Source organism: Dendrobates tinctorius, unplaced genomic scaffold (assembly GCF_039654945.1).
Source record: "Dendrobates tinctorius isolate UK_male_01 unplaced genomic scaffold, ASM3965494v1 ptg000044l, whole genome shotgun sequence".
Classification (NCBI taxonomy): Eukaryota; Metazoa; Chordata; class Amphibia; order Anura; family Dendrobatidae; genus Dendrobates; species Dendrobates tinctorius.
In genome coordinates this window covers 6,893,510-7,027,723 of record NW_027361712.1, presented here as the reverse complement: position 1 = coordinate 7,027,723, position 134,214 = coordinate 6,893,510, and the positions used below count along the sequence as shown (strand labels likewise).

General features: G+C 46.0%; 1 protein-coding gene across 1 annotated transcript; it reads left to right on the top strand.

The window, feature by feature from the left end:
* The first annotated feature begins 22,817 nt into the window (after positions 1-22,817).
* Positions 22,818-98,555, top strand: LOC141089046 (hippocampus abundant transcript 1 protein-like). Its single transcript, XM_073575316.1, has 12 exons — positions 22,818-23,346; positions 47,262-47,357; positions 48,644-48,706; positions 87,448-87,575; positions 87,688-87,802; positions 88,856-89,074; positions 90,274-90,387; positions 90,557-90,628; positions 91,080-91,192; positions 93,241-93,338; positions 94,018-94,178; positions 94,892-98,555. Exons 1-12 carry the CDS (start codon positions 23,266-23,268, stop codon positions 95,099-95,101), a joined length of 1,470 nt encoding a protein of 489 aa, XP_073431417.1. The 5' UTR covers positions 22,818-23,265; the 3' UTR covers positions 95,102-98,555.
* The last annotated feature ends 35,659 nt before the right edge of the window (positions 98,556-134,214 follow it).

Below are 134,214 nucleotides of genomic sequence, written 5' to 3'. Positions count from 1 at the left end.
TATTTCGCTGGCCACTCGTATTGATCTACGCTTTCAGGAGCGCGCTCGAGAGGCGGTCGGAGAGAGAAGGTCCTTTAGGCTGTACCAGGCTCCTGTCCCTCGTTTCCCTGCATCTCCTGTTAGTACCGCTCCTGAGCCCATGCAGATTGATCGTGTCAGACTGTCCGAGCAGCGGCGCAGGGAGAGGATGACCAAGGGACTCTGCCTGTACTGCGGAGGGGCCAACCATTTTGTGCGTTCTTGTCCGGAGAAGCCAGAGAGGTCGGGAAATGCCTCCACCTAGGTCAGGTAAGAGAGGACCCCCTAGGTGATCAAAATTCCTCTCTCCCCCTTACCCTTTCAGCTTTGATAATTGCAGGTCGGGAGCGTGGATCTGTGGAGGCGTATGTGGACTCGGGTGCTGCTGGTAATTTCATCCGCCAGGAGGAGGTTGATAAACTCCGGATCCCGGTGAATGTATTGAGGAACCCTCATGCTATTTCCTCCGTCGATGGTAAACCTTTACCCGGACTCATCACCACGGTTACCGTCGAAGTAGACCTTCAAATCGGAGCACTCCACCTCGAGAGAATAGCCTTTTATGTCCTGCCACAACTAGCCCATGCTGTTCTTCTAGGGCTACCCTGGCTCAGACGGCACGAGCCGGTGATTGACTGGCGCTCTGGGGAAGTTCTCCGTTGGGGGCACTCCTGCCAGGAGCACTGCCTACGGGCTCTCACTCGTCCCCGTCCATGGTCGAAGCCTGCCGACCTTCCGGGCCTTCCCGCACCCTATCACGCGTATGCTGATGTGTTCAGCAAAAAGGAGGCGGACTCCTTACCACCTCATCGCTCCTATGACTGCCCTATCGACCTGGTCCCCGGAGCCACCCCTCCCAGAGGGAGAACTTATCCTCTATCCCCAGCAGAGACCACGGCTATGACGGAATACATACAGGAGAATCTGGCCAAGGGGTTCATCTGGAAATCCTCGTCCCCTGCGGGCGCAGGTTTCTTCTTCGTTCGGAAGAAAGATGGGTCCCTGCGACCCTGTATTGATTACCGGGGCCTGAACAACATCACTGTTAAAAACCGGTACCCGCTCCCGCTGATTCCAGAACTCTTCGACCGGCTGAGGGGGGCCAGGATCTTCACGAAGTTGGATCTGCGGGGAGCTTACAACTTAATCCGAATCCGAGCGGGGGACGAGTGGAAGACGGCCTTCAATACTCGGGACGGCCATTATGAATACTTGGTCATGCCGTTCGGTCTCTGCAATGCTCCGGCGGTGTTTCAGGAATTCGTAAACGAGGTATTCCGGGACCTACTCTATTCCTGCGTGGTGGTGTATTTGGATGATATCCTCGTTTTCTCGGCCGATCTCTCCTCCCATCGGAGAAGTGTACGCATGGTCCTGCAGCGCCTTCGAGAAAATCGTCTTTACGCCAAGATTGAGAAGTGCCTCTTCGAGCAAACAGCGTTACCTTTCTTGGGATATATCATCACGGATTCCGGCCTAAAGATGGATCCGGAGAAGCTGTCCGCGGTACTCCAGTGGCCTCGTCCAGTTGGCATAAAGGCCATCCAGCGTTTCCTCGGCTTCGCTAACTATTACCGACAGTTTGTACCCCACTTTTCTACAGTCACCAAGCCCATCACGGTCCTGACCCGTAAGGGGACGAAGTCTAACGGCTGGTCTTCCGAAGCCGAGGACGCCTTCCTTGCCCTGAAACGCTCTTTTGCCTCTGCTCCGATCCTACACCGCCCAGTGGCCAGTAGGCCCTTCATCCTGGAAGTTGATGCCTCCTCCACTGGAGCTGGGGCGGTCCTTTCCCAACAGGCTCCATCCGGATGTCTAGTCCCCTGCGGGTTCTTCTCCAAATCCTTTTCCCCTGCGGAGTGCAACTACTCCATTGGGGACCGGGAATTGTTGGCCATTAAGATGGCGCTGGAGGAATGGCGATATCTGCTCGAAGGGGCAGTGCATCCCTTTACTATCTTCACGGACCACAAGAACTTGGCCTACCTGCAATCTGCCCAGAGACTCAACTCCAGACAAGCCAGGTGGGCCCTGTATTTTTCCCGTTTTGAGTTTAAGCTCCACTTCCGGCCCGGCAGTAAGAAGATCAAAGCTGATGCACTTTCCAGGTCCTTGCAGCCACCTGAAAAGGAGGAGGATCCATCATATATTATCGAGCCGGCTAAAGTTATCTCCGTGGCTCCTGTGAGATTCTCTACTCTTCCGCCTGGCAAGACCTTCGTTCCTTTGAACAAACGTCCGGAAGTGCTGCGCTGGGGGCATTCCTCCAAGGTTGCTGGGCACGTTGGGATTAAGAAGACCCTTTTGCTTCTCTCCCGGTATTACTGGTGGCCCTCTCTCCACCAGGACGCAAAGGACTTTGTAGCCTCCTGCAGGACCTGTGCTCAGAACAAGGTTCCAAGGACTCTGCCCTCCGGTCTCCTTCATCCGTTGCCTGTGCCAGAGGCCCCTTGGCAGCAAATCGCAATGGATTTCGTGACTGATCTGCCTCGCTCTGCTGGATGTACTACCATCTTAGTCGTCGCAGACCGCTTCTCCAAGATGGCCCACTTCATTCCCTTGTCCGGACTGCCATCTGCTCCGAAGTTGGCCGAGATCTTTATCCACCAGGTTTTCAGGCTGCATGGTCTTCCTCTACAAATCGTGACCGATCGAGGGGTCCAGTTTACCTCCCGATTCTGGAGGGCTCTCTGTCGGCTCCTGGGCACGTCTCTCGACTTCTCCTCAGCGTATCATCCGCAAACCAATGGCCAAGTGGAACGGATTAATCAAATTTTGACTACCTACTTACGCCACTTTTCTAACGCCCATCAGGATAATTGGGTCTCACTCCTACCTTGGGCAGAATTCGCTCATAATAATCATCCCAGCGAATCAACGTCCAAGACGCCGTTCTTTGTGGTAACTGGGCTAAATCCTGGGGTTCCGTTGCCCTTTTCCGCATCGTCTGGAGTTCCTGCAGCAGATACTCTCGCCAAGGAATTTTCGCAAATTTGGAGGGAGACCAGGGAGGCGCTCGAGGTAGCCAGCATCCGAATTAAGAAACACGCAGACAAGAGACGAAGGGATCTACCCCCATACCATCCCGGGGACAAAGTCTGGCTTTCTACCAAACATATCCGCCTAAAAGTCCCTGCTTACAAGTTAAGTCCTCGATACATCGGGCCTTTTGAAGTACTTGGGCGCATTAACGAAGTAGCCTACAAATTGAGGTTGCCGGCATCGCTCCGGGTCCCTAACGCCTTCCATGTCTCGCTCCTTAAACCTGTAGTTCTGAATCGGTTCCAACCAACCTCCATGTCCCCCCCTTCGCCAATTTGTTCGGACGATGTCTTTGAAGTAAAGGACATTTTGGCCATGAAAAGGGTCAAGGGTAAAACTCTTTTTCTTATCGACTGGAAGGGTTTTGGTCCAGAGGAGAGGTCCTGGGAGCCCCGAGAGAATGTCGATGCCCCCCTTATCATGAAAAGATTTCTGACCAACCTCAGAAGGGGAGGACATATGGGGGGGGTACTGTGACATCGGCGGCCGTGCCCGCCGATGCCCCTTCAGCGGCGGTGCCTGCCGCAGCGTCCCCTCACCTGCGCCCTCCTGTCCACGCGCACTTCTGCTCTGGTCTCCGCTCTGCTGCGGGTAACCGCGCCGGCCTTAGGCCGCGCACGCGCGTTCCCCCGCTCTCTTCTGCTAGTAGGGGGCGTCGCTGAGGGGCGGGTCTGTAGGACGTACTTCCGGGTTCTGGATATATCAGGCGTCCGCTCTTTTCTGAGGGCGCCTGGTGATTGTTTGTGACTTCCCTGCACTCATCGGCCCCTTATCTACTCTAGTGAATCCTGCCTGTCCTTCTGCTGTTTTCCCCTGTGTGCTCTGTGCCCTGCTCCACTTCCGTCTGTCTGTCTCTGCCCGGTTTCCCCCTCTCCGATCCTCCTCCTGCGGACTCCTGCCCAGTATTTTCCGCTATCCCGTCCTGCTATCCTTGTTCTGCCTGCCTGTCCATCGAGCCGTCCCTCCTGGTACCGGCTGTCGCGGTTCTGCCCCCTGCGGTCCTGCCCCTAACGATCCCTGTACAGGGGTCGGTCTTCACCAGGTGTGCTCGGCCCAGGGGCTCCTGATCCATGACCCAGAGGGTCCACTCTTGGACGTATTAGACCAGAATTGTCACAAGGTGCTCGAGTGACATGCCCGAGTCTCCACCCCGTATGTTTTTTTACAACTTTTAGACAGCAAAAAAACATGCGGGGATTGCGTGCCATACACGGGCAATCCCCACATTTTTATTTGGGTGTCTAACAGCCATGAAACATGAGGAGCAGGGACTCAAGAATGTCACTCAAGCACCCGCGATACTCAGTGCATACTCAAGAACAGCGTAGCAAACTCAAGTACCAAGCACTTGTGCGCAACACTAATGACAACATATGCAATATGACAACCTAATATTATCAAACTCTGTGTAGTACCTTTGGGTTCAAAATCCTCTCTATACCCCTGGATAAAATCCATAAGGGGTGTAGTTTCCAAAATGGGGTCACTTGTGGGGGGTTTCTGCTGTTTGTGCGCCTTAGGGGCCCTGGAAATGTGACATGTCACCTGTAATTTATTTGTAAAATGACATTGTTTATGGGGGGATTCTGCTGCTCAGCCATCTCAGGGGCTCTGCTAATCTGACATGGCACAGTCAAACCATGCCAGCATAATCTGAACTTCCATTATGGCGCTTCTTCCCTTCTGAGCTTTGCACAGTGCCTCAAAAGTAGTTTTCAACCACACTGTACAAATTGCTCAACAAACTGTATGGTCCATTTTGCTCCACTACCCTTGTGAAAATGAAAACTTTGTGGCAAAACAACATTTTTGCGGGAAAAAATTATTTTTTTCATTTTCACAGTTTAAGGTGCTCACCACACATCTAAATACATTCCTTGATGGGCCTAGTTTCCAAAATGGGGTCACTTGTTGGGGGTTTCTACTCTTTAGAATATCAGGGCTACAGGAGACCCCTGTGGTTGTCATTGCCGAACTGCTATGAGCGCCGCCCCGTGGCTTGTGCAGATATCAGATGAGCATTTTTGCTACACATAGCAGGGTTGTTCTCAGCTTCAGTTCTCCTAAGGAGACTACTTAAGCATGCAAAAAGTGGGGAAAAAAAGTTTAAAAAAAATAAAAAAATATAAAAGTTAGAAACACTCCACTTATGCCCCATTCAAAATTAAACAATTAAAAAATACACATATCTCATAAAATAGCACTTTTTTTCATATTCTTCTATGTCGTGGATCACAAATAATTCAAAGACTGTGTAAAATGACGATGAATGAACTCATGGAGATCAACATCCAACACTGCGGAGACACCATCACGTGTTTCTCAACGCAGTGATTCTAGAGCACTGCCCCCATCCCTTATGGGAAATATGCAAAACATGCAAAACAGAAGCCGCGGAGACACCATCACATGTTTCTCAATGCAAGCAATGACCAGCCAGGTCTTTCCCCGGGAAGGAACAACCACGGGAAGGACAGTCTCCAATGAAGGAAACCACCTATGCCAAAACATGGTATCATCCACAGACAGCTGTTTCGGGGTATTGCCCCTCATCAGTGTGGAGTAGGAAACTGGCTTTTACTAGGCATTGCTCCTACCAGCCAGTTTCCTACTCCACACTGATGAGGGGCAATACCCCGAAACAGCTGTCTGTGGATGGATACCATGTTTTGGCATAGGTGGTTTCCTTCATTGGAGACTGTCCTTCCCGTGGTTGTTCCTTCCCGGGGAAAGACCTGGCTGGTCATTGCTTGCGCTGAGAAACATGTGATGGTGTCTCCGCGGCTTCTGTTTTGCATGTTTTGCATATTTCCCATAAGGGATGGGGGCAGTGCTCTAGAATCACTGCGTTGAGAAACACGTGATGGTGTCTCCACAGTGTTGGATGTTGATCTCCATGAGTTCATTCATCCTCATTTTACACAGTCTTTTACTAGACATTGCTCCTACCAGCCAGTTTCCTACTCCACACTGATGAGGGGCAATACCCCGAAACAGCTGTCTGTGGATGGATACCATGTTTTGGCATAGGTGGTTTCCTTCATTGGAGACTGTCCTTCCCGTGGTTGTTCCTTCCCGGGGAAAGACCTGGCTGGTCATTGCTTGCGTTGAGAAACATGTGATGGTGTCTCCGCGGCTTCTGTTTTGCATGTTAAACAATTCAAAGAATGTCTTTGTTTTATTTGTAACAAAATCGCTGAGGTCTTTTCCTTCAAAAGTAGGTTTTTACCTTCCAACCGTTTCAGTTCCTTTTTCTTTGCAGGTTTCTTTCTTAAATTTCCAAACCTCTTATCCTTCTCAGCCTGACCGATGCGTTCATCCAAAAATGCCAATCCTGTTAGTTTCTGACAGATACCAAATGTGTCTCTTAGCCACTGTGAGGGCACTTTCTCTGACATCTTTATCTGGATAATATTGCAAAACCTGTAGCATCTCCAAATCATTCTTTGGAGCCCATCGACTTACAACTGCCTCGTGCCAAAAGCGGACATATATTAGACAGAAAAAACATGCTACTTTTCTTATTCCTTTCAATTCGGTATTAGAAATATGCAATTGTGTAGTGAATAGCACAATTTTGAGTACATATATGACCTTTGCCATCCACCTTGCTTCAGTCAGAGCCCCTGGAACCCTAAATTTGAAATCCTTTTCATCCCAACCTCCAAGATATAGAAGTAATAGTTGTAATAGCTCTTTGTAATCTTCTCTTGGATGACTGCCATCTTTCAAGACATTGTTGAGGTAGTCCACCATTTTCACACACTGTTCTTCTAGAAAACCTTGAATGGGATTTACCCAACACTCCTTTCAAGATTAATTTGTGGGTGTGGTGGCGGCAAGCCAACCACAACAATGGTCGCCCAAATTCAGTTTCAATTCTGATACATGCTCCTTGGATCATTCCTGTATTAGATGCAGTTGTATCGAAAGATATACCAATGATACGGCCACGTAGCGTGAATTGGTCCACCTCCTGAAAAACAACTTCAGCCATTAGCTCACCAGTACCTTTCTGGGCAACAGGTACGCCAAGCAAATGCTCAAAATCTTTTCCAGTTACAAGAACAGCAACTCTATCTACTAGAGTTTTGACACTCCCACAGGCAACCGAGGGCAACAATTTACTATCCCAATGTAAGACTAAATGAGGAGGATTTTCAAACAGTGACTTTTCCATGTTCTCAGCCATTTGTCTTCTATTAATCACCCAAGCTCAGAAAACGGTAGATGCAGATATGGAAATGCATGAAACATCGTGACCAAGGCTTTTTGCAGTTGCAATAAATAAAGTACTTGCTTGTCGAATGGAGAGTTGTTCTCGATCCCATGTAGCCATGAGTGTGTGATCAAGAGTTTTTAATCTACGACCTGCACAAAATTTTTTCACTGGTGGTGCAAAAAATTTGTCCTCTTCGTGAATTGATGATGATGGAGATGAGACTGAGTGTTCCACTGTAACGGTCTTGTTCATTTTGGCGATTTCTTTATAATGTTTCATCTTGTATGCCTCCTTTTTTCTGTATTTATTTTCTTCTTTTTAATTTGTGAGACAAGAACCTTATCTACACCACTCATTGATGAACTCATAGGATCCTCTCTTTGTGACATGAGGAATGCTTTATTGTCTTCTAGTACGCTATTCATGGACATCACATTTTGCCTGGCAATATCAAATAGCTTAAACAGGATCACCTTTCCAAATCTGCAGCTTCATATTTGCTTTGACAGTGTTTCTTGATTTCTCTTTACCCAGATGTTGATATTCCTTGTATAACTTCTGTATACGAGTTCGGATATTCTCCTCCGTCATGACAGGGATACTTGCTTTCTTCCACACTTCCTACAGTTTAATACTTGTGTACTTAGCAGCACACAAGAGTGTTTCTTTCATTTCCTTGTGATGATGAATAAAAACTAAAAGCACTTGTTCCTTGGAAGGGAGTCGAGCTCCCAAAAATTCACCACCTGGCACCTTTTCAAGTAACCAAATTCCCTTTCTGGTACTCATTTTCAGTTTAACTACCTGCAAAACATAATAGAAACACAACATACACATTAGTGTGATGTCAATGATACATTTTCATGAATTTCAGTACTTTCAGATAAAAGTCATCAAAGTGTGCAACCCCTAAATATTAATCGATTTCGCTAAAATTTTTTACATGGATCTTTTAGATGACTTAGACCAAGGATTCAAGCAAAGTCATATGAAAATCATAACTTCGGAAAAATGAAACAACGTAGCCCCAGGGCACAAACTGAACCAGCGCCCACCATTTCTGACCTCGTATAGACCTCACCCCCCGAAGATTATGAGCAGCTGATTCCTCATTTTGTGGCACAGTCAGGAAATTTGACACCACCGGCCTCACAAAAATTGACTTTTTCAAAGTCTTTTTTCTTTGAGGATTTTGTAAACCTCACGGTGGCCCAAACAAATTTGTACGCCCGGCAATTTTTGGCACAAAACTGCCCTTTACCATTTTCTAACTGGACTTTTGTAGGCACAGTAAAAATTATAATGTTTTGGGGCCTGGCCCTTCACATGGGGATAGTAAAGAAGCAAGAACTTCAGCAATATTGGGAGTGTTGATGTTTTATACAACACTCCAGTGTTCCACATGGCCAGGAGGTAGAGATCAAGACCCTACTTTATCGAGATCAGAAAGGAGCGAGCCCCAGTACTTCTGGAACAGAAGGTGCTTGTATCGTACCAGACCAACATTTCCCTGGGGAAATCCCGCAGAGCACAAAAGAGGGGATACACAAGGACACCTCTTATCAATGCCACACCTGCCCCGACAAACCTTGCCTGTGTATAAAAGAATTATTCAAACTGTACCACACATCCATGAACTACTATATACATTTCTGACTTACATAACTCTTGCCAACCTGACATACACTACACAACTCAAGTATGCCAACCTGATGCGCTCTACTCTACTCACGTATACCAACCTGACGCACTCTAAACAACTTATATATGCCACTACATTATAAAATTCACATACCAGGGAACATCATATCAATTAAAAAATGTGGTCACTAGTGGGGCATTTCCACTGTTTAGGCACATCAGGGGCTCTCCAAATGTGACATTATGCCTGCAGACCATTCCGTCAAAGTCTGCATTCCAAAACTCCTAACCTTCCGAGCCCTGCCGTGCACCCAGTGGTTATCCTTCACATATGAGGTATAAACACACTTGGGAGACATTGCAAAATTAAATTTACGGGATCAAATAATTAAAAATTGGTATGTGCATATGTATTCACCCCTTTTGCTATGAAGCCCCTAAAAATTTCTGGGTCGAGCAATTACTTTTATAAGTCACATGGTTAGTGAAAGGAAGTCCACCTGTGTGCTATCTACATGTCACATAGTCTGTCAGTATATACACAGCTTTTCTGAAAGGCCATAGAGGCTGCAACACCATTAAATGGAATTTCCAAGAAAAAAAGGCATGTAGTTGCTAACAGAGGCAACTACCAGTCTTTTGAATCTGGAATTAGGCATTGACTGCTCCTACCAGAGATTCAGCTTCTCCCTGTCAATAGAGCGGCAGTTTCTCTTCCTGTGGACAGGATGTGACTGCTGACATCATGTTAATTGACATCCGCTTCCCACAATTAAGCAGCTGAGAGCCAGCTGTCAATCAGCATGACACCAGTAGTCCTGTCAATAGAAAGAAAAACTGCCGTTCTGGTGACATAATATCAGTGGAAGTCAGTGACCGCTCTCTGCCGGAGGAGAATGGTGCCACGCACAACGGGCAGATAGGTAGCAACTACCAGCCTGTTGGTGCTTAGGCGCATTTTTTTTTTAAAGTCCCGGATATACCCTTTAAGCAAGAGAGGCACCATTAACCAAACAACACCATGAAGACCAAGGAGACCTCAGAGAGGCAGCACAGAGACCAAAGGTAACCCTTAAGCAGTTGCAGAGTTCTAGAGGAAGAGACTAGAGTATTGGTCAATACGACCACAATAACCCGTACACTTCATATAGGTGGCCTTTATGCTTAGTGGGCAGAGAAATGCCTTTACTTACATACAAAAATTGTAAGCTCATTTTGAATTTGCCAAAAGATATGTGGGAGACTCCCCAAATGTAAGGAGAAAGGTGCTGTGGTCAGATGAGACCAAAATTGAACTTTTAGGCCACCAAAGTAAACCTATATTTGACATAAAACCAATACAGTTCATAACTCCAATAACACAATCCCCACAGTGAAACATGGTGGTGGCAGCATCATGCTGTGGTTTCGTTTTCTGGTAGCAGGGACGGGAAAATGGTCCCTGCTGCCAAATGGAATTGAGGGGAAGATGGATGGTGCGAAATACAGAGGTGTTCTTTAGCAAAACCTGTTTCAGTCTGTCAGTGACTTTAGGCTGTGACGGATGTTCACCTTCCAACAAGAAAATGACCTAAAGCATACTGCTATAGCAACACTCTAGTGGTTTAAGGGGAAGAGTGTAATTTTTTTGTAGTGGCCTAGTCAAAGCCCAGACCTTAATTCAATTGAGAATCTGTGGTCAGACTTGAAGATTGCTATTTATCAGAGGAAACCATCTAACTTGAAGAAGCTAAAGGAGTTTTGCCTTGAGGAATGGGCAAAAATCCCATTAGCCAGATGTGGAAACCTCATAGAGACTTATCTAAAGCGACTTGCAGTTGTAATTGCTGCAAAATGAGGCTCTACAAAGTACTGACTTTAGGGGGTGAATAGGTATGCACACTGAAGTTTTCAGTTATTTTGGCCTAATTGTTGTTTGCGTCACAATATAAAGAAAACCGAATGTTCACAGTTGTAGTCATGTTCTTTACATGAATTAATGCAAACCCTCATACCATGCATACCAGCACTGCAATCTGCTGAATTGATTTAGGGCAGTGCTAGGAGCTGTTGGGCAGCACTGTGTCACTGCTTCTAGCCCCGCCCCCTGACAACGTCTTCTATCCCTTACAAGCAGGGGCAGAGACAGGAGCAGAGTGCTGGTCCTGCACTCACATCTACCACAGCAAAAAAGCTGCAAATTTTGCTGTAAACATTGTGCAAACATTTCCTAGCGTAGATCCCATCATCCCAGGAGTGGGGGACTGGAGGATACTTCTGACAAAATCAGACAAAAACATCTGAAAACTGAAAAAAAAGGTGAACATATAAAAAAGTGACTCCAAAACAGCAAATGAACACACACAACAGCAAAACAGCAAATGAACACAAATGTTCCCACAGGTATGCCTTGCTGAATATCCACCACTTTCCCATGCTCCTGAATGCCCCATGTGAACTGCATTGTATTTTATATGGTATGCCTTGCTGAATATCCACCACTTTCCCATGCTCCTGTATGCCCCATGTGAACTGCATTGTATTTTATATGGTATGCCTTTCTGAATATCCACCACTTTCCCATGCTCCTGAATGCCCCATGTAAACTGCATTGTATTTTATATGGTATGCATAGCTTACCCATCTTCTTGTATCCATAATTGTACTCCATCTTGTTATCTTTGCCACACATCTAAGTGGTCTGTATAACCCCTTCCCCCTTTTATGACCTCTGCTTAAAGGTACTGTCACACCTAGCGATGTACCAGCGATCCCGACCAGCGATATGACGTGGTCAGGATCGCTGGTACATCGCTAAGTGGTCGCTAGTGAGCTGCCACACAGGCAGATCTCACCAGTGACATCGCTGGGGACGGGGGTCACTACTTACCAGTCAGACGCGGCGATCCTGCATCCTCCCGCCCGGCTCCACGCGTCGCTCGTCGTCACAGCAGGAAGCGCCGCAGGAAGCTGACGATGAGAAGCGGTCCTGATCGTTCTCGCGCGATCAGAGATAACCAGCGGGGGAGCGGGTTGTAGGTAAGTATCACACACAGCGATATCGCTAGCAATATCGCTATAACGTCACAAGTTATAGAGATATTGCTAGCGATATCGCTTAGTGTGACAGTACCTTCACTCTGTGCATTTGGCGTGGGCAGTCACACCCCACTTTCACTCACAGCTGATTGTCTTTAGCTGCACATATATTCAGCACCATGGGTCTGCTCCAGACGTAGTCGGCTCCATCAATTTCAAAATCCTTATTTCAAAGTACTGATTTCTAAGTACTCTGACTTAGACTAGAATTGGACTGGAATTGACTGTAAGGTAACGGACTATAACACCACAACAATGTTTCGCCTACTTTTTACCATCACCCCATACTACTCTATTTCTCCCTAACTCCTGCAAGCCCCCTCCTAGTAAGGAACTATTCATCTCCCCCTCCATTCTCCCCAGCCACCTAACCTTCTCCTCACAACTGTTCCTCCACATACAATCCTTTTTCTCCAGACACACACGGCCACATCATGTCCTATCCTGCTCCCACCTTCTAATGCTCTGTCTACTACTCCTCATTGCTGGCGACGTATCCCCAAATCCTGGCCCTCCTCAACACATCCCTACACTCACTTCTACCACCCTGCCACGATCCTCTACACGTCCTCGCAACCATGAAAACCTCATACCCATTCATCCAGCCCCCACTCCCTCAACCCCCTTACCTGGAGCCCTATGGAACGCACGCTCTGTCTGCAACAAGCTATCATTTATCCATGACCTCTTTATCACCAACAAACTCTCCTTCCTCGCCATCACTGAAACCTGGCTCACTCCCTCTGACATAGCCTCTCCAGCTGCGCTTTCCTATGGCGGATTCCATCTCTCTCACACCCCTCGCCCCAGCAACAAACGTGGTGGAGGAGTTGGCTTGCTCCTGTCTGATACCTGCTCCTTTACCCCAATTCCTCTGCCACCCTCCGCTACTCTTCCCTCGTTCGAGGTGCACTCCGTCCGCATCTATTCCCCCTCCAACCTCCAAGTGGCTGTCATCTACCGCCCCCAGAACTAGCCATCTCCACCTTTCTCGACCACTTTGCCACCTGGCTACTCCATTTCCTTTCTGCTGACATCCCCACCATCATCATGGGCGGCTTCAACATCCCCATTGACACTTCCACCCCGGCTGCCTCTAAACTTCTATCGCTCACAGCTTGCCTCGGCCTCACTCAATGGTCCTCTGCAGCCACTCACAAAGATGGTCACACACTGGACCTTATCTTCACTCGTCTCTGTTCCCTCACTAATCTCAATAAGTCACCCCTCCCCCTGTCTGACCACAACCTACTGTCATTCTCTTCCCTCTCCTCTCCTACTAAGCAACCCCCGCTCCATAAACTCGCTCACCCTCGCAGGAATCTCAAACACCTCAATTTACAATCACTCTCTGAGTCCCTTCTCCCTCTTACAGACATAGCTTCCCTTCATGACACAGATGCTGCTGCCACTTTATATACCACAATAACAGCAACACTTGATTCGGTTGCCCCCCTCACGCAGAGCAAAACTCGAACAATCAACAGGCAGCCCTGGCTGACCAGCCTGACCAAAGAACTGAGATGGGTTTCCAGGGCCGCTGAGCGGAGATGGAAGAGAACCCATTCTACTGAGCACTTCAACGCATACAAGCAGTCGCTTGTCAGCTTTAAGTCCACGCTCTCTGGCGCAAAACAAACTTACTTCGCATCTCTCATATCCTCCCTGTCTCACAACCCTAAACTGCTCTTCAACACTTTCAGTTCTCTACTCCGTCCCACAGCACCTCCTCCCCCTCCTCTCATTTCTGCTGAAGACTTTGCCTCCTTCTTTAAGCAGAAGATCGACACGATCAGACAAAACTTTGGCCCGCAGCCCCCAATGCCCCTCTTAGCCGCTCAGCCTGTGAAGGGTTAAAACTAAAATCAGAGCTGAAGTTTCGTTTTGTCCATTCTCTGAAGGTTTCGTTTCTCCGTTTTTGTTGATGTAAGATAAATTTTGTAATTAGGTAAAAGTTCAAACTGTCATGAAACCAGACTGTTCCCATCAAGTGCAAGATAAGGGAGGCGGGGGTGTAAAACTCTGAAGAATATGCCATTATACTACTTTCTATTTGGATACGGACATATATGTAGTTTCCGGTTTTCTTGCAATATTATTGGCTTACAAAGTGAAATGATTTTATTGGTAGTTGAGAACTTTGCATAATTAAGCAAAATGTTATAAAAGAAGTGACTAAAATAAAGGGGCTTAGTGATCTGCCTCGATCCTCCCGTACAGAGACCCCCGTCTTCGTGTGGTCATTTGAGTTGCTAGCAACACTGGAATAATTTGGACATCACTGGCTCAACCGTGAAGGGTTAATTTAGCCCTCCCTAAATAGCTACCCCAACAGCTTGGCGCGCAACGTGGGGCCCCCGAACAGGGACGCCTCTGCCCCCAGAGGACAACAAGACAAAGGACCCTCGGAGCGGACACAGGTGCTGGAAAATTGGGACTGATCATCCCCCACGACAACCACATAAGTTGGCAGTTATACTGTTCAGACTGACCGTTGGTGTGGTTTTCCTGTGCTTGTTGCTGCAAAGAGGATCTGAGGTTTGTCCCCGTGGTGGGGTGATTCATGGGTGGAATCATATAGAGGTGTAGTCCCGTTGGGGGCCCAGTTCTTGAACCGTACCTCATAAGGGACGGACACCCCGGATTGACCAGTGATTGTGGCTCTCTTTATAGTCAAAATATCCTGAAATTCCCGATCATTATTAGTAATTGGGCGTGGTGAAGTGATCGAAGACTGGGTAGGATACGTAACTCAGGTATATATAGATAGATATATATAACCAGAGGTGTCCGGAGGGATAGTCTGAGACGCCCTCCTCCTTTCACTGAGTACCACGAATTTTGGGCTTCCCAGAGGGGGTTGACCCTGTGGAACAGACTGATACGGCCGCTCCAGATCTGTGCACAATTTGTCAGGATATTTAGCTCTAAAGGAGAGAATTATGTTTCTGTGGAAGAAAAAGAAAAGTTTGGAATTGTGTGAAGGATCAGATACTGTTAGTCTCATGATTCAAAGACGAGGAAAGAAATCTGTCAAGAATGCAGGAAAAATATTTTCGATTCTGGGATTTCCTAAGGGCGGGAGGCTACAGCCTACGCTATGGGATGACGGAGTTAAAAAGAATAAAGGAAGGTTGACTGATGATGGATTACTTGAAGGCGCTGAGGAATTCCGTGGCTTGGCACATGAATTGTACGGTATAATGAAGGTTATGTGGACATTGAACAGCAAGTGAATTCTGATTGTTTCTGTTACTGCTATGTTGAAGAAGGAAAATTGTCTATTATTATGGCAAAGACGGGATGTATTGTGGTTCAAGAAAGTGACTGTGGTTTGAGAAAGTGATTGATTAAAGAAGGAACTGAGATTAATGAGACAATGTGTCAGGCAGTCGAATAGTTAAAAGTGATAATTTGAAAGAAGAGGTCTCCCTGCTAGATGACAATTGTACAAGGAGACTGAGAGTCGCAGCCCCCACCTCTGCTGACGGCACCTATTATCATCCGCCACCAGCCTTAGTCCCCGTTATTGCTAGTGGTTGAGTATCCACCCCTTCCATTTACCAGCTCCAGAGGGAAAAAAAAAAAAGTTTTCAGAAGACTTTAACCCGCTCTGTTCAGCAGAGAGAAGAAAAAAAAAGAGCAAACAGCAGCCTCTAGCCCCCACCGCAGCTGCGAGCACACATTGTGCCCTTCAGCCCATACAGCAAACTCTCGCCCCCCCCTCAGACTTCAGCTACTGGGAACCCTGCTCCTCAGCCGCTCCCTGCTAATTCTCGTTACTATTCAGTTTGTAATCTCTCCCACATGTCCAGTAAATTTACTAGGGGCAGATTTATTATCACAGTTCCGCTCCAGAATACAATTCCAAGATGATGGTCAGATGGCTCTTACGTTATATAATCCCTATGTAGATGAAGACAGTGAAGATAAATCTGTATTTTGCATGCCCTTCCCATGGTTATGATGGCCCTGATAGGCCCAGATCCACCCCCAATATTGCCTGAAGATCAACGACTCACCCCATACCTCTCAGAGATACCATCTAAACTTTGGTCAAAAGGGCCAAATGATATAGGGAAAATGCCTGTAGAACCAGTAAAAGTGTTTCTCAAACCTGGTGCCCCTTTTCCTAAAGTCCATCAATATCCTTTGAAACATGATCAGGAGCGGGGCCTTCAGGAACAAATTCAAATGTTACTTGATAACGGTGCCCTGGTACCCTGTGTTTCTCCATGTAATACGCCCTTGTTTCCCGTTAAGAAAAAGACTCCACCTAGCCAGCCCCATGTGTACCGGCTGGTACAAGATCTACGGGCAGTTAATGCAGCTACTATTCTGGAAACTCCAGTGGTGCCTAAAACACATACTCTTTTGTCTCAAATACCCCAGGATGCTGCTTGGTTTACAGTCATCGATCTTACCAATGCCTTCTTTAGCATTCCATTACACCCAGATTGCTGGTTTTTGTTTGCATTCACTTTTCAGGGACGACAGTTAACATGGACGGTTATGCCACAAGGGGCCCAAAACAGTCCCAACCAGTTTGCAAAAAACATGAGCGAGTGTCTCTTGCCCTGGCAGTTAGATCACCCCCAGGTTACGCTGCTTCAGTATGTGGATGATCTTTTGTTGTGTGCATGGACAGAGCAGGAAGCCATTGTTGCCACTGTTAGCCTCCTCAAGCATCTGGAAGCACTGAACTGTCGGGTTTCGGCCTCGAAACTTCAGTTCTGCCTTGGTCAAGTGATATTCTTGGGTCACTGTCTCCTTCAGGGTGTCAGACACCTCACAGAAGAAAGAAAAATAGCTGTCAGCTCCCTTCCATTCCCAAAAGATGAAACTGAACTCCAGCGTTTTCTTGGACTATGCACTTATTTTTGTCAGTGGATACTGGATGCATCCCGCATAATGCAACCCCTTTACAACGCCTTGAAAGACGTATAATGAACTATAAGGAAAGATGGCAGTGATGAGGATTACCTCCAACATGATTGTTCCCAACTTCTGACTGTAGAAACATCTACTCCACCAAACGTCAGTGAGAATCCACTCCCAAATCCTGATCTGGTGTTATACACGGACTCACGGTATGCATTTGGTATTGCTCACGATTTTGGGGCTCTATGGGCCAATCGAGGGTTTATTACTACTGCCGGAACCCCAGTGAAAAATGGTGAAGCTGTTAAAACCCTCATGGACTCTATCAAATTACCTACTCAGGTGGCCATTATCAAAGTTAAGGCGCACGGTCCTAGGACCAGTCCATAGACTGTTGGCAACGCATTTGTGGATATGCAAGCAAAAGCCGCCGCTCTCTTACCCGTTGAACCAACCATACCAACTATGGTGACCACACGCTCTCAGCGTAAACAGTTACAAGAAGCACTGACCCTACAAGAACCTGATGATCTACAACAGACTGAAGTTTTCTGTCGGACCCCGCAAGACCGCTTAATGACGATGCAGAGAATGTCTCCAAAGGAAGAGGTGAAGCAATGGAAGACTGATGGAAGACTGATGGGGCACGTATGGATAATGGTCTCTGGAAAAAGGACCAACTTGTGTGTCTCCCTAAGCGGATGTACCCTGCTATTGCCACATAGGCACATGGGCCTACACATCGAGGAAAGAATCAGGCCCTCGCACTGGTGCAAAAATTCTACTGGGCCCCGGTTCTCCAGTTGGCCGGAAGCATTCCCCGTTACCAACATGACTGCAAAGACCACAGCGAAGAAACTGGTGATGGAAGTTATATGCAGATATGGGGTTCCAGAAGTTGTTGGAAGTGATCAAGGTCCGGCCTTTTCTTCTCATGTGTACCAAGAATTTCTGACAATGCTTGGATCCACTGTAGCCCTCCATACTCCGTACCACCCACAATCCAGTGGTGAAGTTGAGGTTGAACGGCACACTGAAGGGACAATTGACCAAAATGATGCAGGAGACTACGGCTCCATGGCCAGAGCTCCTACCCATTGTACTATACCACATTCGTACTACCCCTACTGCAAAACATGGCCTGTCCCCATATGAGATATTGTTTGGTACTAGGCCCCCAGTTGCAAATTTCCAGCCCCAGCAGTTATCAGAAGAGACTGACCGTGTTGTTCAATATGTTATTCAGCTTAGTAAAAATCTTGCTAACACCTATGTTCTAGTTTCCTTTTCTTTTCAAGATTCAGCAGAAACCGACACCTGTCATAACCTGAAGCCTGGTGATTTGGTAGTTGTGAAGAGGCATGTCAGGAAGCACGGACTAGAACCCTTGTATGGCGGTCCCGATCAAGTTCTCCTCATCACCCAACAAGCCAATAGCAAATAAAGGGGACATAATGTTTTGGTTTTTCGCATTTTCCATATTATTATTGGTAGAAGTTAAAGTTAGAAGATATTCAAAGACTCAAAGATCAATACGATAAAGACAATGATTGTAATAAGGACAGTTGGTGGTCAAACACTTTCTCCTTTCTCAATCCAGCCAATTGGTTTATGGGAATAGGGGGCTGGATAGCTGGGATCTTACAAAACTTGTTGCACATTGCTGCCTGTATCCTTGTTGTGTATGTGATACTAAAACTTGTTCTTTGGTGTATTTCTGTATGTATTAGGAAATTCTGCACTAAGCCAGCTAATGATGATACAAAAGGTGTCGTTGCCCCTGCTCTTCTCTGCACCGATCTCAAAAGGCTACTTGATGAAGATGTTGAAGCCAAGCACATGCCTACCTACAAAAGATCTCCACCACCCTCATCAAAAATTGTTATTCATGAACTGCAGTATACAGGGGGGATGGGTGCGCCGCGACAGCCATGACTGATAACACGGCATCAGTCATGTGAAGACCAGTACCCCTCAAGCTGTTAGCTTGGGATAGCACCACTGATGCTGCATATGTGTTGAAAAATTTATCTAGGGGGATTGTGAAGGGTTAAAACTAAAATCAGAGCTGAAGTTTCGTTTTGTCCATTCTCTGAAGGTTTCGTTTCTCCGTTTTTGTTGATGTAAGATAAATTTTGTAATTAGGTAAAAGTTCAAACTGTCACGAAACCAGACTGTTCCCATCAGGTGCAAGATAAGGGAGGCGGGGGTGTAAAACTCTGAAGAATATGCCATTATACTACTTTCTATTTGGATACAGACATATGTAGTTTCCGGTTTTCTTGCAATATTATTGGCTTACAGAGTGAGATGATTTTATTGGTAGTTGAGAACTTTGCATAATTAAGCAAAATGTTATAAGAGAAGTGACTAAAATAAAGGGGCTTAGTGATCTGCCTCGATCCTCCCGTATAGAGACCCCCATCTCCGTGTGGTCATTTGAGTTGCTAGCAACACTGGAATAATTTGGACATCACTGGCTCAACTGTGAAGGGTTAATTTAGCCCTCCCTAAATGGCTACCCCGACAAGCCCTGTTCTGCAAAAGCCAGCTTCTCCACCATGACAGAAGATCAGCTCTCCACCCTTCCGTCAGCTTCTCCACCATGACAGAAGATCAGCTCTCCACCCTTCCGTCAAGATCACACCTCACCACTTGCGCCCTCGACCCACTCCCGTCTCACCTCATCCCTAACTTGGCCACAGTCCTCATCCCATCTCTAACACACCTCTTCAACCTTTCACTTACAAATGGTGTCTTTCCCTCATCTTCAAACATGCCTCAATCACACCCATCCTCAAAAAGCCCTCCCTTGACCAATCCTCTGTGTCTAACTATCGCCCAATATCTCTTCTCCCTTACGCCTCAAAACTACTGGAACAGCATGTACACTCACTGGCCACTTTATTAGGTACACCATGCTAGTAAGGGGTTGGACCCCCTTTTGCCTTCAGAACTGCCTCAATTCTTCGTGGCAGAGATTCAACAAGGTGCTGGAAGCATTCCTCAGAGATTTTGGACCATATTGACATGATGGCATCACACAGTTGGCGCAGATTTGTCGGCTGCACATCCCTGATGCGAATCTCCCGTTCCACCACATCCCAAAGATGCTCTATTGGATTGAGATCTGGTGACTGAGGAGGCCATTTGAGTACAGTAAACTCATTGTCATGTTCAAGAAACCAATCTGAGATGATTCGAGCTTTATGACATGGCGCATTATCCTGCTGAAAGTAGCCATCAGATGTTGGGTACATTGTGGTCATAAAGGGATGGACATGGTCAGCAACAATACTCAGGTAGGCTGTGGCGTTGCAACGATGCTCAATTGGTACCAAGGGGCCCAAAGAGTGCCCAGAAAAAATTCCCCACACCATGACACCACCACCACCAGCCTGAACCGTTGATACAAGGCAGGATGGATCCATGCTTTCATGTTGTTTACGCCAAATTCTGACCCTACCATCCGAATGTCGCAGCAGAAATCGAGACTCATCAGACCAGGCAACGTTTTTCCAATCTTCTACTGTCCAATTTCGATGAGCTTGTGCAAATTGTAGCCTCAGTTTCCTGTTCTTAGCTGAGAGGAGTGGTACCCAGTGTGGTCTTCTGCTGCTGTAGCCCATCTGCCTCAAAGTTCGACGCACTGTGCGTTCAGAGATGCTCTTCTGCCTACCTTGGTTGTAACGGGTGGCAATTTGAGTCACTGTTGCCTTTCTATCAGCTCGAACCAGTCTGCCCATTCTCCTCTGACCTCTGGCATCAACATGGCATTTCCGGCCACAGAACTGCCGCTCACTGGATTTTTTTTCTTTTTCGGACCATTCTCTGTAAACCCTAGAGATGGTTGTGCGTGAAAATCCCAGTAGATCAGCAGTTTCTGAAATTCTCAGACCAGCCCTTCTGGCACCAACAATCATGCCACGTTCAAAGGCACTCAAATCACCTTTCTTCCCCATACTGATGCTCGGTTTGAACTGCAGGAGATTGTCTTGACCATGTCTACATGCCTAAATGCACTGAGTTGCCGCCATGTGATTGGCTGATTAGAAATTAAGTCTTAACACACAGTTGGACAGGTGTACCTAATAAAGTGGCCAGTGAGTGTATATCTTGAACTGTCCTCCCACCTCTCCTCCTGTTCCCTCTTTGACCGGTTACAATCTGGCTTCCGACCGCATCACTCAACTGAAACTGCCCTAACTAAAGTCACTAACGACTTACTAACTGCCAAGAGCAAGCGACACTACTCTGTCCTCCTTCTCCTGGACCTGTCCTCTGCCTTCGACACCGTAGACCATTCCCTCCTGCTACAGACTCTCTCATCTCTTGGCATCACAGACCTGGCCCTATCCTGGATCTCATCATACCTAACAGACCGAACATTTAGTGTCTCCCTCTCACACCCCACATCCTCACCTCGCCCCCTGTCTGTTGGTGTTCCCCAAGGCTCTGTCCTAGGACCCTACTATTCTCTATCTATACCTTCGGCTTGGGACAGCTCATAGAATCCCACGGATTGCAGTATCACCTCTATGCCGATGACACGCAGATCTACCTATCTGGACCCGACCTCGCCTCCTTACTGACTGAAATCCCACAATGTCTGTCTGATATCTCAGCCTTCTTCTCTGCTCGCTTTCTCAAACTGAACATGGACAAAACAGAATTCATCTTTCCCCCTTCTCACTCTACCCCTCCACCAGACCTATCCATCAATGTCAATGGCTGCTCGCTTTCTCCAGTCCCGCACGCTCGGTGCCTTGGGGTGATCCTCGACTCTGCGCTCTCTTTCAAATCACATATCCAAGCCCTCGCCTCCTCCTGCCACCTCAAACTCAAAAATATTTCCTGGATCAGCTCATTCCTCAACCACGAAACCACAAAAACACTAGTGCATGCTCTTATCATCTCCCACCTCGACTACTGCAACCTCCTACTCTCTGGCCTCCCCTCTAGCACTCTGGCACTACTCCAGTCCATCCTACACTCTGCTACCCGACTAATCCACCTGTCTCACCGTTATTCCCCAGCCTCCCCCCTATGCCAGGCCCTTCACTGGCTTCCTATCGCCCAGAGGCTCCAATTCAAAACCCTAACCATGACATACAAAGCCATCCACTACCTGTCTCCTCCATACTTCTGTGACATGGTCTCTAGGTACCTACCCGCACAAAGCCTTCGATCATCTCAAGATCTCCTTCTCTACTCCCCCTTATCTCTTCTTCCCACAACCGCATACAAGACTTCTCCCGTGCTTCCCCCATACTCTGGAACTCTCTGCCGCAACACATCAGACTCTCACCATCAACGGTGGTGAAGAACCTGAAGACCCACCTGTTCCGACAAGCCTACAGCCTGCAATGATCCTCGGTCTACTGAACCACCGCACGACCTGCTCTACCCTCTCCTACTGTATCCTCACCCATCCCTGTAGACTGTGAGCCCTCGCGGGCAGGGTCCTCTCTCCTTATGTACTTGTGTGTCCCTTGTCTTACACATGTATGTCATACTTGTCTATATTTCCCCTTTTCACATGTAAAGCGCCATGGAATAAATGCATAATAATAATAATAAAATTACAAAAAGGCAAAAAAGTGTCTCTGAGAAATGAGAGCAAGGAATGTGATTGGCTGCTATGGGTTACTCTCTCCCTATACTCCAGCTGTAATACTTGGCGCCCTCCTAGGGAAGGACAGAATAATGCCTCCTTCTTGCATTCAGCCTCCGTCACTGCTCTCCCTCAACGTGATGAACGAGCGGATTACGTTCCTCAGGAATGCGTGTGCGTCGTTTCCATGGTTCCCAGTAAGCTGCAGTGTCTCTGCCGCCCTCTAGCGTCCCCTAGAGAATCGCAGGCTGTCTTCTGAGTGCTGTGACGCAGCTCCCGGCAAGAGTCGGGCACTATGGGCGGCTGGTGACGCGCATCCGGCGTGCAGAGTGGAGTGCGCAGTCGCAGCTGGAAGAGGCCGAGATTGCCGGCCTGTGAGTGTGTAGGCGGGCAGGTCCAATCGGACCGGGGTTGGAGTCTGGATCCCTCAAAGGACGAGAGGAGGCCGGAAGAGGGCACCGGAGCTGACCGGCCCGAGCCTTCCTCCGGACCAGCGCGCCCCCCTGCCAGCGCGGAGGAGAAGGCGGGAGCAGTGCGCTGTGCTGCCTACCCTGTGCTGCTGAGCCCGGCCGCCCTGTGCCCGGTGCCCCTGTACCCAGCGGCCCCGCAGCCCGTAGCCCTGCACTCGGTCCACCCGGTGCTGGTGGCCACCATAGATCTCTCGTCCAGCCCAGCCCTGGACCCCGCGGAGTGTGCTGCCGACGGTCCCCTGATAGTGACCCGGGCATCGGTGGTGACAGGAGCCGGAGGGCAGGATGAGGAGAGCAAGATGAGCCCGGGCAAGAAGAAGAAGGCGGCGGGCAGCAGGGTCATGCTGGTCAAGAGGATCCTGATGAAGGATGGCGGCACGGTGAGTGGTGGCTGCTGAGTGTCGGGGGTCACTGTGAGTGGTGGCTGGCCCACAGGTGGCTGCTGAGTGTCGGGGGTCACTGTGAGTGGTGGCTGGCCCACAGGTGGCTGCTGAGTGTCGGGGGTCACTGTGAGTGGTGGCTGGCCCACAGGTGGCTGCTGAGTGTCGGGGGTCACGGTGAGTGGTGGCTGCTGATTGTCGGGGGGTCACGGTGAGTGGTGGCTGGCCCACAGGTGGCTGCTGCGTGTCGGGGGTCACGGTGAGTGGTGGCTGGCCCACAGGTGGCTGCTGCGTGTCGGGGGTCACTGTGAGTGGTGGCTGGCCCACAGGTGGCTGCTGAGTGTCGGGGGTCACTGTGAGTGGTGGCTGGCCCACAGGTGGCTGCTGAGTGTCGGGGGTCACGGTGAGTGGTGGCTGCTGATTGTCGGGGGGTCACGGTGAGTGGTGGCTGGCCCACAGGTGGCTGCTGCGTGTCGGGGGTCACGGTGAGTGGTGGCTGGCCCACAGGTGGCTGCTGCGTGTCGGGGACCACTGTGAGTGGTGGCTGGCCCACAGGTGGCTGCTGCATGTCGGGGACCACTATGAGTGGTGGCTGGCCCACAGGTGGCTGCTGCATGTCGGGGACCACTGTGAGTGGTGGCTGGCCCACAGGTGGCTGCTGCATGTCGGGGACCACTATGAGTGGTGGCTGGCCCACAGGTGGCTTCTGCATGTCGGGGACCACTGTGAGTAGTGGCTGGTCCACAAGTGGCTGCTGAGTGTCAAAGGTCACGGTGAGTGGTGGCTGGTCCACAAGTGGCTGCTGAGTGTCGGGTCACTGTGAGTGGTGGCTGGCCCACAGGTGGCTGCTGAGCGTCGGGTCACGGTGAGTGGTGGCTGCTGAGCGTCGGGTCACGGTGAGTGGTGGCTGCTGAGCGTCGGGTCACGGTGAGTGGTGGCTGCTGAGCGTCGGGTCACGGTGAGTGGTGGCTGCTGAGTGTCGGGGAGCACTGTGAGTGGTGGCTGGCCCACAGGTGGCTGCTGAGTGTCGGGGAGCACTGTGAGTGGTGGCTGGCCCACAGGTGGCTGCTGAGTGTCGGGGGTCACGGTGAGTGGTGGCTGCTGATTGTCGGGGGGTCACGGTGAGTGGTGGCTGGCCCACAGGTGGCTGCTGCGTGTCGGGGGTCACAGTGAGTGGTGGCTGGCCCACAGGTGGCTGCTGCGTGTCGGGGGTCACAGTGAGTGGTGGCTGGCCCACAGGTGGCTGCTGCGTGTCGGGGGTCACGGTGAGTGGTGGCTGGCCCACAGGTGGCTGCTGCATGTCGGGGACCACGGTGAGTGGTGGCTGGCCCACAGGTGGCTGCTGCATGTCGGGGACCACTGTGAGTGGTGGCTGGCCCACAGGTGGCTGCTGCATGTCGGGGACCACTGTGAGTGGTAGCTGGGCCCACAGGTGGCTGCTGAGTGTCGAGGAGCACTGTGAGTGGTGGCTGGTCCACAAGTGGCTGCTGAGTGTCAGGGGTCACGGTGAGTGGTGGCTGGTCCACAAGTGGCTGCTGAGTGTCAGGGGTCACGGTGAGTGGTGGCTGGCCCACAGGTGGCTGCTGAGCGTCGGGTCACGGTGAGTGGTGGCTGGTCCTCAGGTGGCTGCTGAGTGTCGGGGAGCACTGTGAGTGGTGGCTGGGCCCACAGGTGGCTGCTGATTGTCAGGGGTCACGGTGAGTGGTGGCTGGCCCACAGGTGGCTGCTGCTGCGTGTCAGTGTCAGGGGTCACGGTGAGTGGTGGCTGGCCCACAGGTGGCTGCTGCATGTCAGGGAGCACAGTGAGTGGTAGCTGGGCCCACAGGTGGCTGCTGAGTGTCGAGGAGCACTGTGAGTGGTGGCTGGGCCCACAGGTGGCTGCTGATTGTCAGGGGTCACTGTGAGTGGTGGCTGGCCCACAGGTGGCTGCTGCGTGTCGGGGAGCACGGTGAGTGGTGGCTGCTGAGTGCCGGGGGGGGGGCACGGTGAGTGGTGGCTGGCCCCACGGGTGGGCTGCTGAGTGAGAGTGGTGGCTGGCCCCACGGGTGGGCTGCTGAGTGAGAGTGGTGGCTGGCCCCACGGGTGGGCTGCTGAGTGAGAGTGGTGGCTGGCCCCACGGGTGGGCTGCTGAGTGAGAGTGGTGGCTGGCCCCACGGGTGGGCTGCTGAGTGAGAGTGGTGGCTGGCCCCACGGGTGGGCTGCTGAGTGAGAGTGGTGGCTGGCCCCACGGGTGGGCTGCTGAGTGAGAGTGGTGGCTGGCCCCACGGGTGGGCTGCTGAGTGAGAGTGGTGGCTGGCCCCACGGGTGGGCTGCTGAGTGAGAGTGGTGGCTGGCCCCACGGGTGGGCTGCTGAGTGAGAGTGGTGGCTGGCCCCACGGGTGGGCTGCTGAGTGAGAGTGGTGGCTGGCCCCACGGGTGGGCTGCTGAGTGAGAGTGGTGGCTGGCCCCACGGGTGGGCTGCTGAGTGAGAGTGGTGGCTGGCCCCACGGGTGGGCTGCTGAGTGAGAGTGGTGGCTGGCCCCACGGGTGGGCTGCTGAGTGAGAGTGGTGGCTGGCCCCACGGGTGGGCTGCTGAGTGAGTGGTGGCTGGCCCCACGGGTGGGCTGCTGAGTGAGAGTGGTGGCTGGCCCCACGGGTGGGCTGCTGAGTGAGAGTGGTGGCTGGCCCCACGGGTGGGCTGCTGAGTGAGAGTGGTGGCTGGCCCCACGGGTGGGCTGCTGAGTGAGAGTGGTGGCTGGCCCCACGGGTGGGCTGCTGAGTGAGAGTGGTGGCTGGCCCCACGGGTGGGCTGCTGAGTGAGAGTGGTGGCTGGCCCCACGGGTGGGCTGCTGAGTGAGAGTGGTGGCTGGCCCCACGGGTGGGCTGCTGAGTGAGAGTGGTGGCTGGCCCCACGGGTGGGCTGCTGAGTGAGAGTGGTGGCTGGCCCCACGGGTGGGCTGCTGAGTGAGAGTGGTGGCTGGCCCCACGGGTGGGCTGCTGAGTGAGAGTGGTGGCTGGCCCCACGGGTGGGCTGCTGAGTGAGAGTGGTGGCTGGCCCCACGGGTGGGCTGCTGAGTGAGAGTGGTGGCTGGCCCCACGGGTGGGCTGCTGAGTGAGAGTGGTGGCTGGCCCCACGGGTGGGCTGCTGAGTGAGAGTGGTGGCTGGCCCCACGGGTGGGCTGCTGAGTGTGAGTGGTGGCTGGCCCCACGGGTGGGCTGCTGAGTGAGAGTGGTGGCTGGCCCCACGGGTGGGCTGCTGAGTGTCGGGGGGGGGCACAGTGAGTGGTGGCTGCTGAGTGTCGAGGGGGGGGCACGGTGAGTGGTGGCTGCTGAGTGTCGGGGGGGGGGGGGCACGGTGAGTGGTGGCTGCTGAGTGTCGGGGGGGGGCACGGTGAGTGGTGGCTGCTGAGTGTCGGGGGGGGGCACGGTGAGTGGTGGCTGCTGAGTGTCAGGGGGGGGCACGGTGAGTGGTGGCTGGCCCACAGATGGCTGCTGCGTGTCAGTGTCAGGGGTCACGGTGAGTGGTGGCTGGCCCACAGGTGGCTGCTGCATGTCAGGGAGCACGGTGAGTGGTAGCTGGGCCCACAGGTGGCTGCTGAGTGTCGAGGAGCACTGTGAGTGGTGGCTGGGCCCACAGGTGGCTGCTGATTGTCAGGGGTCACTGTGAGTGGTGGCTGGCCCACAGGTGGCTGCTGCGTGTCGGGGAGCACGGTGAGTGGTGGCTGCTGAGTGCCGGGGGGGGGGCACGGTGAGTGGTGGCTGGCCCCACGGGTGGGCTGCTGAGTGAGAGTGGTGGCTGGCCCCACGGGTGGGCTGCTGAGTGAGAGTGGTGGCTGGCCCCACGGGTGGGCTGCTGAGTGAGAGTGGTGGCTGGCCCCACGGGTGGGCTGCTGAGTGAGAGTGGTGGCTGGCCCCACGGGTGGGCTGCTGAGTGAGAGTGGTGGCTGGCCCCACGGGTGGGCTGCTGAGTGAGAGTGGTGGCTGGCCCCACGGGTGGGCTGCTGAGTGAGAGTGGTGGCTGGCCCCACGGGTGGGCTGCTGAGTGAGAGTGGTGGCTGGCCCCACGGGTGGGCTGCTGAGTGAGAGTGGTGGCTGGCCCCACGGGTGGGCTGCTGAGTGAGAGTGGTGGCTGGCCCCACGGGTGGGCTGCTGAGTGAGAGTGGTGGCTGGCCCCACGGGTGGGCTGCTGAGTGAGAGTGGTGGCTGGCCCCACGGGTGGGCTGCTGAGTGTCGGGGGGGGGGGGGGGGCACGGTGAGTGGTGGCTGCTGAGTGTCGGGGGGGGCACGGTGAGTGGTGGCTGCTGAGTGTCGGGGGGGGGGCACGGTGAGTGGTGGCTGCTGAGTGTCGGGGGGGGGGGGCACGGTGAGTGGTGGCTGCTGAGTGTCGGGGGGGGGGGGGGGGCACTGTGAGCGGTGGCTGGCCCACGGGTGGGCTGCTGAGTGTCGCTGTGTCAGTGTGCGGCTACTGAGAATTGATCTTGGCTCCTGGAGTGGCCGCTGTGTGACCACAGTATTAGCTGGGGATTACGGGCGATCCTTTGTGGTTAAGTCTGAGTGTGCTCTGTGGTGAGCTGCTGCCGGTCCTGCACGTGGAATGTCGTCTGCCAGGAACACCTGGCACCCACTCAACAGAGCTGCCGCCTTGCCATATACATTTGTTCTAGGTGCCTCTGTGCATGTGGCCCCTGTACTTTCCCTGCCAGATTGGCTACATTTGCTGGTCTCTACCCTCCCCCAGCGTGAATCTGAACTCTTAGGCCATGTGCACACGTTGCGGATTCAGCTGCGGATTTTTCCGCGCAGATTTTGCTGAATCCGCAGGTAAAATGTCCTGTGTTTTACCTGCATATTTAGTACAGATTTCCTGCGGATTTTCTGCAGATTTTGTGTGGATTTCGCCTGCGTTTTTACACCTGCGGATTCCTATAATGGAATGGGTGTGAAAAGGCTGCGGATTCCACACAAAGAATTGATGTGCTGCAGATTCACATCTGCGTGGAAAAATCTGCAGCATGTGCACAGCGTTTTTTGTTTTACATAGATTACAATGGTACTGTACAACGCAGCAGAATCCGCAACGTGTGCACAGACCCTTAAGGATGAATTGAGACGTTGGTGGAGCATGGTTCAGGTGCACAGACCGGCCGTGGGTCTCCTGACCAGAATTTGTCAGTCTCACAGGCTTATATGGGGCAGCTGAGCTCAGGTTGGGATACCTGTGACTGGTCTGTACGCAGTTTGTTTACGGATGTCTGAATCTGCCCCAACACTGTCCAGTCAGCGGACCATACCATTTGCAGTAGAGAAAGCCCGGACGAATCAGACCCTGCCCAGGGGATGTATAATCCTACTCTGGATCTCCTAGGCTTCCCCTGCTGGGAGTTGGTTGCCCGGGATCTCCTTGGCGCTGGTTACTTTCATGAATGAGTGTAATCAGTAAGGGCCTGTTCACGTTGCCTTTGGCAGTACGTTCATGTCTCTGTCCCAGGGCTTCCATTAGAATAGCGGTCTGAAGGCTCATGCAGACATCCGTGGATCTCAGTGGGATCACATACCACAATGCACAGACTCCCAACCTGAGCATGATGGCATCATGTATTACTACGGGGCCGTCACGCTCTGGTCCAGAGACCCATGAACGGTCTGTGCTTTGCGGCCTGTGATCGGACCAAGATCCATGGGCGTCTATCTGAGCTTTCAGTCTACTTATAAGTCCTTGTGCCCGCCTGAATAGATTGACACCACCAGGAAGGAGTGCAGACTGGGCCCAAAGTTTCCTACCTAGTACTTAATTTCCATTATTCGGCTCCATCAGGAGCTTGTCTGAACCCTTTCATTTCAGGGTACAGCTGGAGACATGGACAGAATGTGAACAGGACCCAAGATCACATATCTGGAGCCACCCTGACACTGTCGTCGTCAGAGGATTTTAAGCTCACACACCATTGACAAACAGGCACACTAGTCGACTCTTGTTATTCAGAATTTGTCAGTAATAGCGCTGATTGGGGGAACAGGGAATTTCTGGAAAATAGAAAAATGCGCTGAAGATTTTGTAAGATTACGTCGTTTAGAGCCTCTTTAATATTGATTGTTCCAGATGTCTCCGCTCCCATTGATCCCTAGGTACCCATGCAGAGTGTGGCACTTATGATTGACTAGAAAGGGGTTGTCCAGCGCCTCTCATTTCTGAGGGTGTTAGGCGCTACTGATGTGGTGTCCATTGGCTGTAAGGTCTCGTGCATGCCCATTAGGCAGTGCCAACATCTGACAAGTGGCTGACAGAGGTCATTTCAGTAGTGGCTCTTCTCTCCCGATTTGGAAGTGTTATGCTTTCGGTTACCTCTTTATCTTCTGAAATCACTAGCGAATGTACTATTTCATTAGTGTATATGAAGTTTTCTTCTGGGCATTGGCTTAATCTAGCTTTCCCTGGAGCTCCCATTTCCCAATCTCTGAAGGACACACTGCATTAATATAGTAATTGTTTCTCCTGAGTCCCGTATCTGTAGTGTCAGTGGATGACTTGGTTCAATGTGACGTTTTTTGCTTCTGGATGAGGTTAGGGCCATGTTCTGTAGAACGTGTGTGTATATATATATAATGAGTGTGTGTTTGCATGTGTGTATCAAGCCACACTGCTGTGGTGACTAAGATGTCATAATAGGTTGCCATAGCGATGATGATGTCATAAAGGTTGCCATGGTGAAGTCCATGTCATAATGGTTGACATGGCTAAGATGGTGGCATAATAGGTTGCAATGATAACTGTTATGTCATAATGGTTGCCATGGCGACTGATGTCATAAAGGTTGCTATGGCGACTATGATGTCATAAAGGTTGCCATGGCGACTATGGTGTCATAAAGGTTGCCATGGCGACTATGGTGTCATAAAGGTTGCCATGGCGACTATGGTGTCATAAAGGTTGCCATGGCGACTATGGTGTCATAAAGGTTGCCATGGCGACTATGGTGTCATAAAGGTTGCCATGGCGACTATGGTGTCATAAAGGTTGCCATGGCGACTATGGTGTCATAAAGGTTGCCATGGCGACTATGGTGTCATAAAGGTTGCCATGGCGACTATGGTGTCATAAAGGTTGCCATGGCGACTATGGTGTCATAAAGGTTGCCATGGCGACTATGGTGTCATAAAGGTTGCCATGGCGACTATGGTGTCATAAAGGTTGCCATGGCGACTATGGTGTCATAAAGGTTGCCATGGCGACTATGGTGTCATAAAGGTTGCCATGGCGACTATGGTGTCATAAAGGTTGCCATGGCGACTATGGTGTCATAAAGGTTGCCATGGCGACTATGGTGTCATAAAGGTTGCCATGGCGACTATGGTGTCATAAAGGTTGCCATGGCGACTATGGTGTCATAAAGGTTGCCATGGCGACTATGGTGTCATAAAGGTTGCCATGGCGACTATGGTGTCATAAAGGTTGCCATGGCGACTACGGTGTCATAAAGGTTGCCATGGCGACTACGGTGCCATAAAGGTTGCCATGGCGACGACGATGTCCTAAAGGTTGCCATGGCAGCGACGACGATGTCCTAATGGTTGCCATGGCGGCGACGACGATGCCATAATGGTTGCCATGGCGGCGACGACTATGCCATAATGGTTGCCATGGCGGCGACGACGATGCCATAATAGGTTGCCATGGCAAACACTAGCTGAAGAGCCCGGCGCTGCCCGGGCATAGTAACTAACTGTGGTTAGTTATAACAAATTATAATTATCCTCCATCCCATAGTCCCATGCCCATATATCCATCATACATATCCACCATCCCATAGTCGAGTGCCCATATACCTATCATACATATTCTCCATCCCATAGTCCCATGCCCATATACCCATTATACATATTTGCCATCCCATAGTCCCATACCCATCATACATATTCGCCATCCCATAGTCGAGTGCCCATATACACATCCTTCATCTCATAGTCCCATGTCCATATACCCATCATACATATCCTCCATCCCATAGTCCCGTGCCCATATACCCATCATACATATCCGCCATCCCATAGTCCCGTGCCCATATACCCGTCATACATATCCTCCATCCCATAGTCCCGTGCCCATATACCCGTCATACATATCCTCCATCCCATAGTCCAGTGCCCATATACCCATCACACATCCTCCATCCCATAGTCCCGTGCCCATATACACATTATGACATCATCATCACCATGGCAACCGTTATAACATAACCGTCACCATTGCAACCTATTAAAACATCATCGTCACCATGGCAACCATTGTGACAGCATCTTCGCCATTGCAACCTATTATGACATAGCGTCGCCATGGCAACCATTGACATCTTAATGAGGGGTGGGGCTTGCAACCTATGATGACAGCGTCGCCATGGCAACCATTGACATCATGAGGGGCGTGGCTTGATTCACACGCGCACTTTTTCCCCATTATGTAGATAGGGGCAAAATTGTTTGGTGAATTGGAATGCGCGGGGTTAAAACTTTGCCTCACAACATAGCCTATGACGCTCTCGGGGTCCAGACGTGTGACACTGCCAAATTTTGTGGCTGTAGCTGCGACGGTGCGGATGCCAGTCCCGGACATACACACCCACATTGAGCTTTATATATTAGATGTGTGATGGGTATATGGGCACTGGACTATGGGATGGAGGATATGTATGATGGGTATATGGGCACTGGACTATGGGATGGAGGATTTGTATGATGGGTATATGGGCACTGGACTATGGGGTGGAGGATTTGTATGATGGGTATATGGGCACTGGACTATGGGGTGGAGGATATGTGTGGTGGGTATATGGGCACTGGACTATGGGGTGGAGGATATGTGTGGTAGGAATATGGGCACGGAACTATGGGATGGAGGATATGTATGATGGGTATATGGGCACGGGACTATGGGATGGAGGATATAATGGGTATATGGGCATGGGACTATGGGATGGAGGATGTGTGATGGGTATATGGGCATGGGATGGAGGTTGTGTGATGGAACTATGGGATGGAGGATGTGTGATGGGTATATGGGCATGGGACTATGGGATGGAGGATGTGTGATGGGTATATGGGATGGAGGATGTGTGATGGGTATATGGGCATGGGACTATGGGATGGAGGATGTGTGATGGGTATATGGGCACTGGACTATGGGATGGAGGATGTGTGATGGGTATATGGGCACTGGACTATGAGGTGGAGGATAATCATAATTTGTTATAACTAACCACAGTTACTATGCCCGGGCAACGCTGGGCTCTTCAGCTAGCTTATTATAATGCTTCCTCTCAGGGCAGAGCTTCTCCGCGTACAAGTAAGGAAACTAGACTGATGCCGATACTGTTCTTATATGAAACTGGTAAAATACCTAAAGTACCTGTCACGGTGATGAGCAGTAGTGACTGTTCCGTTTGGAAGTGGTAGCCTGTATGGCCTCCCTCATTAACACCAAGGTGTTCGAGACGTTTTGCTGCACGGTTGCAGCCAGGTATATTTTTCTCTGAAACGCTGCATTGTTTCAGAGACATCATAATGTGAAGAGGTGGCCTGGGACTATAGGGAGACACCGGACTATCCATAGCCACCCTGGCCGGTTTTCTCCTACAAGGCTCCAGGTGATTGACAGGTCTCTCCTTGTGTACTTAGGGAGGTAGCTGTAAGTCAGTCGGGGTGGTGAGAAGCCTACTTGGGTCCTCACCGGACTCGGCCACTATGCTTCAGGTAGCTTGAATCAAGTTTCCTTTAAAGTCATATTCCCCCCCCAAAATGCCACCAATCCAGGCCTTTTCCTAGAAGTTGACAGCACCACAGGACTGTTATTCATGGCTGCTAACTGCGTCCATAGTATAGCTACCGTGGAGGTATTCCTGTAGATCTTTTAGGATTTGTCCACATCTGTTCTTTCATTTCAATATTTTTCTCTACCTATAGCTATTTTTCAGAATAGATGGCCACCGCCAGGTCTGATGGAGTTTGGATCCTTTTATTTTGGTCGGTTAATATTAAGTGTTGTGCAGAGTTGGAAATGATTGCGGTGCTCTGTGTGTGTTATGTAGGAGCGACGCGAGGTTGCTACACAAGCGTGCCCGCGACACTGGTCTCTCACCTCCGGGATGTCTTATTATTTTGCACACAGTGACTTGAGATTGCTGAAGTCTACACAGAACCTGGGGACCTTCTGCTGGTGACAAGTAATTACTAAGCCAGCGCTTGTCTATAATAACCTTGTGTCTCTGCCAAGGCAGGTATACTGCAGATTATTCTGGACGTGGCAGACATTGCGGGAAGGAGGCCGCCAGTCGGGAATTTCTCTGCTGTTTCTTTCCTATCCACTGTACGCACGGCTTGTAAATGCAGAACCCTCATGTAGGAGTAGCAGGACTTACACACGGATTTAGACGTGTATCTTCCTATTTATAGGCTTTTCTGATTAATACTTCACCTCTGTGCCAGTGCCAGACTTTCCTGATCAGGCCAGGAAGACCGCTGCTAGACAGACCATAGCAATCTCTAGTTACAGCACATCAATCACACCTAACAGGCCAATTAGAGGACCTTTCACTGGATTGATTGCTACCGAGCACTTCATCCAGTGGTCGCTGTACGGTAGGTGCACGCGGCAAACAATGAACATAACGCGAGGCAATGAGTAAATGACGTTGCTGCGCACCAGTCTCATTTTGTTCTGTTTCTGGGTTTGGAAACATTGAAGAGGTTAAAAGAAGTAATATTTATCTGACTTTTCCAGATTATGGAATGTCAGGGTGGGGGACAGGACGATTTCCACCCCACGAGTCTATATAAATGCCAGTTCTCTTTAAGATTCCTGTGTGTGTTACTGGGACATGTCAGACGATGGCATCTTTGGGCTGTGTCGTCATATGAACCCTTTGGAGGGGACTTTGGCTGGTGTGTTTTAAATATTACCAGTAATGTGTATGCAATAAGACACAGAGGTAGTTTTGCAGGGTGCCCGGACCAGGGGATGATGAAGCATTGCTGCTCTTTTAGAATCCAGGTCACTCCTTTTCGTCTCCATTCCCCATACACCAGCAGGAGGCTTGTTAGTTTGGGGCTGACATTGAAGTGACAAATTTAACACCCGACTGCGGAATAGACTTCTGTATTTAATGTCAGATTTGGCATTGCTTATGAAGGGGTAACCTGTACTCAAGGCCAGAATACAGGATGCTCTAGATGTGGTAGTGTAGCACCATCGTGTATGAAGGGATAAGATGTACTCAAGGTCAGAATACAGAATGCTCTAGATGTGGTAGTGTAGCACCATCGTGTATGAAGGGATAAGATGTACTCAAGGTCAGAATACAGAATGCTCTAGATGTGGTAGTGTAGCGCCATCGTGTATGAATGAGTAAGGTGTACTCAAGGCCAGAATACAGGATGCTCTAGATGTGGTAGTGTAGCGCCATCGTGTATGAAGGAGTAAGGTGTACTCAAGGCCAGAATACAGGATGCTCGTAGATGTAGTGTGTAGCACCATCGTGTATGAAGGGGTAAGATGTACTCAAGGCCAGAATACAGGATGCTCGTAGATGTGGTAGTATAGCACCATCGTGTATGAAGGGGTAAGATGTACTCAAGGCCAGAATACAGGATGCTCGTAGATGTGGTAGTGTAGCGCCATCGTGTATGAAGGGGTAACTTGTACTCAAGGCCAGAATACAGGATGCTCGTAGATGTGGTAGTGTAGCGCCATCGTGTATGAAGGGGTAACTTGTACTCAAGGCCAGAATACAGGATGCTCGTAGATGTAGTGTGTAGCACCATCGTGTATGAAGGGGTAAGATGTACTCAAGGCCAGAATACAGGATGCTCGTAGATGTGGTAGTGTAGCACCATCGTGTATGAAGGGGTAAGATGTACTCAAGGCCAGAATACAGGATGCTCGTAGATGTGGTAGTGTAGCGCCATCGTGTATGAAGGGGTAACTTGTACTCAAGGCCAGAATACAGGATGCTCGTAGATGTAGTGTGTAGCACCATCGTGTATGAAGGGGTAAGATGTACTCAAGGCCAGAATACAGGATGCTCGTAGATGTGGTAGTGTAGCGCCATTGTGTATGAAGTGGTAACTTGTACTCAAGGCCAGAATACAGGATGCTCTAGATGTGCTAGTGTAGCGCCATCGTGTATGAAGGGATAAGATGTATTCTGGCCTTGAGTACATCTTACCCCTTCATACACGATGGCGCTACACACTACATCTACGAGCAACCTGTATTCTGGCCTTGTTTACAGGATGCTCTAGATGTGGTAGTGTAGCGCCATCGAGTATGAAGGGGGTAAGATGTACTCAAGGTCAGAATACAGGATTCTTTAGCTGTAGTGTAGCGCCATAGTGTATGAAGGAGTAAGGTGTACTCAAGGCCAGAATACAGGATGCTGGTAGATGTGGTAGTGTAGAGCCATCGTGTATGAAGGGGTAAGATGTACTCAAGGCCAGAATACACGATGCTCGTAGATGTGGTAGTGTAGCGCCATCGTGTATGAAGGGGTAAGTTGTACTCAAGGCCAGAATACAGGATGCTCTAGATGTGGTAGTGTAGCGCCATCGTGTATGAAGGGGTAAGATGTACTCAATGCCAGAATACAGGATGCTGGTAGATGTGGTAGTGTAGTGCCATCGTGTATGAAGGGATAAGATGTACTCAAGGCCAGAATACAGGATGCTGATAGATGTGGTAGTGTAGCGCCATCGTGTATGAAGGGATAAGATGTACTCAAGGCCAGAATACAGGATTCTCTAGATGTGGTAGTGTAGCGCCATCGTGTATGAAGGGATAGCCTGTACTCAAGGCCAGAATACAGGATGCTGTTAGATGTAGTGTAGCGCCATCGTGTATGAAGGGGTAAGATGTACTCAAGGCCAGAATACAGGATGCTGGTAGATGTGGTAGTGTAGCGCCATCGTGTATGAAGGGGTAAGAAGCGGTGCAGGTTTCAAATCCGCAGCATGTCAATTTCTCTTGTGGGTATGCTGCGTTTTCTATCTGGGTTTTTCTCTATAGACTCTTTATAGATGCTGCAAATCTGCAGGTAAAGAAAGTAAATGCATTTTAAGCTGCATAATTAGCATATTTCCCAGAGGAGCATTGCGGCTTTAAGTCTCCTCACCTCGACATGCTTAGCATGTCATTCTCCGCAAGGAGAAATGATACTTCTTGGATATCGGTCAGACGCCTCTCTCACAGCCAAACCAGATCTTCACCCACTTTGCACTGATGAGGGGCAGTACCCCGAAACACTGTGTCTGCAAATGGAGATTGTGGCTTGGCTTTTATCCTAAGTCATGTAACTAGGCTTGTTAAAGGGTCAACATTGACTTTTAGGATTGCTACCTCCAATAGGTGGCACTAGAGTTCTAGTCCTCTTCCTCTCTGAAGAGACAATTTGCATTTTAAGCTGCGGAAACGCATGTGATCCGAGCACACGTATATCAATAATACCAGGGAGTATCAAAACAAAGCTTTATTTACAGCATGATACACCAACAAGAGACAAGAAACTTGGCGTCAAAAACGCAATTTAAAAAATCAAACGCATTGAAGATCTGCAAGTAACTCAATTTAAATAGGTGCATAAATTCTGCAGCTTTAAAAATTTAGTGTAACATGCAGATCATGTCATAATTATGCAAGATATTGTTTTGTTCTGGAGTGTGCGCTATATTTAGACAGACAATAGCATTTGGAGAAGCACACAGATCTGGACAGTAAGAGGTGTAATTAAGGGCTCATGCAAACATCTTTAAATCCTGGTTCAATCACAGACTGCACTGCATGGACTGGATGCGGGACCGGAGCAAGACAGCTTTATGTATTTCTATGACGCTGTCATGCTTAAAGGGAACCTGTCACCCCCCCAGGCGTTTTTAAGTAAAAGAGCCACCTTGTGCAGCATTAATGCTGCATTCTGTCAAGGTGGCTCTTTTATTTAGCGTCCCTTCCACCGCATAAATAAGCGTTTTTAAAATTTGTCTGACATCCCAGAGGTTTGACCGGGGGGCAGGTCTTTCCCCCTCGGACACAGACGCCTCACATCCATCAGTCATGTCCTCCTTTTGAATTTGGCGCCGCCCCCTCAGCGTTCATTTCAATTCCTTGGGCCTGCACTGTAGTATCTTTTCTTGGGCATGCGCAGTTAGCGCTGCCCGTCCTCTGACATCACATGATGTCTGAGCTATCGCGCCTGCGTGGACGCATGGCCAGAGATCTCTTCTGATTTATTCGCACAGCGGGGCTGGGAATCTTGGGCATGCGCAGTAGTTTTCTGCGGCTCTCCCTCAAATCCCTCCGCCTCTTTCCTACTGTGCAGTGTCATAGGAGGAATCGTCAATTAGGGATGAGCTGACGATGTGCATATTGATGCGTTTTTTTCCGCGAACAAAGCGCATCGCGGTAAAAAACGCAGCATGCTCATGAATTTTGCGGAAAAATCCGCATTTCTAACTATTTTCTATCAGACTGGGGCCGCTCCGGAAAAAAATCGCACAGAAAACGCACGTTTTCTGGGAAGGAGTCCAGTTTTCAGTCAGGAATTTTTTGCATACTTGTGCACATACCCTAATACTGCGCAAAAATAGACATAAAAAAGGAGAGTCTTTGATTTTGCACAAAGATTCCTCATCCTGCCTGCGCCATTTTAAAGAATTAGGTGTGCAAACCGACAACAAATGCCATAAAAGTAGGAAAAAAAATTAGATAAAATAAAATCTTCAAACAATGAATCCTTAGTATTTCTGGGTCTTCATGACTCACAATGAGGACGTCTAACGTAGTTTTGTGCGTTGTAAAGTATTTCATGGTCGTGTGACATTCCTCAAATTCTTCCTACAAATGACTATCCATGTGACTCCATTCTGAGCTTTGACCCACAGGCCTATAAGGAAGCCAGATATTGCACACAGTGTTACCCCTTTGTATCATGACTGCGAGTATAGAACGTCAGACACTTCATAAGTTATTAAAAAGGGTAAAATGACACATTTTAATATTATTTTTAGTTTGATGGGGTTTTTATAGTATGAAATCTGTGTAAAGCATGGCAAGCAATATAGAATGAATTAAATTTAATCAAATTTTACGCCGCAGCAGTTTTCCAGACTAAACCGATATTAAGTTAAGCAGGAACATTGCCATTAATGGGGGAATTAAGGCAACTTCTAATGTTCACACTTTACCAGGTGTTCTACATCTTATTCCCATCCTCGTCATTACTAGTGATGAGCTCGTAGACTCGTTGCTCGGGTTTACCCAAGCATGCTCGGGTGTCCTCTGAGTATTTGGCGTGCTCGGAGATTGTTTCTGCCGCCCGTAGCAGCATGATTTGCGACTGCTAGACAGCCTGAATACATGTGTGGAATGCCTGTTTGTTAGGGAATTCCGACATGTATTCTGGCTGTCCAGCAGTCGCAAATCATGCAGCTGAGGTGACCAAAAAATAGATCTTTGAGCACGCCAAAATACTAGGACACTCGAGCATGCTCGGAAAACCCGAGTGATGAGTTTACTCACTCATCACTAATCATTACCTGAATTTTGACTTTTTTTAGATTGGGCACTCCCAGTATATACAGGGGTACAGATAATGGCTGTATTCTCACCATATTAGGCATCCATCAGTGTGATCTGGAAGATAAATCTAAAGCCCACCAAACTTTCCAATATTTTTGAGCTCGGTTGAGATTAGTCAGGTTATGTATTGGGGGCTTAACAGGGTTGTCTGATAGTTATAATGCAATTTGTAAATGGTTATCTTTAAGGCCTAACCGCTATTGTAATTTGCTTTATTATAAGTTATCCCTATATCTGTTAGTTTCTGCTTCCTGTGATGTTTCATTTGAATGGAGTCACTTCTCTGCATCTTCTATAATCCCCCTCCTGAAATGGCGTGTCATCAGAGGGCAGCGTCGTGGTCACTTAGCACAGCTTCTGTCACTTAATGTTCTCCTGACTCAGTAGCAATGATAGAGAAGTGCCGCCAGCATCTTTGTTGCCGCCATCAGTAGCTGTTTCTGTTCTCACTACCGCACTGAAGCAATTTGTCATCAGGAATGGTGTCACTCACCCTGTTTCTATCACCATCCCCTGATGACGTCTCATTTCAGCAAACCAAGCAGTTTTAACACAAGTGGGGACTGTAGTGGCGGAAACTAGTCTAAAGATTTGAAAGGGTATTCCCATCTTCAATCCCAATCTTATCCCAGCTCTTATCCCAATATGTATTAGGTGTAATAATATTGTGAGCAAATACCTCCAATTAGAAGTGTAGTGTAGTTCTTCTGATTCACTATGTCTATTTCCTCATTTGCAGGACTTTAGGTATCCATGGTTATCACCACTAGCAACTAGCTAAGTAAAGGGCCTGTCACACTAAACGATATCGCTAGCAATATCGCTATAACGTCACTGGTTTTGTGACGTAGCAGTGATATTGCTAGCGATATCGCTATGTGTGATACTTATTATCGCTGATCGCGCGAGAACGTCCTGGACTGTTTCTCATCGTCTGCTTCCTGCTGTGGAAATGAGCGACGCGTGGACGCGGGCGGGAAGACGTCTTCATCGCCTCGTCTGACAGGTAAGTAGCGACCCCCGACCCCAGCGATGTCACTGGTGAGATCTGCCTGTGTGGCAGCTCACTAGCGACCACTTAGCGATGTACCAGCGATCCTGACCCGGTCATATCGCTGGTCGGGATCGCTGGTGCATCGCTAAGTGACAGCACCTTAACTCACTCTATTAGTGGTTGTAACCAAGGATACCTAAGGTCCTGCAATTCTTTTACATGAGCAAAGAGATATAGCGAATCAGAAGAACTATACAACATTTCTAACTGGAAGCATTTGCTATTATTATTACTATTACTACTAGTCATATGCGACTGTGCTAGTTACTTGAGTTTTCCAAGCATGCTCAGGTGATCTCCCAAGTATTTGGATGTGCTAGTAGATTAGGTTTGTGTCTCCGCAGATGCATGATTTGCGGCTGCTAGACAGCCTGAATACATGTGTGGATTCCCTAACAAACAGGCAATCAATGCATGTGTTCAGGTTGTCTAATAGCCGCAAATCATGCAGCTGCGGAGACACAAACATAACCTACGAGCACGCCCAAGATACTCGGAGATCACCCGAGCATGCTCTTAAAACTTGAGTAACGAGCACACTCGCTCATTACTAATTACAACATTTTGAAGATGGGAATAACCCTTTGAAGGATAGGGAGAATAGTAGGAATTTTAGAGTAAAAGTAATTACAAAAGTGGTTAGAGCTTATCAACCCCTTTCCGACATCGGGCGTAAATTTACACCGATATCTGTCTCCCTCCCTTTAATGTGGGCTCCGGCAGTGAGCCCATATCTTTCCCTGCACATAGAACCAGGGCTGTGGAGTCGGAGTCGGTGCTCATTTTGGTGGAGTCGGAGTTGGAGTCGGTATAAAATGGACCGACTCCGACTCCTAAAATATATAATAAATTGGGTACAGTAATTCAATGCAGGATGTGCTGAATATTTTTTCATAGGAGTTTGGGAAAGTTATGAAATGTCCTATAAATGGCTGTTATATTCCTGATCTAAGGCTACATTCACACACAGCGTTTTTCAAGTGTTTTTTGAGGATACGTTTTTCAGCTGCAAAAGTTGATCATCTTTTTAAAAAACTGCATCACCTGAAAGGTTTTTGAGCTCATAGATAATGTTACTCAATAGCAAAAGCAGATTAGAAATCTGCTCTATCTATCCATATCTGTCTATCCATATCGTATCTGTACCAAAAAGAATGAAAACCGGGTAGTACACCAATATATATTCTGTTCTATCTAAATATCTTGATTATTGGATCATAAAAATGATTAAATGTCTGAGGTTCACATTGTACTACAATAAATTTTTCACTTAAATATAAGCAATATGTGTGGGAGTCGGAGTTGGAGTCGGAGTCGGTGTAAGGGAAATTGAGGAGTCGGAGTCGCAGGTTTGGCTTACCGACTCCACAGCCCTGCATAGAACAGCTGACATCTGACTGGAACAGCCGCGGGTGGAATAGCGATCCACCTGCAGCTATTAACCTGTTAAATGCCGCTGTCAAACTCTGACAAGCAAACTTTAACAAGTTTCCGGCAATCGTGCTGGAAATTCGCCCACTGGTGACCCCCCGTCACGTGATCGCAGGTCACCAACAAGTTGACATGACAACCAGAGAGGACTCCTGAGACCTCCATGGTTGTCCGTGCCGGATTGCTATAAGCGCCGCCTTTTAGCAATTTCACTGCACTTGGAATTTTTTTTCCTATTTCCTGTTACACGACATGGTGAAACCAATGGTGTCGTTCAAAAGTACAACTCGTCCCGCAAAAATCAAGCCCTCACATGGCCATTTTGACCAAAAAATAAAGAAAAGTTATGGCTCTGGGAAGAAGAGGAACAAAAAATGAAAATGCAAAACCAAAAATACCTCTGGTCATTAAGGGGTTAATAGGTATAAATATAACACCTTTAAGAGTAAGGGAGATCTGCAGTTTGCCTGTTCATAGTGTGCAGGCTAGTATTTGGAACCAAAATGTCTTGCAGGTCAGTGAAATGAAGGAAAAGGTGTATTATTCATCCTGGAGGACAGAGGAAGGGTGTGTGAGGAAATGCATTGTCTGGGTACTGTAAAACAACCTGAGTATGGTCTCATGGGACTCTACGTTTGTAAAACTATAATTATACATGCAGTTAGACCTCTCTGGTAATATCCGTAACCTCTCCCCGGCCAGGCGATAATTCCATTTTTGTGCTTTCGTTTTTCCTCTCTTCCAAGAGCAATCGCTTTTTTTTTTTTTTCCATCTTTGTGCACACCTAGACGGGCTTGTTTGTTATGGGGTGAGTTGTGGTTTTGAATGACCCCATTCATTTAGCCATATAGTATACAGGAAAAGGGGAGAAATTCCAAGTGTGTTGAAATTGTGCAATTCCACAGTTTTCTTTTTCTTATGTATATGTGTGTGTATATATACAGACAACAGGTAGAAATGATAGAATCACTCCTATAAAGGAGTGATTCTGCAGGTGGTGGCAACAAGCTATTTCTCTGTTCTCATCCTTTTTGATTGTTTTGGTCACTTTTACATTTTGTCATTGCTCTCACCCCTAGAGGCACAGTAGCATGAGGTGGTGGCTACAACCCAGAGAAGTTTCTCAGGTAGCGCAGCTCATTCAGGATGGCATATCAATGCGAGCAGTGGCAAGGTGAGTAGCTGTGTATGTCAGCACAGTGTTGAGAGCTTGGAGCAGATACCAAGAAATAAGCCAGTACACCAGGAGATGTTGAGGGGGCCACAGGAGGGCAACAACCCAGCAGCAGGACCGCTACCTCCTCCTTTATGCAAGGAGAAACAGGAGGAGAAGTGTCAGAGCCCTGCAAAATGACCTCCAGAAGGCCACTAACATCTGTATGCCTGCTCAAGCTGTCAGAAAGAGACTTCATCAGGGTGGAATGAGAGTCCGATGTCCTCAAGTAGGTGTTGAGCTTACAGCCCAACACCATGCAGAGCGATTGGCATTTGTCAGAGAACACCAAAATTGGCGGATTCGACATTGGCGTCCTGTGTTCTTCACGGATGAGAGCAAGTTTACACTGAGCACATGTGACAGAGTCTGGCGATGCCGTGGAGAACGTTCTGCTGCCTGCAACATCCTCCAGCATGACTGGTTTGGCAGTGGATCAGTAATGGTGTTGGGAGGCACTTCTTTGTAGGGCTGCAGATCCCTCCATGTGCTCGTCAGAGGTAGCCTGACTGCCAATTAGGTAACGGGACGAGATCCTCAGACCCATTGTGAGACCGTAATCCTTCTGATACATGACAATGCCAGGACTCATGTGCCTGAAGTGTGTCAGCAGTTAGTGCATGATGAAGGCATTGATGCTATTGACTGGCCTGCCCGTTCCCCAGACCTGAATCCGATTGAGCATATCTGGGACATCATGTCTTGCTCCATCCACCATCGACACTTTGCACCACAGACTGTCCAGGAGTTGGCAGATGCTTTAGTCCAGGTCTGGGAGGATATCCCTCAGGAGACCATCCGCCGCCTCATCAGGAGCATGCCCAGGCGTTGTAGGGAGGTCATACAGGCACGTGGAGGCCACACACACTACTGAGCATCATTTCCTTGTATTGAGGCATTTCTACTGAAGTTGGATCAGCCTGTAATTTGATTTTCTACTTTGATTTTGAGCATCATTCCAAATCCAGACCTCCATGGGATATTACGTTTGATTTGCATGGATCAGTTTTAGGTTTTATTGTTCTCCATGCATTCCACTATATAATGAATAAAGATTTGCAACTAGTGATATCTAGGATGTGGTATTTGTGTTCCCTTTATTTTTTTTTTAGCATTGTATATACTTCAGTACCACAGTATTACAATATGTGGTAAAAATCACAGTCTCTTATGAACGCCAGCCACATGCCAATTTTCAATAGAGCAACATCATGACAAGCATTGGGGTCTTCAGTAGGCCCCCCCCCCCCGGCTGCTATGTCAATCCATCGGAATGTGCGTGTGTAATGCGTTGATTATCAATATCCTCCAGGGGTGTTAGGATTGTAAGATCCAAGCCAGGACTAGTCCTGCTTCATTAGCACACTCTGCTGCAGGATAATAGTTAATTCTTCGAACACTGAAGCATTAGTATGGCAGATTAATGAACTCTTCCTCCATACTGCTATAGTAGTGGTTGGAGACATTTTCCCTGACAAATTCCCTTTAATCTCTGATGAGGCTTATAGGAGTTGTCCCCATTTGAGAACTTTTTTGCCATGTGCTAAGTTCCTTGTTAAACTGCGCTTTACTTGTCCTCCTCGGATGAAGCGCTGAGTCTCTACTGCTGCCCCAGTCTCTAGCTGCATCGGTGACTTCCCATCGACAATGCTGCAGCCAATCGCTGTGCTCAGCGGCTCATGCACTCAACGTTGACAGAGTCGCTGAACTCAGTGATTGGTTGCAGCTCTGCTGATGTGATTTCACCTTTGCAGCCAAACACAGGCTGAGGCAGTGGTAGAGAACATTACGACCCTTAGCAACTGTCACTATATGGGTGGCCGTAACCATGGACACCTAAGGTCCTGCAATGCCTGCGCATGAGGAAAGAGACGTAGCTTGGGTCTTGTTATTTTGGCTGCAGCGGTGACGTCACGTCGACAGCGCACATCACCGCTGCACCCAATCGCTGAGCTCGGAGGCTCGCACAGTTTACCTCAGCCAAAACACTGAGACCCAAGCTGAGGCGTTGAGGCTGACTACCTGCTCTTTAAGTGTGTTAATGCTTTAAAGGAGAAAGTGGACCCTTAACGCAAAATAAAGTATATGGGCATAGAATGTGGGAAAGGTAGAAAAAGACGCAATATCCAAAGTTAGGCTTTGAGTGAAAGAATCGGCCATTTCAGCCCCCTGATGGGATCGGACTCCAGTCCTGTGATGTTTTCGGCCTTGTACTATGATTTGACTGTATTACATTTGTCTCCATTAATTCCCATTTTCCTACATGACTTCCATGACTGAGGACTTTGGGAGAGGAGCCTGATGTCGGGAGAATCTCGCCCGGTATAACCGTGGCGTGCGAGGCCGGGAAACCTGATTTACTGCGGTAATCTCCTTAGCTCTGCGTGTGTAGTGGAAGCAGAAGCCTGTGCACACCGGCTGCACGCCACTGCTGCTGCCACCGCACTTTGACGCACAAGCTGCTATTTATCGGAAATGGGCTTTCTACATCTTGTAATTGAAAGCTGTAGAAAATGTGCCCAGTCTTCACTCCAGAAATACCCGGCTGCATGTAAACAATCCGGCCATAGCTATGTTTAGTGCAGAAAGCTCCGCAGACATGTCCAGGGATAACATATGAGGACACCGTGTCACAGGGTCTAAACTGGTCGCCGTGCAGTGGGTTAAGTTTTTTTTTTTTTAAGTTTTGCCATTCATCTAACGTTAGAAAGATCAAAGCTGTGACACCGTTCACAATGAGGACCTGGGCGAGGTGCACAGATCTTCTCCACCTCGCTCCTGTCGACAGAGCTTTGCATATCTAAGACTGGTAGTTTTGTAGGTCACAATTGCTGCTAGGCAACAAACGACGTCAACGGTGCTAATGCTCGTCAACGGTGCTAATGCTCGTCACCAGCTCACTCCTCAAAGAAAATCATCTGTCTTTTGTGCACTGTGCTGTATTTATGCTTCCTACATCACATACCTGGTGTCCTCAAAAATGACATCTTCTCTAAATCAGGTTTTTGTAATCATTATATTTAAGAAAATTTATATATATATATATATATATATATATATATATATATATTATATATAATTTTTATTTATTTTTTTTTTTCAAACTAGCATTAGATCAGTCACTTGTTTTCTGTTACGCTCTTGTCAGCTTTGCTGTTTAGACTGGGTGTGAATGAGCAGAGTCCTCTCATTATTATTATTATGGCAACTGTATTGTACTGCTGGATGTATAGATATGGCTGGATAACTGTACTCACTGACAAGGGTCTGCATTTAGCTTTCCTGTCACTCCATGGTCTCTTAGAGGGGGGCTTATATTTTTCCGGGACTGGAACGATATGACACTTCTGTCAGTTGGCCCATCTATTTCCGCTGCCCTAAAGAGCAATTGCCCTGCTGCATTGACTATACAGACTATATAGAAGTATTTATCCAGTATGACGGCCCTTTGAAAACAATTTCTATAACAAATAATTTGCTTCGGTCTATAATCAGACAGCCGTAGATTCTGTCATCCTCTCTTGCTGCTTTGGGGAAATTGCAACATTTCCCTTTGTGGAAATCTGCCCTTAGGACGCTTTCACACATTATTTTCAGTTTTTTCTGAAACCGGGAGAGGATCTTAAACGAAGAGGTATCTTTCCATTGCCCTTTTTGCCTCTGTATTTTTGGATCCATTGCTGGTTTGGGCTACAAATACTGATGCAGCAGTGTGAATGTTGTAGCAGACGTAGCAAAGTGCTGTCTAAGCCGGGGATATGTCCATACGAGGTTGGGTTGGTGGAAAAGCTTCTAGTTTTACCCAGGGCTGTGGAGTAGGTAAACCAAACCTGCAACTCCGACTCCGACTCCTCAATTTCCCTTACACCGACTCCACGACTCCGACTCCCACACATATTGCTTATATTTAAGTGAAAAATTTATTGTAGTACAATGTGAACCTCAGACATTTAATCATTTTTATGATCCAATAATCAAGATATTTAGATAGAACAGAATATATATTGGTGTACTACCCGGTTTTCATTCTTTTTGGTACAGATACGATATGGATAGACAGATATGGATAGATAGAGCAGATTTCTAATCTGCTTTTGCTATTGAGTAACATTATCTATGAGCTCAAAAACCTTTCAGGTGATGCAGTTTTTTAAAAAGATGATCAACTTTTGCAGCTGAAAAACGTATCCTCAAAAAACACTTGAAAAACGCTGTGTGTGAATGTAGCCTTAGATCAGGAATATAACAGCCATTTATAGGACATTTCATAACTTTCCCAAACTCCTATGAAAAAATATTCAGCACATCCTGCATTGAATTACTGTACCCAATTTATTATATATTTTAGGAGTCGGAGTCGGTCCATTTTATACCGACTCCAACTCCGACTCCACCAAAATGAGCACCGACCACGACTCCGACTCCACAGCCCTGGTTTTACCATTATTTTGTAAAATATTAGTTACTTGATCCGAATAAAATCTGCCTCCTAATTTGTAGAGATCTCGCCTATTCTGTATGTAACACTATGGATTACTGTGTTTGCACCGCCATCATGCATGTCTGTGTTATTACAGCACTTTATAAATCTGTTTTTTTTTTCTTTTCCTCTTGAATACAGCAACAAGGAATGGGAAGGCCGAGTGTGTATCATGCGGTCGTGGTCATCTTCCTAGAATTTTTTGCCTGGGGTCTGTTAACAACGCCAATGCTTGTAGTGAGTATTACTGCAGTGTTCTGTGCTAATTGTACATTGCTTTGATGCTTTATGTATAGATTATTTGTGTGAAGACTAATATCAATGGAGCAATCCTACAATGATGCATTGCTTATATAGCACTCTCATTCCTCGGTGCTTTACAGACATTATCATCGCCGTCCCCATTGGGACTCACAATCTAGATTCCCTATCAGTATGTCTTTGGAGTGTGCAAGGAAACCGGAGTACCCGGAGGAAACATATACAGGGAGAACATACAAACTCCTTGCAGATGTTGTCCTTGGTGGGATTTGAACCCAGGACCCTAGTGCTAACCACTGAGCCACCGTGCGGCTCAAGACTACAAACAAACATAAAGAGTGCTACGATTCACACTTAAATCCCTTTGTTTTTTTATTATTGTAAATTGCATGACTGTTCTAGCCCATAAATACCACAGGCATGTTTCTGACCATATGCTGTATACATTGGTGGTGTATTCCTGTAGATATTCTCCCCGTGTTTGCGTGGGTTTCCTCCAGATTCACCGGTTTCCTTCTACACTCCAAAGACATACTGATAGGGAATTTAGATTGTGCGTCCCAATGGGGACAGTGATGATAATGTCTGTAAAGCGCCTTGTAGTTATTGGCGCTATATAAATGAGTAAAATAATTAAAAGATTGGAAAAACCTTTCTCTTTTGGGGCAGTTAAGGTTGCCGGGACATTCAAAACAGCTGAGCGAGGCATTGTTGCACTACACAACTTCTGTTTCTCACAGTCACTTTTATGGAAGAGTGGCTGCTCATGCCCAGCTGCTTCTCTCTCTTCGTGAACCCAGCTGATGCAGAGAGTTAAAAACTGCAGTAAATCACAAGTTTTTATACCCTAAGCCATCCCCTCACCATCATACTTCTATAGATTACCAAAGAAGAGTTCTGCTGGACGCAGATCATGTGTGGTGAAGTGCAGCTACAGATACTCTGGCTACTCTACTATGTGTGCATTACTGAAGAAGGGTCGCACATTCCCAGACTACTTTTGATTTGTACCCATGGCACATTGTCATGCGCATGTCGCGTTGCAACAATGAAGTAGTGCAAGTACTAGAACTCAAGAGATGGGATGTCTGCAAATAGGAGGTGTTGCGGGGCTCTGATCTAGTGGCCACGGACGTGTTACCTGGCTGCCGGATTAGGGTTCTGCAGATCGGTTTGTCCATCGGTAATCTATTCCAGTCTGTGACCTCGAAACCTTTTCGCGTGATCTAGCGTCACATCAGTGTTTTTTCTCTCTCGTGCAGGTGCTACATGAAACCTTTCCCCAACATACCTTTCTAATGAACGGCCTCATTCAAGGAGTTAAGGTAAGAGGACCTCTGCCCTTGCTCTTTTTATACTCGGCATGAAAAAAAATCTTTATACTTAATGCCGGGTCTAGACCTTAACTTCATGTAGAAAACGTTTTTTCTCCTCTAATGATTAAAACCTTAAAAGGAGACTGTCATCTCTGAAGTTTTGTATCAGAAGCGCAGACCTTTTTCAGGTGTCCACAGGCTAAGGGAAGCCATTCCCTTTAGTTAAAAAATCCATTGGGTAGTCGTGGAGAAAACCTTTAATTGGTCACTGTCCTTCATAAATCAATAGCACAGGTGAATAATGCGATGGACTTTAACAGAGTGGCATGTTTCTCTAGAGGATCATCGGCCTGCTATTAAGGAGTATTAAGTAGTCAAAGGTGACGGAGCCCTGGGATAAATAGTTGGCATGCCTTCATTCTGACAAGCTGCTAGTCACATGTAATGGCTTGTGCTCTCCGCTTCCTTGCTTAAATGCATCCGATTATTTTACAGAAGTATACAGCTATTCATCATGGGGATCCAGATTGTGCACACCACATTTTATTTTCCATAAGAATAAAAATGGGAAAAAGTAAAGCAAAAATTAAAAAAAAAAAGCATAAAGTGGGAAAACATAACGTATATTGTTAATTATGTATTGTATCACATATGATATTGCAGTGTGGTGTGCTAGATACAATAATATGCTCGTACAGTGCCCACCAGATTTATAATGGTGGTCTATATAATAGTATTCAGTCAATTGAATGAGCAGGTAGCAGCCGTGTGCAGTCCAACCTGTTACGGAATCATACCAGGGTGTCTACATGTATTGACAAGTGCTTCAATAGTTATCAGACACTTCTATTACCATGTCTCCAAATTTGAGACAAAACATCCGTTTTCACATTACCAAAAAAAAAGCTATCTAGATTTTGTAGTTTTTCTATGGGAATTTTTGCCCGTTGATCCAGAAGAGCAATTGGCGAGGTGAGACACTGATCAAGCAGGGGATGCTTGGAGGTTTGAGCTTAGTGTCCTGCCATACCTTTATTACATACTGTAAAGTAGGATGACTAAAATAAATATATGTAATATAGCAATGGGTCACAAATGCCATCGTGGTGATGGTCCTTTTTTCTGGGCTCCGGAGCAGGAAGGATCGTCCTGACGACTTCACTTTCCAGGACTTTTTGATGGGCTGCCTTTGTAGGATTGAGCAGATGTGGTGCACACGTGCTCTTCTACTACGTGTCTGCTGATGCGCTTACATCTGGGCCTCTAGATGCTGAGGCTTCTGTGGCTGCTGTGTCTTTATCAGCTCAGAAGCCTGAGGCTATGTGCACACGCTGCGGATTCACCTGCGGGTTTTTCCGCACGGATCCGCAGGTAAAACCGCAGGTAAAGTGACCTGCGGTTTGGCACCTGGACAATGGAATAGGTGCCAAACCGCTGCGGAATCCGCAGAAAGAATTGACATGCTGCGGTTTGTAAACCGCAGCAAAACCGCAGCATGAGCACAGCGGTTTTTAAAACCCATAGGTTAACATGGTACTGTACTATAATAAAAGAACTTGGCACTCAAAGTAGTGAAAAAATTGATTCTTTATTTGGCATCCTAAAAAATATTTGCTAAACGTTTTAGGTCCTATATTGGACCTTCATCAGAGATTCTCTATAGGTTTGCTGTAAGAACACATAGTAAAAGAGAATAGAAATTAATCTCCGTATTGTTGGTATTTCATAACATATCAAAGAGAATTCAATATCATATGATGCATACAGAAGATAAGGTACATAAATAAACAAACATCATCTGTCGAATCAGCGTGTTACGTGACTTGGACCCTTAGGCTATGTGCCCACGTAGCGTTTTATTCCGGACACTAAAAACCGGACTCCTTCCCAGAAATCGCGCAGTTTTTTCCGCGCGATTTCACCGCGATTTTACCCCGATTATGATCACGATTTTGCCACGATTTTCACGTGCGATATTCAAGCACTTTCCAAGCGATTTGAAGCATCGCTTGGAAAGTGATTGACAGGTTGGTCACACTCGTCAAACATAGTGTTTGACAAGTGTGACCAGGTTTTTACTATTGAGGCTGCCTATGCGGCCTCAATAGTAAAAGATAGAATGTTAAAATGCTAAAAAAAAATAAAAAATCGGGGTATATTTACCTTCAGACGTCCCGCGCTGCCATCCCGGGCCTCTGCGTTCCCAGCGATGCCTTGCGAGACCTGTGATGACGTAGTCTCGCGTTACTATAGCAATCTTGCGAGACCACGTCATCACTGGACCGTGCCGCAAGGCATTACTGGGAACGCTTAGGCCGGGATGGCAGCGCGGGACGCCGGAAGGTAAATATACCCCGATTTTTTTATTTTTTATTCTTTTTTTTTACAGGGGTATGGTACCCAGGGCCTGGAGGACAGTCTCCTCTCCTCCACACCGTGGGTACCAACCGCACATGAGACGCTTAACTTCCCGCATGGTGGGCATAGCCAGATGCGGGAAGTAAGCGGTTCTCATGCATTACTATGGGTGCGGAATCGCGGCAATTCTTTGCGATTCCGCACAAAAGAATGATCATGCTGCGATTTTTTCCGCGATGCGATTCTGCCGCGGAAAAAAGCGCAGCATTAGCACAGCATGTGCGGAATGCCATAGGAATGCATGGGGGGCGTTCTGTACACGATTTTTAAACGTTTTCGCGCCGAAAATCGCGGCAAAAACGCTTAAAAATCGCTACTTGGGCACACAGCCTTAAGATTTTTCCATAGGTGTGCGTGGTCTAAGGATAATCTGTGAGCAACATCTGTGAGAAAAGAAGCATTTACATATATATAAATCGGTGTTAAGGAAACCAGTCATTAATCCTTGGTGATAACTGAAAAAGGAAGGAGAGCTTCTACGAAGCAAAGGATATGAATGTTTCCAAATATTAGGTGCAGATCGTGCCAGTGAAGTATATAGTAGTGCTCGTACTACATATAGTTTTAGATTGCTGGTCTTCCTAGGAGGAATCAAAAAAGAGAGTATAACTTATAATCCACCATATATTAACATAGCTGTATTGATAGCGGTTATCCTTATGTATAAAATGCCCAGAGGAAAGTAATGAGGGGGTCAAAAAGAGAGGAGATCCCGTTGTACCTGGATGCTGTGTTTCAGAGCATAAGGAAATAAAGCGCTTCAGTATGGCGACCTAAGTCACTTATAGAATTGTGCTAAAATGAAAAATGCTGAACGTGACCCATTATTAAGAGATGAAGCGCAGTCTGAGGTATGTGTCATAGGTTTTACCTGTAGCCGGTCGCCCCTTCGGCGTGCGGTACATGGCGCTGTGCAGAGGACTCCAGGCTGCATTGAGCACTTCCTGGTTTTATAATCCGGGACCTCCCCTAGACCGTGTCACAGCGGTCACCTGATACAGAGGCCTCGCGCCACATCATGTTGTAAGCTAAATTTCAATTCAGGCCAAATGTTAATATGGTGGTCAAATTGTAGCAAGGTGTCACATGCAAAAAATGAGCAAGTATACTCGTTGCTTGCGTTTTCCCGAGCATGCTCGGGTGGTCTCCGAGTAGTTTGGCGTGCTCAGAGATTTAGTTTGTCACCGTAACTGCATGATTTGTGGCTGCTGGACAGCCTAAATACATGTGAGGGATGCCTGTTCAGGCTGTCTAGCAGCCGCAAATCATGCAGCTGAGGCGACAAAAACTAAATCTCCGAGCACATCCAAATACTTGGAGGGCACCCAAACATGCTCGGGAAATTTCGAGTAATGAGCATACTCGCTCATCACTAGTAATGATAAAACATTGTGCTTTGCGACACGATGACCTGTACTTGTCTCCCACTGGTATAGACCATGCACTCTTACGTTTCTTGCTGATCTGTTATTAGTTTTCCCATTTTGATTGTCTGCTAGTACATATCCTTTTTATGGCAACTGCAGTATTGCCGCTGAGTAATCTCCACCTACTCTCCATTTTGTTTATTGGATAACATACGTAGGATTTCTCATCATGTTCCTATTTTATCCAAGTAATTCTCAGTTGGCAGAAATGTAATTTTAGATGGTTTCCAATCCAGGGTGATCATGCTGGATGAAGATACCTTGTGTGTCTTTAAGAAGACCTCTCATGTCTTGAAAAAGAAAAAAAAAATGTTTGTCACCTTGCCAAAATCGCCGTGCTCTCCTGAGTCTGCTGCCGATTTCTGTTTTTTCATTTTGTCACTTCATTGTGGAGTTACGCCCCTTTTTTAGTTTTTATTTTTTCTATTTTGGGGCCCTGTTTGCCAATTCCCGGCTTGTGGTCCAAAAGGGTGCGACAGAAGAGTTTTTTTTTCTGGGTACGTGTAGTAATCAGGCTCTCTCTACATCATGCTATCATCCGATTAGACAGCAAAAATCTGCTGAAAGATTTTTTTTTTTTTTTGATCCATTGTCTCTTAAACAGTGGATCAGTGAAAAAAGCATTTCTTTTGGTTTTTAATGGATCCCCAAAACCGATTCAGAAAACGGATGAAACTAGGTCAGTCTGAGTCTCGCAGATCTGTCTTGTAAGGCCGGGATCACACATGTGAGAAACTCGGACGAGTCTCGCATATTAATCGCCGGCACTCGGGAGCGGAGCATGAGGCTCCACTCCATGTATCCGATACGAGTGCCGGTTATTAATATGCGAGAATCGGCCGTGTTTCTCGCATGTGTGATCCCGGCCTAAAACAGATTTTGGTATGGATAAATGAAACTGCATGGGTCAGGCAACAAGTGGATGTGTCATGGCCCCCCATTCCCCAACTCTCTTGCTTTTTTTTTTTTCTATTTTTCTTTATTGCATTGATTTTATTTTTATATGCAATCACTTTAAATTTGCACATACAGAGTGAGACGTGAGCGCCTTTTTCCTTTGCGCTGCTCCGAATGCCTCAGCTGCAGGATTTAATGCTTTAGATCTATAACTAGTGAAATGGGCCAAGGCAGGGACTGGCGTGGCACATTGATTATAGCGCTCTTGCTAAGCTCTTCTCAAGGAATTAATTCTATTCTGCTCGTGTAATAATTTAAAGGATTATCTTTTCTTCCATTCTTGCGCATAAACCCGAGAAGCCGCGACCTGCTTTTGCTGCTGTTGGTGCCTTTGCTGGAGTTGCAGTCCGCAGCAGCTGTGGGGCCACGTGTTTCCCTCCACCCTCCTATTAAGCTAGAATAGACTAACAGATGTTGTCACTGGGATCTGTTCCATGTCATTCCTGATTGTTTCGTTCTGCGCATTACTGATCAGGGAAATCGAGAGATTTTCACGTTCTGTGGAATTTTTCATTCCATGGGAATATTTATGGGAAATGGCTTTCCTCTTCCTTAACGCTTTTCCTCTTGCGTACTGCAAATATAGACTTGGGTTTATTAGTTAGGTATTGTATAAAAGGAAATTATATATTGTTTTGTGTGTTTAATTTTATTTTAGACATTTACAGTAATAGTTTTTGCTGTTTTCCTTTAAATTGCATTACTTTTTATGCATTAAAACAAATTCCTTTGAGACTCCTTGTAGACGAATACTTAAAGGGCTTCTCCACTGCTAGGACAATCCCTTCTTGATATAAATGTTTGGCCACATTAAAATAAAAAAAAACAAAAATAAAACCTTATACTTACTTTTTGACCTGGTGCCGTAGCAGCGGTGTCAGCATTCGTGTGGGTTTTGTGACATGTGACCCCGGCGCCCAATCAGGGCTGGCGTCACTGTCTCCGCCTTCAAATGAATTGAAGTCTTTTGCAGCTGCTCTCACTTTCTCTTCATGTTCAATTCAACAGGAGACAGGGACAGTGACGCCAGCGTTGATTGGGCGCTGGGGTCACATGTCACAATAGATGTACCGGAGCCCCAAAGAGAGCGAGTGCCAACAACACGGGAACGGCGACCGCACGAGAGGTGAGTATAAGCTTTTTTTTTTTTTATTATATCAGGACCAATTGTGAGATAGGAGAAGTTGGCTAAGAGGTGGAGTAGAAATCACATCTCTGAAATTGTCTCATTATTGTTGGAGACAGTATTACAATGACTTATTAGGATTATATTTAGATAACACAGGATCCACCATAGATGATGATCACAGATCACGTCCTTCTCCTCCCTGCGCAATGACCTCTGCACAGATCACAGAACATGCTTATTGAGTTCTTGATGAACATCTCCAGTGATCTGAGGTCCAAGTGAAGGCTGTAATGATCATTTTACTCTTAGACCTGTGACGGGGACAAGGGGGCATCCTCTATGTCTGGAGGAAAGAAGGTTTAAGCATACTCACAGACGCGGATTCTTTACTGTAAGAGCAGTGAGACTATGGAACTCTCTGCCATATGATGTTGTAATGAGTGATTCCCTACTAAAATTTAAGAAGGGACTGGATGCATTGCTTGAAAAGTATAATATTACAGGGTATATACACTAGTTTCCTTAATATTGCGTTGATCCAGGGAGCTAGTCTGATTGCCGTATGTGGAGTCGGGAAGGAATTTTTTCCCCAATATGAAGCTTACTGTTTGCCTCATAGGGTTTTTTTTTTTGCCTTCCTCTGGATCAACATGTTAGGGCAGGTTAGGATAGGATATGGGTTGAACTAGATGGACTTAAAGTCTTCCGTCAACCTTAATAACTATGTTACTATGTATTGCTTACCTCCAAGTGCTGTTAACAGCACCGTTGGCAATATGGCCGCTTCTTTAATCATGTAAAAAAAAAGTAAAATGCTGTCAGAATATAAAATTTTCATTTTTTTTCTGATCTGTTTTTATAAGCATTTGGTTTTAATTATTAAAACAAAATATAGATGACATTCCTTTATGTGCCTCAATCTAAATTTATGTACCGAATACTCCTAAACCATCTCATTCGAGTATATAGCTACCAAGTGTAAGTGTCAGTAACCTTCCCCTTCCTCCATCATATTCTAAAATGTTATTTAAGGCTAGGTTCACATTTGCGGATGGCCGAGCTACGGAGGGCTGCGGACTTCCTTTGTGAAGCTCCGCCCACTGCTGGACCTCCTCTGATCAGCTCCGCCTACATCTGCATGCGACTTGCGTGCCTAGCTTTAACATTGGGTACACAGGTCGTGCGGATGCCTCCGCATGCATCGTTTTGACGATGCGGCAACTGCATCAAATTCCAACATGTCGCGTTCTTCGCGGGTCGCCGCTTCGTCAAAACGACGCATGTGGAGGCATCCGCATTCATCTGCACGACCTGCGTACGCAATGCTAAAGATAGGGTACGCAGGCAGAGCTGACCGGAGGAGGGGCACCAGTGGGTGGAGCTTCACGGAGGAAGTCAGCCCTCCGCAGCTCGGCCATCCGCAAATGTGAACATAGCCTTAAGTACTTCAGTTTTCTCCTGCTCTAGTATTAGTACATATTATAAGGAATCTGTTGGCAGGTTTTTGCTATGTAAACTGAAGATAGCATGGGGGGGTAGGGGTTAAAACACAGATTTCAGCTTTGCCTTTATTATTAAGCTCTGTCCTGTTAACTTGCAGTGCTTGCTTTAGCACCAGTAGCTTATCATTGCTGAGCACAGCAGCACTTGCCTCCTGTTCCGACTCCGCCCCCTCCTGTGATAAGCAGCTCACTGTCTATGGACAGTGTATATACAGAGCTTGGTAGAGGCGGGAGCAGCTTTATCAGCTCTGCTTCATTCTAAATCTAAAAACGCTAATGTGTGAGAACGGCTAAACCCAGTAATCTAAGTGATACATTGTTGGATTCAGGGTTTCTTTTCCTACGTTACGCTGCTCTAAGATGAGATAGCAAAAACCTCCTGTCAGATTTCCTTCATGAGGGATGGGGGTTAGGCTTGGCATAGAAAATGAAGTAGGATTCGTATAGCAATTGCAGTAAGATGACCAGCCTGGTTTATCTACCTGCAATGTAGTCCAGAGGTCTACCCATATGAACTTTTAAAGGGAATCAGTCACCAGGTTTTTGAGTTACCAGGTAAAAATATCATTCAATGTAGCGTCCCCTATGCATTACACAAGTACTTTACATACAGCGTGGGAGGAATAAAAACGGTATTTATGGATCCTCCGTGGGGAGTCAAGGGGTATCAAAAGTGCTTGTGTAATAGTAACATGGTAGCATAGTTTTGAAGGCTGAAAGAAGACCTTATGTCCATCTAGTTCAGCCTATTTTTAGTGCAGCTGTTCTGCATTGTTGATCCTGGGGAAGGCAAAAAACCCACAGAGTAGAAGCCAATTTTCTCCGTAGGGAAAAAAATTCCTTCCCCTAAGCTGGGTCAACTATCTACCTATAATATTCTGTTATTCGTAACCTTCTATACTGTTACTCACATGAAAAGCATCCATTCCTTTCTTAAATTCATTCAGTGAGTTGGCCATCACCACTTCCTCTGGAAGAGAATTCCAGAGCCTCACTGCTCTTACCGTGAAGAACCCTCTTCTATGCTGGTGCAGAAATTGTCTTTCCTCCAAACGAAGAGAATGCCCCTTGTTCTTGTCACAGTCCTTGGTACAAACAGTTCATTGGAGAGATCTCTGTATTGCCCTCTGATATACTTGTACATATATATTAAGTCTCCCCTAAGTCTTCTCTTTTCTAGTGTAGCAGAAATGACGTGGAAGTGCAATAAGGACTGCGCTTGCTTCTGGTAGAGTAAAGGGTTCTTTATTCAGCCAACGCGTTTTCTGAGCCTGCTGGCTCACTTCATCAGGGCAGATTACATTGGAAGACAGTGAAACATACTTATAGACAAAAAAGGCGCCAATCCAGGGTCAAACAGAATCAGCAAAGGTCAAAAAAAAACAAAAAAAAACAAAAAAAAAACCAAACAATGAAGAACCACACAACCCCTTCACTGTAGAATGAATTCTCATAGACACAACACTAAAACTGGGTATCAAAAACACGGTTTGTCACGTCACTTTGATTTATTTCACCAAAGAGATTTTTCTAAAGCTATCATTTTTCCTATAGAACACATCCCTGAACACGTTTCCAATAGAACCCAAGCACTGAATAGAAAAGAGGTCTATTGGATTTATAAATTAAAGACAATTGGTCCCTATGGCTTCAATATTATCAATGATGCTTTTATTTGATAGAAGAGGGGGAAAAGATTTATTCTTCACACCACCACAGTCAAGCTTAATGGTCTAGTGGACTAATACCTTACATTTGCACTTTATAGTCTGCACTTGCACTTCATGAGCCAGGTTCTAATACCTCTTGAGGACTCACCTTTTTTTAACTATAGCCATGTTTCAACCTCGTGATCCTTAGCACTCTGTTTCATATTTTTTATACTTTTACATAATTTTATTTTTTCTTTTCTATGTAGACTCTTATTGTTGTGTTTTCTATGTTTGTGATTAAATTTCATTGTTTTTATTCTTTACCATTTTTGACCTTTGCTTATATTGTTTTTTTTTTTTTTTTTTTTTTTCTAAATAAAGTGACAAACAACCCCTCAATTTATTCTTCACACCACCACAGTCAAGCTTTATGGTCTAGTGGACTAATACCTTCCATTTGCATTTTATGAGCCAGGTTCTAATACCCCTTGAGGACTCACCTTTTTTAACTATAGCCATGTTTTAACCCCGTGATCCATAGCACTGTTTTATTTTTTAATTTTTTGTACTTTTACATATTTTTCTTTTTTCTTTTCTATATATACTCTTATTGTTGTGTTTTTTATGCTTGTAATAAAGTTTCATTGTTTGTTTTTTTTTTGTTTTTTTTACCTTTGCTGATTCTGTTTGACCCTGTATTGGTGCCTTTTTTGTCTATAAGTATGTTTCACTGTCTTCCAATGTAATCTGCCCTGATGAAGTGAGCCAGCAGGCTCAGGAAACGCGTTGACTGAATAAAGAACCCTTTACTCTACCAGAAGCAAGCGCAGTCCTTATTGCACTTCCACGTCATTTCTGCAATTCTGTCCTAGGACTCTGTGCAGACTTGCTGCTGCTTCTTAAGCGTTCATGGGTGTTGTGACTTCCTCACAACCCCAATAGGTGAGCACCTTCCTTACTGTTCCACAATTTTAATTGTTTTATACAGATTTCACACAGTGGATGCGCCCTGTATCTCTCCTTTTATCATTTCTAGAGTAAATAGACCTAATTTTGATAACCTTTCTGGGTATTGTAGTGAACCAACTTCATTTATCATTTTAGTAGCCCGCCTTTGAACCCTTTCAAGTTCAGTAATGTCTTTCTTGAGCACCGGCGTCCAAAATTGCACACGATACTCCAAGTGTGGTCTGACGAGTGATTTGTACAGAGGGAGAATGTTTTCATCTCGTGTCCCCAGACCTCTTCTAATGCATCCCATGACCCTATTTGCTTTGGTGGCAGCTGCCTGACACTGGGCACTCCAATTTAGCTCCTTATTGACTAAGATGCCTAAGTCTTTTTCCATGTCTGATTTCCCCAGCAGTTTCCCATTTAGTAAGTAATTGTAGCATCTGTTTCTCCTTCCCATATGCATAACCTAATGCATAGGGGGCACTAAATTGAATAATATTTTTACCTGGTAACCCAAAAAACTGGTGACATTCCCTTTAATAACACTCATATATTGATTGTGAATTAATTAACCCTGCTGCATCAGCTTTTCTGACAGCTTCACTTGCAATGTTCTGCTTTTATTCCACCTTCTCAATATGGTGTTTCCCTTCACTGTTTTTCACTGATTAGACAATGTCGGTATGTGAAAGGACTCACTCTTGATACTGAAAATGTTATCATCCAATTAGTTGATAGGTTTACAGGAGGAATAAAAGAGGAAGGGCACAGAATACGTAGTTCTAGGAAGTAATGTACCAGAATCGTGTTTTTTTTTTTGTTTTTTTTTGTTTTGTTTTTTTGCGGATGTTGTGGGGGAAATAGACATTTCAGGTCTTAAACTCCACAAATTCATAAATGATTTCTAAAGAGTTTGGCCACTACTTTTTAATTGATGGCTATAATATTTTTATTTCTATAGCACCGACATATTCCGCAGCACTTTACATTTCAGAGGGGACATGTACAGACAATAGACATTACAGCATAACAATACACATACATCAAAACAGATACCAAGAGGAATGAGGGCCCTGCTCACAAGCTTACAATCTATGAGGAAAGAGGGGAGACACGAAAGGTGGGTGGTAACAATTGCTTTCATTGTTTGGACAAGCCAAAATGTAAGAATCGGGTATTCATGTAATGCTTCTTGAACCGATTATCAGCCTAAGTATAAAGCAGTACAGACACAGAGGGCTATTAAATGCATAAAGCATGCGAGAACATGATAAGAGGAACCTGGTTATGGTAAAAATTTTGAATGGGTAACACAGGAATAGTTAGGTTAATGCATTGAGGCAGTAGGTCAGTCTGAACACATGCGTTTTTAGGGCACGCTTAAAACTGTGAGGATTGGGGATTAATCGTATTAACCTGGGTTGTGCATTCCAAAGAATTGGCACAGCACATGAAAAGTCTTGGAGATGGGAGTGGGAGGTTCTGATTAATGAAGATGTTAACCTCAGGTCATTAGCAGAACGGAGGGCATGGGTAGGCTGAGACGAGGGAGGAGATGTAGGGTGGTGCTGAGACATGGAATGTTTTCTGGGTAAGGGTAATAAGATTGTACTGGATTCTGGAGTGGATGGGTAACCAGTATAATGACTGGCACAAGGTATTGGCATCGGTGTAATGATTGGTGAGGAATATGATCCTGGCTGCAGCATTCAAGACAGATTGGAAAGGGGGAGGGTTTGGTAAGAGGGAGACCGATTAGTAGAGAGTTACAATAGTCCAGACGAGAATGAATAAGAGAAACAGTAAGAGTTTTTGCAGAGTCGAAAGTAAGGGTCGAATTCTAGAAATGTTTTTGAGGTGCAGATAACAAGAGCGAGCCAGTGATCTGATGTCAGGGGTGAATGAAAGCTCGGAATCAAGTATGACCCCAAGACAGTGGGCATGTTGCTGGGGAGTAATGGTGAATTCACACACGGAAATGGCAATGTTGGGCATAGGTAGGTTAGCAGAGAGAGGAAACACAAGGAGTTCAGTTTTTGACAGGTTCAGTTTCAGATAGAGGGAGGACATGATGTTAGAGACAGCGGTAAGACAATCACTGGTGTTTTCTAAAAAGGCAGGCATAATATCAGAAGTGCATAATTGGGTGTCCTCAGCATAAAGATGGTACTGGAAACCAAATCTACTGATTTTTTTTTTTTTTTTGACAGTGGGGGCAGTATACAAAGAGAAGAGAAGGCTGCCTAGAACCGATCCTTGAGGAACCCCAACAGTAAGAGGAAGATGAGAGGAGGAGCAGCCAGTAAAAGATACAGTGAAGGAGCAGTCAGGGAGAGAGGAGGAGAACCAGGAGAAAACTGTGTCCTTGAGGCCAATGGAGCAGAGCATAGTGAGGAGGAGCTGATGATCCACAGTGTCAAATGCTGCAGCGAGATCTAAGCGAATTAGCATGGAGTAGTGACCATTAGATATAGCTGTTAGTAGATGATTAGAGACTTTAGTACGGGCAGTTTCAGTAGAGTGTAAAGAGCGGAAACCGTATTGTAGAGGGTCGAGAAGAGAGTTATCTGAGAGATAGCGGATGGCATGGTACTGCAGATTTGCTCCCTATAATGGCCCCCAGGGGGCTACAATATAAATGAGAGCTGTTTTCTTGCAGCATCAAAGAACTTCTTGTAAGAGCTGGTCGGCGAGGGTGCTGCCTAACCAGAATTCCCCAATGTCTGTCCACTATTTCATCCTTCTTTGCTCATTCTTTAAAACTTAACACGAACAAAAAAGAAATGGTCATCTTTCCCCCATCTCGCTCACCCCCCAAACACACCTACCCATCAAAGTCAATGACTGCTCACGCGCCTCAGTTCCGCAAGTTTGCTGCCTCGGGTTAATCCTGGAATTTGATCTTTCCTTCAAACCACACATCCAAGCCCTTTACACTTCCTGCCGACTCAAACTCAAAAATATTTCACAGATCCACATATTCCTTAATCAAGAATCTGCAAAGACACTAGTGCATGCCGTCATAATCTCCCACCTTGACTACTGCAACCTCTTGCTTTGTGGCCTCCATTCTAACACTCTCGCACCCCTCCAGTCTATCCTCAACTCTGCTTCCTGACTAATCCACCTGTCCCCTTGCTATTCCCCGGTGTCTACTCTTTTCCAATCCCTTCACTGGATCCCCATTGCCCGAGACTCCAGTTCAAAACCTAACCATGATATTCAAAGCCATTCACAACTTGTGTCCTCCATACATCTATAGCCTCGTCTCCCGGTACTTACCTGCACGCAACCTCCGATCCTCACAAGATCTCCTCTACTCCCCTCTTATCTCCTCTTCCCACAATCTTATGAGATTTCTCCCGTACATCCCCCCCCTACTCTGGAACTCTCTACCCCAAAATATCAGACTCTCGCCTACCATGGAAACTTTCAAAAGGAACCTGAAGACCTACCTCTTCCGACAAGCCTACAACCTGCAGTAATTTTCGTTTCACTAAACCGCCGCATGACCTGATCTACCTTCTCCTACTGCATCCTCACCCATCCCTTGTAGACTGAGCCCTCGTGGGCAGGGTCAACTCTGCTCCTATACCAGTCATGACTTTTATTGTTAGATTATTGTACTTATTTTTATTATGTATGCCCCTTTTCACATGTAAAGCGTCATGGAATAAATGGAACAATGTACTGGTGAAGTTCAGTTCATCAAGGCTACAGAAGCTGGATGTTGAAGTTGTTGGCATGAACTCAATGAACTTTTTTCCTTGAAACCGTGCACATGGGAAAGTCCTCTAAGTGAATGTAGAACATCTGGTGACTAAATGATGTTAACCCTATGTAACTGTGTATTGCCGTATACCCATATCTTGGAGTGCATAGAACGCCTTAAAACAGTACATTAATGTATCACTTCAAAGTACTGGCCTAATGCTCACATATGGTTAACGTAGACCTGTAACATGACGCATGGTGTCAGAACACAGAGGTCATACCATACAGCAGATGGAACTGAGCAGATCCCTACAGAAATCTGCATTTGAATGATTTAATCTCTTAATGGCCAGTTCATTTTGTATTTGCCTCTCCACTTTTCCATGGCCCTTTTTTTTTCTTTATTAATACCTCCTCACTGACAAGGGGTTATTACATTTTTTTTCAGGTTCAGCATAAAATACTGTGAAATTTATTTTTTTTTTTTCTGTTACACAAATGTTGAAAAAGTAATTTTATTTACTTTTGTTTTTTTCAAACTTTTATCATTTTCATTTTTCTGAACCAATAACCTGATGAATTGTCCCTTGTTATTACATTTGTGTGAATACCTAATATGCGCGGGATTTTGTTTTTTGTGTGTAATAACGTGTTTTATATGGTGATGGTGGATTTTATTCGTATTGTTTTTCAAAGGGGACTTTTTGTTTCTCTTTTATTTTACAAGTGATTTTTAGTAGTAGTTTGTTACATAATTTCTTGTCCAAGGCCCCATCATACATCCCCGGTGGACCTTATTCCCTCATCGCTGTTTTAAAATGAAGATAAGGAATAAGTGAATAGCGCCCTTCCCCTGCAGATGCAATTTCTTCTGGTGATAGCCGCACGCAACGGCTCGACTGCGGCCAGTATTGGAACCAATCGGGTATGAATAACCCCTTAAATACCGCTGTCAATTGAAACAATGGAATCTAAGTGGTTAAAAGACCCCTTATGGCAGGATCGACCACCCACGATCTTTAGCACAGGTGCCAATCGTTGCCATGGTACCCTGAGGTCATCTGATGATTCCCAAGGTACGATGACTTGTGAGATCCAGATATAAGCAGATTGATATTTCGGGAGTCGAGGGAACTGCGGGCACTCCGCTGGCATTTTGTGATAGCTCTGGGCCCACCACAGCGTCTCATCGCTGAACATCCCCCTCCTCCCATCCTGGGCTGCAGCATCGCCCCACTACTGCTGCCGTTAGCTTCTTGCAGCAGTGACCCCTGCTTCACCACAGCTGCCCCTACCCCTTATTAATCTACCTTTAAAAGCAGACTGTAAGACGAACCACCATTTTATTAAAAAAAAAAAAAAAAAAATTCCCAGTTTCCTCCCCAAAATTTGGGGCGCCTCTTATAGTCCACAAAATACGGTACATTTTTGAGATTTACACGGAAACCCCCCTAGTGTTTAGTGTAGAACGCAAGAATGTGATCCTAGCCTTATACTGAAAGCGATCAAAAAATGTACTGTACCCCAAAATGTTACCAATAAAAATAAAACTTCTCTCATCCAGCCTCCACTCAGGTCCGCCATCTGTCACTGGAACTATAGGGTGTTCCCACGTTACTGGTAGAACAAGACTCTAGAAAAGCGACATGTCTCCAACCCGTCAAGTGAAATCTGTGCTCCCAAATTCCCCCTCTTTCTGATCCCCACTGTGCCTAAATCTCAGTAAGTGGCCACATTTTGGCATTATTTTAGTGGGCAGAGCCCAATTATCAATTTACGGGGTGAGTGCCTCCAGAAGCACAAACTGGACACGACGTATGGGGGCTCTACACTGTATGGGCACTAAACTGGCAGAAATAGTCATTGCAGTCTTAAGATGAATGCATTGAGAAGTGCAATTTGTACAATAAGGTCAGCCTTGTGTTGTTTTTTTTTTTTTTTGTGTTTTGGCACCTTGGGGCTTCAGGAAATGTCGACCACAAACTATTCTGGCAAAATCTGTGCTCCAAAAACCAAATCACTGCATTAGGGAGAAATTGTGCAATAAATTGTGGGGTCCAGTTTCACCTATAAACCTTGTGTAAATGACAGATTTTCAACCAAAAAATAAATATATATATTTATTTTACCCCTAAAATGTATTTGCACTTCTTAATGTGATAAAATTCTGTGAGGCACCACACCCCTAGATGAATTCCTTAAGCAGTGATGTTTCCAATATGGGGCCTCTTGTGAGTGTTTCTGCTGTTCTTACACCTCAGGGGCTTGTCACATCTAAATATTTTAAAGCTTTATCACCTATAGGTTAAATTGGGTCAGTACCATGGATTGGTGGATCAGGATTGGCATCAAGAGAGTTAGAGATACCATTTAGGTCTGTTCTGAAGAACTAGGACTATGCAGTATCAACTCCAGATGCATTACGTTTATTGGCGATGCTTTTTCCAGCATACTCTTATTCATCTTTATTTAATCTGTTATAGTTAACGCTAACTAAGCAAGATATCTTCTCATTTAGTGAATTGTGGTTCATCTTTTGCACTTTCATATGACTTGTACTGTGTTGGGAGGTGGGATGTGTTGTATTTTTGTCTGTAATTGTTCTTAATTTGAACAACTTTCAATAAAAAGAATCTGATTTTTTTCTCCTTCGCCTCATTGGGGGACACAGGTACTGTGGGGACACAGGTACTGTGGGTGTATGCTACTGCCGCCTGGAGGCTTGACACTAAGTGAAAAAAAGAGGTTAGCTCCTCCGCCGCCGTATACTCCCTCGCCCCGATTGCGGGCGGAAATCAGTTCTTGCTTAGTGTCCGTTGGAGGCACACGTCTGTTTTTCTCCAGACTTTTTTTTTTTTTCCCCATGAAAATGAGACAGGGGCGACGGACCCGAATGAAAGGGTCCGATCTCCCCAAACCAACAACGGGAGAGCACGTGCGAGTGTCGCCTCCACTTATCCTCTCTTGCAACGTGGGACATGATGCTGGACTTAGCCCTGACCACCCTAAGGTATTGAAACCCTAGGCTGTACAGAGGTACAAGCATAGTCCGTGCGGCCCGCACTGCTCCACCAATGTTAAACTGCGGTGCTGCAAGGCGGCGGACGGTCCCTCTCCTCATCCCTGGAGGGAAAGACGTAGCTAGGGTGCCCGCACCGTCCTATATGTGGCCCCCCCCTCCCCTCCCCTCTACCTGAGCTGGGGAGCTTTAGGAGGATGGCCGGGGAGGACTCCTGCAGCAACGTCCACAGGGCTGGAGCCCTTAGCCTTTTCATCGGAGGTCGGGGCAGCAGAAGCCGAAGAGGGCACCCCCCGTCGCGCACGGCGGCGGGTCTGCACGTCCAGCCATGTAGCCTCGGCCTGGGACTCCGTGGGAGGTGGGTCCGCCCCCCCCGTCACGGGCAGGCACCGTAAATCGAGCCTGCGGCTTCGGCCGGAGCTAGGCCGCGGGCGGAAGTCCCGCCTCCTCCTTCCTTGCGTCATTTCCGGCGGCCTGCCTCTTGTGGCCTGGGCGGGCGCCGAAGAAATTGAGCCCCCGGCTTCGGACCAGCGCCTGGCCGGAAGTACCGCCCCCGGAACGCCTTCTGCCGACAGCCCGCCCCGCAGCTGTGGCGCGCGCTTCCTTGAGCTGGAGCAACGCCCGTCACGTCCAGGACACGTGGGGGCGCAGGTCTGAGGTAAGTGCTGCCCGAGATGCCATGTTATGGGAAATCGAGGAGTGCCCCCAGCGGTCTGCAGTGCTAATGCCTGGCAGATACCGCATGTCCGAAAAAGCGAAGACGCACACATTTCTATACGCTGCATGCTTCTCTTGTCGGGCCGCTTTTCCGCGGGCGCAGAGCAAGCGATTATGCGAAGTCTGCGATTCCAAACGCGCCCAGGAGCCCTCCCCTGCGATCGGGCCCAGTGTATCAAGTCCCCCAGAGTGGGCCCTATCACTGTTGCAGTCCATGGCGTCGCTTACGAGAGCAATAGAGTCCCTTCGCGCTCCAGATAGGGGCAGGGACAGTGGCTCGCCTGTCTTAGAGGGTCCTCCACCTCACAGGAGCCTCCGGCCTGCAGGGGCCGCTCTCACTCCAGACAGACATGGGGGAAATGAACCCACACGGCGTCTCCCAGTCCATCCGGTGCCTTGGCATCCGTGAGTTCCGCTTCTCGCTCTCCATCACCAGTGGTCGATAGCGAGCAAACCTCAGATTTCGACTCAGACGAACCCCTTGACCTAGATACTCCAAGGTGTAGTGAAACAGTGGACAGCCTCATCGAAGCCATCAACCAGACTTTGGGGATTGAGGATGATTCCACCTTGGCTTCATGCCATAAGGTGGCATTTAAGCGAGTTAAGCGGCCTCATAGAGTATTTTGCACTCACCAAGAGTTCGAGGACATAGTGCAACGACACAGGGAACGGGCCAGACAGACTCTTCTCGGGTCCGTTAGCCCCGGATCTCTGTAAAAAATGGACGGAATCCCCAACGGTGGATCCACCCATGTCACGCTTGGCCTCTAAGACCCTGTTATCCATACCTAGTGGTTCTTCTATTAAGGATCCCACGAATCGTTGGCTCGCTCAGTATTTGAGGCATCAGGGTCAGCACTCTCTCCCTTGTTCACGGCAACGTGGGTGGCCATGATTTCTTGGTCAGAATCATTAAACAAAGCCTTGCAGGATAGGGACCTACCTGCAGAAGTATCAGAGATCGCGAGTCAGATCGCTATGGCTGGGGATTACTTGATCAATGCATCTTTGGACGTCGGCACTTGCTGCCGCTAATGCAATTTCCATTAGGAGAGCTCTATGGTTAAGGACATGGCGGGCCGATTAAACCTCCAAGAAGTCCTTGACTTCTCCAAATTATCAGTCCGGCTGCCTGTTCGGGAAGAAGTTAGATCAGCTCATCTCTTCCACAGGAGGGAAGAGCGGTTTTCTCCCTCAACAAAAGGTCAAACCGCTGTTTCATCACCAGTTTCAGGCACGTTTTCGGGCCTTTCGCAACCCCGGGTGGACCACAGCAGCCAATTCCGCAGCTTCTTGTCGCCCCAACCAGGATAGAGATCGATAGGTCTCATATAGAGCCAACCCGTTGGGGAGAATGCGTACTAACCAATCCAGGGCGAGGGGATCCAGGTCCTAAAGATCTTCAGCTAAATGACTCGAGGCATTTGCCAGGCGACACCAGCAAGGTAGGCGGCCGCCTACTCTGGTTTCGCCACGTCTGGCTCACAGTCGCACACGACACATGGGTAAAAGAGCTGGTGTCCTCAGTGTACAAAATAGTTTGTCAGGTATCCCCCAAGACGGTTTTTTCTTTCCCGTCTTCCCAGGGTAAGGGCTTTGCTAGGAGCCATCGAATCGCTCCAGCGCAACGGAGTCATTATTCCCGTGCCAGAACACGAAAAGGCTCATGGCTTTTATTCCAACCTATTCGCGGTCCCCAAAAAGGACGGGACTGTCAGACCTGTTTTGGACCTGAAGCTCCTGAACAAATTCATCAGGGTCAGACATTTCCGGATGGAGTCTCTCTGTTCAGTCATATCGGCCATGGGGCAGGGAGAGTACTTGGCCTCTATCGATATCCAGTACTCCTATCTACATATCCCCATTTTCCCTCCGCATCAAAGGTTTCTACACTTTGCCATCAACGATCTACATTTTCAGTTCGCAGCGCTGCCCTTCGGGCTAGCCACCGCCCCCAGAGTGTTCACAAAGGTCATGATAGTCGTCATGGCCATCTTGCACTCTCGGGGCATAGTCGTTTTGCCTTACTTGGACAACCTCTTGGTCAAGGGCCCTTCAATGCGGGCATGCGAGGAAAGTGTCAGCATCACAGTAGATGCTTAGGGTGGTTGGTCAACGTGAAGAAATCGTCCCTTGTGCCAGCTCAGAGGATTTCCTTTTTAGGGATGATCTTCGACACCTTCCGAGGGTTGGTAATTCTCCCTCAGGACAAGGCCCTAGCACTCCGGCAGGGAGTCTGGACACTTCACCAACCAGTCCCTCATACCATCCGTTTCGGGATGAGGATTCTAGGGAAAATGGTGGCATCAATGGAAGCGATACCGTTCGCCCAGTTCCGTCTTCTCCCCCTGCAGCACGCCCTCTTGTCATCCTGGGACAAGAAGCCTTTCACGCTCGATCGCCGGTGCCAGTTGTCCTCTCAGGTCAGACAGTCACTCGAGTGGTGGATAACCAGTTCCTCTCTGCTTCAGGGGAAACCCTTTCCCCCAGATCATTGGTTGGTGGTGACAACCGACGCCAGCCTCCTCGGCTGGGGAGCGGTTTTTCGCCAGCACACGACCTGCGGGGACCACCGTCTTTGGGAGGCACGCCTGCCGATCAACTTGTTGGAGATACGAGCAATCCGGCTGGCTCTGCAACATTTTCATCACCTTCTAGCAGACGCGAGCAATCCGGCTGGCTCTGCAACATTTTCATCATCTTGTAGCAGGCCGCCCCGTCTGGATTCAATCAGACACCGACACGGCAGTGGCTTAAATAAATCATCAAGGGGGCACCTGCAGCAGAGAAACCATGCGCAAGGTGCCCACGTTTGTTGCTCGGTCCAGGGACCCGAAGGCAATTGCTGTAGATGCGTTGGTTCTGCCATGGAACCAGTTTCGCCTCCCATATCTATTTCCTCCGCTGCCACTACTCCCGAGGGTCATCAAGAAGATCAAAACAGAAGTGGTTTCAGCGATTCTGCTGACTCCAGACTGGCCCCGCCGAGCGTGGTACGCAGATCTGGTGCAGCTGCTCGCCGACGTCCCTTGGCGACTGCCAGAGCGCCCAAATCTACTGTCCCAGGGCCCGATCTTCCACCCGAGCTCAGGGGCCCTGTGTTTGACGGCATGGCCGTTGAATCTTGGATTCTAACCCAGGTGGGGTTTGGGCATGAGGTGGTCGCTACAATGGTTAGCGCCCGGAAGCTGGCCTCAGCACGTATTTACCATCACACCTGGAAGGTTTTCTTTTCTTGGTGTCAAGGCTGCGGTTGTGCTCCACTGAGCTTCTCTATTCCCAACATCTTGGCCTTTATCCAGTCTGGCCTAGACTCAGGGTTAGCTCTAAGCTCCCTCAGGAGATAGATATCGGCTTTATCCATCCTGTTTCAGCGCAGAATTACTACCAATTTGCAGGTGAAGACTTTCATTCAGGGAGTCTCCCATTTGGTACCTCCCTATAGGGCACCCCTGGATGCCTGGGACCTTAGCCTGGTCCTAAGCGTTTTGCAGGAAGCCCCATTCGAACCGCTACAGGATGTCTTTGTTGTACCTGTCCTGGAAGGTGGTATTCCTGGTAGCCTTAACTTCTATCAGGCGGGTCCCGGAGCTGGCGGCCCTATCCTGTCGAGCCCCGTTTCTCACTTTCCATAAGGATAAAGTGGTTCTCAGACCAGCTCCCCCTTTTCTGCCGAAGGTCGTTTCCTCGTTGCACATTAATGAGGATATTGTCTTGCCCTCTTTTTGTGCAGCACCGGTGCACCGTGTGGAAAGGGCTCTTTACACGTTAGACCTGGTAAGAGCCCTTCGGAGGTACGTGTCATGGACGGCACCCTTTCGTCAGACAGACACGCTGTTCGTGCTCCCCGAAGGGCGCAGGAAGGGGCTCGCTGCCTCAAAATCGACCATAGCCAGATGAATTTGTTTGACTATTCAGGAGTCCTACCGCATCAGAGGTGCGCCGGTTCCAGCAGGGATCAGAGCACACTCTACTCGGGCAGTGGGCGCCTCTTGGGCGCTTCGGCACCAGGCTTCGCGGAACAGGTTTGCAAGGCAGCGACCTGGTTCAGCCTGCACACATTTGCCAAACATTACAATATCCATACTCAGGCTTCAGCGGATGCAAGCCTGGGTAGAAGGATTCTCCAAGCAGCGGTAACGCACCTTTAGACAGGAGGTGCATGTAGCTTGGATCGGTGAGTCAACTTCCCACCCAGGGACTGCTTTAGGACGTCCCACAATACCTGTGTCCCCCAATGAGGCGAAGGAGAAACATGGATGTTTGTGGTAAACTCACCGTAAAATCCTTTTCTCCGAGACGCTCATTGGGGGACACATCACCCACCCTGTTAGCCATTTGGCTCTTGTTTGTTTAATTAATATGCATTTTCGTTTGATATTAGGATGTTTTTTTTTTTCTGGACATGTTACCTGCATTAAGGCTGATTTTTGTTGATCTCCTACTGCTTTTGCACTAAACTGATTTCCGCCCGCAATCGGGGCGAGCGTGTATATGGCGGAGGAGGAGCTAAACTCTTTTTTTCACTTAGTGTCATCCTCCAGGCGGCAGTAGCATACACCCACAGTACCTGTGTCCCCACAGTACCTGTGTCCCCCAATGAGCGTTTCGGAGAAAAACTCACTGTAAAATCCTTTTCACAAAAATCCATGATTTTTTACAGCTCAGTACCCCTTCTAGATGAATTCTTTGATGGTTCTAGTTTCTAAAATGGGGTCACTTGTGGGTGTTTCTGCTTTTTGACTACTTGTGGGAATAGTGCCACATTCAGAAGAAAGTGGGTAACATACTGCAGGGTCCACTTTTTTCATGTTACCTCTTGCAAAAGTGAAAAATTTGGGGCTAAAGCAAAAAAAATAAAAACTAAACATTTTCAATATGATGATCTAATGTTATCAAATTCTGTGTGGTACCTGTGGGTTCAAAATGCTCACTATACCCCTGGATAAAATCCTTGAGGGGTGTGGTTTCAAAAATGGGGTCTCTTGTGGCGGTTTTCTGCTGTTTGTGTGCCTTTTAAGATGCTCTGCAAATGCGACATGGAGCCCGCAATCTTTTTCAGTTAACTTGGTGTTCCAAAATTCAAATGGTGCACCTTCCCTTCCGAGCCCTGGCTTTTGTCAAAACAGGTTTCTGACCACATGTGGGGTATCAGCGCTCTCAGAAGAAACTAGGTGGCATATCGTGGGGGTCTGTTTTCTTGTCCTATTCCTTGCAAAAGTGACATAATTGGGAACAATACAACATTTTAGAGGAAAAGTACAATTTTGTTTTTCCATTCCACTTTGTACTAATCCATGTGCAGCACCTGAAGGGTTAAGAAACTTTTTGACATCAGTTTAAATTATTTGAGGGGTGCGTTTTTTAAAATGGCATCACTTTAGGGGAGTTTGCAATATATAGGCTCCTCAAAGTCCATTTACATCTGAATAGATCCCTAAAGAAACAGGTTATGTAAATATCTTGGGAATCATAGAATCATAGAATCGTAGAGTTGGAAGGGACCTCCTGGGCCATCTGGTCCAACCCCCTGCTCAAAGCAGGATTCGCTAAATCATCCCAGTCAGATGTCTGTCCAGCCTCTGTTTGAAGACTTCCATTGAAGGAGAACTCACCACTTCTCGTGGCAGCCTGTTCCACTCATTGATCACTCTAACTGTCAAAAAGTTTTTTCTAATATCTAATCTGTGTCTCCTCCCATTCAGTTTCATCCCATTGCTTCTAGTCTTTCCTTGTGCAAATGAGAATAAAGTTGAGCCTTCTACAATGTGACAGCCCTTTAGATATTTGTAGACAGCAATTAAGTCTCCTCTCAGTCTTCTCTTTTGCAAACTAAACATTCCCAAATCCTGCAACCTTTCCTCATAAGACAGGGTTTGCAGACCGGTCACCATTCTGGTCGCTCTTTTCTGAACTTGCTTCAGTTTGTTGATGTCTTTTTTAAAATGTGGTGCCCAAAACTGGACACAATATTCCAGATGAGGTCTGACCAAAGAGGAGTAGAGGGAAATAATGACTTCACGTGATCTAGACTGTATGCTTCTGTTAATACATCCTAGAACTGCATTTGCCTTTTTTGCTGCTGCATCACACTGTTGACTCATATTCAGTCTGTGATCTATTAGTATACCCAAGTCTTTTTCACATGTGCTGTCACTTAGCCCTATTCCTCCCATTCTATATATGCTTTTTTCATTTTTATTGCCCAGATGTAGTACTTTGCATTTCTCCCTGTTAAAAACCATTCTGTTAGTTACTGCCCACTTCTCCAGTTTATTTAAATCTTTTTGAATCCTCTCTCTCTCTTCTCTAGTATTAGCTATCCCTCCTAGCTTTGTGTCATCAGCAAATTTAATCAGTTTACCCTCAATTCCTTCATCTAAATCGTTGATAAAGATGTTGAACAATACAGGGCCCAGGACAGAGCCCTGTGGTACCCCACTTGAGACATTCTTCCAACTGGATGTGCAGCCATTTACGACCACTCTTTGGGTCCGATCACTAAGCCAGCTATGAATCCACCTAACAGTTGCCTTGTCCATTCCATACTTAGTCATTTTTTCAATAAGGATTGTATGAGAGACTTTGTCAAATGCTTTGCTGAAGTCAAGATATACTATATCTACAGCATTTCCTTGATCCACCCAATCAGTGATACCGTCATAGAAGGAAATTAAGTTAGTCTGACATGACTTATTAGTTACAAACCCATGCTGACTCTGTTTGATCACTTCATTCTTATCCAGGTATTGACTTACATGTTGTTTAATAATTTGTTCAAAGATCTTTCCTGGTATAGAAGTCAGACTCACCGGCCTATAGTTGCCTGGGTCCACCTTCTTCCCCTTTTTGAAGATAGGAACAACATTTGCTCTTCTCCAGTCTTCTGGCACTTCTCCTGTTCTCCAAGAATTTTCAAAGATTATGGAGAGTGGTTCAGAAATTTCTTCTGCTATCTCCTTCAGTACTCTGGGGTGTAATTCATCTGGACCTGGAGACTTGAATTCATTTAGGTTAGCTAAGTGTTTCCTCACTATCTTTCTGTTTATAGATATCCTGGATTCTTCTATTCCCTTAATAGGACAGTGAATAACAGTTGGTGTTACATTTCCTTTCTGAGAGAAAACAGATGCAAAATAGGAATTTAAAAGTTCAGCCTTCTCAACATCCTGTCTTACCATTTCATCATTTTCATCCTGTAAAAATCCTATAGCATCTTTGACTTTTCTTTTACTTTTGACATATCCCCAAAATCCTTTATTATTGCTTTTGACATCTCTTGCAAGCCTCAATTCATTTTCAGCTTTAGCTAATCTGATTTGTGCTCTGCAGATTCTGCAGACAGCATTATATTCTTCTTTAGATATGCCTCCCTCTTTCCATTTTATAAACATTTTTTTCTTCCTTTTTAGCATGTGCTTAAGTTCTGTGTTCACCCATCCTGGTTTCCTTAAATGCTTCCTATTCTTCCCTCTTTTCGGAATTGTTAACAACTGTGCTTTGAGAATTTCATTTTTCAAGATTTCCCATCCTTCCTGGACATTTTTGTCTTTAAGGATATCCAGCCATTGGATTCCTCCAATTATCTTTCTGAATCCCTTAAAATCTGCCTTTCTGAAATCTAACCTTGACGTCTGAGTCTTCACAGGTCTTCCGCCTCTAGTTATCCAAAATTCTAAAATAGCATGGTCGCTACCTCCTAGGGTTCCAGCCACTTTTACCTCCTCAACCATTTCCTCCCTGTTTATAAGGATTAGATCCAAGGTAGCAGTTCCCCTTGTTTTCTCCCCTACCTTTTGGAAGATAAAGTTGTCAGCAAGAGAGGATAAGAATTTCCTTGACCTGTTAGTTTTGCCTGAGAGAGATTCCCAACAAATGTCTGGATAGTTGAAATCTCCCATGACAACTATGTCATATTTTTTGGAGAACTTGGCCATTTGATGCATAAAGAGTTCATCCATATCATCAGCTTGCACAGGCGGCCTGTAGTAAATGCCTACAATGGTGTCCTTTCCATTGTTCTGTCCTTGTATTCTTACCCAAACAGTTTCCACAGAACTCCCAGTCTCTGAAGCTTCAATCTCTGTGCAGATATATGCGTTTCTAACATACAATGCAACACCCCCTCCTCGTTTATCAAGTCTGTTTCTTGCAAATAAGTTGTATCCTTCTAGTCTTGTATTCCAATCATGTGTATCGTCCCACCAAGTTTCAGTGATTCCAATGACATCATATTTCTTTTCCTGTGTTAGTAGTTCCAATTCTCCTTGTTTGTTGCCCATGCTTTGTGCATTAGTATAGAAACATTTTAGTTTGTGATTGGTTTCTCTTTCTCCAATATTTTTATTAATTAGATTCTTTCGTCTTTGTTCTTCCTTTCCACTTCTATTAGCAGAGTTCTCAATAGCATTTGTCAGGTGTATGGCTTTTTCTGGTCTTTTGCTTCCCTTCCCATGTTGTTCTAGTTTAAAGCTCTCCTTACAAGTGTAGCAAGGCGACTTCCAAATACATGCTTTCCAGTCTTCGTAAGGTGCACCCCATATCTAGCAAGTAGTCCATCGTATAAGTAGTTCACTCCGTGATCCAGAAATCCAAATCGTTGCTGACGGCACCATCGACGTAGCCAGTTGTTCACCTGCAGAATCTTATTCCACCTCCTTTTTCCATGGCCATCCACTGGGAGGATGGAAGAGAAGACCACCTGCGCTCCCAGTTCTTTCACTTTCTTGCCTAAGTCTTCAAAGTCTCTGCAGATGGTTTCCAGGTCGTTTCTTGCGGTGTCATTTGTCCCCACATGTAGTAGCAGGAATGGGTAGTCATCTGTAGGTCTGAAGAGTCCTGATATCCTGTCAGACACATCTTTAATTTTTGCACCTGGAAGACAGCACATTTCTCTTGAAGTTATATCCGGTCTGCAGATAGCGGCCTCAGTTCCTCTCAACAGGGAATCCCCCATGACCACCACTCTCCGTTTCTTCTTCACAACATTTTTCTTTCTCCATCCAGGAGGACTCTGAAGGCGTACAAGGTTGCTGTTTGTTGGCAAAGTCTTATCCTGATGTATTTCTTCATCATTTTCCTGCGTGAGAGCCTGGTACTGGTTCCTGAGAAGTATGGGTGCTGACTGCCTCCTGATCCTCCTGCTTCTCTGGGTCACATGTCTCCATTCCTCTGTTTCTTCAGGTGCACTTCGAATTTCTTCTCTTTCTGTAACATGAAGAGATAATTCTGCTCTGTCCAAGAACTCTTCACCTTCCTTAATGATCTTCAACGTAGCCAACCTCTCTTCGAGATTTTGCAACTTTTCCTCCAACAGGGACACAAGCTTGCATTTGTGGCATGTGAAGTTTGGCTTTTCCACTGGTAAGTCTGTGAACATGTAGCAAGAAATGCAGCTCACCAAATGGCTCCTGGCCTCTTCCATCTTGAGATTTCTTAAAAACGATGAAAGATGAGCCAAAATTCGACGCGCGGTTTTTCCGATTTCCTCTTTTCAGCTGCAACGGCCAAAACCCAGTGATCGTTGAGCTCGCGGAGACTCTTCACTTATCCCAGAAGGCACTGGGAATATGCAAATGATCTCCTCAAGACTCTTCCCCTGGTTTTCCGATTTCCTCTTTTCAGCTGCAACGGCCAAAACCCAGTGATCGTTGAGCTCGCGGAGACTCTTCACTTATCCCAGAAGGCACTGGGAATATGCAAATGATCTCCTCAAGACTCTTCCCCTGGTTTTCCGATTTCCTCTTTTCAGCTGCAACGGCCAAAACCCAGTGATCGTTGAGCTCGCGGAGACTCTTTCACTTATCGCAGAAGGCACTGGGAATATGCAAATGATCTCCTCAAGACTCTTCCCCTGGTTTTCCGATTTCCTCTTTTCAGCTGCAACGGCCAAAACCCAGTGATCGTTGAGCTCGCGGAGACTCTTCACTTATCCCAGAAGGCACTGGGAATATGCAAATGATCTCCTCAAGACTCTTCCCCTGGTTTTCCGATTTCCTCTTTTCAGCTGCAACGGCCAAAACCCAGTGATCGTTGAGCTCGCGGAGACTCTTCACTTATCCCAGAAGGCACTGGGAATATGCAAATGATCTCCTCAAGACTCTTCCCCTGGTTTTCCGATTTCCTCTTTTCAGCTGCAACGGCCAAAACCCAGTGATCGTTGAGCTCGCGGAGACTCTTCACTTATCCCAGAAGGCACTGGGAATATGCAAATGATCTCCTCAAGACTCTTCCCCTGGTTTTCCGATTTCCTCTTTTCAGCTGCAACGGCCAAAACCCAGTGATCGTTGAGCTCGCGGAGACTCTTCACTTATCCCAGAAGGCACTGGGAATATGCAAATGATCTCCTCAAGACTCTTCCCCTGGTTTTCCGATTTCCTCTTTTCAGCTGCAACGGCCAAAACCCAGTGATCGTTGAGCTCGCGGAGACTCTTCACTTATCCCAGAAGGCACTGGGAATATGCAAATGATCTCCTCAAGACTCTTCCCCTGGTTTTCCGATTTTCTTTTCAGCTGCAACGGCCAAAACCCAGTGATCGTTGAGCTCGCGGAGACTCTTCACTTATCCCAGAAGGCACTGGGAATATGCAAATGATCTCCTCAAGACTCTTCCCCTGGAAAAAAAAATGAAAATTGCTATTAAACGTTTAACCCTTCTAACATCCTAACAAAAATAAAATGACATTTGAAAAATGATGCAAAGATAAAGTAGACGTGTGGGAAATGTTATTTTGTACAGTCTGACTGACTGACTGGTTTAACCCCTTAATGACCGTCAATACGTCTTTTAACTGACCTGAGATATAAGAGACTAGCATCCCCATACAAGTAACAATCCAGCAGCTGTCGGCTGTACATTATAGCTGACAACTTGCTGCATCAGCCACGATCAGTGTTGTCACTGTCCATATCTGTTTAACCCCTTAGATGCTGCTGTCAATAGAGACTACATCATATAAATGTTTAAAAGAGTGTGGCTTCTCCCTCTTTATCCCTATTGACACCCTGAGATCATTATTGTGTAGTCTGGATGTTTGCCATGGCAATTCACTAGCAAATAGCGGCCTTAAGGTACTGTCACACTTAGCGATGTACCAGCGATCCCGACCAGCGATATGACGCGGTCAGGATCGCTGGTACATCGCTAAGTGGTCGCTAGTGAGCTGCCACACAGGCAGATCTCGCCAGCGACATCGCTGGGGACGGGGATCGCTACTTACCTGTCACACCAGGCGATCCTGCGTCCTCCCGCCCGGCTCCACGCGTCGCTCGTCCTCACAGCAGGAAGCGCCGCAGGAAGCAGACGACGAGAAACGGTCCTGAACGTTCTCGCGCGATCAGCGATAGCCAGCGGGGGAGCCGTCGGAGGTAAGTATCACACACAGCGATATCGCTAGCAATATCGCTATAACGTCACTAGTTATAGCGATATTGCTAGCGATATCTCTTAGTGTGAAATGCCCTTTAGAGTCTGCCGGCTATAGTAGTAACATGTTCAAAAGTCAGTGACAATTAGGTAGTGAAAATCAACTTTTTCATTCCTATCATGCCACTTTGTATTAATTCCTGAAAAGCATCTGAAAGGTTAATAAACTGTCTGATAGCAGTTTTCAGTATGTCACAAGGTGTTGTTTTTAAAATGGTATAACTTTCGGGGCTTTCCCAATATATAGGACCCCTAATGTCACTTCAAACCTGGATAGGTCCCTAAAAAAATAATTTTGTAAATTTCCTTGAAAAAATGAAAAATTGCTGCTACATTTTTAAACCTCCTGAAATGCTAACAAAATAAAGAACAATTTTACAAATGGTGCTGATGTAGAGCAGACATGTGGGAATTACTATTAATTTTTTGCTATGGTATGACTATCTGAATTAAAGGGATAATCATTCAAAGTTTGAAAATTGCTATTTTTTTTTACATTTTTGTCAAATTTCTGGTATTTTTTATAAATAAACACAAAACATACCAACCTAAATTTACCATTATCATAAAGTATAATGTGTCACGAAAAAACAATCTCAAAATCAATGGAATTTGTTGAAGCGTCCCAGAGTTATTACCACATAAAGTGACACTGGTCAGATTTTTAAAATTTGGCTCTCTCACTAAGGGGTTAAAGATATAAAGATTGAAAGTTGTGAATTTTTCAAAATATTTGACAAAAATCTGATTTTTTTTTTTTTTCACAAATGCAAAACATATCTACTTAAATTTACAACTTAACATAAAGTACATTGTGTCACGAAAAAACAGTCTCGGAATTACTTGGACATGTCGACACATTCCAGAGTTATTACGACACAGTGACACTGTTCAGATTTAAAGAAAAGAAAAAAAAAAAGGCCTGGTCAGGAAGGTTGAAATTGACTCGGTCACTAAAGGGTTAACTGGGGCTTTATTGATGCGCCAGTTACAAAGGAAAATGGCCAACTACAATGACAGTGACCCAGATCAGCTCTGCAGGGACCTATCACGTGATCGCCAGGTCCTACAGAAGCAAGGACTATGCAGCTGAAGAAATAGGGATAGACATGGTAACATGTTCTCTCCAGGATCCTTCCCTTGTCTGACAGCTGAGCCCCTGACCTCCTGCTAGCGTGCAGGAGCTCCAACCCTGTGGTTGTAATTTTCAATAGCGTGGGGTTAAAGGCCAGGATCAAGTTCTGTAAATTTATGGCGCTTGGCTGTTACGAGGTTAAGATTCTCCAGACCCCCGACCACAGATCTGAAGACGCAAACTAACAGCATTGCAGATACCTGTGGGACCTGACTCGGATACTCTGCCGTGATAAAATCCTATTCTGCACATTTGATGGACAAGTCCGGTGGACAGGCCTATCCTATGGCTGGAAGATGTATCATGGTATATTTGCAGGGAAGACTGTCAATCACTGAGTAGAATTGCCCAGAAGGGATTTAGTAAATGATACCCTCCATTAACCTACACAGCTCTTTTTGCTGGAAACCATTCTACCACACATAGACTAGCCTGTTCCCCGTTCTTTCGACAGGCTTGCTTTAAATGAGATTTTTAATTTGCATCCCAGGTTTGAAGTATCCCGATCACCGGTGTTAAAGTTCAACCTATTGATGTCTGACCGGATGGTTATCAACCCTCCAGTGCTGTGTGGTATAGAGTCTGATGTGTGTGATGTCTCACGTTCTGTAGTGGAGTTCAAAGGACTTTTAGCTCTGATCAGGCGGATAGCTGTAAGAAGACTGTTCTCGTACTCCATAAAGTGGTGTGGTTGCTCTCTTGTGGTTGCAGAAGTCAGACCTCCACCCTTCACATATTGATGAACTGTCCTAGGAAATTGTGGTCCGTGTCTAACAGCACTTGATCCCTAGATCAATGTCCTCTGTAAAAATTTTGTATCTATATGTTCGTAAAAGTCAAATCTATCAAGAGATAAAATTATTTTGATAGTACATAAAAGCCAAAAAGCTCTCATGGCTTTGTCAAAGGAAAAAGTTATGGCTCTTGAAAGGGGAAGAAAAAACGAAAGCACGAAAATGAAAAATGGCAGCGTCCATTAAATGACTAAAATACAAGTTATTGTGAACTTTTCCCCACAAATCTATATATCAATCTGCTTTGCTCCATAATATCCATACTCCCTCTCAGTTAGGGCTGTGTGTATGGCTAGACGAGTTCCTTGTAAGATTTGGGGGGGCTCTGAGACTGGCCACCTAGTTTTGGTAAATGTATACACCGACACAGCACAATATAGAAGAGATACATGTCGAGTCAATCGAATACAAGGAAGAATAAATGTGTAGGACTGGAGTAGAGTGTTTGGTAGGAGCTTTAATAAGGCTGTTTGGGTATTTTTCTCTTAATATTGTGACAGCTTGGTAGTGGGCGCTCCTGTGGGTGCCAGTTGGCTTCCACAAATATGATCAAACATGTATGCCCTTTAAACTATGGTTTGGAAATGAATTCCGAGCCGGATTGTCGCAACGTTGTATTAGTTGGCACGAGAGATTTTGCTGATAAATAAGGTTTGCTGTGAATTTGTCATCTTTCCCCTCAAACCTCTGAAGGATGAGATTTCTTATTTCTAATTCCTCAGTCTTGTTAGTTGACAGAGGGCTTTTCCTATCGGTGCTTATAATCTACCATAGAAGGGGGATTGAGACAAAAGAAGGTTTGGGGGGATGTGGGATCAGTCTATACCGGACTGGTTTGTAATCTATATCCATAGAGACACAAAGGTCTGCTGAGACGCGTAGATTACAAATTGTATGATTACTTTAGAAAATGGAATAATTACAATAAAAGACATTAGCTGATACAAGGTGTTTGCTCTCCTCCTCTAAGAGCAGCATGATCTAGAGAAAGAGACCCTGATTCCTGTGATGTATCACTTACTGGGCTGCCTACTGCAGTTTTGATAGCCCCGCTCACCACTGATTGACAGCTCTCCGTGTACACTGTGAACAGAAAAAAGCTGCCAATAAGTGGTGAGGAAGGGGTTAGACAAGATCATAAATATGGAGGACTACATGGCTGGATGTTTATTAGTCCTCTAGTGATGATTTTGTTACTTTTTTTTAATCAATATTCAGCAAGTAATCCAGAACGGTAAATATTGTGGAACACATTCCCTTTTTAGTACTGCAGTATTTCACTTTTCCTGGGGGTCACATCTTGGTGAACTATAACCTATTACTGGCTACTATAAATGTCGGCAAGCCTTTTATACAAGCGGTGATGCAGGAGCAGCCAGGTACTGCCAGTAATAAGAGGATATACCTGTCACAACATTGTATGGGAAGACAACTTCCGACATCCCTGTAGCCAGAACGTTAAGTACCGTGTATACTAGCGTATAAGCCGAGATTTTCAGCCCATTTTTTAAGGCTGAAATCCCCCTCTCGGCTTATACGCGAGTCATATACCTGGGCGGGGGAGGGGGAGCGCGGGTGTCAGATCATACTTACCCCCCCCCCCCCAGCGCATCTCTGCAGCCCCCTGCTTCTCCCACGGTCTCAGACTCCTTCCTTCAGTGGTCACTTGGTACCGCTTACTAAAATCATGAATATGCGCATATTCATGACTTTAATGAATGGTACCTTGTGACCGCTGAAGGAAGGAATTGATGCCAGAGACCGTGGGAGAAGCGGGGCTGCAGAGACCACTCCAGGAGGGGGTAAGTATATGCGATATTCACCTGTCCCCATTCCACCACGCGCCGCTCTGTGCTCCACATCCTCTGGCTGTGATGTTCAGGTTAGAGGGCGCGATGGAGTAGTTAGTGTGCACCACGCCCTCTGCCTGAACAGTCACTGACAGAGGGACCTGGAAGACAGAGCGGCGCTCAGCGGTGGAACAAGGACAGGTGAATATCACAGGTGCCTGGGACCCTGAGCCAGCGGTGACACCGGCATCTGTCCCTAATAGCGCACGAGTGTCCTCGCCTGCTCAGGACACCGGCACCTGGCCCCCAGCGACGAGAGGTCAATGTCTTTTTTTTTTTTTTTTGCTGCAACAGCAGCAGCATACGGGGCATAATCTATGGAGCAGCATATGGGGGCATAATCTATGGGGCAGCATATGGGGCATAATCTATGGAACATCTTATGGGGCCATAACCTCTATGGAGCAGCATATTTGGGGCATATTATTCTATGGAGCATCTTATAGGGCCATTATTAACCTTTGTGCAGCATTATATGGGGCATTTTATTCTATGGAGCATCTTATTGGGCCATTATTAACCTTTGTGCAACATTATAGGGGGTGTATTTTGTATGGAACATCTTATGGGGCCATCATGAACTGTATGGAGCATTATATGGGGCTCTTGATTCAGTATGGATATTCAAAAACATTTAACCTACTGATGTCTCAATTAATTTTACTTTAATTGGTAGCTATTTCTATTTTTGAAATTTACCAGTAGCTGCTGCATTTTCCACCCTAAGCTTATACTCGAGTCATTAAGTTTTCCCAGTTTTTTGTGGCAAAATTAGGGGGGTCGGCTTATACTCGGGTCTGCTTATACACGAGTATATACGGTAATTGGTAGCTAGTGGTCCCATAGAGCTCAAGTAGAAGTGATAGTAACTAGTAATGAGCGAACGTGCTCTCATCAGGTGTTATCTGAGAATGCTCGGGTGCTAACACAGTGTCTTCGGTGTTCGGATAATTTGTTAGAGTCCCCGTGGCTGTATGTCTTGGCTGTTTGACAGTCGCAACACGAGGGATAGCCTAACAAACAGACAATCCCGCATGTGTTGCGGCTGTCGAGCAGCCTCGAGACATACAGCCGTGGGGACTCTAACATATTATCCGAGCATGCCGAAGACACTCGATTAACACCAGAACATGCTCGGATAGCACCTCATCACTAATAGTAACCTCTTCCCCTAGTAATGTCTTTCAGTGATTGTGGGCAGCTAGATTTCGCTGCCGGCATAACCTGGTTATACTTACATTAGTAGACATCCCTAAAGCAACAGCTAGTCAATGTGTTTTTCCAGTGAAATATCTCACATTGGAGAATCGAGACCAAAGTGCCTGGTTGTATTACCTGTAACTTGAAAGCCCTGTCTGTTGGAATTCTTTTGTTTTCTAAAAAATGTCACCCTTTTATAGAGCTGTTTTCCTAGACTGTGCCTTGCTTGTGTCGCTTGGTTCGGGGTGTATACACACACTAGGTCAGTGGATTCATGCACAAGACTGGGTATCAGCCTACATTCTCCGAAGGTCCCAGCACAATGTGGATACAAGACTTGTATGAAGTTTGAGTGTAATTTATTATTTATTTCCAGCTATGGATAAATGGATTGTTTCCACATTTAAACCTTGTTGTTTTTCGCAAGAAATCTGTAGCAATACATACAGAAAATAATGACCAAACATTTGTAGCCTACCATAAAGAAGGGAAAAGGGGAAGAAATATTACACACCCAAAAGTATGTACAAGGTATATTCAACATAATTAAAGGAGTTATTTTTGGTTTTCTTCTCCTATGGGACAGAGCAGTTCTTTCTCTCCCACTCTGCTCTGTTGACAGGACGTCACTGCTGACGTCATACTGATTAACAGTCGGCTCCCTGCGGTTAGGCAGCAGGAAGCCAGTTGTCAGCTGTGCTGATAGGAAGTGTGGAGCCAGCTGTCAAATTGAGGATTTGCTGGCTGTCCATCAACGTGACATTCCGTCGAGAGAGCGGAAGAGAGAGCTGCTCTGTTGATGTGAGGTCAAAGAAATGTTACTACCTGAACTGGGAGAAATGGTTGCAGGGCAGAACAGGCATGTAATTGGCAACTACCTGCAAGTAAGTTCTTAGACCCTTAGGAAAAACAACATCAAACCCTGAATAAGGGTTCCTATACATTTACTATACATTTACCTTGCCAAATCAGATCTCATACTTTGCACTGACGAGAGCCAACAGCTCGAAACACCGTGTCTGCAAATTGAGATTCTGATTTGGCTTGTATCCTAAGTCATACTACAAGACTCGTTAAAGGGTTGATTGTGACTTGTAGGATCGCTACTACCAATAGGTGGCGCTGTAGAGTAAAAGTCCTCTTTCTTTCTGAAGAGGCAATTTGCATATTATTTACCCAGAGGAGCATTGCATGGCGAATAAGTCTCCTTACCTTGACAAGCCACAGCTGGCAGCATGTCACTCTCCGCAAGGAGAAACCTTACTTCTTATACATTTACCGTGTTTTTGCGTCCCCAATAGATTTCTATGGGGTCGCAAAATCGGCCCGCAAAAATTAGTCGGAGTGCCGTATGGCCGTGAGGGCCGTATTTGCGGCAGTGAATAAAGATAGTCTGCTCGATCTTTTTCACGGCTTACGGACACGGCCCCCATTGAAAATCAATGGGGCCGCTTCGGTGCACCGTCCCTTCCGGTTTTGCGGAATGCCGTTTTTTTTTCCAATACTTCTTTCATAGTATTGGGAACCTGAAAAACGGCGTTCCGCAAGTTTTTGCGGTCCATTATTGCGGCAGACTGTGAAAATTGTGGCGGTACAGCCCGCAAAAAAGGCCCGCAGTAACGGGACGCAAAAAACCCTGTAAGTGTAAAAGAAGCCTAACCCCTTTATAGCGTAAGTAAAATATAGAAATCCTGAAGGAATCTACCCAAGATAATCTTGTGCTCATGTTATAAGATCTGTAAGTAATTACCGTTCCAAAGAGACAGAGAAATCGTCAATATATGTATACAATAATAACGAGAAATGACAAAATAATATATAAAATGGATGAAAAAGGATGACTGTAGCTGAAGCGTGAGCCAGCTCTCTCCTGTCCCCAGGGTGTGAAATGGTGTATGAAGAGTGATAATGATAAAATTTCACAGGTATACTCCTAAGTCGCCGGTAGGGTCTGCATTGTTAAAATGACGACGTAGGCGCCAAGACTGAGGCCTGTGCCATAGCTTATGTCATTAGGGTCAGAAAAGAGAACGTGTGAATCTTTGTTTGAAGCCAAGTAAACAAGAAGATGCATAGCTAATGTCCATTTCAGTAGCCCGATAAAGTACTATGGGGTAAAAGTGACTCTTAGTGGCTTAGGAACAAGAACTTTGATAATAATGAATTATACAGGGCCAACATATTCCGCAGCGCTTTACAATTCGGCAGTTCATACACAACAGTCATAAGTAACAAAGTTGAAGGTAATACAATAATTAAAACAAAATAATGACGTCCCTGCCCGTAAGAGCTTCCAATCTACAATGAGGTGTGGGTGACACAAAGTACAGGTGTGTATTTACAATGATGGTCCAGCCATCTTGAGGGAATGGGGGATAGATAAAGGCTGCATGAGGTTGTCGCCAACCAATATTTGTAGTGCTTTTGGGTGCAGTGGGGTTTGATGGAGAATATTGTTCAAAGAAATCGTGAATATGTAAAAGGACTTCGATTAGGAAACGTGATAGGCCACCTTAAACAATGTGTTTTTTGGGAGCTAAAACTGTGTAAGTTGCGGTTAATCCTAATTTGTTGGGGTAGAGCAGTGGTCTCCAGCCTTTCTGACCTTGCGAGCCACATTCAGCTTAGACAGAAGGTCGCGAGTCACATTCCGCACTGAGAGAGCGGTGCGAGCCACATCTAGCTCCCATCTCCTTCAAAGTAGTGTCAACCAAAGCCCCCATTACAGGTATAATGATAACCAAAGCCTTTCCACAGAAATCACTTCAAAGCAGTACACTGAGATCCAGGGGTTCCCACAATAACCCCCATTCAGTATTCTCCCATCAAGGACTCCCAACACACTGTCACATCCAGCTTTGAGCACCTCCTCTAACAGGGAGTACCATCCTCCAGCGTACCATACCTAAAACATCTCTAAACCCCTAAGACCAGTAAATATGCAACCAGATCTGCCTTCAGTGCAGGGCTACTCACAAAATTCACCATTTTGAGATGTACTCTTCATACCTGTTTGCTAGACCTGGACCTAATGCACCAAGCTGGCAGACAGTCGCGAGCCGCAATTCATGGGCCCGCGAGACACATGTGGCTCTCGAGCTACAGGTTGGGGACCCCTGGGGTAGAGCATTCCAGACGATTGATGCAGCTCGGGAGAAGTCTTGGAGCTGGGAGGTACGGATTAGTGCGGACGTTAGTCGAGTCTCTTGCGGTGCGTGACAAGCAGTTAGGCCGAAAAATAGAAATGATGAAGGGGGATGCCGCGTTGTGGAGAGCTTTGTGGGAGAAAACAAGCAGTTTAAATTGGATCCTATAATGTAGGGACAATGACTGGCATAGAGCAGAGGCGTCCGAGTACTGATTTGCCTGATAGATGATCCTGGCTGCTGCATTAAGGATGGACTGCAGAGGGGAAAGTCGAGTGAGGGGGAAGCCAGTTGATAGATTACAGTAGTTAAGGCGGGAGTGGATCAGGGCAACAGTGATGGTTTTTGTTGTTTGCATGGTGAGAAATGGGTGGATTCTAGAGATGTTCTGTAGGTGTATGCAACAAAAGCGGGCAAGAGATTGTATGTAGGAGGTGAAGGAAAGATTGGTGTCAATCATAACATCCAGACAGCGCACCTGCTGCTTAGGCGTTAGGCTAAGTTCACACGTTGCGGTTTTGTCGCGTTTTCGCGGCGGTTTTAAACTCTCGATTTTGCCGCGTAAACGCAAATTAATAAGCATCCCATGCAATCCTATGGGATTCCGCAATGCTGTGCTAATGCTGCGTTTTTTTCCGCGGCGGAATCGCTTCGCGGTAAACGCAGCATTCTCAATTTAGAGGAATCGCGGCGATTTCGCCCACATAGGAATGCATTGTTCTTATTTTCCACATGTGGCTGTGCCCACCATGCGAAAAGTAAGTAGAACATTTGCGGATGGTACCTGCGGTCTGGAGGAGAGGAGACTGTCCTCTGGGCTTTGGGTACCATATTCCTGTAAAAAATAGAATTAAAATAAAAATATTGATATTCTCACCTTCCGGCGTCCCGCACAGCCTTCCCGCCTCTCTCCACGCTCCCAGTCCCAGTAATCCTTTGCGAGAATGACCGCGATGACATCGCGGGAGTGCGACGTCTCGTGGTCATTCGCGATGACGTCGCGGGAGCGCGACGTCTCGCGGTCATTCACGCAAAGGATTACTGGGACCGGGAGCGTGGAGAGAGGTGGGAAGGCTGCGCGGGACGCCGGAAGGTGAGAATATAACAATATTTTTTACATTTTATCTTTTACTACTGATGCTGCATAGGCAGCCTCAGTAGTAAAAAGTTGGTCACACTTGTCAAACACTGTTTGACGAGTGTGACCAACCTTTCAATCAGTTCTCCAAGCGATGCTACAGATCGCTTGGAAAACGCTAGCATTCTGCAAGCTAATTACGCTTGCAAATCGCTAGGTTTTTCCGCGGGAAAATCACGGGAATTTAAAATGCGATTTTCCCGTGGAATGGAATTCCGGAATTCTCACGGTAACTTCCACTAGAGTTCCGCTATGTGTGAACGTAGCCTTATGGTGCCACACATGGACAGGGAGATGTCAGCTTTAGGGAGGTCAATAGATAGTGGTAGATAGACATCATCCTAAAATAAGAGCCAGAAGCAGAATCCTGGACACACAGGGATTCCTCCAGCCCTGAGACTTGTAATCTACTGCATTTGTCTGACTAGTTCCCCTCTTACAATGATTTCCAGGTTACTAGGAAGTAGAAAGCAATGCTGAGACTATTTCCACTGCTTCTACGAATAGGTCTTTTTATACCTGTATTTGTACTCTGAGAACATTCATTTGTGGTTTTCTTGTATTCTTCAGGGCTTCCTGTCATTTATGTGTGCTCCTCTCATCGGTGCTCTATCAGATGTTTACGGGAGAAAGTCTTTCCTGCTTATAACGGTATTCTTTACCTGTGCCCCTATTCCACTAATGAGGATAAGCCCTTGGTAAGTGAACGTGGCACATGATGGCAGATGCCAGCATACAGTGGGACCACGTAGAATGGGATTGGTGGGGGAATGTACAGGTGTATGACATCTATCCCTTTTCTCCCTGCAGGTGGTATTTTGCAATGATTTCAGTGTCTGGAGCATTTTCTGTTACATTCTCTGTGATTTTTGCCTATGTTGCGGACATTACACAGGAACATGAAAGAAGTACAGCGTATGGATTGGTGAGTGTCCTTTTCTATTGGTATCCTGTGTCTTCTAAGAATATCTGTTATTTGGTTTCTTGAAGTTTCAGGAAAAGGAGAAGATATATTGATTAGTTTCATCACTTTGTTTAGGATGTCTTTGGGGTTATTTTTGCAGATTTTTTGTTTTTAGGGGAGATAAGCTGCTGCCAAAGGTGCCTGGCAGTGTCTCTCCCTGTTTTTGAAACCAAGAACGCTCAACCTAGAGCCCATGCGTATGTGGGAGTCGGGTGACTTCTGTCTAACTGTTCGGCAAACTGCTGTCTACTATATGACCAGTTTCAATTTATTCTTTTTAGCGTTGGCAAAAAGAAAACAAAATACAGCCATCAATAATACAAATAACCAATCATAAATATAGTGTCCTAAGATAAAAATGAAAGTGCAATGTGCAAAACATCAAAAAGGTAGTACAAAAAATCATGAAAAAATTGCAAACGCAGAGCCCAATGCTCATATAATAAAGACAATAATTCACTAATTATTAGCCTAAGGTGGCCAAACAGGACCTAACCATAGAAAGAGGCAAAAGGGAAAATAACTTACTGCGTGCAAAAGTGACCCAAAATGTCCCCGCCGCCCCGGGGTGTTTTTGACCATCTTTTTGATGTTTTGCACATTGCACTTTCATTTTTATTTTGGGACGCTATATTTATGATTGGTTATTTTTATTATTATTGATGGCTGTATTCTAGCACTATTGCACTTTCTATATGGCTATTTTGTATCTTACATAAGGTTTGGATTGTTATATTTTTATGCATTTTTGCATTTCTTTGTGACTTTCCCGTGTTTACTGGTTTTCAGCAGCTTTTTATCTATATTTGTGTGTATTTTTTTTGTATTTAATAAAATCATTTTAGGATTATGCTCCATGGTGGTGGTTTATCTTCCTCCTCCATTCTTTTGTTTATTTTGCTCCTTGGAGCGAGCTCAAACTTTATCTAATGTGGTTCTGCTTTCTTTTCGGAACGGAGACTCCTCTAACAATTTATGATCATTTCCATTTATCACCGTTTTTTGCGTCCACAGGTGTCAGCTACATTTGCAGCGAGTTTGGTTACTAGTCCCGCGATTGGTGCTTACATCTCCACGTTTTATGGCGATAACTTAGTCGTTCTTCTGGCCACCGTGGTGGCATTGTTGGACATCTGCTTCATTTTACTGGTTGTGCCCGAATCTCTGCGAGACAAAATGAGACCCAACTTCTGGGGAGCACAGATATCCTGGGAACAAGCCGACCCATTTTCTGTAAGACTCTCCTGCTGTCTATCTTACATACTTGGTGCTTTGCAGTATTTATACTAAAGTGTGAACTGTACCGTACCCTAAAGAACTTCATACTTCTAAGAAAGCTCTGCTCTCCTACCCTGGGTTTAACCAGTGCAGGGTTCGCCTACTTTTCCTCTTTCCTTTTCATGTATCTGGCACATACCGCACTGGGGAAGTGGCAGGAGCCATCATTGGTAGGTGTCCTCTGATGGCCCTGCTAATGGTTCTCTACTTGTTCCTTGTAGTCGGATGGATGATAAGAGGCATTACTGTGTAATAATGCGGGAGATTATTGAGATTATTCCATGTGCCGGCCTCGAACAAGAAGTAGGATGGATCACATTAATGACATTTAGCACATCTCATCTAACTAAACATGTATGAGCTGGCATATATTATTGCTGCTTTAATTTACCCCAATTTCTGGCATGAATTAGAGTTAATGTATTGTGCTGCTGTTAAAATCTTGTGCAATTTTTGTAACTTTTATAAAACTTTTTTTTTTATTAGACCAAAACCTGACACAAGGTCAATGATGAGCGTCCTCTAAAATGTTGAATTACAGCTAAAGTAGAGCAGTATGTAGCGTAGATCTCAGTCATGGGTACAGTCTGCTTGGAGTAAAATAATAATGCCTTAGAAAAGCTTGTGGCATGTATCCTGGGCATTTACACGGGCCGACCAGTGGCATGATACAGTTTTTGATCATTTGCGCTGCATAAAAAATCGGTTCACATGGCAAAGATAATCAATGAGGAGTATAATTTTTCTGCTTTGCTTACGTAGCGCCATTAATTCCAGTGCGCTTTACAGACATTATCATCACTGTCCCCGGCTCACAATCTAAGTTCCTTATCAGTATGTCTATGGAATCTGGGAGGAAACCGGAGTACCCGGAGGAAACCCACGCAAACACGTGGAGAACATACAAACTCCTTGCAGATGTTGTCCTTGATGGGATTTGAACCCAGGACCCTAGTGCTGCAAGGCTGCAGTGCTAACCACTGAGCCACTCTATACAAGAAAGTTGCAAAAAAGCTGGATGAAACTAATTGTGCACACTCTCAGGATTCTGCAGTCACATATAATTGCTGCAGACTTTGTTCTTTGAGCTGTAACATAAAATCTGCTGTGTGTTTGTGTTTATTTTCTAAAAGCTTTTTCTCCTTTTCTTTCAGTCACTTAAAAAGATTGGGAAAGACACCACCGTACTTCTAATCTGTATCACAGTTTTCTTTTCCTATTTGCCAGAAGCTGGACAATATTCTAGTTTTTTCCTTTATCTCAAGCAGGTAGGTTTTTTAACAGCTTTCAGGATCCCTCATCCTAAAAAATGGGAGCATGGGGAGAAAAAAATGTACATACCCCTTGTATAGTCTTGAAATGGACATATTTTTCATACCACCATTCATATATAATCTTGTATGTGGCGGTAATGCTTGTTGTGCTGTTTTGTTGCAGATCATAGGCTTTAATCAGGGTAGCATTGCAGCGTTCATCGCAGTGGTGGGAATTTTGTCCATCGTGGCTCAGGTACGTGCTTCACTGTGTCTTATGTAAGACCTTTCTTTTATATGGAGGTGTTTATCTTGATTTATTCTAAATAACCAATTATCCAGAACCACCGTGAGGTCACTTTACCTTTGCTTCCTCCAACCTCATAGTTGAGATCACTTACCTGTTCATACTAGGATGCATCTTATACAGGTCTTTACAACCAAACGTCTTGGATACTTAGGTATGAGATTGGGAGGTCACTTGTATATTATAAAGCAAAGGATGACTTATTCAGCCATGCTCATAGGTGTTGCTCGAGTTGAGGAACATTTTTACACTGTGTTTGGAAGTTAGATATTATGCAGCTGTTCTATGTTATTTTCCCTCATTGTCCTAATAAACAGTTCTATATAGTCCATCTGAACTCTTTTCTTAAATGAGGTTCTTGTGATCTACTATATGCCTATTTTCTTTTATATCTTTTCAGACTGTGTTTCTCAGTATATTGATGCGCTCCATTGGAAACAAAAATACTGTTCTGCTTGGTCTTGGTTTCCAAATGTTCCAGCTGGCCTGGTATGGATTTGGTTCGCAACCATGGTAAGTATAGTTACTAGTAATGCGCAAACGTCCTCTGATAAGGTGTTAACCAAGCATGCTCGTGTGGTAACCGACAGTCTTTGGCGTGCTCGAGAAATATGTTCCATTCCCTGCGAATGCATGCCTCATGGCTGTTCGACAGCTGCAACACATGCAGGGATTGTCTAACAAACAGACAATCCCCCCCCCCCCCATGTGTTGCGACTGTCCAACAGCTGCGAGACATGCAGAAACAGGGACTTGAACATATTTGAGCACGCCAAAGTCACTTGATTAGCACACGAGCATTGTTTGATTATGCCTCATCTGAGCACGTTCTCTCATCACTAATGGATATCTATATCAATTGTTTATAGTAGTTGCCTATGTAGTTAAGATTGCATTGGGCAAGAGTGTTCACCCTCTAAATATCTGTCACATCAGAAGCATATACCATATATACTCGAGTATAAGTATAAGCCGAGGCACATAATTGTGCCACAAATAAACTGGGAAAACTTATTGACTCGAGTACAAACCGGGTATGCATTGTCCCCTCATCTCCATTTCGGTATGCATTCTCTTCATCCTGGTATGCATGGCCTCCTCATCCCTATTCTTTTTATGCATGGCCTCCTCATCCCTATTCTGGTATGCATGGCCTCCTCATCCCTATTCTGGTATGCATGGCCTCCTCATCCCTGTTCTGGTATGCATGGCCTCCTCATCCCTGTTCTGGTATGCATGGCCTCCTCATCCCTGTTCTGGTATGCATGGCCTCCTCATCCCTGTTCTGGTATGCATGGCCTCCTCATCCCTGTTCTGGTATGCATGGCCTCCTCATCCCTGTTCTGGTATGCATGGCCTCCTCATCCCTATTCTGGTATGCATTGTCTCCTCATCCCTATTCTTTTTATGCATGGCCTCCTCATCCCTGTTCTGGTATGCATGTCCTCCTCATCCCTGTTCTGGTATGCATGTCCTCCTCATCCCTGTTCTGGTATGCATGGCCTCCTCATCCCTATTCTGGTATGCATGGCCTCCTCATCCCTATTCTGGTATGCATGGCCTCCTCATCCCTATTCTGGTATGCATGGCCTCCTCATCCCTATTCTGGTATGCATGGCCTCCTCATCCCTATTCTGGTATGCATGGCCTCCTCATCCCTTTTCTGGTATGCATGGCCTCCTCATCCCTTTTCTGGTATGCATGGCCTCCTCATCCCTTTTCTGGTATGCATGGCCTCCTCATCCCTTTTCTGGTATGCATGGCCTCCTCATCCCTTTTCTGGTATGCATGGCCTCCTCATCCCTTTTCTGGTATGCATGGCCTCCTCATCCCTTTTCTGGTATGCATGGCCTCCTCATCCCTTTTCTGGTATGCATGGCCTCCTCATCCCTTTTCTGGTATGCATGGCCTCCTCATCCCTTTTCTGGTATGCATGGCCTCCTCATCCCTATTCTGGTATGCATGGCCTCCTCATCCCTATTCTGGTATGCATGGCCTCCTCATCCCTATTCTGGTATGCAGAATTGCAGTTTCCTAGTTTACTGCCATTAGTAAAGACAGTGTTGTCTGGAAGGGTCTGTGTGCACACATTGCGTTTTTGTTACTCTTTTTTTCTATGCCGATTTATCATAAATCATGAAGATTTTCCTAGGCATTAGAGTCCAAGTCCTGTTTCTCTCTGAAGAGAGAATTTGCATATTTAATTTCCCAGAGGCGCTTGCAAGGCGTCTCCTCGTACCTGTCAGACCTGGCATGTCACTCTCCACAAGGAGAAAACTTGACCCTTAAATCCTAGTCCCAGCAAAGTGAATGAGATTCCTGAAGTCTCATGGACATGTTGGTTATTTTTTCCTTGCAGATTTAAATCTGCACTTTGCTGGTGCTAGGAAATCCTTCAGGTTTTGTGACAAAACTGTGCAGAATAAGCGCTTCAAACGCAATGTGTGCACAGGCCGTTAATGATATCAATGCCTGAAAACTAAGAATTGATGCAATACAAGAGTATTATATAGTATTACTCTTTCCTCTCTTTTCATTCATTTCTTTTCTACTTTTCCTAGGATGATGTGGGCAGCCGGTGCTGTAGCTGCAATGTCTAGTATCACATTCCCTGCAGTCAGTGCCCTGATTTCCCGTAATGCTGAATCGGATCAACAAGGTAGATTTTGTTACTAAACACCAAGTTGCAGACAGTTCAATTGTCTTCAGCTGCACACCATTTCACTCCTCCATTTATGCAAGCTTCTATGTACGTAATTATCAGATGTACTTCATTTCTCATTCTGAATGAGAAGAGCGCCGGTCAGCACTGCCTGCACAATAGTATAACATTGGTCTGTGTTCTAGCCAATAAAAACATTTGATAGCATTCGGTCGTGTTATACCCTCATGTGAACGCTTGGTGTCTCGCTCGGCCCCTCGCACCCTTTACTCCCCTCGCACCCTTTACTCCCCTCGCACCCTTTACTCCCCTCGCACCCTTTACTCCCCTCGCACCCTTTACTCCCCTCGCACCCTTTACTCCCCTCGCACCCTTTACTCCCCTCGCACCCTTTACTCCCCTCGCACCCTTTACTCCCCTCGCACCCTTTACTCCCCTCGCACCCTTTACTCCCCTCGCACCCTTTACTCCCCTCGCACCCTTTACTCCCCTCGCACCCTTTACTCCATTGTGACTATGTTCATGCTTATAATCACTAATTTCCTGTTATGTATTAAATATTATTTTGTTCTCTCATGTAAGGACTAAGAAGGCTTGAATGGACTAAAACATAGCATTGCTTTTACTAAGTGCATGTATGATATAACATGAAAACTTTGGTTTGTTACCAATGCAGGGGTTGCACAAGGCATGGTGACTGGTATTCGAGGGTTATGCAATGGTCTGGGTCCAGCACTATATGGGTTCGTCTTCTTCCTCTTCCATGTGGAACTTGGGGGATTAGTGCCAGTGCCAAGCTCAGATGATAAAACTACAAGCAAAGAACCTGGAGAAGAGGTAAAGCAGTGGGGAAATGCTCTGCAACTCAGTCATGTGTCAAATAAGTGATTGTGACATAAAAGATTTAGAATTTAGTAAAGAATTCTTCCAAGCACTGATTAAAGCAAGTTAAGAGGTTTGGCTTTAAATCCTGCTGTGACCAACAGCAATCATATTCATCACCCAACCTGTGAGCCATTCCTGTAGAAAAAGTTGTTGGAGATTTAAAAATAATAAAAATAGGAAGCAGCAATAACATTTTGTCCATTATTCCCATGATCATTGCGCTATGGATGCACCGCAAGCATATTTCGAGGCCAGCAATGAGTTGTACTAGTCAGAAGAATGTACAACATGTGATGGCTGCAGGACGAATGAGGACCACCAAAGCAGTGAGGCTTTTACAGGGGGAGTGAAGGTTATAATAAAGTGGGGGGAAGCAGGGTGCACGACCAGCAGGATCGATATCAGGCAGCAAGAATTAGACTGTGCAAGAAGATAAAATAATGTCCGTGACCTTCAGAAGAGAAGCCCTAATATAGTCATGGATGTGAAAGGGCATTTACTTTCATGGTCTACTGGTCTAATAAAAGCAAAGTCATTGACACATTGTAGAAGCGGTTTGAGTGTTAGGTAGGCACTAGATTATGTGACTAGATTATGTGCTTTTTTGGTTTTTATTTGGACTATGTTGCCAACTTCTGATTTTTTTTTTTTTCTCCCGCTCTTAGGGAGCGATTATTCCTGGACCACCATTTTTATTTGGAGCAATTGCCGTCCTCCTTGCTTTCCTGGTTGCCTTGTTTATCCCCGAACACAGCAGTCACTCCAAAAACGTGGTTGGTGGAAAGCACAACATCGGCAGCAACAGCCAGGCGAATAATCCCGACCGTGGGGGCAGTGAGGACATAGAACCCTTGTTACAAGACACCAGCGTCTGACCACCCTTCTAAACCATCCCTAGGTGTCACCTGCAGTCAGAATAAAGGAGAATGTACGCAATTCTGCCGAAGAAAGAGCTCATGACACAACAGCCACCACAAAATATGGCATTGGATCACCATGCAGATGTTATATTGACAACCTTTTATTTAATTAGTTTTTTTTGTCTAAAATATCAGTTCTTACCTATTCACTGCATGGGAGGTTGCATGTGTAGCGGATATCTCCAGCAGTAAAGCAGCTAAAGGTTTGAGATTGTGTTTTCAGTTTCTGCTACCTCGAACCTTGTCATTGCATTTTATATTGACTGTTGACAAAAAAAATCCCTAGATATTGCAGTGACAGTGACTCCGAATGGTACCATATGCAAAGAGAGACCGTGTTGTTACACACCCTACAGTGCCTGCTATTACGTTTCTGTGTTGTGTATTTTTTTTGTTTTTTTTTTTTGCGTAGGGGAAGGTGGGGAGAAGACTTGGTTTTGCCTTTCTTGCTGCGTTTTCTAGTAACCCTGTCTTCTGGAGTAACTCTGACGTTATCTAGAACTCGTTTACAGAGATGTACTAAGATGAACAGAATGCTGCAGGAATTCCCAAACCTCCACTCTGAAATCAATCATGCACCCCAAATATTTAGGCGCACGCTGCTAGGGCAGCGCATTAGTAGAGCAGTAGGCATTGCTAGCAGTGCTGTGTCCTAAGTAACCTTATCGGATCGAACTGCCTCATTGGCACGTAAGGCAAGTATTTGCACAGAGAATTGTTATATAAAATTGTATGTATATAAAAAAATGCAAAGAAGAGTGGAAGTATAGTGCAGTGATGAGTAGTTGGCCAATATTTATATGGCAGTTTTCTTCTATGTTACATACAAACATGAGTTACTTTCTTTCTGACACCTGTTCAATCAAGTAACATTCTAGGGCATATATATATTTTTTTTTCAATGTTATATATATATATATAATTTTTTTTTTTGATGATGCACTTACCTTTTGAAAATAAAATATTATTTGTAATGCTCGAATGCTATTAATGTGCATTGGCTATAAGGGTGCTTGGTTATGTTAAAGTGATTGTCCAGCTTGGAAAATGAAATATTTTCATATGTGTGAAGTGCAAAAAGATAAAACATATTAATATACTTGGATTAAAAAAACAAAACGTGCTCCAATCTCAAGACATCAGAGCGGGTGCAGCTTCACGGCCATCCCTGTTTTCACGTATAGAGATTTTCTGGTGTCCGCACGTCACCACCGATGTGTATGAAGAAGGCTGGCTTATTTCTATAGCTAGACCTTCCCCCCTCACTGTCTATGAAATGGCTGGGACAGCAAATGGGGCTGGCTTATTTCTATAGCTAGACCTGCCCCTCTGTCTTTGAAAATGGGGCAGGCTTATTTCTATAGCTAGACCTGCCCCTCTGTCTTTGAAAATGGGGCAGGCTTATTTCTATAGCTAGACCTGCCCCTCTGTCTATGAAAATGGGGCAGGCTTATTTCTATAGCTAGACCTGCCCCTCTGTCTATGAAAATGGGGCTGGCTTAGCTACTGAAATGAATCCACCGTTCATACACGGCACTGTTGATTTGCCCACACAGGAGTCTCTCTAGGACCCAGGATGGAGGAATTGATATTTGAAAATCATGACTGTTTTCTGTATTCCCATCTCCAAGATACTATCCCAATATGTGGAAAGGTAATATTAGCAAATACCTCCAACTATAAATGTAGTATAGTTCTTCTAATTCGCTTTGTCGCTTACTCCTATCCATGGTTATGACCATTCATAGTGTTAGCTGTTAGTAGTCATAACCATGGATACCTAAGCTACTGCAATGCCTGCACATGGGAAAGCAATATAGTGAATCAGAAGAACTATACTACTTATCTAATTGGAGCTATTTGCTACTATCATTATTATTACACCTAAAACATATTTGGATAGGATCTTGGAGATAGGAATAACCCTGTAAGTACGATATATTAGTAAATTATTAACTTCATGGCCACAGAATTTATCAATCCAGTAACGTCAGGAGGTCCCTGCGCCCATCCACATAGTGGACACGTGCAGGAGCTGCCTACTGTTTACATGCATTAGTCTGGTCCATAAATTAGACCGGACTAGAGCATGCTGAGATCCACATGAAAAGTAGGCCATGTGCACTTAGCACTTTGGCTAACATTGTTCCGAGTGCTGCCTGTGCAAGATCCGTTTTCGCACGGACGGGTCCGAGTGCTGCCTGTGCAAGATCCGTTTTCACACGGACGGGTCTGAGTGCTGCCTGTGCTAGATCCGGTTTTGCACAGACGGCACTTTAGTCTGAAAACACATTTATGTGAACATAACAATGCACACATTTTTCAAGCTGGGCAACCCCTTAAAGGCTGCAGTCAGATGTGTGTTTTTTGAGCCAAAGTCAGTAGTAGATTCAATAGGAATGGGGACTATAAAGGAAGAACACTTACTTCTCCTTCCTGCTGGATCCACTTGATCTAAAAGCTGCATATGTGGTTTCAGCCTAGTTGTATTTTACCTATAGTTTTGATATAGTCGCTATCATGACAACATTCCTATTTTAGTGTGCGTTCACATAGGAACTTTTTTGGGGGTATACTCCACTGCAATTTTTGATGCATTTTTTGTGCCAAAGCTAGAAGAAGATCCATCAAAAAAGCAGTATACGTCATTTCTTTATACTTTTTCTCTCCTTTTGAAGCTTCTTCTGGTTTTGGCTCAGGCTGCATCACAAACTTGATGGTAGTGGTTTCCTGAAAAAGCTGTATGTGAAACCACCCTTAGGAAGACTTCCTACTTAATCCAGGTGGATGCCAGGATCTCCCGGCATGTCTAGTCTCGTATTCTCGGTCCAGATATTAAGGTCACCTCATTTATTACACCCCAGCCTTAACTGCTATGTAGAGTGCATTGGACACATATCATAGCCTTCATATATGAAACTCTTCCTACACTGCTTTGATGAAACAGATTAATATTTTCTTTTTATAGTTCAGTCTTGAGACACTTTGTCGCGTTTGTTTTGTTTTTTTGCTTTTTCTTGAGAAGATTGAGTGGTTGGATGAAAATATACAGATGTACATGTATTTTTCTGAAACAGACACAGACCATTAAAAGTAAATAAAACATCATTAACGGAGCGCCGCGTTTAATGTTTTATATGTAGATATTTGTAAGAAACATTTTCCCTACCGAGAGGCTGTGTATATCTTGTATTTATAACTGTAACAAGACTCTTGACCGAAAAATATATTGCTTTTATATAAAGGAATATCTATGACTCAAAAATGTTTTTTTTTCTCTTACATAAGGTATATATTTTGTGATGTTTTTTTTTCCTTCAACGAAGATAACATACATTATATAATATGCATTTGATTTTTATGTTAACTCTGATCACGATACATAATAAACAAGGCATATTATATCCTCTTCTGCTCCGTTGTAGCTTTAATTAAAGTGTGTATATGATTTACTTCATGACCAAATATCTCTTGTGTTTTTGGTTTTTTTTTTTTTTCCCACCAAAGTTGGGTAGCATTGTCTGGGATACAATATAGGGTTTGATTTTGCAGGATACTTTTCAGCAAATACAACCTATCGGCAAGACCCATTGTTTCTGGGTGGGAAAAAGTTTTCTCTCCAATTCTGGACTCCAATTTTGGGGTTCTCCCCAATCTGGAAAATATTGGGAAGAAACCCCAAATAAACCCTCACTAGAAGATGATAAAATTTAACTTTTACTTCTATTAATTAAAATAAAATATATGCAAAGCGTATAAAATATATGGTCCCTAATCTGTGTCAGAAGGCTGCAGTTATTTTATGTAGTATTCCTGCTAATTTATATTTATGTATATTTAAGTGTATAGCACCCGGTATGCTAATACATGTTGGCAGAATAGGAGAACAAATTTTAGTACCAACGTCCCAACAACCTGTTTCACCGAGCTAGCGGTGTCATCAGGGGGATAGGACGTTGCCTTAATGGCGGCTGGCCAAACAAGCCATCTATATATAGCATTTGCATACCTAAGGACAAATTACTCACAATTTTACATGTTGTATAAAAATGACCTCAGCTGATCGATAAGAAAGACTGAAGACTTAAAAAAGGATCAAGCTGATGGGTTAGCATTGAAGACATCCACTTAACATATTAAGTTATTATTAGGACCAATCACATGAAACCTAACTTAACGCTCAAATAGGTATATCCCCTTTCTGTCATCACATGGTGCTGACATTCACCTTGCTATTGGCACACTTATAATCGCATCAGCATTTAGACTCGGCAGTCAGATGAGTTTCCTGCAGGCATGTCAGCATCTACCTCGTCCAATCTGCTTGAGACTTTTGAGTCTGTGTATTGAGATGACGTGGCAGATTCCAATTGGCTCACTTAACATTACATGAGCGGAGCAAACTGCTCAATGATTGGTTATTTTTCAAGTATGAGTTCACATCAGTCAGATGCGAGTGTCCTGCAGGCGTGCCAGCATCTAGCTCATCCAATCTGCTTGAGACTCCGCTCATGTGTTGTTAAGTGAGCCAATTGAAATCTGCCACGCCATCTCAATGCCCAGAGTATGAGTCTCAAGCACATTGGATTCTGCTTAATATTATGTAGTGCAGCGGTGTCCTTGCTGTGCAGTGAGAAGGCAGTGACCCAGGAATATTCAAAATACAGTCAAAAAGGATCAAAGTAAATTGGATCCTCTGGTTCGCAGCTGGGAAAACAAAGACAGTCCGCGCCAAGTAAACACTTATTACTTGGACCTAGCTTTTCTATTAGCCCATCTTACTCCACCATGTTTACATATGCCCTTTCAGTGTTTGCTCCATTAATCCTCTCCTGCGCTATCCCCAAACCCCAGCACCCTCTGACCAAATAATCATTTCATATTACCTACCCACCTGACCTCTACTGATCTGCTCCTCAACCTCTGATTTCTCATAATAAAACAAGCCGGCCACTCTTTCACCCACATGCTCTCCCACTCTCTGCTTCTCACTGCTGGCGACATATCTCCCCATTCCTGGACCCCCACAGCTCATACCTCCAATTACTACCCCCTCCTACTGCTCCCTAATATGAACCACCGCAATCTTTCCAATTTAAAACTCGTGCCCTTGACGCTCACTCCCATGCTCCCTCTCTGGAGCACTCTGGAATGCCCGCTCCATATGCAATAAGCTTCATGTGATTCATGACCTCTTTCTCGTAATCTTTCCTTCCTCGGCCTCACAAAAACATTGCTGACACTCTCCGACACCACCTCCCCTGCTGCTCTGTGTTACGGCGGCCTCCACTTCACCCACACGCCTTGCCTCGGCAACAGACATGGTGGAGGAATGGGTCTTCTCCTTTCCACTAACTGCACCTTCAACCCAATCACACCTCTACCCTCCCTTATCCTCAACTCTTTTGAAGTCCACTCGGTCCGCATCTACTCTCTTCCCTCCATCCTCCAAGTGGCCGTCATATATCGACCTCTGGGTCCGGCCACTGCCTTTATTGACCAATTCTCTACCTGGCTTCACTTTTTTTACACTGACATTCCCGCTATCATCATGGGTGACTTGAACATCCCCACTGATACCCTTCAGTCAACACCCTCCAAACTTCTGTTCCTTCATCTTTTGGACTTACTCAGTGGTTCTCCGGAGCCACCCGCACAGACGGATATACATTAGACCTGGTCTTCACCCGTCTCTGCTCTATCCAGCTTCATCATATCTCCTCTCCCTCTATCCGACCACCATCTCACTTTCTCACCCCTGTCCTCCTCACCTGTCATCCATGTCCAGCAACATGCTCACCCCCGCAGAAACCTCACACACCTAGACATCCACACGCTCTCGGACTCTATTCTACCACTGACATCCATGTACTCACTACACGACGCACACTGCTTTCTACAATGCCACTCTCACATCAGCTATTGACACGGTTACCCCTCTCGTTCATGGCAGAGTGTGACGTATCAATAGACAACCCTGGCACAATATCATCACTAAAAAGCTCTGGCAATGTCCAGGGTTGCAGAGCGACGTTGGAAGTAAACATTCGCAACATGATTTCACTGCTTTCAAATCTGCCCTCACCTCTGCTAAACAGGCCTACTTCACAACCCTCGTATCTTCCCTATCCTACATCCACAAATAGTTATTCAAAACTTTTAACTCCCATACCCCCCCCCAGCCTCCCTCATCTCTGCTGAGGACTTTGCCACACACTTCAAAAGATCGACCAAACAAGGCAAGTCTTTATTGTTTAACCACCACAACCCCTTTTGTATACCAGACTAAAGCCCAAATCCCATAACCCCCCCTCCGACATCACTGAAAGGGAGCTTAATTGTCTCCTCTCCAACTCACACCTCACCACTTGTGCACTAGACCTCATCCCACCTCCTCCCCGACCTCACCACAACACTTATCCCATGCCTAATCCATCTCTTCAACCTATCACTAACTTCTGGTACCTTCCCTTCTGCTTTCAAAAATGCCACAATCACATCTATCCTTAAAAAACCAACTCTCGAAACAACTTCTATCTCCACCTATCGGCCAATATCGCTTCCAAACTACTGGAGCAGCACACCCACGCTGAACTTTCCTCCCACCTCTCATCTCACTTGCTCTTTGACAATCTACAACCTTGGTTTCCGCCCCCATCATTCCACTGAGACTGCCCTGACCAAAAATACTAGCGACCTACTTAAAGCCAAAGCTAACAGACAATACTCTATACTCCTTCTAGACCCGTCCTCTGCTTTCAATACAGTTGACCACTGCCTCCTACTACAGATCCTCTCCTTTAGCATCAAAGACCTTGCCCTGTCCTGGATCTCCTCATACCTTTCCAACCACACATTCAGCATCTCCCACACCCATACTACCTCCTGATCCTACCCTCTCTCTGTTGGAGTCCCCCAAGGCTCTTTTCTAGGATCCCTACTATTCTCAATCTATACACTTGGCCCGGGACAACTCATAAAGTCCCATGGATTCCAGTACCACCTGTATGCTGATGACATTCAAATCTACCTCTCTGGCCCAGACATCACCCCTCTGCTGTCCAGAATCCTGGAGTGTCTATAAGCCATATCCTCTCGCTTCTTCAACCTCACTGTGGACAAATCTGAACTCATCATCTTTCCTTCATCTCACAGAACTTCCTTACCTGATCTATCACAATTAATGTCATCACGCTTTCTACCCTACCGGAAGTCCACTGCCTCGGAGTAACCCTTGACTCTGCCCTGTCCTTCAAACCGCACATCCAAGCGCCAGTTCAAATTACCAATACTGACCTACAAAGCCATTTATAACCTGTCTCCTCCATATATCTCTGAACTAATCTCCCGATATCGTCCCTCATGTAATCTCCGGTCCTCCCAAGTCCTCTCCTCCACACTTATTCGCTCCTCACCTAATCGCCTCCCAAAACTCCTGAATATCCCCCATCCTCTGGAATTCTGTGCCACAACACGTCCGACTATCGACCACATTCGGATCCTTCAGATAGAACCTGAAAACCGACCTCTTCAAGAAAGCCTACAATGACCCCGCTGCCTCCTCACCAATACCGGAGCTACCGCCTCACCAAAACCGGAGCTGCCGCAACCCCCCAGCCTACTGTCTCCTTCCCCACCATCCTGTAGAATGTAAGCCTGCAAGAGCAGTGTCCTCTTCCCTCTGTATCAGTCTGTTATGGTTAGTTTGTTTACTGTAAATGATACTTGTAATTTGTAAATAACCCCTTCTCATGTACAGCACCATGGAATTAATGGTGCTATATAAATAATTACCGTATACAGTCATGGCCAAAAGTTTTGAGAATGACACAAATATTAATTTTTACAAAGTCTACTGCTTCATTTTTTCTAATGGCAATTTGCATATACTCCAGAATGTTATAAAGAGTGATCAGCTTAACAGCAATTACTTGCAAAGTCAATATTTGCCTAGAAAATTAACTTTATACCCCAAAACACATTTCAACATCATTGCAGCCCTGCCTTAAAAGGACCAGCTAACATCGTTTCAGTGATTGCTCCATTAACACAGGTGTGGGTGTTGATGAGGACAGGGCTGGAGATCAATCTGTCATGATTGAGTAAGAATGACACCACTGGACACTTTAAAAGGAGGCTGGTGCTTGGCATCATTGTTTCTCTTCTGTTAACCATGGTTATCTCTAAAGAAACACGTGCAGTCATCATTGCACTGCACAAAAATGGCCTAACAGGGAAGAGTATCGCAGCTAGAAAGATTGCACCTCAGTCAACAATCTATCGCATCATCAAGAACTTCAAGGAGAGAGGTTCCCTTGTTGCCAAAAAGGCTCCAGGGCGCCCAAGAAAGACCAGCAAATGCCAGGACCGTCTCTTAAAAGTGTTTCAGCTGCGGGATCGGGCTACCAGCAGTGCAGAGCTTGCTCAGGAATGGCAGCAGGCAGGTGTGAGTGCATCTGCACGCACTGTGAGGTGGAGACTCTTGGAGCAAGGCCTGGTCTCAAGGAGGGCAGCAAAGAAGCCACTTCTCTCCAGAAAAAACATCATGGACAGACTGATATTCTGCAAGAGGTACAGGGAGTGGACTGCTGAGGACTGGGGTAAAGTCATTTTCTCTGAGTCCCCTTTTCGATTGTTTGGGACATCTGGAAAACGGCTTATTCGGAGAAGACCAGGTGAGCGCTACCACCAGTCATGTCTCATGCCAACTGTCAAGCATCCTGAAACCATTCATGTGTGGGGTTGCTTCTCAGCCAAGGGAATAGGCTCTCTCAGTCTTGCCTAAAAACACAGCCATCAATAAAGAATGGTACCAGAATGTCCTCCAAGAGCAACTTCTCCCAACCGTCCAAGAGCAGTTTGGCGATCAACAATGCCTTTTTCCAGGACGTCCTATCCTGACAGCACCATGGGTTGACCTTTCATCCTTACAGGGACAGGAAATACACGAGAGGTTAAAAGGTCCTCCCACACCACACGCCAGTGTTTTTCCTGTCCCTGTAAGGACAGGCACGAGAGCGCCGCAGCGGCGGCGGCAGGCCTGCGTCGTCAGGAAGCGTCATGGACGGGAGAAGCGTTTCCAGCGCAAGATAAGGTAGGATAAGAGCGGGGAGAAAGCGGGGGCAGCGGTACAGAGCAGTACAGACCGGTCACCTTCAGCGACATCATGGACGGAGAACACGGACGCAGGAGCGAGCCAGACCCAGCGTCTGTGAGTAGGAGGCAGGGTGGGCTGTGAGTTCAAAGACAGGAGCTGTTAGTAAAACGGTCTCCTGTTCTTTCTTAGGACAAGTCGGCGAGGACCCCGGCGGCAGCAGCATCTAGGGGATCAAGCAAGCCCAAATGCCCCATCTGTGCCAGCAAGCTGCCGAGCACATGGAAGAAACCCTTATGCGAGGACTGTACCCTGCGGATCATCAGAGGAGAGCAGGCCACGTTCCTCACGGAGATGCGCACAGTGGTCAGAGAGGAGGTCCAGGCCTCCGTCTCTGCATGGCTGCCCACGCAGTCGGCCGACCGGTCCCAATCCAATAGACTAAGACGGGAGTCCGACCAATCTTCAGAGGAGGAGATACGGGGTACGGACTCGGAGGAAGAAGGCGAGATCACCTCTGAACCCCTGGAGACAGGGAAAAAGTACCTCTTCACATCAGAGAATACGGACGAGCTCCTCAGGGCAGTGAGGAGTACGATGCAGATCGAGGAAGCCCCGAAGGAGCAATCCATCCAGGACGTGATGTTCGGGGGGCTAAGAGCCAAGGTCCGTCAGGTCTTCCCAGTCAATGACCATATCCGGGCGATGATCCTGGAAGAATGGGAGGATGCCGAGAAAAGACTGATTGTGCCGCGAGACTTTAAACTGCGACTTCCATTTAACCCGGAAGACATCAACACTTGGGATGAGGTGCCTAAAATCGATTCCCAGGTGGCTAAGGTGTCGAGGAAGACCTCAATTCCCTTTGAGGACTCTTCCAGTCTCAAAGAACCCATGGACAAAAAGGCCGACGTGCTCTTGAAGAGGGCTTGGGAGGCCTCAGTGGTGGTGATGAAAGCAAACATAGCCGCCACTTCAGTCGCTAGGTCCATGCATCTATGGATCGACCAGATGGAACAACAATTAAAGGAAAAAGCCCCTAGGGGCGATATCCTTGAGAGCATTCCCCTGTTAAAGATCGCAACTGGTTTTCTGGCGGATGCTTCGGCGGAATCTGTAAGATTTGCGGCCAGGAATAACTCTTTATCCAACGCGGCCCGTCGAGCCATATGGATGAAAACCTGGTCGGGGGACTACCAGTCTAAAAATAAATTATGTTCCATACCCTTCTCGGGGGGGAAAGTATTTGGGCCGGCTTTAGATAAGATTCTAGAGAGTGCCTCTGACGACAAAAAATGGTTTCCAGAGGAGAAACCTAGAAAGCAGTCTTCCTTTCAGAGATCCGTCCTTACCAAAGGCAGGAATATAGAGGGAAGGGGAAATCTCGCTGGGAATATTCGAAGGGGGGGAAAAGTAGGGCTCCCCTGTCTCGTTCTGGGCAAAGTTCCAGAAGCAGAAGGCAATGACGCCATACCGGTAGGGGGGCGTCTCAGACACTTTGCGGTGGCTTGGCGACTCATCTCCCAAAACCCATGGGTCCTCAATACAATCTCCCAGGGTTATTCCCTCGAGTTTACAAAAACCCCCCTGCACAATTCGTGGTCACACAACCCCGTTCCAGAGCCCTGATAGATCCTATATGGGCCGACATAGGAGATCTATTAAAGACCGAGGTAGTGGTTCCCGTCCCAGAAGCGGAGAGATGTCAGGGGCACTATTCAACTCTCTTCACGATAAAAAAACCGTCGGGAGAAAGCCGAACCATCATAAATTTAAAACAATTAAATCAATGGGTTCGGTACATGAGATTCCGAATGGAATCCCTGAAAACCGCCATCCCGCTGATAGACCAGAACACTTCCATGTGCACTATAGACTTAAAAAGTGCGTATTATCACGTGCCCATCCATCCTCAATCTCAGAGGTTCCTACGTTTCGCCCTAAAGAAAGGCGGCAGATACTACCACTTTCAGTTCCAGGCCCTTCCGTTCGGCTTGGCGTCAGCACCTCGAGTTTTTACGAAACTGGTCGCCGAAGTCGTGGCAAATTTAAGACAGGAGGGCATAATCATCGTGCCTTACTTAGATGACTTTTTAGTGGTATCCCGTACAGCGGAGGAGTTGAAGGAACAACTCATTTCAGTAATTTCCAGGCTCGAGAGCCTAGGTTGGATCCTGAACAGAGAAAAGTCAGATCTTCGGCCCAGTTCTCAGAAAAAATTCCTGGGGGTCATGTTGGACTCCAGAAGAAGAATCTCACTCTTACCCGAAGAGAAGAAAAGGCCCATCATGGACAAGGTTCGTCAGCTCGGTCAGCACCAGGTTTCAATAAGGACCGCGATGAAGATTCTGGGCACCCTAACCGCATGCATACCCTGCGTTATGTGGAGCCAGGCCCACACAAGAATCCTACAGAGGGAGATCCTGTCAAGATGGGACAGACGACAGTCCTCACTGGACAAGAAGTTCCGGCCGTCTCCAGCTTTAAGATCATCCCTGAAGTGGTGGACCAACCACAGAAATATCAGCCAGGGGGTTCCTTGGATCCTATCTCCATGTGTGACTATCACCACGGATGCCAGCAGAGAAGGATGGGGAGCTCACCTAGAGGGAAGATACCTGCAAGGAACATGGCCCAAGAACATCAGCTTACAGTCCTCAAACTACCGAGAACTACGAGCAGTTTGGGAAACGCTGAAGAGAAACAAGTCATGCCTACAGAACCAGCATATAAAGATCATGTCGGACAACGTGACCACAGTGGCCTTCCTACGCCACCAAGGGGGTCCAAGGCACGGGAAGCTTCAGGACCTAGCGGCTCGCATCCTCACCTGGGCAGAAAACAACACCCGCTCCTTGTCAGCAATACACCTGGAAGGCTCCCAAAACAATATAGCCGACTACTTAAGCAGGCAAGAAGTCCGGGCCACCGAGTGGGAGCTAAAAGAAGAGATCTTCAGGGACTTGTGCCATCGCTGGGGGACACCCCAACTGGACCTCTTTGCGACAAGAAGAAACGCCAAACTGGAGAGGTTCTACTCCCTCAATCCGGCGGACCATCTGGAAGAGATCGACACCCTGAACCAGAGCTGGAGAGGGGGACTACTATATGGGTTCCCCCCTATCACCATAATACCAAGGGTTCTCAGAAAAATCCAGGAGGAGGGAGCTCGGGTGATGCTAATCGTACCCTTTTGGCCCCGGCGGAGTTGGTTTCCCCTCCTCAAGAAAATGGCTCAGAAAGGACCACTCCATCTACCAACGTCGTCGGACCTACTTGCCCAGGGCCCAGTTCAACACCCAAACCCAGGAAGCTTGCAACTAGCAGCATGGATCCTGAGAGGGACATCCTGAAGTCCAGTGGCCTCTCGGACCAAGTGATCTCTACATTACAGGCCAGCCGTAAACCTGTCACGCGGGCAATATATCGTAAGATCTGGAAGAGGTTCTGCTCAGAAAGTGGTAGTGCCCCTTTAGACCTGTCTCGGCCCAATATCCCTCAAATCCTAGATTTCCTACAGGCAGGATTTGATAAGGGCCTAACCCCGAGCATTCTCAAGGTCCAGATAGTGGCCTTAAGTACTTTCTCCAATTTCTCCCTATCCTCCCATCCATGGATAGCGCGATTTACCAAAGCCACCCAGAGGTTAAGACCCACATTAAGAAGGACGGTCCCCCCGTGGGACCTAAATCTAGTACTCAACTCTCTGTGTAGACCCCCTTGTGAGCCAATATCAGAGATAGACATTGCAAAGCTCACACAAAAAAACGTATTTCTGGTAGCGATCACCTCAGCCAAGCGCTTAGGGGAGATCCAGGCCCTCTCAGTCCAGAACCCCTACATTCAGATCTTTGACGATCACATAGTGCTCAAGCTAGACCCGAGGTTCCTCCCGAAAGTAGCATCTCCGCAAAATCTAAACCAGGAGATAATCCTACCCTCATTTTGTCCAGACCCAAAAAATGATAAAGAAAAACTGTTCCATTCCCTGGATGTTAGACGTGCAGTCATCCGCTACCTAGAGGTCACCCGGGATTGGCGACAGGACACAAAACTATTTATCCAGTACAGCGGAAAAAAAATAAAGGTAAAAGCGCAGCTACACAGACCCTGGCAAGGTGGATTAAGACAATTATCTCCTCGGTGTACGAGGCCGAAGGTTTTCCTATACCGGTAGGACTTAGGGCCCATTCCACTAGGGCAATAGCGACATCATGGGCAGAGAGGGTGGGGCCTCAGTAGATCAAATATGCAGGGCCGCCACCTGGTCTACACCGAACACTTTCTGTAGACACTATAAGTTGGACACTTTGACAGCTAGCCAGTCGACCTTCGGTCGTAGAGTGCTACAAGCAGTAGTCCCACCCTAAGCGAATTCCTACTTTGGTATTCCCCATGGTGCTGTCAGGATAGGATGTCCTGGAAAACGGAGATTAGACCTACCGGTAATGTTATTTCCAGGAGTCCATCCTGACAGCACTGGTAGTTACCTACCTAAGATTTGTATTGGTGTCAATATGCTTGTACTAAATCTCAATAAATTTTAATTGCATCCATACTGGTGTGGTACTTGGAAAATCACTGGAGTGTGGTGTGGAAGGGGACCTCTCGTGTATTTCCTATCCCTGTAAGGATGAAAGGTCAACCCATGGTGCTGTCAGGATGGACTCCTGGAAATAACATTACCGGTAGGTCTAATCTCCGTTTTCAACATGATGGAGCACCTTGCCATAAAACAAAGGTGATAACTAAATGGCTCAGGGAACATAACATAGAGATTTTGGGACCATGGCCTGGAAACTCCCCAGATCTTAATCCCATTGAGAACTTGTGGTCAATCATCAAGAGACGGGTGGACAAACAAAAACCTTCAAATTCAGACAAAATAAAAGCATTGATTTTGCAAGAATGGACTGCTATCAGTCAGGATTTGATAAAGAAGTTGATTGAGAGCATGCCAGGGAGCATGAAGAAGAAGGGTCAACACTGCAAATATTGACTTGCTACATTAACTCATTCTAACTGTCAATATAACCTTTTGTTACTCATAATATGATTGCAATTATATTTCCATATGTGATAAAAACATCTGACAAACACACATAAAAACCAGATGGCAGCAGATCATGTGAAAATATAATATTTGTGTCATTCTCAAAACTTTTGGCCATGACTGTATATTATCAGCTTTCACTCTCCTGGAAAGGCTTCCTGCACGATTTTGGTGTGGCTGTATGGCAATTTTTGCAAATTCATCCAGAAGACCATTTCTCATGCACTACTGTTGTATGAGAGGGCTTGATTCGCAATCTCTTTTCTAGCTAATTCCAAAAGCGTTTGATGGGGTTGAGGTCTGGGCTCTAGCAAACGAGGTAAATTGTTGCAGAAAACATGCCCAACCATGCTTTTATGAACCTAGTATTGTATAGTGAGGAAAAGTCAAACTGGATTAGTAAATGGCCTTCCACTGACTGCTCTCACACACTTTGTAGCATACAAGGGTTCAAAATGTCTTGGTTTGCTGAAGTATTGAGATTTCCTCAGCCATCTCCAAGACTGCACAGCTGAGATTTCCTTCCTCTGTCTAAAGCACACATGTGAAACTCTGGCCAAAGAGGCCAGACTGGGCTATTATTCTGTACGGAGGAGTTTGTGGGGGCCATTATACTGTATGAACCGTTATGTAGGGCCATTATACTATATGGAACACTATGTGGGGCCATTGTACTTTATGGAGGTTGGCCCTCAACTTTGTCCAAGCTTTTAATTTTTTGGCCCTCTGTGTATTTGAGTTTGACATACAGTAGTGTTCAAAATAATAGCAGTCCAATATGACCAGATTTATCACTGTTTTTGGTATAAGTTATATAACTTATACAATTTACGAGTTGGTGCTGTAGATTCTAAGAAATCCAACAGACTCGGCATTCATGATCTGCATGTTTTTGAGTCTGTGTATTAGAATAATTAATTGAAAGGGGAGTGTTCAAAATAAAAGCAGTGTGGAGTTAAATTAGTGAGGTCAATTATTCTGTGAAGAAATAGGTGTGAATTAGGTGGCCTTTATTTAACCCCTTCACGACATGTGCCATACTAGTACGGCGCATGTAGTGTCTCCCCCTTTGATGTGGGCTCCGGCGGTGAGCCCACATTTTTTTCGGTACATGTCTGCTGTTTTGAACAGCCCGGAACAGCCGCGGGTGGAATCGCGAAACACCCGTGGTTATTAACTGGTTAAATGACGCTTTCAACCTCTGACAACGGCCTTTAAGGTGCTCTTCTGGCCATTGGGCTGAAAATCCGCCTATCAGTGATCGTTGGTCACTGATAGGTTGGCATGACAACCAGAGGCCTCCTGAACACCTCTATGGTTGTCACTGCCAGCTTGTTCTGAGCAAGTGAGGTATTCTGCTACATACAGGTGATCTGATCATCTCCTGTATGTAGCAGAGCCGATCGGGTTATGGCAGCTTCTAGTCTCCCATGGAGACTATTGAAGCATGTCAAAAGTAAAAAAAAAGTTTAAATCACCCCCTTTTGCCCCATTCAAAATAAAACAATAAAAAAAATGAAACATACACATATTTGGTATCGCCGGGTTCAGAATCGCCCGATCTAGCAATAAAAAAAAATATTAACCCGATCGCTAAATGACGAGCGAGAAAAAAGTCAAAATGCCAGAATTACATTTCTTTGGTTGCTGCAACAAAGCATTAAAATGCAATAACGGGCAATCAAAAGATCATGGTAACATGGTAAAAAAAAATCCAAAAAACCGTTGTGGAATTGCATTTTTTTGCAATTTCATCGCACTTGGAATTTGTTTTCCCATTTATGAGTACATGATATGGTAAAACCAATGGTGTACAACTCGTCGCACAAAAAATAAGCCCTCACACGGCCATATTGACGGAAAAATAAAAAAGTTATGGCTCTGGAAAGAAGGGGAGCGAAAAAGGAAAACAAAAAATAATCGAAAACCGCTCCGGTCATGAAGGAGTTAAAAATCTTGCATGATACAGACTTTTGGAGCATGTATTTGTGTTCAGCATATGAAAATCTATAAGATTCAATAAAATTTTCTCAGTGGACAAGAACTTCCCTGAAATATAAAAAAGTTATGGCTCTGGGAAGAAGAGGAGCGAAAAACAGAAATGCCAAAATTAAAAAGTGCAAGGTCTCAAAGGGTTTAAGGGTGAAGCCAGGACATGCTATACATGCATTGCTCTTTGAAAGCCTGAGAAATAAGGGTTGTTCGAGACATTGTTCGGGAAGAATAGCATACTTTGATTAAAAACCTGATAAAAGGGTAAAACTTATAAAGAAGTGCAGACAATGCTAGGCTGTTCAGCTAAAATTATCTCCAATGCTTTCAAATGGAAAGCCAAACTAGAGAGACGTGGAAGAAAACAGAAGACTATCATTCGAATCGATGGAAGTTCTTTTTGGGTTCAAAGGCTGCAGACACTTCGTCAGACAAACCCCAAACTCTGCATTCAAGCCACAGTACATGCTGAAGACAGTGAAGCATGTTGATTTATGCATCATGATATGGGCATGTTTCTCTTACTATGGTGCTGGACCTATTTACCGCATACCAAGGACCTGTTTGCATATATTAAAATACTTGAAGAGGTCATGTTGCCTTACGCTGAAGAGGATATGTCCTTGAAATGGGTGTTTCAACAAGACAACAACCCTAAAGATACCAGTAAACAAGCAAAATCTTGGTTCCAGTCCAACAAAATTGAGGTTATGGAGTAAGCAGCCCAATCCCCTGACCTTAATCTGATAGAGTACTTGTGGGGTGACATTATAAATGCCATTTCTCAGGCAAAGCCAACAATGACACAAAATTGTGCGATTTCAATTCTGAATAGCCAATCACAGCGATTTCAGAGATTAGGCAATAAAATTGCCTGAAACACTGATGTCCAGCCTATGATTGATGTTGTAACAGCACGGATCATAGGCTGGAGCCTAGCATCACCAGACAAAACAATGATTGGTATGATCGGACATTGACATTTCTGGACTTTTCTTTGTCCTCCTACCCCTTCCATGCATGCATTCTGCAGCCGACAAACGCTGGTCAGTGACGCACATCACTGATCGGCACCCATGCCTTCTTTTTTCAAGAACTTTTTTTCCGTCTTTTTTTACTCCCCCACTTTGAACCAACTCTGAGTGCATCTTGCATCAGTATCACAGGATAAGTAATGCAGACCACTGATCAGCGTCTGTGCTTGCTCTTGACCAGGCCTTTTTTTCTTGTATTTTTTCTTTTATTCCCTTTTTGCACCACATCTGTGCTTGAATCCTACAGCCATTGAGCACTGGTCTGTGATGCACCTCACTCGCTTCCAGGTGTTTATTTTTGTGTGTGTGACAAAAAAATCGTATAAAAAAATAATTGGTGTCAGATAGTACAGCATAAAAAAATAAAAATTTAGAATATTTGCTAGGGCTAGATTAGGGACAGTAAAAATATACAGCAGTAATCAGCATCTATTACAGTATTTTATACTGAATTTAGTCAGGGTTAGTGTCAGATAACAGCAGAAAAAAAAATCACATCCGTGAGTGCACCTAAAGACGTTGAGCGCTGATCACTGATGCACATCATTGATTGGCATCCACTTGGTTTTTTTTGCGTGAAAAAAATAAAAATTTAGATTAGTTGATACGACTATATTAGGGACAGTAAAAATATACTGTAGTAATCAGCATTTACTGCAGTGTATTTTATTGACTATTTTCAGGGTTAGTGTCAGATATGTGAGAATCATGTGGGAATAGTGGATGAGGGCAGGTATATCTCGCCCAGATTCCTTTCCTATGTGGCCTAGTCTGGTCAGTATTGCACCTGCTTGCTAATGAATAATGGGAGGTGGATATAAAAGGATGCAAGGTGGTTGTGTGAGTGTCTCAGCCTGGGAACACAGAGAGCCTGTCTGTGTGAGAGACTCACGTGAGTGGAAGCAGTGCCCACTGCAACTGTGGTTTGGCTGGACGGGAGAAGCCCGCCAGTTGGTAGTTAGGTTGTCCATTGTTTAGTTAGTGCCGGACAGGCAAGGATTTGTTTTATGTTTTATTTCCTTTTTGCATTGCTTTCACCGTTAATAAACCTGACTCAGGGTCAGTTACACCCGAATCCCAGCTCTGCGCCTGAGTTTCATGCTGAACGCATGTGACCTTTGACCCCAGCAAAGGCGATCCCGGAGTGTTTTATCACATTGTGGTGGAGAACGCGGGCATCACGTTGCAAGCATGAGCATGGAGGACGTGGTGAAAGCGCTGGTACAGTCCACCACCGTCCAGCAAGAAGCTAATCGGGTGATGATGGCCCAGCTGAAGGAGTTGGTGGACATGACAGTTACCGATCGTTCGCTTCTCCAGCAGGTGGCGCAGCGCTTGGCAAGCTTACCTGAGCTTAACCTGGAAGCCGAGTCGAGAGTGATTCACGTGAGTCGGTACTGGCAGAAGATGACGTCCGAAGATGACGTCGAGGCATACCTGACCACATTTGAACGGACGGCGGTGCGAGAAAAATGGCCGAAGGCACGATGGGCCGGCCTGATTGCCCCGTTTCTTTCCGGTGAGGCCCAAAAGGCTTTTTATGACTTAAAGCCTGAAGCCGCGCAGGACTTTGACAAATTGAAAGCCGAGATCTTGGCCCGGCTGGGAGTGACAACCGCTGTCCGTGCACAGAGAGTGCATCAATGGACTTATCAGCCGGATAAACCACCGCGGTCACAGATGTTCGACCTGATCCACGTGACGAAGAAGTGGCTACAACCCGAGGTGCTGACAGCGCCAGAGATAATCCAGAGAGTCATCATGGACAAGTACCTAAGAGCTCTACCGCCAGCCCTGAGGAAGTGGGTAAGCCATGGAAATCCTACGACGGCAGATCAACTGGTGGATCTGGTTGAACGTTACTCCGTGGCGGAAGGACTCCGAGACGACGCTACCCCACCTCGTTCTTCATCGTCTCCACGTGGAACCGGTAAGACTGTTCCAGGGAGTAGGGGAGATGGAAAAATCCCTAAGACAGTGGGGGAGGAAAACGGAACTGCCCGCACTGCGAGGCCGAGAGTAACGAATTATGGTCTAAGCAAGGGGCCTGTTAGGTGTTTCCGCTGCCAAGAGATGGGACATATTGCTGTGAACTGTCCGGTCACTACTGAACCCATGCAGTGCGACGTCACAGACTCTAAAAACCGCATGTCTATGGTTGCACGGGTAGTGAGTGTGAATGCCGGTCAAAAGGATGTGGAAAAACACTTGTGTGATTTAACTGTTGATGGCAAAAATGTGGTGGCATTGTTAGACTCGGGAAGTGTGGTGACTCTGGTGAAGGCCAGTCTGGTGTCAGCCCCGACTGGACCATCAGACAAATTTTCTGTAACGTGTGTGCATGGAGACACCTGTTCGTACCTCACCACGGTCATATGCATTACAACTTCCTATGGGTCTGTGCAACATAAAGTGGGACTCGTCCCGGCGTTATTGCATGATGTTATCCTGGGCCGGGATTTTCCCCACTTCTGGAAATTGTGGGAGAATCAGTTGATACCCCAGGGTAATAGTGTACATGATTCTTCTCCCAGGGCACGTGTGGGTCCCGAACCCCTGGAAGAGGTCTCCCCGGAAGACTCTGGGGAAGAGTCTGCGGGAAATGACCTGCCATTCCCGTTTTTAGTCATGGCGGGTGATACGGAGGAGACCGGGGAAGAGGAGGAGGCCGACAGCCGTCCACCTCCCCGTTTGCCGGATTTAGAAGTTCAGAAAGATGACTTCCAAAGCGAGCAAATAAAGGATCCTACCCTTTCTCAGGCTAGGACAAATGTAAAAGTGATAAATGGGGTACCCGTAGAACCTGGCTCTAGGCTGGCATATCCTTACATGGTTCTGGAGAATGATTTACTCTATCAGATAGAGAAAAATGGGGAAGATACGGTGCAACTATTAGTCGTGCCAAAACCCTACCGGCGGCAGGTGCTGGAACTGGCCCACGGACATGTGATGGGAGGTCACCTGGGAGTCCAGAAAACCACCGAAAGGATATTACACTGTTTTGTTTGGCCAGGCATGCATCATGATATTCGTGTATATTGCGAGTCTTGTCCTGACTGCCAAGCCTCTGCACCTAAGCCCCGGTTCTGTAGCCCTTTGGTACCCCTACCTATTATTGAAGTCCCGTTTGAGAGGATTGGGATGGACTTAGTTGGGCCCCTTCCACGGTCTGCACGTGGACACCAATATATCCTGGTCATCTTGGATTATGCCACTCGTTACCCGGAGGCTGGTGCATGTGTTTAGTCGGGTCGGTATACCAAAACAGATACTCACCGACCAGGGGACCAACTTTATGTCCAGGATAATGAAGGAGCTCTGCCAATTGTTACAAATCGAACCGTTACGCACATCCGTGTATCACCCTCAAACAGACGGGTTGGTTGAACGGTTCAATAAAACTCTGAAGCAGATGCTGAGAAAGGTGATAGACAAGGATGGGAAGAACTGGGACTATTTACTTCCATATTTGCTTTTTGCCATCAGGGAAGTACCCCAGTCTTCCACGGGATTCTCGCCTTTCGAGTTATTGTACGCCCGACGTCCTCGCGGACTGTTAGACGTTGCAAAAGAAACCTGGGAGGGTCAGGTCACTCCATTTAAAACAGTGATAGATCACGTCACACAAATGCAGGACCGTATTGCGGCTGTTATGCCTATCGTCAAAGAACACATGATACAGGCTCAAGGAGCCCAAAAAAGAATCCAAGATAGGGGCGCCAAGATCCGTACGTTTGCACCCGGAGATAGGGTGTTGATCCTGGTCCCCACGGTGGACAGTAAGTTCCTGGCAAAGTGGCAGGGCCCCTTTGAGATTAAGGAAAGAGTTGGTGAAGTAAACTACAAAGTATACCAGGCAGGTAAGCGGAAACCTGAACAGATTTATCATGTAAATCTGATAAAACCCTGGAAAGATTGGTCTGTCTTGTCAGCGGAGCTGGCCCGTCCTGTCTGCTCGCATACCGTACCGGAGGTACGGGTTGCAGAGACTCTCTCGGAGCGGCAAAAGACGGAAGTCAGGCAGTTTCTACTTCACAACCAAAAGTTTTTCTCAGAAAAACCCGGGCAGACTATGCTAATGAAACATGACATCGTAACGGAACCTGGTGTCACAGTTCACGTTAAGCCCTACCGAATCCCGGAAGCGCGCCGTGAAGCCGTTTCCCGAGAAGTGAAGGCAATGTTAGAGTTAGGAGTCATTGAGGAATCGCACAATGCGTGGTCCAGCCCGATTGTGCTAATTCCTAAACCGGACGGCACCATCCGGTTCTGCAATGACTTCAGGAAACTGAATGCGGTCTCAAAATTTGATGCCTACCCCATGCGCCGGGTCGACGAGTTAATAGATTGGTTAGGAAAAGCCCGGTATATTACGACCCTAGACCTAACAAAGGGGTATTGGCAGATCCCTCTGGTGGAGGCTGCCAGAGAAAAGACGGCATTTGCTACGCCGGAAGGTTTATTTCAGTATGTGTATATGCCGTTTGGACTGCACGGGGCACCGGCGACCTTCCAGAGACTGATGGATCGAGTCTTGAGGCCACATAGGCGGTATGCTTCGGCCTATTTGGATGACATTGTCATTTACAGCTTGGACTGGGAGACTCATCTCCAGAAAGTACAAGCTGTGATTGACGACCTGTGGGAGGCAGGTCTAACCGCGAACCCCAAGAAATGTCACATCGGGCTAGAAGAAGCCCGGTATTTGGGGTATGTAATTGGGAGGGGTGTTGTTAAACCCCAGGTTGATAAGATTCAGGCGGTTCAGGACTGGCCACAACCTGTCAACAAGAAGCAGGTGCAAGCCTTCCTGGGGATCGCCGGTTATTATCGCCGGTTCATACCCAATTTTGCAGCCATCGCTACCCCCCTGACGGATCTTACAAAAGGGAAAGACTCCGTCATGATTAAATGGAGCTTAGCGGCTGAAGAAGCCTTCCATAGCCTAAAACGGGCACTTTGCTCTCAGCCCGTACTGGTGACTCCGGACTTCCGCAGCGAGTTTGTGGTACAAACGGATGCCTCTGATACCGGTATCGGGGCCGTACTCTCACAAGTGAGAGACGGAGTGGAACACCCAGTCCTCTATCTCAGCAGGAAGCTGAATAAACACGAGCAAAGGTATGCAGTCGTAGAAAAAGAGTGCCTCGCCATTAAGTGGGCTCTAGAGGCCCTCAAATATTACCTGGTGGGCCGAAAGTTCAGGCTGATCACTGACCATGCCCCTCTCAAGTGGATGCACTTGAACAAGGAACGGAATAGCCGGGTGACCCGGTGGTTCCTTGCCCTGCAGGCCTACACTTTTTCGGTGGAGCACCACCAAGGGGTACAGATGGGGAATGCAGATGCCCTGTCCCGAGTGCACTGTTTGGCGGGTGTCATTGCTCGACCAGAGTGGTCTGAGCAGAGGGGGGGATATGTGAGAATCATGTGGGAATAGTGGATGAGGGCAGGTATATCTCGCCCAGATTCCTTTCCTATGTGGCCTAGTCTGGTCAGTATCGCACCTGCTTGCTAATGAATAATGGGAGGTGGATATAAAAGGATGCAAGGTGGTTGTGTGAGTGTCTCAGCCTGGGAACACAGAGAGCCTGTCTGTGTGAGAGACACACGTGAGTGGAAGCAGTGCCCACTGCAACTGTGGTTTGGCTGGACGGGAGAAGCCCGCCAGTTGGTAGTTAGGTTGTCCATTGTTTAGTTAGTGACGGACAGGCAAGGATTTGTTTTATGTTTTATTTCCTTTTTGCATTGCTTTCACCGTTAATAAACCTGACTCAGGGTCAGTTACACCCGAATCCCAGCTCTGCGCCTGAGTTTCATGCTGAACGCACGTGACCTTTGACCCCAGCAAAGGCGATCCCGGAGTGTTTTATCACAGATAGTAATGGTAGCTCAGTAATTGTTTTTTTACTGATGTCCATTTAGTAAGTTTGCTTTTTCCTTTACCAAATATTTATATTTTTTTATTTTTATATTTCTAGATTCTTTTCCTTTTTTCTGTTTTACATACAAAAGTTTAGATCAAACACTCACAAACACATGAATAAAATTTGGTATACACACACACCACACAGGAAAAAATATCCAGCTCCTCCCAAACACAGTATTTAGCTGAGGAGACATATGCCTTTCTTGCCTCCGACATTGATATTGAGGGAAAGAACCCCACCTTCATTTATTTTTCCAACTCCTCCTCCTCACGTGATACCGAACCGCCATGCAGACACTCCAGAACAGAAAAAGAACCAGTGCCCACCGTTAGTGAGCCCCTATGGACCTCACACCCAAAGATTTCTGATTTTGTGGCACAATCAGGAATCCAATTTGAAACCACAGGCCTCACAGAAATAGACTTTTTCAAAGTCTTTTTCTCTGAGAATTTTGTAGACCTCATAGTGGCGTGGCTGAGACACATATGTATGCTAGCAATATTTAGCACACTACTTCATTTTCTAACTGGACCCCTGTAGATACAGTAGAAATGAAGACGTTTGGGGCCTTGTTCTTCACATGGGGTTATTGAAGATGCCAGAACTTCGGCAATATTGGAGTGTTGATGTTTTATACAACACTTCAGTGTTCTGCATGGCTATGAACCGTAAACGCTTTGAGGCTATCCAAAATTTTCTGCATTACAATGATAATTCAAGTTGTCATCCCCGAGGTGACCTCAACTTTGACTGACTTTTCAAAGTTTGACCGATCATTGATCACTTCAGCAACAAGTTAACTGAGGTGTACATTCCCCAAATAGACATCTGCGTGGATGAGTGCCTAATACATTTCAAGGAGAGCTTCTAATTCTGACAATATATGCCCAGTAAGACACCCAGGTATGGAAATAAACTCTACAAACTGTGCATGAGTACCTCAGGGTACACCCACAGGTTTACAGTTTGTGAAGGGAAGGACACCTAGATTCAACCCCCTGAATGTCCCCCTGTGCTGAGAGTGAATGGAAAAATTATATGGAATTTGGTGCATCCACTGCTGGACCAAGGTTATCATCTCTACGTAGATAACTTTTATACCACCATTTTCAAGTCCTTCAAGGGACTCTATTAGTCCATCTCTATGCGAGCTACCACCGCAAATGGTACTGTCTGCAAAAATTAGAGAGGCCTTCTTAAGATGTTAATTGGGGAGCTGCTCAGAAAGGGTGAGAGAAGAGCTCAATGTAGCAAAACCATGGTGGTGGTCAAGGACAAGAGGGATATCCTTTTCATGATTATCATACACATGGTGATGGCAGCACCTCTATCGCTGTACAAGGCTCTTCTACACAGGTCAAGAAACTAGACTCTGACCTGGGGTACAACAAGAACATGGAGGGAGTTGATCTCTCTGATCACGTCCTCCAGCCATACAGTGCCACGAGAAAAGCTAAGGTGTGATACAAGAAGCTGACCGTGCACATTGTGTAAATAGCAATGTATAACGCTTTCATTCTATCACGATGTGCAGGCCAGACCACTCTGTACCTTCAGTTCCAGGAGCTAGCGATCAAGGGTCTAATCTTTGGAAGTCAGAAAGGAGCGAGCACCAGTACTTCCAGAACTGAAGGTGCCCACATCGTACCAGGGCAACATTTCCCTAGTGAGGTCCCTCAAACATGAAAGAAAGGAAGGTTGCAAAAAAGATTCCAAGTGTATTACAGAAGGGGGATAAGAAAGGACAGCATTTGGCAATGCAACACCCGCCCGGACAGACCTTACTTGTGTGTAGAGTTGAGCGATACCAGCCGATACTTGAAAATATCGGATCGGAATGGATCGGCCGATCTTAAAAAAAAGTATCGGTATCGCCGATTCCGATACCGGAAGTCCCATTCAAGTCTATGGGACTTCCGGTATCGGAATTAGAAATACCCTTTTTTTCCCATGTACAGCCTTTCGAGGGTCTGTACGGGCCTGCCGGGGGTCGGTGCCGGCCTGCCGGGGGGCTGTGCCGGCCTGCCGGGTGTCTGTGCCGACTCCCCGGGGGTCTGTGCTGGCTCCGGGGGTCGGTGCCGGCCTGCCGGGGGGCTGTGCTGACTCCCCGGGGGTCTGTGCAGGCTCCGGTGGTCTGTGCCGGCCTGCCGGGGGGCTGTGCAGGCTCCGGGGGTCTGTGCAGGCATCGTCCGATGGGACTACAAGTCCCATCGGGCGATGCCTGCTACCATGACGGTGATTGACACATTTGCCAATGATGGAACAGTAGTAGTCCCATCATCCGGCTAATGTGTTGAATGTAAAAAAAAAAAAAAAAAAAAATAAATTACATACATGCTACATACATACTACATACATGCTACATACTACATACATGCTACATACATGCTACATACATGCTACATACATGCTACATACTACATACATGCTACATACTACATACATGCTGCATACATGCTACATACTACATACATGCTACATATTACATACATGCTACATACATGCTACATACATGCTACATACTACATACATGCTACATACATGCTACATACTACATACATGCTACATACATGCTACATACTACATACATGCTACATACTACATACATGCTACATACATGCTACATACTACATACATGCTACATACTACATACATGCTACATACTACATACATGCTGCATACATACTACATGCATGCAACATACATATATACTACATACAATACATTCATACAATACATACATATAGACATACAGTACATATAACATAGAGTACATACTCACCATCACTTGTCACATTGTTTCCCGAAGCCATTGTCGTCTGAGGATTAAAAATTAAAATAACAAACCACAAATATACTCACCCTTGATCCGCAGAATTCCACGTATGTCCCACGACGATTTTGTGTGGAGAACAGCAGCATCAGCTGATGCTGCCGTTCTCTACGAGCGCCAGGAATCCACTGTAAAAAAAAGGCCCGAGTCTCACTTTATGGCAAAGTGCCATAAAGTGAGACTAGGGACTTTTTTTTTACAATGGCGGAGGAATACAGTGCGGAAGGATATCTACCTTCCGTCATTGGATTCCTGGCGCTCGTAGAGAACGGTAGCATCAGCTGATGCTGCTGTTCTCCACACAAAATCGTCGTGGGACATACGTGGAATTCTGCGGATCAAGGGTGAGTATATTTGTGGTTTGTTATTTTAATTTTTAATCCTCAGACGACAATGGCTTCGGGGAACAATGTGACAAGTGATGGTAAGTATGTACTCTATGTTATATGTACTGTATGTCTATATGTATGTATTGTATGAATGTATTGTATGTAATATATATGTATGTTGCATGCATGTAGTATGTATGTAGCATGTATGTAGTATGTAGTATGTAGCATGTATGTAGCATGTAGCATGTATGTAGTATGTAGCATGTATGTAGCATGTGGTATGTATGTAGCATGTATGTAGCATGTATGTAGCATGTATGTAGCATGTATGTAGTATGTATGTAGTATGTAGTATGTATGTAGCATGTATGTAGTATGTATGTAGCATGTATGTAGCATGTAGCATGTATGTAGTATGTAGCATGTATGTAGTATGTATGTAGCATGTATGTATGTAGTATGTATGTAATTTTTTTTTTATTTTTTTTTACATTCAACACATAGGCCGGATGATGGGACTACTACTTTCCCATCATTGGCAAATGTGTCAATCACCGTCATGGTAGCAGGCATCGCCCGATGGGACTTGTAGTCCCATTGGACGATGCCTGCACAGCCCCCCGGCAGGCCGGCACCGACCCCCCCGGAGCCTGCACAGCCCCCCGGCAGGCCGGCACCGACCCCCCGGAGCCTGCACAGCCCCCCGGCAGGCCGGCACCGACCCCCCGAAGCCTGCACAGCCCCCCGGCAGGCCGGTACAGACCACCCGGAAGGCCCGAAGTGACGGCGCATCATGATGCGCACAAACCGCGCATCATGATGACGTCATTTTGGCAGCCAATCAGAGCCACAAAAGTGGCTCTGTTCAATTTAGGACTTCCGATTCCGGTATCCGATATAAAAAAAAATATCGGAATCGGTATCGGATTTCCGATACGGCAAATATCGGCCGATACCCGATACTTGCGGTATCGGAAAGCTCAACACTACTTGTGTGTAAAAGAAGGCGTCAAACTGTACCACACTAAATTAATTTGACTCATACAGCTTACATATGTCAACCTGATGCACTCTATTCAACTCTTGTAAGTCAACCTGATGCACTCTATCCAACTCACATATACCAACTTGATGCACTCTACACAACTCACGTATGCCAACCTGATGCACCTTACACAACTCACTTGTGCCAACTTGATGCAATCTATATAACTTGCGCATGCCACCAAAATATAAAATTCACATACCAGGAAAACACTAGATCAGTTCCAATACAGAGTCACTTGTGAGGGATTTCCATTATTTAGTAACATCAGGGGTTCTCCACACGTAACATGACACCCACAGACCATTTCATCAAAATCTTTGTTCCAAAATGTCACTCCTTCCTTTCCAAGCCCTGCCGTGAGCCTAAACAGAAGTTTTTCCCCACATATAGGGGTATTGGCATACTCTGGAGAAGTGGCACCACAAATTTTGGGATCCATTTTCTCCTGTTACACTTCTGAAAATAAAACATTTAGGGCTAATAGAACATTTTTGTGATATTTTTTTTATTTTCACGACTTTCCGATATAAATTTCTGTGAAGCACCTGAGGGTTCAAGGTGCTCACCATACATCTAGATAAATTTCTTGAGGGGTCTAGTTTCCAAAATGGGGACACATGTGGGACATGGTGCTCTAGAGCCCATTGGCAATATTTTTAATTCTTGGAAATGAAACTCCTTTTCCTGTCCTCTGTTCATCTCAATGTTTCTCTGAAAAAGAAGGCAGATATATTGTCTGGATCTCTGAGAATGATCACAGTCTAAAAAGACATTTTATTATCACCTAGTGACAAGGTGGTGTCTTTATCAAACAGTCCTTTTTGCAACAAAAACAGCTGCAAGACAGAAGAGTATTTAGAATTGAGAGTCCTCAGTGGTTGATACCTTTTAATGGCTAACTGAAAAGACTGAGGACTCTCAATTCTAAATATTCTTCTATCTACTAGCTAATATGGTACAACGATATATATCTTCCCTATAACTGCAAGACAAACATTTTTCTCCCTAAATCCCAAGAATCTTCCTATGGCAGTGGTTGCCTTGAAATAGAAATGGAATTTCAGTCTAGCCGATGGTTTTCCACCAATTCTGATGATTTCAAAAGTCTTACTAAAGCTTCTAAGGGAATCTGGTACTTTAATTCTGATAGTTCCATATTGGACCAAGAAGAGCTGATTTGCTTATCTGAAGCATATACAGAGGCTTGTGACAGTATTCAACCATCTTGGCTTTTTACATATTTTGTTTATTTGTTACAGCCTGTGTTTAAATATTATTGTAACCCAATTTGTGTATGATGCATCTGCACTAAATAAGTTGGTGAAGTAAAGTGAGAAAAATTTAGGCATAAATTAATCCCTTAAGCCCCAAGGGTGGTTTGCATGTTAATGACCGGGCCAATTTTTACAATTCTGACCACTGTCCCTTTATGAGGTAATAACTCTGGAACGCTTCAATGGATCTTAGCGATTCTGAGAATGTTTTCTCGTGACATATTGTACTTCACTTTAGTTGTAAAATTTCTTCAATATAATCCCCATTAGGATGTGCTCCACTATTGCCAATGCCATCCAGTGCACGTCTTGCCGCATGTATGCAGTCCTTGAACAGCCGGTCGAGGGTGCATACTGCTGTGCAAGATGTGAGCACGTTGTGCATTTGGAAGCCCAGATACTGGATCTAAATGTGCAGCTGGCAACACTGAGATCCATAGACAATATGGAAAGGAGTCTTCTGCTCACTGAGCAGACGCTCAATGGGATAGATGAGGGGGGATGCTAGGTTGGAGCTGCAGGACAATGAAGCAGCTAGCTGGGTGACAGTTAGAAGGCGGGGTAGAGGGAAGAGCACCAGGGAGGCTAGTCCTGATCTGGCACACCCCAATAAGTTTGCAAAGTTGGCAGATGAGGGGAGTGTTAGTGCAGGAGTAGCACTGCTGCAGCAAGGCATGTCCTCTGAAAGCCGGAGGAGTGTCTTTTCCAGTAAGGGGGGAAATAGGAGAGCAGGGCAGGCCAGACAGGTTCTGGTAGTTGGAGACTCAATTATTAGGGGAACAGATAGGGCAATCTGTCACAAAGACAGGGATCGTCGAACGGTGTGCTGCCTACCTGGCGCTCGAGTCCGACACATCGCTGATCGGGTTGACAGATTACTGGGAGGGGCTGGTGAGGATCCAGCGGTCATGGTGCACATTGGCACAAATGACAAAGTTAGAGGTAGGTGGAAGGTCCTTAAAGATGATTTCAGGGAATTAGGCTGTAAGCTTAAAGCAAGGACCTCCAAGGTGGTATTTTCGGAAATACTTCCTGTACCACGTGCCACGCCAGAGAGGCAACGGGAGATTAGGGAGGTTAATAAGTGGCTCAGGAATTGGTGTAGGAAGGAGGGGTTTGGGTTCCTGCAGAACTGGGCCGACTTCTCAGTTGGCTACAGGTTCTACGCTAGGGACGGGCTGCACCTCAATGGGGAGGGTGCAGCTGTGCTGGGGGAGAAAATGGCTAGAAGGTTGGAGGAGTGTTTAAACTAGGGACGGGGGGGGAGGGTATTCCTTTTATAGGAGGGGAAGACAGTGCAGATAGAGACCTGGGCACAAATAATGACATTGGGGGTGGGGGTGGCATGGGGGGTGGGGTTAGAACAGTTAATAATTTAAGAAAGAATAGAGGTACAGAGAGATACATAAAGTGCATGTATACTAATGCCAGAAGTCTCGCCAACAAAATGGAGGAATTGGAGTTAATGTTGTTGGAACATAATTATGACATGGTGGGGATATCTGAGACATGGCTGGATGAGAGCCATGACTGGGCAGTTAATTTACAGGGCTATAGTCTGTTCAGAAATGACCGTACAAATAAGCGAGGGGGAGGCGTATGTTTATATGTAAAATCATCCTTAAAACCCATCCTTCGTGATAATATATATGAATCTAATGAAAATGTAGAGTCCCTGTGGGTAGAGATAAGGGGAGGGGGGAAAAATAATAAATTACTGATAGGGGTTTGTTATAAATCTCCAAAAATAATGGAAGCTACAGAGAATATCCTCATAAAGCAAATAGATGAAGCAGCGACTCAAGGAGAAGTCATTATTATGGGGGACTTCAACTACCCTGAAATACATTGGGGAACCGAAACCTGCAGTTCCAGCAAAGGTAATAGGTTTTTGACTACTATGAGAGACCATTACCTTTCACAACTGGTTCAGGACCCAACAAGAGGGGGGGCACTGCTAGACCTAATATTATCCAACAGGCCAGACCGCATATCAAATGTAAGGGTTGGGGGTCACTTGGGTAATAGTGATCACAAATTAATAAGTTTTCATGTATCCTTTAATAAGATGTGTAGAAGAGGGGTTACAAGGACACTAAACTTCAGGAAGGCAAATTTCCAACGGATGAGAGATGATCTTGGTGCAATTAACTGGGACGATATCCTGAGACATAAAAATACACAAAGAAAATGGGAGACGTTTATTAGCATCCTGAATAGGATCTGTGCACAATATATACCGTATGGGAATAAACATGCGAGAAATAGGAGGAAACCACTATGGCTAAATAGAGCTGTAAGGGGCGCAATAAGAGATAAAAATAAAGCATTTAGAGAATTAAAGCAAGTAGGTAGTGATGAGGCATTAAATAAATACAGAAGATTAAATAAATTCTGTAAAAAGCAAATCAAGACAACAAAGATTGAGACAGAGAGACTCATTGCCAGAGAAAGTAAAAATAATCCCAAAATATTCTTTAACTACATAAATAGTAAGAAGCTAAAAAATGATAGTGTTGGTCCCCTTAAAAATAGTCTGGGTGAAATGGTGGATGAGGATGAGGAAAAAGCCAATATGCTAAATGACTTTTTTTCAACAGTACTTACACAAGAAAATCCCATGATGGATAACATGATCAGGGATAAAAATTCTCCATTAAATGTCACCTGCTTAACCCAGCAGGAAGTACGGCGGCGTCTACAAATCACTAAAATTGACAAATCCCCGGGCCCGGATGGGATACACCCCCGAGTACTGCAGGAATTAAGCACAGTCATTGATAGTCCACTATTTTTAATCTTTAAAGATTCCATAATAACAGGGTCTGTGCCACAGGACTGGCGTATAGCAAATGTGGTGCCAATATTCAAAAAGGGGACAAAAACTGAACTTGGAAATTATAGGCCTGTAAGTTTAACCTCAACTGTGGGTAAAATCCTGGAGGGTTTTCTAAGAGATACTATACTGGAGTATCTGGAGAAGAATAACCTTATGACCCAATATCAACATGGGTTTACAAGAGACCGTTCCTGTCAGACTAATCTGATAAGCTTTTATGAAGAGGTAAGTTCCGGACTGGACCAAGGGAATGCAGTGGACGTGGTGTACATGGACTTTTCAAAAGCTTTTGATACGGTGCCACACAAAAGGTTGATACATAAAATGAGAACAATGGGGATAGGGGAAAATATGTGTAGGTGGGTTAAGAGCTGGCTCAGGGATAGGAAACAAAGGGTGGTTATTAATGGAGCACACTCGGACTGGGTCACGGTTAGCAGTGGGGTACCACAGGGGTCAGTTTTGGGCCCGCTTCTTTTTAACATATTTATTAATGACCTTGTAGGGGGCATAGAGAGTAGAATTTCAATATTTGCAGATGACACTAAACTCTGCAGGGTAATTAATACAGAGGAGGACAATTTTATATTACAGGAGGATTTATGTAAACTAGAAGCTTGGGCTGATAAATGGCAAATGAGCTTTAATGGGGATAAATGTAAGGTCATGCACTTGGGTAGAACGAACAAGTTGTATAATTATGTGCTTAATTGTAAAACACTGGGCAAAACAGTCACTGAAAAAGACCTGGGTGTATGGGTGGACGACAAACTCACATTTAGTGGCCAGAGTCAAGCAGCTGCTGCAAAGGCAAATAAAATAATGGGATGCATTAAAAGAGGCATAGATGCTCATGAGGAGAACATAATTTTACCTCTATATAAGTCACTAGTGCAACCACACTTAGAATACTGTGTACAGTTCTGGTCTCCGGTGTATAAGAAAGACATAGCTGAACTGGAGCGGGTGCAGAGAAGAGCGACCAAGGTTATTAGGGAACTAGGGGGTCTGCAATACCAAGACAGGTTATTACACTTGGGGTTATTTAGTTTGGAGAATCGAAGGCTTAGGGGTGATCTTATTACAATGTATAAATATATGTGGGGACAATACAAAGACCTTTCTAATGATCTTTTTACTCTTAGACCTGTGACGGGGACAAGGGGGCATCCTCTACGTCTGGAGGAAAGAAGGTTTAAGCATACTCACAGACGCGGATTCTTTACTGTAAGAGCAGTGAGACTATGGAACTCTCTGCCATGTGATGTTGTAATGAGTGATTCACTACTAAAATTTAAGAAGGGACTGGATGCCTTTCTTGAAAAGTATAATATTACAGGGTATATACACTAGTCTCCTTAATATTGCGTTGATCCAGGGAGCTAGTCTGATTGCCGTATGTGGAGTCGGGAAGGAATTTTTTTCCCCAATGTGAAGCTTACTGTTGCCACATGGGTTTTTTTTGCCTTCCTCTGGATCAACATGTTAGGGCAAGTTAGGATAGGATATGGGTTGAACTAGATGGACTTAAAGTCTCCCTTCAACCTTAATTACTATGTTACTATGTTACTATGTTACTATAACATTTCTTCAATATAACTTGCGTTTATTTGTGAAAAAATGGAAATTCAATGAAAATTTGGAAAATTTTGCAATTTTCAAACTTTGAATTTTTATGCCCTTAAAACAGAGAAATATGTCACACAAAATAGTTAATAAATAACATTTCCCACATGACTACTTTATATCAGCACAATTTTGGAAACAACTTTTTTTTGTTAGGAAGTTTTAAGGGTTGACCAGCGATTTCTCATTTTTACAACAAAATTTACAAAACCATTTTTTTAGGGACCACCTCACATTTGAAGTCACTTTAAGGGGTCTATATGGCAGAAAATACCCAAACGTGACACCGTTCTAAAAACTGCACCGCCCAAGCTACTCAAAACTACATTCAAGAAGATTATTAACCCTTCAGGTGCTTCACACGAGCAGAAGCAACGTGGAAGTCAAAAATGAACACAACTTTTTAGTAACAAAAATGATGTTTTAGTAGCAACAATTTTTTTTTATTTTCTGAAGGGTAACAGGTGAAATTGGACCCCAAAAGTTGTTCTCCAATTTGTCCTGAGTACGTTGATACCCCATATGTGGGGGAGAACCACTGTTTGGGCACACGGCAGGGCTTGGAAGGGAAGAAGCGCCGTTTGTTTTTTCAACCTAAAATTGGCTGGAATTGAGATCGGACACCATGTCACGTTTGATGAGCCCCTGTTTTGCCTAAACAGTGGAAACCCCCCACAAGTGACCCCATTTTGGAAACTAGACCCCTAAGGAACTTATCTAGATGTGTGGTGAGCACTTTGAACCCCAAAGTGTTTCACTAAAATTTATAATGCCTGGGCTTGAAAAAAAAAATTTCCACAAAAATGATGTTTTAGTCCCCAATTTTTTATTTTCCCAAGGGTAACAGGAGAAATTGGACCCCAAAAGTTGTTCTATAATTTGTCCCGAGTACTCTGACATCCCATATGTGGGGAGATCCACTGTTTGGGCACACGGCAGAGCTCTGAAGGGAAGGAGCGCCGTTTGACTTTTTCAACCTAAAATTGGCTGGAATTGAGAACGGACGCCATGTCGCGTTTGACGAGCCCCTTATTTGCCTAAACAGTGGAAACCCCCCACAAGTGACTCCATTTTGGAAACTAGACCCCCTAAGGAAGTTATCTAGATGTGTGGTGAGCACTTTGAACCCCCAAGTGTTTCACTAAAGTTTATAATGCCCGGGCATGAAAAAAATTTTTTTTTTCCACAAAAATGATCTTTTAGCCCCCAATTTTTTATTTCCCAAGGGTAACAGGAGAAATTGGACCCCAAAAGTTGCTTTCAAATTTGTCCTGAGTACGATGATACCCGATATGTGGGGGTGAACCACTGTTTGGGCACACGGCAGGGCTCGGTAGGGAAGGAGCGCCGTTTGACTTTTTCAACCTAAAATTGGCTGGAATTGAGATCGGACGCCATGTCACGTTTGATGAGCCCCTGATTTGCCTAAACAGTGGAAACCCCCCACAAGTGACTCCATTTTGGAAACTATACCCCCTAAGGAAGTTATCTAAATGTGTGGTGAGCACTTTTAACCCCCAAGTGTTTCATTAAAGTTTATAATGCCCGGGCATGGAAAAAAAAATTTTTTTCCACAAAAATAATCTTTTAGCCCCCAATTTTTTATTTTCCCAAGTGTAACAGGAGAAATTGGACCCCAAAAGTTGTTCTCAAATTTTTCCTGAGTACGATGATACCCCATATGTGGGGGAGAACCACTGTTTGGGGACACGGCAGGGCTCGGTAGGGAAGGAGCACTATTTGACATTTTCAACCTAAAATTGACTGGAATTGAGATGGAACACCATGTCGCATTTGATGAGCCCCTGATGTGCCTAAACAGTGAAAACCTCCAAAAAGTGACCGCATTTTGGAAACTAGACCCCCTAAGGAACTTATCTAGATGAGTGGTGAGCACTTTGAACCCTCAAGCGTTTCACTAAAGTTTATAATGCCCGGGCATGAAAAAAAAAACAATATTGTTTTTTCCACAAAAATGATTTTCTAGTCCCCAATTTTTTTATTTTCCCAAGGATAAGAGGGGAAATTGGACCCCAAAAGTTGTTGTCCAATTTGTCTTGAGTACGCTGGTATCCCATATGTGGGAAAAAAACAGCTGTTTGGGCACACGTCGGGGCTTGAAAGGGAAGTAGTGATGTTTTGAAAGTCAGACTGTGGTGGAATGGTTTGTGTGGGTCATGTTCCGTTTGCAGAGCCCCTGATGTGCCTAAACAGTAAAAAAAACCCACAAGTGACGTCATTTTGGAAACTAGACCCCCAAGGAACTTATCTAGATGTGCCCCATTTGGAACTTATCTGTTTCCTGTAAAGTAAATTAGTAGTGCATGGAGGTGTGATACAATTTGAAGAAATCCTTCATACACAGGCCAGGTTTTTCGGGGCAGTTGTCGCATTGATAAATGGTGTCCTTGCATATTCCCCTTTTGTAACACACTTGTCAGCTTTTTTGCGGCTTACCTTTTCTTCCAGTTGGTGGAACCACCCCCCGGAAAATGCTGACCTGGTATGATACGAGCACCTTCAGTTCCAGAAGTACTGGGGCCCGCTCCTTCTGGAGTGCCAAATATCAGGGCCTTAACCACTACCTCCTGGAACTGAAGGTAGGACGTATCGGTGTGGCGTGCACATCATGACAGCAGAAAAGCATCGAGCATTGCCATTTGTATGATGTGCACGGCCAGCTTTTTGTACCACACCTTGGCCTCTCTCAAAGCATTGTATGTTTGGAGGAGTTGATGGGAGAGATCAACACCCCCCATGTTTTTTTTGTACCCCACTACATAGGTTGGTTTGCTGAACTGTGAAGAGGTACCTCGTACAATGCTGAGGGCGCTGCCATCACCGTGTATGGTGGTCAAGAGAAGGACATCACTCTTGTCCTTGTACTTGACCACCAGCAGGTGGTCGCTACATTGGGCACTGCTCTCACCTTTTCTGAGCATCTGCCCAAGTAGCGTCTTCAAGAGGCCTCTCTGATTTTTGTAGACAATAGCGCAGGCTGCGGTACCTCGCACAGAGAGGGATTTGTAGCGTGGGATGCTTGTTATGAATGGGCCACCAAGGTGGAGAGCGCAATAGGCTATGCCACCAGACCACCAGAGAGGTTGGTCGCTCAGCAGATTGCAGACCCCTGATCTTAACAACACAACTAGCAGTAGCCATGGAGCGTTCCTATGTTGCTCTAGATGCCTCGTCCCAGCCGGAGGACTAACTAAGCCTAAAGACAGAAAAGTGAAATCTAAACTGCCCCAGAGCAGATCCCCAAAGGAATAGACAGCCCCCAAACATATATTGTCGGTGAGACAAGATGAAGCACAAACACAGACAGAAAATAGACTGAGCAAATGATGGGGCCCACACTGACTAGATAGGACAGGACAAAAAAGGCACTGTATGCAATCACGCAAAAACCCTAATAATTCCAACATGACTGATGTACAAAAATACTGAGGTTTGAACAACCTTGCCCCCACTATATCAGCACTCAGGTGTGAACTGGCGGCTAGCAACAGGCTAATACAGCAGGGGACTGAGCAAACAAACACAAGATACAAAAATACAGGGAAGGAGCCAGCAGCCCCAGAGGGAGCAAGCTGCCCCCTGACAGCAAGGCAAAAACAGATGCAAAGGGTTTAGCAAATGACACTTAGCTGAAAAAATGCAGGATCAGGCAGCAGACAGAAATCCTCAGTAAGCAAAGAAAGGAGTATCACCGGCAGTCACTGAGAGAAGTCTGCTTGCTTATGTAGTCCCAGTCACTACCACCACTCCTCCAATTATCTTCTGCAGCTGTTGGGTTAACATCATGTTGACCAGCACCACTACCAGCAGTATCCACCAGAGGGAGCCTTTCCTCAAAAGTCTGATCAAGAGAGCTCATAACAGAAGCTGGTATAAAAGTTATCAGTGTAGAGGTGATAACCTTTATCCAGCAGTGGGTGCACCAAATCCCACACAATTGTCCCACTCACTCCCAGGACAGGAGGACACTCAGGGGGTACACTCTAAACCTGTGTGGTGGGAGTACCCTGAGGTACTCTCACACAGTTTGTAGAGTTTGATTCTGTACCTGGCCCTCTTACTTGAATCCGAGCCTTCCCTTAAAATCAATTAAGGACTCATCCACACAGATGTCTCTTTTGGGCACTACACTTCATGAAGTGTTCGATGACCAGTCAAAGTTGGGGTCATCTTGTGCAGGGCACTGTGCACTCCAATATTGCTGAAATTCTGTCTTCTTCAGGATCCCCATATGGAGAACCAGGCCCCAAAACTACATCATTTCAACTGCATAAAAAACAATAAAAACTGCGTATACAGGAGACCAGTTTGAATATGACGAACCGGGGTTTTGCACCAAAAATTGACGAGCGTTCAAATTAGTTTGCTCCACCATGAGGTTAATAAAATCCTCAGAGAAAAAGACTTTGAAAAAGTCAATTTCTGTGAAGCCTGTGGTGTCAAACTTAATTTCTGATTCTGCCACAAAATCAGGAATCAATGGCTCGTAATTTTCGGGGGTCGAGGTCCACACAGGGACCGCAATGGGGTGCGCTGGTTCAGGTTCTGCAATGGTGGGTGCTGCCTCATCTTTCCTGGGGCATCTGTGTGTCGGTTCCGCAGGCCCTGAGGAGGAAGATGAGGAAGAAGATGAATAGGATGAGGACAAAGAATCAGAAAAGTATAAAAATGTGGGATCCTCTCCCTCGCTATCAGTGTTGGAGGCAAGGAAAGAATATACCTCCTCCACTGAATAGCACTCTTGGGACTAATGTGATGAGTGGGACTTTTTTTGTGTGAATATGGTGCTTTGTGTGTACTTTATTGAAAACTATGTGTATGTGTGGGGGGATAGTGATTGGTGCAAACTATTCTGAAAAGAAAAAGCTAAAAGAAAAAAGCAAATAGGGAGAAAAAATACCTGTGAAAAGAAAAGTCTAAAACAGCAGGCCCTAGCTCTGATAAGTGAACTGCGTCACTTATCAAAGGTCGGTGACTGCTGGGTGTGCGCACAGGTGTGGTGCAAGGGGAAGGGGATGAAGAGAGATCGGACAGGGATCAGGGATTTGCACTTACGCTGGTAGTCAGGTGGTGCAAAGGGGGGAAGGAAAATGGCAGGCACAAGCTCTGATAAGTGAACTGCATCACTTATCAAAGTTTGGCGACTGAGGGATGTGTGTACGGAGTTGGCGCAAAGGGGGCTGAGGGAAAAAAGTGAGCACGAGTGTTGATCTGTGAACTGCGTTACCAATCAACGCTCAGCGGCTGCTAAATGTGCGCATGGAGGCAGCGCAAAGGGGAGGAGTGGAGGGCGTAAAAAGAGGGGGAAGGGGGGATGGAGGGATTGTGGGGATGAAGATAGATTGGGCAGGGATTAGGTAACAATTACAGCTGTAGTGTCTGTTTTCTTTCTTCTTTTTTTCTGCCTTCTCTCTTCATCAGGGATTGTGGTGCTACAGGCTGCTGTGGCATCACTGTACCCAGCACAGGAGCTCTTGCTATATGACTGTTCTGCAGGAATCCTCAGCTAGAGTGAGGACCCTTGCAAAGAAGTCAGACAGGTCACTGGCAGGTTAGAGATAGATCACAGAGCGGTCACACCGCTGCTGTGACCTGTCATTGGTGGGATTGAATGTTCACATCGATCCCAGCAATCACTGCTCTGTCTGGTGACCATGTCAACTGCCTAGGATTGGAGCTCACAGCTCCGATTCCTAGGCAGGTCACAACCCGGTCACCAGCAGGGCACAGAGCGGTCACAGCATGACAGCAGCTGTGTCCTGTGATTGGCGCGATCGACGATGACATCGATCACGCCAATCAGCTCCTGCAGGCCCTGCTGGGCTTGTCCTAGGCTCTGGCCTAGGATCGGTGCTATTACAGCACCGATCCAGGCCAGTACCGGCAGGGCACAGAGTGGTAATACCGCTGCTGTGGCCTGTGATCGCGCCAAACTGGGGGGTCTTTGCCGGTGCCTGGCGTTGCCAGGCACTGGCCTAGGATCGAGTACATC

Bases quoted from the DNA above. Each gene is read 5' to 3' on its own strand.
- LOC141089046 (XM_073575316.1), top strand. From the start codon at position 23,266: ATGAGCCCGGGCAAGAAGAAGAAGGCGGCGGGCAGCAGGGTCATGCTG. The intron at 90,388-90,556 runs GTAGGTTTTTTA...GTTTTGTTGCAG, and splicing joins TTTTCCTTTATCTCAAGCAG to ATCATAGGCTTTAATCAGGG. The intron at 91,193-93,240 runs GTAAGTATAGTT...TACTTTTCCTAG, and splicing joins GGATTTGGTTCGCAACCATG to GATGATGTGGGCAGCCGGTG.